At 41.6% G+C, this 144,179-nt stretch overlaps 2 protein-coding genes across 3 annotated transcripts; both read left to right on the forward strand.

Moving 5' to 3' along the window:
• Nucleotides 1–48,018: 48,018 nt before the first annotated feature.
• On the forward strand, nucleotides 48,019–110,817 carry LOC124718970 (organic solute transporter alpha-like protein). Of its 2 annotated transcripts, XM_047244642.1 has the most exons (6): nucleotides 48,019–48,880; nucleotides 73,367–73,518; nucleotides 78,585–78,823; nucleotides 83,355–83,451; nucleotides 100,503–100,749; nucleotides 109,954–110,817. In XM_047244642.1, exons 1-6 carry the CDS (start codon nucleotides 48,748–48,750, stop codon nucleotides 110,124–110,126), a joined length of 1,041 nt encoding a protein of 346 aa, XP_047100598.1. In that variant the 5' UTR covers nucleotides 48,019–48,747; the 3' UTR covers nucleotides 110,127–110,817. The 2 variants fall into 2 exon arrangements, with proteins under 2 accessions (XP_047100598.1, XP_047100599.1); XM_047244643.1 differs by lacking the exon at nucleotides 73,367–73,518.
• Nucleotides 110,818–125,770: 14,953 nt separating this feature from the next.
• LOC124718715 (proline-rich receptor-like protein kinase PERK14) lies at nucleotides 125,771–140,050 on the forward strand. Its single transcript, XM_047244335.1, has 2 exons — nucleotides 125,771–125,792; nucleotides 139,605–140,050. Exons 1-2 carry the CDS (start codon nucleotides 125,771–125,773, stop codon nucleotides 140,048–140,050), a joined length of 468 nt encoding a protein of 155 aa, XP_047100291.1.
• Nucleotides 140,051–144,179: the final 4,129 nt, after the last annotated feature.

The following is a 144,179-nucleotide window of genomic DNA, read 5'->3' on the forward strand; positions in this document are numbered from 1 at the left end:
CATTAAATAAAAGAAATGCATACATGACCTCTAACAGACTTTAGTTCGAATAACTCTCAGTAATTAAGTACGAATACGGAGTGTGAATGATCATAATATTTCACAGTGTGTACATCACTTCAAGAATCATGGCAGAAACAAACATGTGGAGTATTTCTTGTGTCAAGTGTCACTTCCTATTTCAATTGCTCACGAAAAATGCAGTGTAATAACTGTCAATGGTCTAAACCTAATGTTGGTGTGTCATGTCGTTAGCTTCCTTCCTAGTAACATAAATTTATACAGCTTCCATAAAACCTCCAGCTCATGTGACTTCTATGAAGTTTCTTGTAGTAATTTCGTTCGTAGAATTATAGCAGTTCATTTTCTTATCTTAAAAATACAAGGCACTGAGCGTAAGCAAAACATACAATAGCGAGTAAATATACCAGTAGAGAACAGAATGTCAACAAGTGGATGCAGCACAATCCCTACAACGAGGCTCTGCCAAGCGAACAATAATTAATACCATAGTGTAACCTAAACTCTATGTTCGTACACCGTATATCAGCATTTCTATATACCAAATTAAAGAGTAGTTATGACAACAAAACAGAAATGTGTAAATGTGCAATCCATACGCAAAGCAGCAAATATATAACTTACGTAATAAACAGGTCATTAGCATCATATCAGCATAAGCAAATAAATGTCCATATGTAATCTTAATAAGTAAACATGAAGGCGCAAGCAGATAAATCACAAAGTATAACTTACATACATAATTATATCAGCACAATTAATCAGTTGACAATTATAATTTAAATAAATAAGCACAGCAGGCACATAATTAAAAAATATGACATCAGTGAAAAAGCATAATATATACAAATAACAACACTGTTCATTAATCAATCATTGTCAAAATCAGTAAATGTACGCAAGCACGTCACTTCACAAGTAAATTCATAGAACATGAAATTTAGCACAAAGTATGAATCACGTAATCGCGAGCAGCAAATTACGTCTAAAGTACGTACCTAAGTGGAATTATGTTACCTGAAAAATAAACTCAATTAATAGTTACCCTTTTTAGTTTATTACTTTTTTTTCGAAATTACATTCTTCCTGAAATTTTCTCCATAGCAAGTCGTCTTAACGTCGGACACGCAGAGAATTTACCTGAAGTTCTTAAATATTTTATACAACCGTATCCTGAAAAATACTGAACGTTAATAACATAATTTACCAAGTCACTATAGCTTTATACTGAATTTAATCGGAGAAATTAGACTGTGTATTTGTTTACGGCTGTCAGTGCATTCGCACTGAGCGCTCGATCAGCTGTAGGCGCGTGACGTAGGAAGCAATTGTTTGCGGTCAACGACTGCCTTGTGCGGCGCGCAGACTTGACTGTTGCTTTGAGTATGTGCCGCCGCCAAAACACAGCGCGGTATCCTTGTACTCTCTGCGTGTTTACATGTAGCTGTTAGTTTCTCACAAGTATGTCATTCCACAAAAATTTTAACGTTTGATATATGATGTATTTCCTTAGAGCGCCGAGATTTAAGAGTTTCTACTTCAACAGTGTTATCATGAATAATTTTGCGAATTCTATATGGACCGTTATAAAGCAGAAAAAATTTGCGACACAAGCCTTTTCCTTTGTGATACAAACGATGAGACTTAATTAACACCTTCTGACCAATTGACAAGATTTTTAAACGACCAGGATGTTTAGCTGATTTCTCTCTTCTAGCAGTCGCAGATGCAATATTTCGTAGAGCCGTGTTGACAACTTCAGAATGCCGCAGTTTCCGTGTAGGCGGAAAAGGAACGATTTCAGAAATGTGATTTGTTGGTGCTTTGTTTTTTAATATCAGTATTGGCGGTAAAGAAGTTGAGTCATTAGGAAGTTCATTCAGAATGTTTTGAAAAATATGAAGATACTGATCCCAAGTTCTGTGATTCTGATGACAATAAAGTCGACACAATTTATTGATTTCCTTCATCCATCTCTCTGAAGCATTAGATTGAGGGTGAAAAAGTGAAATGAAAATTGGTTTAATCTTACGACGCCGTAGAGTACGAAGCCAAATTTTAGAACGAAACTGTGATCCATTATCTGATATAACCTTATCAACATGACCAACTTCTTTAAGAAAATGTTTAATGAAAGCATTAGATACTGAACGAGCTGTTGCTTTGCGTAAAGGTGTAAAACACACATATTTTGATGTCAATTCCACTGCTACCAAAATGTACGCAAAACCATTAGTAGAACGAACCACTGGACCGAACAAATCGACTGCAGCCATGTCCTTTAATTTCGCTGGAATGACAGGAAACAACGGTGCTCTGTGAGAAATCGTTGGCGGTTTAGCCTTTTGACATAATTTGCATTTGGCAAGAACAGATCGGCAATAGTTTTCTGCACTACAACACCGTTATCTTCTATCTCTTGAAATAAATGTGCACCTAGGCCTTTGTATGATGAGTCCGTCGCCAAACAAAAATCTTTAGATAAATCCGGAGGTGAAAGAAGTGGAGCAGCAACTAAAGCATCACGAAGTTGTTCAAATTCTGATTGAGCTTCCTCATCCCAACACCAATTAGAATTCTTTCCGGATAGTTCACATAAACGAGGTGTGGCCAAATTGTCCAATCTAACAAAGCGTCTAAGAAAATTACAGACACCAAGGAAACTACGAACATCACGTTTTGTGGTAGGAACAGCATAATTACGAATAGCGTCTAGTTTTTCTGGATCAGGAAGAATACCTTCTGTAGAAATAATGTGACCGAGAAATTTCATCTGAGAACGACCAAATTCAGATTTTTCCAAGTTCACTGTAATGCCAACTCTTGTAAAAATACGTAATAACGAATCCAAAATTTTGTTGTGCTCACTCCAAGAACGTTTAGCAATAAGAATATCGCCAACATATGAAGTAATATTGTCACGAAGCTAAACAGGTAAAATTTCGTTTAAACTACGAATGAATGCTGATGAAGATACAGTAAGTCCAAATGGTAATTTCCGAAATCACTTTTAGGTAAAATAGTCATATCCGGTTATTCTTTAACGATTCTCTAGATAGATTGATAGTCGAAGAGTTGTTTTGACAGATGCAAAGAATAGTAAAAGAGTAGGCAGCGGTGCAGAAAACTAAAAGGGAAATAGCACCACTACAGCTCGGGGCCCTATGCACGCTACGGCAAATATTCACTTAGTGTAGTGAATCCTCTGAGGACTTTAATAGCCGCACATAATTTCTAGTTTGTGACTTAGTGGCCAGTTTCGTGGAAGTGCGTACATAAATTGATCTATCCATGAACATGGATGTATGTCATTCTTAGAATTACGAAAGATCTTAAATTTCCGAACAGTCAAAAAGTGTTTATAGTCAAAGTTTTCGCCTCGTGGCGACAAAGACCTATCGCGTCTGTCCCAGTCCGAATGTCGATTATTGTCAAGTTCGCGCGCCTGGCGCTCTCTTGTTGCTTCTCGTAAATGAAATAAATTACTTTCTTCAAACCCCTCTGCTATCTGTGATTCTAAATTTCTTCTACTGTCTTTTCCTACAATTTCGCCTTCGATTTGTTTGACTTGCTTTCGTAATGCCTCAACTTCCCTTTTAACGCGTTCATTAAATTTTCCCTGATTTTCAACATGTTTATTTCTGTTCTGATACTCTTCGGTTTCTGCAAATGGCAATGGTGCTGTATAACCTGAATCTCTGTCCCCATTTAAACTAAGACTTGTCAATTTATCTTAAATCTCCTCAACTCTTTCCGATAAATCACCTATTTGTTCTTTCTGTTTATTTACGTCTTCTGTAAGTGTCGCGACTCAGGTTTCAGTATTGACACATTTAATAGTTAACTGTTCATATTGTTGTGTTAGATTATTTATTCTGTCATTTGGTACGGATTCCTCGATTCTCTCAAATATTTCTTCCTTATCGTGTGCACGTTGTAAATTTAACTCTGAAAATTTTTGTACTATCACGTGATCTCTTTCTTCCTGTTCTCTATCCTGTTCCTTTTGTCTAATCTCTACTGCAATTAATCTATTATTGTGAGCATTCAAAATCGGTTGTACTTCTTCTCTGATTTCTTTCTTTAATTCATCTTTCATATTTCTGAAACATGTCCCTATTCGTGAGTCTAACCGTGTTTCCATTGTTCCCATCTCAGTTTTAATTGTTCTTATTTGTGAGTCTAACCGTGTTGCCAAAGTTCCCATCTCTGTTTTAAATTTAGATTCCAACTGTGATCCCAGTGAGTCTAACCGTGTTTCCATTGTTCCCCATCTGTTTTTAATTCAGATCGTAAATTTAATATTGCACTCATCAACTGCTCCATATTAACTTGTTCGAAATTCTTTTCGCCCCTAACATTTCCCGCAAAACCAGTTTCCTTCGTAATAGCTGTGAAGCTATCTGTGTTCGATACTATTCCAGAATCTTCTATCGTTAATCTCGTATTCTGTGAATTTTCTGATTGAGAAAAATTTTGAAATGCTTCCGGACTATCTTCCCGATTTATTAAATTGTTTCCCACTTCATTATTCATGATCCCGTTTTCCTCTGTTGGCGAGTTCGCCGTGTTAACAGTTTCGTCATTCTCACTATCCATCATTTTTGCCTTTTTCATCGATCGCGTAATCATTTACAAAACATACAAAACTCGTCACTATATGAAAATTACACACAATGACACTTTATCTCCAACAATACCATTCACACGAAATGTTTCCCTCAAACACGATTAACGAACAATTGAAATAATTGCACAAAATTGTCAAACCCGTAGACAAGGCAATAAAAATTAAATTTTGCAAAATACCATTAGAAGAATGACAATTACCAAATCTACACATGCAATATAGACTACAATTACTAAACTACAAATTACTACAACAATACTGCTGTCTGCTATTTATACAATCAGAAGAATTCCAAGGGACGATCCGAAGCAGCGGTCGCCACGTGCATGGGGGCTTAATTATTAAGATATGAAATGCAAATACTTTTTAATTTTTGTCACTGTATGTCCGATTACGAAGTCTCGTAACGGTTGGCCCTGACTAGTTTTAGTACGCAATCTGACTGCATAGAACAACAACAAAGAATGAAATGAAAATTTCCGTTAATACAATCAATTAATTAAGTCCCCAGCAACTATAAAACCTACGAATCCAACAAAGCACAAGTATAACTGTTCTGTGTGTGGAAGTGTGATTCAACATACGCATCTGACACGGTTCTTCTTCAATAAGACAAGAAATTTTAAATATCATTTATAGTGAAGTAATTAAAAAATAGATATACTATAATTGCGCAAGAAAACCAGAATTACACTCTAATACAAGAACACAAGCCAGATGCTTTGTTGACTGAACCTGTAATGACGCATTATTCAAGACATTGAAATAATGAGAAAAAAAACCGAGTTTTGTTGCCTTCATATATACTGACGAAAAGCACTCTAAGCATTACAACATCTCCATTAGAACAACATCTGCTATCTAGCCCATCAAATAACTGCATAAAACATGGAACAAGCACTCACTACTACGACATCTCGACAAGAACTTTTCACTACCACATCTCAGCAAGCACTGCCTACTACGAGTTCTCGACAAGCACTGCCAGTGGAGGCGGCGGAATAATACTCTTTGGCGCAATCTCTGGCGCTGTGGCTCAGTGTAGCCACCTTTCAACACGTCTCGGTCACCTCTTGTTTGCATTGATGGCACTTTGAACAGTGGACGTTACATTTCAGATGTGTTATGACCCGTGGCTCTACTCTTCATTCGATCCCTGCGAAACCCTACATTTCAGCAGGATAATGCACGAGCGCATGTTGCAGGTCCTGTACGGGCCTTTCTGGATACAGAAAATGTTCGACTGATGCCCTGGAAGCACATTCTCCAGATCTCTTACGAATTGAAAACGTCTGGTCAATGGTGGCAGAGCAACTGGCTCGTCACAATACGCCAGTCACTACTCTTGATGAACTGTGGTATTTTTTTGAAGCTGCATGGGCAGCTGTACGCCATCCAAGCTCTGTTTAACTCAATGCCCAGGGGTATCAAGGCCGTTATTACGGCCAGAGGTGGTTGTTCTGTGTACTGATTTCTCAGGATCTATGCACCCAAACTGCGTGAAAATGTAATCACATGTCAGTTCTAGTATAATATATTTGTCCAATGAATATCCCTTTATCAACTGCATTTCTTCTTGGCGTATAAATTTTAATGGCCAGTAGTGTATATCCGTTGTCGAGATACGATGGTTTAAAGTCGAACTAAATGTAGCACGTAAAAGTAATTCCTACGAGAACTGATTACGAGGAAAAGGTTTAAAGTGAATCAAATAAATAAAAAATGCATGCATACGATAAAACACATTTGTGAGTTTTTATGCACGCTGCTTCTGTGTTTCAAATACTTTTGTGAATCGCTTAAAATTTGGTGCGAAGGTAGACAAATACATGTGATTAACGGTTGTCGTGTTGTTTTACGAAAGCTTTATCCTTTGCCACGATAGAAGCAAAATGTTCCTAAAGACGATTAAAGAAACCTGCACCGGAGAAGTCATCGTCCGGGTCAACAAAACAACATAGCGGTCTAATGTCAGTATCATGGTAGAGTAAAAGTTAGGAACTAGAATTTCAAAAATGCTCCTGTTGTAGCACGGAATATGTCCTGGATAGAGTTATGGATGTAAAAAAAAAAAGGGGGGGGGGGGGGGAACTAGCTTTCCGAAGCATGGAAGCTTCGAAGACATTTAAAATCGAAACATCTTGACATACTCGCGCTTTTTCACGACTTAACCTGACTTTTCTAGCGCAATGAGCTCTCAGACCCATTCATTGTTACACGTATGGTGAGGGGTGCAGGAACAAATAGACACAAATTTAGGTGCTTCTAGAGTCCGCCTGCTTAGCTGGGTGTTAACGTGCTTGCCTCTCATACAGTGGGTCCGGGTTCGATCCCCAACGTGTTGGAGAATTTCACCGCTCGTGGTCTGGGTGTTGTGTTGTCCTCATTATCGGCCGCAAGTCCCCCAATGTGGCGCCGACTGAAATAAGACTTGAACTTGGCTGTCGAACCTGAATGGGACCTCCCGGCCAACACTGCCATACGATTATTTCATTTTTTTATGTGCTTCTAGAGAGTGGGATGCTTCTACAATAGGAGGTATTCGAGAGTGCGGGTCACTCCAAAAGAAATGCCCACTATTTTTGTAAAAATACAGTTTTTATTTTGCATGTGTGAATATTTTACAGTGTGTAGATACATCCTTCTCGCTTTTTTTCAAACTTAGTTCAACCTGTTCCCGTGAGGCGCCGTTACAGCATGTCTTCAAGATAGCTGCTACACTTGACGTTCGTCAGAAGCAAGGTGCTGTCATAGAATTCCTGTGCTGTGAAAATGAGACGGAAACATCCACAAGAGGCTGAAAAAGGTGTACGGAGATGCTGCTGTCGATCGCAGTACAGTTAGCCGGTGTGCAAGCAGGTTACGTGATGAAAGCTGGCACGCCAATATTGAGGATTGCCCTCGCAAAGGCACGCCGCGTACTGCGCACACTCCGGACAATGTGCAGAGAGTTAACAAATTGGTGACTGCTGACAGACGCATCACGGTGAAGGAATTGTCACGCTACGTTGGGATAGGGGAAGGAAGTGTTTGCAGAATACTGAAAGTGTTGGCGTTAAAAAAAATTTGTGCCAGGTGGGTTCCCAGGATGTTGACAGTAGCTCACAAAGAAACAAGAAAAACGGTATGCAGCGAACTTTCGGAACAGTACGAGAATGGTGGAAATGAATTTCTTGGAAGAATTGCGACAGGTGATGAAACATGGCTCCATCATTTTTCACCAGAGACGTAGAGGCAATCAATGGAGTGGCATCATGCAAATTCACTCAAGGAAAAAAAATCAAAACCACACCTTCTGCTGGAAAAGTTATGGATATGGTGTTTTTCGATTCTGGACTCTTGCTTGTGAACATCATGCCAAGTGGAACTACCATAAATTCTGACGCATATGTGACGACACCGAAGAAACTTCAAGCTCGACTGAGTCGTCTTCGACTACATCGGCAAAAGCAGGATGTTTTGCTGTTGCACGACAATGCACGGCCACATGTCAGTCAAAAAACCACGGAAGCGATCACAAAACTCGGATGGACAACACTGAAACACCCGCCTTACAGTCCTGACCTGGCTCCATGTGACTATCATCTCTTTGGGAAACTGAAAGACTTTCTTCGTGGAACAAGGTTTCAAGATGATGACTTCCTTGTGCACGCTGCCAAACAGTGGCTCCAACAGGTTGGTCCAGAATTTTACCGTGCGGGTATAGCCTACGTGCCCTGGTTTCAAGATGGCGTAAGGCAGTTGAGGGGGATGGAAATTATGTGGAGAAATGAAAATATTGTTCCTAAAGGATGTATCTACACACTGTAAAACTTTCAAACATGTAGAATAAAAGATGATGACCCCCGTATAAAAAAAATCCCCCAGAGTGGAGATGCACGCATTTAAACTTGAATGACACGTTGCATCATATTGTACATGACAGATGCCATGTTGGATGACACGATGACATGTGTCACGTTATACATGACATTATGTATCATGTTACTTTCCTTGACACGATGAATTATATTACTTGACATAGCTACTAATATTAACAAGTAAAGAAAGGCTAATATGTCAAGATGCTCTGATTTAAATGTGTTTGAAGCTGCTAGATATGTCGAAAAGTTGGTTCCCTAATTCTGCCCAGGACATATTCGCCATTGTTTGTGCTACGACAGGAGCATTTTTCATTACGATAAGTATATAAATAACTTTTTAGTGGATGAACATATCACGACATAATTACTATGTTTATACGCGATGTAAATATTCCATGTGAGTCACTGGTGTGCACGCGTGTAGGATATGTCAGTTAATTTGTAGCGTATCATATATCGAAGGCCACAAATAAAGCAAAAAAAAAAAGCCAATAAACTGTTTGGGTGTTCCCACAGAAACCGAAACAGAGAGAACTGTTTCGTACGCAAAGTTCTCCGAGATAATGATCGCTTGTTTCTTTGGTTACATTTGAAATTTTGCGGGCATTGCTTTAAAATAGAAGTTCAAAGAACAGTTAACACTGAGTGGTATATGACAATAAAGTTCGGCGCAAGTCAAGACTGAAATCAGGAAAAAAGGAAAAAAATGTTGCAGCATTCTTCACACGACGTTGGTAGATCGACAGTCTAATCTCTCACAGAACTTCAAATAATCGATTATTTGACTGAGAAAAAGATGGAATTAATGTACCATTGACTGTATTCGCCTGATTTATCGCCTAACGACTTCCTTTTGTTCCCTTACGTCAAACAAATAATATGCCGACAGAAACATCTCAAGAATCTGTTTTGAGTCCCTCGAAAACCATCAGAGTAGGGATACTGTTTCCATAATTCGTTTGAATGCATGGAGAACTGTATAAATTGAGAAGGCGTGGCGCATACTTTGAGAAACAATAGACAGTTTTATATTTTCAAAAATGGTTTTTTCTTTCGATGTTTCTCGTAAAAGAAAAGGCAACTCTCATATAGCTTCTGACATAAAATTCACTTCCATCTCCTGCTCATTTACGTAACACGGATCGACAGCGATGCTCCACTTGTGTTTTGCTATCTCCCTTATCATACTGAATGACGCAAAGACAGTTAGTCTGACTTAGCAGATTGTGGACTTCAAAACAAGGGCGCGAAGGCGCTGTGTTCTTGATTACTTTAATTTTCTGACATTGTTCTGCGATGTTCAGCGTAGTCTCAAGATTTTCAACGACGCACATGATAAAATGTATTTATAGTTTCGCAAAAACCACAATATTGCGCAATATCTGTGTGTCATAATATTGAAACTACCAGTTTTGGTCAAAAACAGGCCATTCCCAGACATAAAAAACGATATTAAGTACAGGACATGTGTGCAGTTATTATCATTTGTATCTACATCAACGTTTTACATAAACTGCGCAAAAACAGAATTCGAGAAAGTACTAGATTTATGCATTCTGCGATACTAGCAACATCTCCAGCCCGAACTCATTAAGGAACCGACCTCACATGTTTAAAACAGTGTCAAACGGCTGATTACTTCACAAGTGAGTTTATGTGTTAAGTATTTGACGTTGATGGTTGAAGACGCAAAATGCTAACTATGTTGGTTTTATAGTAGTCTGATCCACGAAAGATGGCGGTTTCGCGCATGTCGAGGAACGGACGTGGATTGCATTGTTGCCCACGCGCGTGTGGGTGATCTTGCGCTTGATGAAAGCATATGCAAATTGTCTCTCGCTTGCTTATGCAAAATTTGTCACTTGCCATCACCATCTGCGATGACAACTCGCTAAATATGAAACAGAAATTCACTAAACAGCTCGCTACGATCACGTTTAATATTTGCTTTCTTGTGATTGTGTTTCTTTAGAATTTTATAACCATTGTTGGCTGTATTGTCCCTGTAACCCAAAGGCAAAATAAAGGAATAGAAAAAAAGTTTGCTAAGCTACGGCATTCGCAGCAGAGCGCTCGAAACAATTCTGTATGCTCATTGGCTGTCGGAGGATGCGGACATAGGTGCGCAGAACAATCCTATACTCGACCGCCATCATTCGTGGCACCAGCTATAATTTTCGATAATTTGCCCGTGGCCTAATTTCTTAGAAAAGGATTGAAATTATCCTTAAAGTTTGTTGGAAGTTGCTATAGGTTCTCGTTATCAAACAGAAAGGCAAAGGTCCCGAGTTCGAGTCTATGTCCGGCACACAGTTTTAATCTGCCAGAAAGTTTCATATCAGCTCACACTCCGCTACAGAGTGAAAATATCATTCTGGGAACATCCCCCATGCTGTGGCTAAGACACGTCTCCGCAATATCCTTTCTTTCAGGAGTGCTTGTTTTGCAAGGTTCGCAGGAGAGCTTCTGTAAAGTTTGGAAGGTAGGAGACGAGATACTGGCAGAAGTAAAGCTGTGAGGACGGGGCGTGAGTCGTGCTTGGGTTGCTCAGTTGGTAGAGCACTTGCCTGCGAAAGGCAAAGGTCCCGAGTTCGAGTCTCGGTCCGGAACACAGTTTTAATCTGCCAGGAAGTTTCATATCAGTGCACACTCCGCTACAGAGTGAAAATCTCATTCAGGGTGATTAAAGTCTGGCCGTAGGCAGCTCGTGGTCTTGTGGTAGCGTTCTGGCTTCACGCGCACGGGGTCCCCGGTTCGATTCCCCGCGGGTAAGGGATTTTTCCCTGCCCCGAGATGAGTGGGTGTTGTTGTGTCGTCTTCATCCCCATTACGGTCGGAGGAAGGCAATGGCAAATCACCTCCGCTAGGACCTTGCCTCGTCGGCATCATCCCCTACGCTCCTCGGAGTATGGGACCTCATCATAGTTTTAAGATAAAACTGGTTCTTCACGCATCTCAGTTTTATGACGTCATAACACCTGAGCCGTATGTGTCATTTAATGATATAATTTTATCATAATCCAGTCACAGATATATGTAGATACTGGCTGCAAAATGTGTTGCTAATAGATTTAGTAGTTGTTGTTTTGGTCTTCAGTCCTGAGACTGGTTTGATGCAGCTCTCCATGCTACTCTATCCTGTCCAAGCTTCTTCATCTGCCAGTACCTACTGCAACCTACATCCTTCTGAATTTGCATAGTGTATTCATCTCTTGGTCTCCCTCTTCGGTCTTTACCCTCCACGCTGCCCTCCAATGCTAAATTGGTGATCTCTCGATGCCTCAGAATATGTCCTACCAACCGATCCCTTCTTCTAGTCAAGTTGGGCCACAAATTTCTCTTCTCCCCAGTTCTATTTATTACCTCCTCATTAGTTATGTGATCTACCCATCTAATCTTCAGCATTCTTCTGTAGCACCACATTTCAAAAGCTTCTATTCTCTTCTTGTCTAAACGTTTCACTTCCATACATGGCTACACTCCATACAAATACTTTCAGAAACAACTTCCTAACATTTAAATCTGTACTCGATGTTAACAAATTTCCCTTCCTTCAGAAACGCTTTCCTTGCCATTGCCAGTCTACATTTTATATCCTTAGTATTAAGAGGGAATTCAACTCGGGTTTAAAAAAGAGCAGATAAACAGTTTGAAGCGACCTTGCCATTCTTACCAACAACAGAGGAGAAGCCAAACTTGCACTGGAGAAGCTTCACGAAATCTCACAGAGGACTGGCCTACAAATCCCCTATGACAAGACTCAATACATAGAAGCAAGCCTGGAAATAATCTCCCCATTACAACTCACCAGTTGCGCACTTCAAATATCCAGGAGAGATAATCCAGCCATCAGGAGTGAACTCCATAGCCAATCAAGAAAGAATTCCAAATCACAGAATGCATATAGGATCACTTGGAATTACTACAATAAAAAAATCTATTTCTGTCAATGCAAAACTACGGCATTACAACACAGTCTACCAGAAGCACTCTATGCTGCAGAAACTACAATGATTCATGGTCATAGCAAAATCAGAGAAATTGAAAAGCAAGAAAGAAAAATTCTGAGGAAAATACTTGGACCAGTGTTTTGTGAAGGAATCTGGATAAAGAGGCCAACAAGAGAGATCTACACAGAGATAGAAACAGTGATGGACACCTTTAGAAAGAGAAAGATGTAATTTTGTGGACATATCAGCAGGATGAATAAGAACAGGCTCACAACGCAAATCTTTGACCTAGCGAACAGTTGTACGAACAGGCTAAAGTGGATCAGTGGAACAAAAGAAGACATCAAGGAACTGGAAATCACACAAGACAGCAAACAATCAAGAACAGTTCAGAAACATCATAAAGAATCACCGAGAAAAGAACAGGGAATAAATGTTAGGAAGAATGCTAGAGAGAGCACAGCGAGCGCATGAAAAGAATTTGGGTAGAAGAAGAAATCATGACTACTCAAGTTCAATCATTCTCTTAAAGGATAATAATCGAAAAAAATCATGCCTGCTGCTGAAGTTTTAGTGTGTGAACAGCGAAAATGCAGTAAGATACGTTTTTCTATTTTAGTGGTTGCTGTCAACGACAAAAAGTTTCGAAATACTAGATCAATATATCTGTGTAATTTGGACGCCCTGTCTCAAGATACAAACACAGTTTATGTATGAATTAATTATGTTAAATATTAACGTAAGATTATACCGCTTAGTGAGTGGGTGATGGCGGCGTTTTAAAGTATGTCAGTAATTATACGAAATACTGAAGATTAAATTTTTGTTGCCCCTGGAAGCCGTTAGATAGATAACCTGCACTTGGAGTTCGCACCGTGCATCCCTCTAGCGATTTCGTGACATAGTATAGATGTTAACAGTATGAGGGAGAAGGCTTAACATTTACGGCGTAATTTCTGAATAGCCTATGAATGACGTCCGTTATTAGGCAGGATTCAATTACGAATATAACAACGCTCGTCGGTAAACAGTAGCTTCAGTTCCAAAACCATTGGGTGTTTGCAAAGAGTCACGTTTCACGAACAACATTTCGCTCTGCTCTAATACAAGCGAATTGGTGGGATCCATAATCATGGATTCCTGAAAGGCGATCTAACCCGTAAAACACAGACGACTGATAACAGAGATATGTACCTTGCCAAATGTGTGACTAACGTACAAACTTGTTGAGTCATGAAGCCAGATTTTCGCTTTTTTTCCCTTTTAGTCGTAATTCTTCTGACTGGTTCCTTTCTTGTGCCAACCTCATCACGTCAGAGTAGCACTTGCATTCTACTCCTCACTTGCCGGATATATTCCAATCTCTGTTTGCCTTCCATTTTTCCCCTCTATGTCTCACTCTAGTTCAAATGGTTCAAATGGCTCTAAGCACTATGTGACTCAACATCTGAAGTCATCAGTCCCCTAGACTTAAAACTATTTAAACCTAACTAACCTAAGGACATCACACACATCCATGCACGAGGCAGGATTCGAACCTGCGACCGTAGCAGCAGCGCGGTTCCGGGTTGAAGCGCCTAGAACCGCTCGGCCACACTGGCCGGCCACACGCAGCTCGAGTGCTTCGATTCTCTTCTCTTCCAGTTTTCCCATAGTCCATGATTCACTACTATACATTGCTGTGCTCCAATTGTACATTCTCAGGAATTTCTTCCGCAGATTAAGTCCTATTTTTTATAGCGCTAGACTTACCTTGGCCAGGAATTCCCTCTTTGCCTGTGCTAATCTGTTTTTATGTCCTCCTCGCTTCGTATGTAAGTCCTTATTTTGTTTCCAAAATTGAATTAGTTCACTCCGTGTACATCGTGACAGCAAATGTTTGTGTTGAATTTATCGCTAAACTCATTTCTGTTGCTCTTCGTTGCTCTTTTTTAGTGTCTAATTGTAGTCTCAAGAATGGCCACTCCTGGTAGCTGAGTGGTCAGCGCGATGGAATGTCATACCTCACGACCCGGGTTCGATTCCCAGCTGGGTCGGAGATTATCTCCACTCACAGACTCTGTCTTGTGCTGTCCTTACCATCACCATTTCATCCCCATCGACACGCAAGTCGCCGAAACTGCGACAACTCGAAAAACTTGCAGCAGGCAAACGGTCTACCCGACGGGAGGCCCTAGCCACACGGCATTTCCGTTTCCATCTCAAGAATTTGGCACCGTCAACCTCTCTTGTCGGCTTTCTGTTACGTTTTCGATGTAACTGGGAGGAAACCTCTTATAACCTCTGAACTGCCTAGTGTATTTTCAAAGTTTAGTGATAAAGAATTGGGTGGGAACCATTTTTAACTCATTAAAATTGCATTAACTACAGTGTGTAAGACTATACTTAATTTGTTATTTACTCGTATTGCAATATTTTATCATCTGCAAAGGAAACAAATTTGGCATCTGATAGTGTTACTGAAGAAAGATGATTGATATACGCAAGAATAAATATGGGCCGTAAGGTGGCACCTTGTGGGACCAACACGTAATGCACTCATGCTCATAAATTAACAATAATTGGAGAATGTGGTCCCACACAACGTGGCACTACACAAAACTGGCGCTAATAGCATAGGCACATAGGGAACACACGCGGCACAGATCTGTAAGTCCACGGTAGAAGCGATAAGTCGAGAAAACCGTCCCGAAATACGTGTGCTACAAAACGCCACTGTTTCCTGCGCATGTACCCCGACATCAATATGGGATATGATGACCATGCACACGTACACAGATCGCACAACGGTTTGGCATACTCTGGATCAGGCGGTCGAGCAGCTGCTGGGGTATAGCCTCCCATTCTTGTACCAGTGCCTGTCGCAGCTCCTGAAGTGTCGAAGGGGTTTGAAGACGTGCAGCGATACGCCGACCGAATGCATCCCAGACGTGTTCGATGCGGTTTAGGTCTGGAGAACAGGCAGGCCACTCCATTCACCTGATATCTTCTGTTTCGAGGTACTCCTCGACGAAGACAGCTCCGTGGGGCCGTGCGTTCTCATCCATCAGGAGGAAGGTGGGGCCCACTGCACCCCTGAAAAGGCGGACATACTGGTGCAAAATGACGTCCCGATACACCTGACCTGTTACAGTTCCTCTGTCAAAGACATGCAGGGGTGTACGTGCACCAATCATAATCCCACCCCACACCATCAAACCATGACCTCCATACAGGTCCCTTTCAAGGACATTAAGGGGCTGGTATATTGTTCCTGGTTCATCCCGGATGAAACCCGGCGAGAACAGACTACACCTGTACTCGTCCGAGAACAGAACCTGGGACCACTGTTCCAATGACCATGTACTGTGTTCTTGACAGCAGACTTTACGGGCTCTCCTGTGACCAGCGGTCAGTGGAATGCACTTTGCAGGTCTCCGGGTCAATAAACCGTGTCTGTTCAGTCGACTGTAGACTGTGTGTCTGGAGACAACTGTTCCAGTGACTGCAGTAAGGTCCCGAGCAAGGCTACCTGCAGTACTCCGTGGCTGTCTGCGGGCACTGATGGTGAGATATCGGTCTTCTTGTGGTGTTGCACACTATCGTCGTCCAGCACTGTAGCGCCTGGACACGTTTCCTGTCTGCTGGAATCGTTGCCATAATCTTAAGATCACACTTTGTGGCACACGGAGGGCTCGAGCTACGACCTGCTGTGTTTGACCATCCTCCAGTCACCCTAGTATTCTACCCCTCCTACCGTCATCAATATGTGTTCTTTGAGCCAATTTTAACACACACTGTTAGCACGTCGGTAAATGTCTGCACACTTACTCGCAGCACCAACACACCTCTGCGTATGTGGACTGCCGCCAGCGCCACCACGGGACGACCGCAGATCAAATGCACCGCAAGGTCATACCCCGAGGTGATTTAAACCCGCAAACCGCCCACCAGAGCGTTGTTTCAGCATGTATCAGCATTATCCTTAATGAGCATGAGCGTATTTAAAAAAAATTGTTGTGTATCGAATAAAGAACATTTTCGCTATATGTGTAAATAGCGTTGACAATATTGGAACGCCTTAGAAATCCAAGCAGTGACTTTGACAATTTGTTGTCGATAGTTAGATGGATGAATTCGACACGCCGGCGACGTCGCGAAACTTCCACGGTCTCGTATGCTGAGGGGTACGCGGTGGAGGCAAAAGGCTAAGGCCCGCTATCAGTTCGCCTTGGAGAGACGGCCTCGCTGATAACGAGGTATTACCGCCAGATGAAACGCAACCACACAGAGACACTAGGAGCCGCGCCGGTTGTCATGTCCGCGTGTGTCTGGCGCTTATACGTCTCCACCGTCGCGAAGTGCACTGGAGAAACATTACTACTGGTACCACCTATGGCGCTCAAACGTCACCACCCGTCTTTGACTTGGATGGGTACTGAGTTAGACTAGACTTGGATGAGTACCCTATTAGACTAATAGGTGAGTTGACTTTTCTGTTTCTTGTCAAATGTTTGAGCGGAGCGCAATCAAAACTATAGGATATCTATATATTGATAGCAAAACAGTCACGGTTGCAAAGTTACTTTAAAAATAAAGCGTTTCTCCATGACAAGGCATCATCGCATTGTTGTTGTGGTCTTCAGTCCAGAGACTGGTTTGATGCAGCTCTCCATGCTACTCTATCCGGTGCAAGCTTCTTCACCTCCCAGTACCAACTACAGCCTACATCCTTCTGAATCTATTTAGTGTATTCATCTCTTGGTCTCCCTCTACGATTTTTACCTTCCTTGCTGCCCTCCAATGCTAAATTGGTGATCCCTTGATGCTTCAGAATATGTCCTACCAAGCGATCCCCTCTTCTAGTCAAGCTGTGCCACAAATTTCTCTTCTCCCCAATTCTATTCAATACCTCTTCATCACTTACGTGATCTACCCATATAATCTTCAGCATTCTTCTCTAGCGCCACATTTTGAAAGCTTCTATTCTATTCTTTTCTAAACTATTTATCGTCCATGTTTCACTTCCATACATGGCTACACTCCATACAAATACTTTCAGAAACGACTCCCTGACACCTAAATCTACACTCGATGTTAACAAATTTCTCTTCTGCAGAAACGCTTTCCTTGCCATTGCCAGTCTACGTTTTATATTCTCTCCGACCATCATCAGTTATTTTGCTCCCCAAATAGCAAAACTCCTTTACTACTTTAAGTGTCTCATTTCCTAATCTAATTCCCTCAGCATCACCCGATTTAATTCGACTGCGTTCCATTATCCTCGTTTTGCTTTTGTTGATGTTCATCTTATATCCTCCTTTCAGGACACTGTCCATTCCGTTCAACTGCTCTTCCAGGTCCTTTGCTGTCTCTGACAGAATTACAATGTCATCGGCGAACCTCAAAGTTGTTATTTCTTTTCCATGGATTTTAATTCCTACTCCGAATTTTTCTTTTGCTCAATAAACAAATTGAATATCATCGGGGATAAAGCTGCATGCCCTCGGGAAAAATTACGGCTGTAGTTTCCCTTGCTTTCAGCCGTTTGCAATATCATCGGATTATCTAAATTCAAGAAGGTGACTAATTAAATAAGTACGATATTGCTGTGCCTGTGTTATTATGAAAAAGTACTCGCAGTTGCGAATAAGGACAATCGTCAGCTGTGTAACGGAATGACGACAGTGAAAATGTATGCCGACCGGGAATCGAACCCCAATCTCCTGCTTATCGCGAGCGTTCGCCTTACCATTTTCTTCTTCCCCATTTTGTTTTATTTTGGTCGTCACCTTTGTTCGTGGCGGACGTCCGATGACACTCATTCAGGTTGTTCCTTGATCCGTTCAGTCATTTTCTTATTACAGAGGGTAGCTAAACCCTCTGGCCGAACACACTGAGCTAGCATGCCAACTTTTTTTATTTTAATTTTGTTCTATATCGTTCGTTGACTTTGTTCGTGGTAGATGTCCGATGACACTCGTTCAGGATGTTCGTTGATCCGTTCACTCAGTTTTTTATTACAGAGGGTAGCTAAACCCTCTGACCAAACACGCTGAGCTACCGTGCCAGCTTTTTTTTCCCATTTTGTTCTATAGTGTTGGTAGACTTTGTTCATGGCGGACGTCCGATGACACTCGTTCAGGATGTTCCTTGATCCGTTCAGTCATTTTTTTATTACAGAGGGTAGCTAAATCCTCTGGCCGTACACGCTGAACTAGCATGCCAACTATTTTTATTTTCATTTTGTTCTATATTGTTCGTTTACTTTGTTCGTGGCAGACATCCAATGACACTCATTCAGGTTGTTCCTTGATCCGTTCAGTCATTTTCTTATTACAGAGGGTAGCTAAACCCTCTGGCCGAACACACTGAGCTAGCATGCCAACTTTTTTTATTTTAATTTTGTTCTATATCGTTCGTTGACTTTGTTCGTGGTAGATGTCCGATGACACTCGTTCAGGATGTTCGTTGATCCGTTCACTCAGTTTTTTATTACAGAGGGTAGCTAAACCCTCTGACCAAACACGCTGAGCTACCGTGCCAGCTTTTTTTTCCCATTTTGTTCTATAGTGTTGGTAGACTTTGTTCATGGCGGACGTCCGATGACACTCGTTCAGGATGTTCCTTGATCCGTTCAGTCATTTTTTTATTACAGAGGGTAGCTAAATCCTCTGGCCGTACACGCTGAACTAGCATGCCAACTATTTTTATTTTCATTTTGTTCTATATTGTTCGTTTACTTTGTTCGTGGCAGACATCCAATGACACTCATTCAGGTTGTTCCTTGATCCGTTCAGTCATTTTCTTATTACAGAGGGTAGCTAAACCCTCTGGCCGAACACACTGAGCTAGCATGCCAACTTTTTTTATTTTAATTTTGTTCTATATCGTTCGTTGACTTTGTTCGTGGTAGATGTCCGATGACACTCGTTCAGGATGTTCGTTGATCCGTTCACTCAGTTTTTTATTACAGAGGGTAGCTAAACCCTCTGACCAAACACGCTGAGCTACCGTGCCAGCTTTTTTTTCCCATTTTGTTCTATAGTGTTGGTAGACTTTGTTCATGGCGGACGTCCGATGACACTCGTTCAGGATGTTCCTTGATCCGTTCAGTCATTTTTTTATTACAGAGGGTAGCTAAATCCTCTGGCCGTACACGCTGAACTAGCATGCCAACTATTTTTATTTTCATTTTGTTCTATATTGTTCGTTTACTTTGTTCGTGGCAGACATCCAATGACACTCATTCAGGTTGTTCCTTGATCCGTTCAGTCATTTTCTTATTACAGAGGGTAGCTAAACCCTCTGGCCGAACACACTGAGCTAGCATGCCAACTTTTTTTATTTTAATTTTGTTCTATATCGTTCGTTGACTTTGTTCGTGGTAGATGTCCGATGACACTCGTTCAGGATGTTCGTTGATCCGTTCACTCAGTTTTTTATTACAGAGGGTAGCTAAACCCTCTGACCAAACACGCTGAGCTACCGTGCCAGCTTTTTTTTCCCATTTTGTTCTATAGTGTTGGTAGACTTTGTTCATGGCGGACGTCCGATGACACTCGTTCAGGATGTTCCTTGATCCGTTCAGTCATTTTTTTATTACAGAGGGTAGCTAAATCCTCTGGCCGTACACGCTGAACTAGCATGCCAACTATTTTTATTTTCATTTTGTTCTATATTGTTCGTTTACTTTGTTCGTGGCAGACATCCAATGACACTCATTCAGGTTGTTCCTTGATCCGTTCAGTCATTTTCTTATTACAGAGGGTAGCTAAACCCTCTGGCCGAACACACTGAGCTAGCATGCCAACTTTTTTTATTTTAATTTTGTTCTATATCGTTCGTTGACTTTGTTCGTGGTAGATGTCCGATGACACTCGTTCAGGATGTTCGTTGATCCGTTCACTCAGTTTTTTATTACAGAGGGTAGCTAAACCCTCTGACCAAACACGCTGAGCTACCGTGCCAGCTTTTTTTTCCCATTTTGTTCTATAGTGTTGGTAGACTTTGTTCATGGCGGACGTCCGATGACACTCGTTCAGGATGTTCCTTGATCCGTTCAGTCATTTTTTTATTACAGAGGGTAGCTAAATCCTCTGGCCGTACACGCTGAACTAGCATGCCAACTATTTTTATTTTCATTTTGTTCTATATTGTTCGTTTACTTTGTTCGTGGCAGACATCCAATGACACTCATTCAGGTTGTTCCTTGATCCGTTCAGTCATTTTCTTATTACAGAGGGTAGCTAAACCCTCTGGCCGAACACACTGAGCTAGCATGCCAACTTTTTTTATTTTAATTTTGTTCTATATCGTTCGTTGACTTTGTTCGTGGTAGATGTCCGATGACACTCGTTCAGCATGTTCGTTGATCCGTTCACTCAGTTTTTTATTACAGAGGGTAGCTAAACCCTCTGACCAAACACGCTGAGCTACCGTGCCAGCTTTTTTTTCCCATTTTGTTCTATAGTGTTGGTAGACTTTGTTCATGGCGGACGTCCGATGACACTCGTTCAGGATGTTCCTTGATCCGTTCAGTCATTTTTTTATTACAGAGGGTAGCTAAATCCTCTGGCCGTACACGCTGAACTAGCATGCCAACTATTTTTATTTTCATTTTGTTCTATATTGTTCGTTTACTTTGTTCGTGGCAGACATCCAATGACACTCATTCAGGTTGTTCCTTGATCCGTTCAGTCATTTTCTTATTACAGAGGGTAGCTAAACCCTCTGGCCGAACACACTGAGCTAGCATGCCAACTTTTTTTATTTTAATTTTGTTCTATATCGTTCGTTGACTTTGTTCGTGGTAGATGTCCGATGACACTCGTTCAGCATGTTCGTTGATCCGTTCACTCAGTTTTTTATTACAGAGGGTAGCTAAACCCTCTGACCAAACACGCTGAGCTACCGTGCCAGCTTTTTTTTCCCATTTTGTTCTATAGTGTTGGTAGACTTTGTTCATGGCGGACGTCCGATGACACTCGTTCAGGATGTTCCTTGATCCGTTCAGTCATTTTTTTATTACAGAGGGTAGCTAAATCCTCTGGCCGTACACGCTGAACTAGCATGCCAACTATTTTTATTTTCATTTTGTTCTATATTGTTCGTTTACTTTGTTCGTGGCAGACATCCAATGACACTCATTCAGGTTGTTCCTTGATCCGTTCAGTCATTTTCTTATTACAGAGGGTAGCTAAACCCTCTGGCCGAACACACTGAGCTAGCATGCCAACTTTTTTTATTTTAATTTTGTTCTATATCGTTCGTTGACTTTGTTCGTGGTAGATGTCCGATGACACTCGTTCAGCATGTTCGTTGATCCGTTCACTCAGTTTTTTATTACAGAGGGTAGCTAAACCCTCTGACCAAACACGCTGAGCTACCGTGCCAGCTTTTTTTTCCCATTTTGTTCTATAGTGTTGGTAGACTTTGTTCATGGCGGACGTCCGATGACACTCGTTCAGGATGTTCCTTGATCCGTTCAGTCATTTTTTTATTACAGAGGGTAGCTAAATCCTCTGGCCGTACACGCTGAACTAGCATGCCAACTATTTTTATTTTCATTTTGTTCTATATCGTTCGTTGACTTTGTTCGTGGCAGACATCCAATGACACTCATTCAGGTTGTTCCTTGATCCGTTCAGTCATTTTCTTATTACAGAGGGTAGCTAAACCCTCTGGCCGAACACACTGAGCTAGCATGCCAACTTTTTTTATTTTAATTTTGTTCTATATCGTTCGTTGACTTTGTTCGTGGTAGATGTCCGATGACACTCGTTCAGCATGTTCGTTGATCCGTTCACTCAGTTTTTTATTACAGAGGGTAGCTAAACCCTCTGACCAAACACGCTGAGCTACCGTGCCAGCTTTTTTTTCCCATTTTGTTCTATAGTGTTGGTAGACTTTGTTCATGGCGGACGTCCGATGACACTCGTTCAGGATGTTCCTTGATCCGTTCAGTCATTTTTTTATTACAGAGGGTAGCTAAATCCTCTGGCCGTACACGCTGAACTAGCATGCCAACTATTTTTATTTTCATTTTGTTCTATATCGTTCGTTGACTTTGTTCGTGGCAGACATCCAATGACACTCATTCAGGTTGTTCCTTGATCCGTTCAGTCATTTTCTTATTACAGAGGGTAGCTAAACCCTCTGGCCGAACACACTGAGCTAGCATGCCAACTTTTTTTATTTTAATTTTGTTCTATATCGTTCGTTGACTTTGTTCGTGGTAGATGTCCGATGACACTCGTTCAGCATGTTCGTTGATCCGTTCACTCAGTTTTTTATTACAGAGGGTAGCTAAACCCTCTGACCAAACACGCTGAGCTACCGTGCCAGCTTTTTTTTCCCATTTTGTTCTATAGTGTTGGTAGACTTTGTTCATGGCGGACGTCCGATGACACTCGTTCAGGATGTTCCTTGATCCGTTCAGTCATTTTTTTATTACAGAGGGTAGCTAAATCCTCTGGCCGTACACGCTGAACTAGCATGCCAACTATTTTTATTTTCATTTTGTTCTATATCGTTCGTTGACTTTGTTCGTGGCAGACATCCAATGACACTCATTCAGGTTGTTCCTTGATCCGTTCAGTCATTTTCTTATTACAGAGGGTAGCTAAACCCTCTGGCCGAACACACTGAGCTAGCATGCCAACTTTTTTTATTTTAATTTTGTTCTATATCGTTCGTTGACTTTGTTCGTGGTAGATGTCCGATGACACTCGTTCAGCATGTTCGTTGATCCGTTCACTCAGTTTTTTATTACAGAGGGTAGCTAAACCCTCTGACCAAACACGCTGAGCTACCGTGCCAGCTTTTTTTTCCCATTTTGTTCTATAGTGTTGGTAGACTTTGTTCATGGCGGACGTCCGATGACACTCGTTCAGGATGTTCCTTGATCCGTTCAGTCATTTTTTTATTACAGAGGGTAGCTAAATCCTCTGGCCGTACACGCTGAACTAGCATGCCAACTATTTTTATTTTCATTTTGTTCTATATTGTTCGTTTACTTTGTTCGTGGCAGACATCCAATGACACTCATTCAGGTTGTTCCTTGATCCGTTCAGTCATTTTCTTATTACAGAGGGTAGCTAAACCCTCTGGCCGAACACACTGAGCTAGCATGCCAACTTTTTTTATTTTAATTTTGTTCTATATCGTTCGTTGACTTTGTTCGTGGTAGATGTCCGATGACACTCGTTCAGCATGTTCGTTGATCCGTTCACTCAGTTTTTTATTACAGAGGGTAGCTAAACCCTCTGACCAAACACGCTGAGCTACCGTGCCAGCTTTTTTTTCCCATTTTGTTCTATAGTGTTGGTAGACTTTGTTCATGGCGGACGTCCGATGACACTTGTTCAGGATGTTCCTTGATCCGTTCAGTCATTTTCTTATTACAGAGGGTAGCTAAACCCTCTGGCCGAACACACTGAGCTAGCATGCCAACTTTTTTTATTTTAATTTTGTTCTATATCGTTCGTTGACTTTGTTCGTGGTAGATGTCCGATGACACTCGTTCAGCATGTTCGTTGATCCGTTCACTCAGTTTTTTATTACAGAGGGTAGCTAAACCCTCTGGCCGAACACACTGAGCTAGCATGCCAACTTTTTTTATTTTAATTTTGTTCTATATCGTTCGTTGACTTTGTTCGTGGTAGATGTCCGATGACACTCGTTCAGCATGTTCGTTGATTCGTTCACTCAGTTTTTTATTACAGAGGGTAGCTAAACCCTCTGACCAAACACGCTGAGCTACCGTGCCAGCTTTTTTTTCCCATTTTGTTCTATAGTGTTGGTAGACTTTGTTCATGGCGGACGTCCGATGACACTCGTTCAGGATGTTCCTTGATCCGTTCAGTCATTTTTTTATTACAGAGGGTAGCTAAATCCTCTGGCCGTACACGCTGAACTAGCATGCCAACTATTTTTATTTTCATTTTGTTCTATATCGTTCGTTGACTTTGTTCGTGGCAGACATCCAATGACACTCATTCAGGTTGTTCCTTGATCCGTTCAGTCATTTTCTTATTACAGAGGGTAGCTAAACCCTCTGGCCGAACACACTGAGCTAGCATGCCAACTTTTTTTATTTTAATTTTGTTCTATATCGTTCGTTGACTTTGTTCGTGGTAGATGTCCGATGACACTCGTTCAGCATGTTCGTTGATCCGTTCACTCAGTTTTTTATTACAGAGGGTAGCTAAACCCTCTGACCAAACACGCTGAGCTACCGTGCCAGCTTTTTTTTCCCATTTTGTTCTATAGTGTTGGTAGACTTTGTTCATGGCGGACGTCCGATGACACTCGTTCAGGATGTTCCTTGATCCGTTCAGTCATTTTTTTATTACAGAGGGTAGCTAAATCCTCTGGCCGTACACGCTGAACTAGCATGCCAACTATTTTTATTTTCATTTTGTTCTATATTGTTCGTTTACTTTGTTCGTGGCAGACATCCAATGACACTCATTCAGGTTGTTCCTTGATCCGTTCAGTCATTTTCTTATTACAGAGGGTAGCTAAACCCTCTGGCCGAACACACTGAGCTAGCATGCCAACTTTTTTTATTTTAATTTTGTTCTATATCGTTCGTTGACTTTGTTCGTGGTAGATGTCCGATGACACTCGTTCAGCATGTTCGTTGATCCGTTCACTCAGTTTTTTATTACAGAGGGTAGCTAAACCCTCTGACCAAACACGCTGAGCTACCGTGCCAGCTTTTTTTTCCCATTTTGTTCTATAGTGTTGGTAGACTTTGTTCATGGCGGACGTCTGATGACACTCGTTCAGGATGTTCCTTGATCCGTTCAGTCATTTTTTTATTACAGAGGGTAGCTAAATCCTCTGGCCGTACACGCTGAACTAGCATGCCAACTATTTTTATTTTCATTTTGTTCTATATTGTTCGTTTACTTTGTTCGTGGCAGACATCCAATGACACTCATTCAGGTTGTTCCTTGATCCGTTCAGTCATTTTCTTATTACAGAGGGTAGCTAAACCCTCTGGCCGAACACACTGAGCTAGCATGCCAACTTTTTTTATTTTAATTTTGTTCTATATCGTTCGTTGACTTTGTTCGTGGTAGATGTCCGATGACACTCGTTCAGCATGTTCGTTGATCCGTTCACTCAGTTTTTTATTACAGAGGGTAGCTAAACCCTCTGGCCGAACACACTGAGCTAGCATGCCAACTTTTTTTATTTTAATTTTGTTCTATATCGTTCGTTGACTTTGTTCGTGGTAGATGTCCGATGACACTCGTTCAGCATGTTCGTTGATCCGTTCACTCAGTTTTTTATTACAGAGGGTAGCTAAACCCTCTGACCAAACACGCTGAGCTACCGTGCCAGCTTTTTTTTCCCATTTTGTTCTATAGTGTTGGTAGACTTTGTTCATGGCGGACGTCCGATGACACTCGTTCAGGATGTTCCTTGATCCGTTCAGTCATTTTTTTATTACAGAGGGTAGCTAAATCCTCTGGCCGTACACGCTGAACTAGCATGCCAACTATTTTTATTTTCATTTTGTTCTATATCGTTCGTTGACTTTGTTCGTGGCAGACATCCAATGACACTCATTCAGGTTGTTCCTTGATCCGTTCAGTCATTTTCTTATTACAGAGGGTAGCTAAACCCTCTGGCCGAACACACTGAGCTAGCATGCCAACTTTTTTTATTTTAATTTTGTTCTATATCGTTCGTTGACTTTGTTCGTGGTAGATGTCCGATGACACTCGTTCAGCATGTTCGTTGATCCGTTCACTCAGTTTTTTATTACAGAGGGTAGCTAAACCCTCTGACCAAACACGCTGAGCTACCGTGCCAGCTTTTTTTTCCCATTTTGTTCTATAGTGTTGGTAGACTTTGTTCATGGCGGACGTCCGATGACACTCGTTCAGGATGTTCCTTGATCCGTTCAGTCATTTTTTTATTACAGAGGGTAGCTAAATCCTCTGGCCGTACACGCTGAACTAGCATGCCAACTATTTTTATTTTCATTTTGTTCTATATTGTTCGTTTACTTTGTTCGTGGCAGACATCCAATGACACTCATTCAGGTTGTTCCTTGATCCGTTCAGTCATTTTCTTATTACAGAGGGTAGCTAAACCCTCTGGCCGAACACACTGAGCTAGCATGCCAACTTTTTTTATTTTAATTTTGTTCTATATCGTTCGTTGACTTTGTTCGTGGTAGATGTCCGATGACACTCGTTCAGCATGTTCGTTGATCCGTTCACTCAGTTTTTTATTACAGAGGGTAGCTAAACCCTCTGACCAAACACGCTGAGCTACCGTGCCAGCTTTTTTTTCCCATTTTGTTCTATAGTGTTGGTAGACTTTGTTCATGGCGGACGTCCGATGACACTCGTTCAGGATGTTCCTTGATCCGTTCAGTCATTTTTTTATTACAGAGGGTAGCTAAATCCTCTGGCCGTACACGCTGAACTAGCATGCCAACTATTTTTATTTTCATTTTGTTCTATATTGTTCGTTTACTTTGTTCGTGGCAGACATCCAATGACACTCATTCAGGTTGTTCCTTGATCCGTTCAGTCATTTTCTTATTACAGAGGGTAGCTAAACCCTCTGGCCGAACACACTGAGCTAGCATGCCAACTTTTTTTATTTTAATTTTGTTCTATATCGTTCGTTGACTTTGTTCGTGGTAGATGTCCGATGACACTCGTTCAGCATGTTCGTTGATCCGTTCACTCAGTTTTTTATTACAGAGGGTAGCTAAACCCTCTGACCAAACACGCTGAGCTACCGTGCCAGCTTTTTTTTCCCATTTTGTTCTATAGTGTTGGTAGACTTTGTTCATGGCGGACGTCCGATGACACTCGTTCAGGATGTTCCTTTATCCGTTCAGTCATTTTTTTATTACAGAGGGTAGCTAAATCCTCTGGCCGTACACGCTGAACTAGCATGCCAACTATTTTTATTTTCATTTTGTTCTATATTGTTCGTTTACTTTGTTCGTGGCAGACATCCAATGACACTCATTCAGGTTGTTCCTTGATCCGTTCAGTCATTTTCTTATTACAGAGGGTAGCTAAACCCTCTGGCCGAACACACTGAGCTAGCATGCCAACTTTTTTTATTTTAATTTTGTTCTATATCGTTCGTTGACTTTGTTCGTGGTAGATGTCCGATGACACTCGTTCAGCATGTTCGTTGATCCGTTCACTCAGTTTTTTATTACAGAGGGTAGCTAAACCCTCTGGCCGAACACACTGAGCTAGCATGCCAACTTTTTTTATTTTAATTTTGTTCTATATCGTTCGTTGACTTTGTTCGTGGTAGATGTCCGATGACACTCGTTCAGCATGTACGTTGATTCGTTCACTCAGTTTTTTATTACAGAGGGTAGCTAAACCCTCTGACCAAACACGCTGAGCTACCGTGCCAGCTTTTTTTTCCCATTTTGTTCTATAGTGTTGGTAGACTTTGTTCATGGCGGACGTCCGATGACACTCGTTCAGGATGTTCCTTGATCCGTTCAGTCATTTTTTTATTACAGAGGGTAGCTAAATCCTCTGGCCGTACACGCTGAACTAGCATGCCAACTATTTTTATTTTCATTTTGTTCTATATTGTTCGTTTACTTTGTTCGTGGCAGACATCCAATGACACTCATTCAGGTTGTTCCTTGATCCGTTCAGTCATTTTCTTATTACAGAGGGTAGCTAAACCCTCTGGCCGAACACACTGAGCTAGCATGCCAACTTTTTTTATTTTAATTTTGTTCTATATCGTTCGTTGACTTTGTTCGTGGTAGATGTCCGATGACACTCGTTCAGCATGTTCGTTGATCCGTTCACTCAGTTTTTTATTACAGAGGGTAGCTAAACCCTCTGACCAAACACGCTGAGCTACCGTGCCAGCTTTTTTTTCCCATTTTGTTCTATAGTGTTGGTAGACTTTGTTCATGGCGGACGTCCGATGACACTCGTTCAGGATGTTCCTTGATCCGTTCAGTCATTTTTTTATTACAGAGGGTAGCTAAATCCTCTGGCCGTACACGCTGAACTAGCATGCCAACTATTTTTATTTTCATTTTGTTCTATATTGTTCGTTTACTTTGTTCGTGGCAGACATCCAATGACACTCATTCAGGTTGTTCCTTGATCCGTTCAGTCATTTTCTTATTACAGAGGGTAGCTAAACCCTCTGGCCGAACACACTGAGCTAGCATGCCAACTTTTTTTATTTTAATTTTGTTCTATATCGTTCGTTGACTTTGTTCGTGGTAGATGTCCGATGACACTCGTTCAGCATGTTCGTTGATCCGTTCACTCAGTTTTTTATTACAGAGGGTAGCTAAACCCTCTGACCAAACACGCTGAGCTACCGTGCCAGCTTTTTTTTCCCATTTTGTTCTATAGTGTTGGTAGACTTTGTTCATGGCGGACGTCCGATGACACTCGTTCAGGATGTTCCTTGATCCGTTCAGTCATTTTTTTATTACAGAGGGTAGCTAAATCCTCTGGCCGTACACGCTGAACTAGCATGCCAACTATTTTTATTTTCATTTTGTTCTATATTGTTCGTTTACTTTGTTCGTGGCAGACATCCAATGACACTCATTCAGGTTGTTCCTTGATCCGTTCAGTCATTTTCTTATTACAGAGGGTAGCTAAACCCTCTGGCCGAACACACTGAGCTAGCATGCCAACTTTTTTTATTTTAATTTTGTTCTATATCGTTCGTTGACTTTGTTCGTGGTAGATGTCCGATGACACTCGTTCAGCATGTTCGTTGATCCGTTCACTCAGTTTTTTATTACAGAGGGTAGCTAAACCCTCTGACCAAACACGCTGAGCTACCGTGCCAGCTTTTTTTTCCCATTTTGTTCTATAGTGTTGGTAGACTTTGTTCATGGCGGACGTCCGATGACACTCGTTCAGGATGTTCCTTGATCCGTTCAGTCATTTTTTTATTACAGAGGGTAGCTAAATCCTCTGGCCGTACACGCTGAACTAGCATGCCAACTATTTTTATTTTCATTTTGTTCTATATTGTTCGTTTACTTTGTTCGTGGCAGACATCCAATGACACTCATTCAGGTTGTTCCTTGATCCGTTCAGTCATTTTCTTATTACAGAGGGTAGCTAAACCCTCTGGCCGAACACACTGAGCTAGCATGCCAACTTTTTTTATTTTAATTTTGTTCTATATCGTTCGTTGACTTTGTTCGTGGTAGATGTCCGATGACACTCGTTCAGCATGTTCGTTGATCCGTTCACTCAGTTTTTTATTACAGAGGGTAGCTAAACCCTCTGACCAAACACGCTGAGCTACCGTGCCAGCTTTTTTTTCCCATTTTGTTCTATAGTGTTGGTAGACTTTGTTCATGGCGGACGTCCGATGACACTCGTTCAGGATGTTCCTTGATCCGTTCAGTCATTTTTTTATTACAGAGGGTAGCTAAATCCTCTGGCCGTACACGCTGAACTAGCATGCCAACTATTTTTATTTTCATTTTGTTCTATATTGTTCGTTTACTTTGTTCGTGGCAGACATCCAATGACACTCATTCAGGTTGTTCCTTGATCCGTTCAGTCATTTTCTTATTACAGAGGGTAGCTAAACCCTCTGGCCGAACACACTGAGCTAGCATGCCAACTTTTTTTATTTTAATTTTGTTCTATATCGTTCGTTGACTTTGTTCGTGGTAGATGTCCGATGACACTCGTTCAGCATGTTCGTTGATCCGTTCACTCAGTTTTTTATTACAGAGGGTAGCTAAACCCTCTGACCAAACACGCTGAGCTACCGTGCCAGCTTTTTTTTCCCATTTTGTTCTATAGTGTTGGTAGACTTTGTTCATGGCGGACGTCCGATGACACTCGTTCAGGATGTTCCTTGATCCGTTCAGTCATTTTTTTATTACAGAGGGTAGCTAAATCCTCTGGCCGTACACGCTGAACTAGCATGCCAACTATTTTTATTTTCATTTTGTTCTATATTGTTCGTTTACTTTGTTCGTGGCAGACATCCAATGACACTCATTCAGGTTGTTCCTTGATCCGTTCAGTCATTTTCTTATTACAGAGGGTAGCTAAACCCTCTGGCCGAACACACTGAGCTAGCATGCCAACTTTTTTTATTTTAATTTTGTTCTATATCGTTCGTAGACTTTGTTCGTGGTAGATGTCCGATGACACTCGTTCAGCATGTTCGTTGATCCGTTCACTCAGTTTTTTATTACAGAGGGTAGCTAAACCCTCTGACCAAACACGCTGAGCTACCGTGCCAGCTTTTTTTTCCCATTTTGTTCTATAGTGTTGGTAGACTTTGTTCATGGCGGACGTCCGATGACACTCGTTCAGGATGTTCCTTGATCCGTTCAGTCATTTTTTTATTACAGAGGGTAGCTAAATCCTCTGGCCGTACACGCTGAACTAGCATGCCAACTATTTTTATTTTCATTTTGTTCTATATTGTTCGTTTACTTTGTTCGTGGCAGACATCCAATGACACTCATTCAGGTTGTTCCTTGATCCGTTCAGTCATTTTCTTATTACAGAGGGTAGCTAAACCCTCTGGCCGAACACACTGAGCTAGCATGCCAACTTTTTTTATTTTAATTTTGTTCTATATCGTTCGTTGACTTTGTTCGTGGTAGATGTCCGATGACACTCGTTCAGGATGTTCGTTGATCCGTTCACTCAGTTTTTTATTACAGAGGGTAGCTAAACCCTCTGACCAAACACGCTGAGCTACCGTGCCAGCTTTTTTTTCCCATTTTGTTCTATAGTGTTGGTAGACTTTGTTCATGGCGGACGTCCGATGACACTCGTTCAGGATGTTCCTTGATCCGTTCAGTCATTTTTTTATTACAGAGGGTAGCTAAATCCTCTGGCCGTACACGCTGAACTAGCATGCCAACTATTTTTATTTTCATTTTGTTCTATATTGTTCGTTTACTTTGTTCGTGGCAGACATCCAATGACACTCATTCAGGTTGTTCCTTGATCCGTTCAGTCATTTTCTTATTACAGAGGGTAGCTAAACCCTCTGGCCGAACACACTGAGCTAGCATGCCAACTTTTTTTATTTTAATTTTGTTCTATATCGTTCGTTGACTTTGTTCGTGGTAGATGTCCGATGACACTCGTTCAGGATGTTCGTTGATCCGTTCACTCAGTTTTTTATTACAGAGGGTAGCTAAACCCTCTGACCAAACACGCTGAGCTACCGTGCCAGCTTTTTTTTCCCATTTTGTTCTATAGTGTTGGTAGACTTTGTTCATGGCGGACGTCCGATGACACTCGTTCAGGATGTTCCTTGATCCGTTCAGTCATTTTTTTATTACAGAGGGTAGCTAAATCCTCTGGCCGTACACGCTGAACTAGCATGCCAACTATTTTTATTTTCATTTTGTTCTATATTGTTCGTTTACTTTGTTCGTGGCAGACATCCAATGACACTCATTCAGGTTGTTCCTTGATCCGTTCAGTCATTTTCTTATTACAGAGGGTAGCTAAACCCTCTGGCCGAACACACTGAGCTAGCATGCCAACTTTTTTTATTTTAATTTTGTTCTATATCGTTCGTTGACTTTGTTCGTGGTAGATGTCCGATGACACTCGTTCAGCATGTTCGTTGATCCGTTCACTCAGTTTTTTATTACAGAGGGTAGCTAAACCCTCTGACCAAACACGCTGAGCTACCGTGCCAGCTTTTTTTTCCCATTTTGTTCTATAGTGTTGGTAGACTTTGTTCATGGCGGACGTCCGATGACACTCGTTCAGGATGTTCCTTGATCCGTTCAGTCATTTTTTTATTACAGAGGGTAGCTAAATCCTCTGGCCGTACACGCTGAACTAGCATGCCAACTATTTTTATTTTCATTTTGTTCTATATTGTTCGTTTACTTTGTTCGTGGCAGACATCCAATGACACTCATTCAGGTTGTTCCTTGATCCGTTCAGTCATTTTCTTATTACAGAGGGTAGCTAAACCCTCTGGCCGAACACACTGAGCTAGCATGCCAACTTTTTTTATTTTAATTTTGTTCTATATCGTTCGTTGACTTTGTTCGTGGTAGATGTCCGATGACACTCGTTCAGCATGTTCGTTGATCCGTTCACTCAGTTTTTTATTACAGAGGGTAGCTAAACCCTCTGACCAAACACGCTGAGCTACCGTGCCAGCTTTTTTTTCCCATTTTGTTCTATAGTGTTGGTAGACTTTGTTCATGGCGGACGTCCGATGACACTCGTTCAGGATGTTCCTTGATCCGTTCAGTCATTTTTTTATTACAGAGGGTAGCTAAATCCTCTGGCCGTACACGCTGAACTAGCATGCCAACTATTTTTATTTTCATTTTGTTCTATATTGTTCGTTTACTTTGTTCGTGGCAGACATCCAATGACACTCATTCAGGTTGTTCCTTGATCCGTTCAGTCATTTTCTTATTACAGAGGGTAGCTAAACCCTCTGGCCGAACACACTGAGCTAGCATGCCAACTTTTTTTATTTTAATTTTGTTCTATATCGTTCGTTGACTTTGTTCGTGGTAGATGTCCGATGACACTCGTTCAGCATGTTCGTTGATCCGTTCACTCAGTTTTTTATTACAGAGGGTAGCTAAACCCTCTGACCAAACACGCTGAGCTACCGTGCCAGCTTTTTTTTCCCATTTTGTTCTATAGTGTTGGTAGACTTTGTTCATGGCGGACGTCCGATGACACTCGTTCAGGATGTTCCTTGATCCGTTCAGTCATTTTTTTATTACAGAGGGTAGCTAAACCCTCTGGCCGTACACGCTGAACTAGCATGCCAACTATTTTTATTTTCATTTTGTTCTATATCGTTCGTTGACTTTGTTCGTGGCAGACATCCAATGACACTCATTCAGGTTGTTCCTTGATCCGTTCAGTCATTTTCTTATTACAGAGGGTAGCTAAACCCTCTGGCCGAACACACTGAGCTAGCATGCCAACTTTTTTTATTTTAATTTTGTTCTATATCGTTCGTTGACTTTGTTCGTGGTAGATGTCCGATGACACTCGTTCAGCATGTTCGTTGATCCGTTCACTCAGTTTTTTATTACAGAGGGTAGCTAAACCCTCTGACCAAACACGCTGAGCTACCGTGCCAGCTTTTTTTTCCCATTTTGTTCTATAGTGTTGGTAGACTTTGTTCATGGCGGACGTCCGATGACACTCGTTCAGGATGTTCCTTGATCCGTTCAGTCATTTTTTTATTACAGAGGGTAGCTAAATCCTCTGGCCGTACACGCTGAACTAGCATGCCAACTATTTTTATTTTCATTTTGTTCTATATTGTTCGTTTACTTTGTTCGTGGCAGACATCCAATGACACTCATTCAGGTTGTTCCTTGATCCGTTCAGTCATTTTCTTATTACAGAGGGTAGCTAAACCCTCTGGCCGAACACACTGAGCTAGCATGCCAACTTTTTTTATTTTAATTTTGTTCTATATCGTTCGTTGACTTTGTTCGTGGTAGATGTCCGATGACACTCGTTCAGCATGTTCGTTGATCCGTTCACTCAGTTTTTTATTACAGAGGGTAGCTAAACCCTCTGACCAAACACGCTGAGCTACCGTGCCAGCTTTTTTTTCCCATTTTGTTCTATAGTGTTGGTAGACTTTGTTCATGGCGGACGTCCGATGACACTCGTTCAGGATGTTCCTTGATCCGTTCAGTCATTTTTTTATTACAGAGGGTAGCTAAATCCTCTGGCCGTACACGCTGAACTAGCATGCCAACTATTTTTATTTTCATTTTGTTCTATATTGTTCGTTTACTTTGTTCGTGGCAGACATCCAATGACACTCATTCAGGTTGTTCCTTGATCCGTTCAGTCATTTTCTTATTACAGAGGGTAGCTAAACCCTCTGGCCGAACACACTGAGCTAGCATGCCAACTTTTTTTATTTTAATTTTGTTCTATATCGTTCGTTGACTTTGTTCGTGGTAGATGTCCGATGACACTCGTTCAGCATGTTCGTTGATCCGTTCACTCAGTTTTTTATTACAGAGGGTAGCTAAACCCTCTGACCAAACACGCTGAGCTACCGTGCCAGCTTTTTTTTCCCATTTTGTTCTATAGTGTTGGTAGACTTTGTTCATGGCGGACGTCCGATGACACTCGTTCAGGATGTTCCTTGATCCGTTCAGTCATTTTTTTATTACAGAGGGTAGCTAAATCCTCTGGCCGTACACGCTGAACTAGCATGCCAACTATTTTTATTTTCATTTTGTTCTATATTGTTCGTTTACTTTGTTCGTGGCAGACATCCAATGACACTCATTCAGGTTGTTCCTTGATCCGTTCAGTCATTTTCTTATTACAGAGGGTAGCTAAACCCTCTGGCCGAACACACTGAGCTAGCATGCCAACTTTTTTTATTTTAATTTTGTTCTATATCGTTCGTTGACTTTGTTCGTGGTAGATGTCCGATGACACTCGTTCAGCATGTTCGTTGATCCGTTCACTCAGTTTTTTATTACAGAGGGTAGCTAAACCCTCTGACCAAACACGCTGAGCTACCGTGCCAGCTTTTTTTTCCCATTTTGTTCTATAGTGTTGGTAGACTTTGTTCATGGCGGACGTCCGATGACACTCGTTCAGGATGTTCCTTGATCCGTTCAGTCATTTTTTTATTACAGAGGGTAGCTAAATCCTCTGGCCGTACACGCTGAACTAGCATGCCAACTATTTTTATTTTCATTTTGTTCTATATTGTTCGTTTACTTTGTTCGTGGCAGACATCCAATGACACTCATTCAGGTTGTTCCTTGATCCGTTCAGTCATTTTCTTATTACAGAGGGTAGCTAAACCCTCTGGCCGAACACACTGAGCTAGCATGCCAACTTTTTTTATTTTAATTTTGTTCTATATCGTTCGTTGACTTTGTTCGTGGTAGATGTCCGATGACACTCGTTCAGCATGTTCGTTGATCCGTTCACTCAGTTTTTTATTACAGAGGGTAGCTAAACCCTCTGACCAAACACGCTGAGCTACCGTGCCAGCTTTTTTTTCCCATTTTGTTCTATAGTGTTGGTAGACTTTGTTCATGGCGGACGTCCGATGACACTCATTCAGGTTGTTCCTTGATCCGTTCAGTCATTTTCTTATTACAGAGGGTAGCTAAACCCTCTGGCCGAACACACTGAGCTAGCATGCCAACTTTTTTTATTTTAATTTTGTTCTATATCGTTCGTTGACTTTGTTCGTGGTAGATGTCCGATGACACTCGTTCAGCATGTTCGTTGATCCGTTCACTCAGTTTTTTATTACAGAGGGTAGCTAAACCCTCTGACCAAACACGCTGAGCTACCGTGCCAGCTTTTTTTTCCCATTTTGTTCTATAGTGTTGGTAGACTTTGTTCATGGCGGACGTCCGATGACACTCATTCAGGTTGTTCCTTGATCCGTTCAGTCATTTTCTTATTACAGAGGGTAGCTAAACCCTCTGGCCGAACACACTGAGCTAGCATGCCAACTTTTTTTATTTTAATTTTGTTCTATATCGTTCGTTGACTTTGTTCGTGGTAGATGTCCGATGACACTCGTTCAGCATGTTCGTTGATCCGTTCACTCAGTTTTTTATTACAGAGGGTAGCTAAACCCTCTGACCAAACACGCTGAGCTACCGTGCCAGCTTTTTTTTCCCATTTTGTTCTATAGTGTTGGTAGACTTTGTTCATGGCGGACGTCCGATGACACTCGTTCAGGATGTTCCTTGATCCGTTCAGTCATTTTTTTATTACAGAGGGTAGCTAAATCCTCTGGCCGTACACGCTGAACTAGCATGCCAACTATTTTTATTTTCATTTTGTTCTATATTGTTCGTTTACTTTGTTCGTGGCAGACATCCAATGACACTCATTCAGGTTGTTCCTTGATCCGTTCAGTCATTTTCTTATTACAGAGGGTAGCTAAACCCTCTGGCCGAACACACTGAGCTAGCATGCCAACTTTTTTTATTTTAATTTTGTTCTATATCGTTCGTTGACTTTGTTCGTGGTAGATGTCCGATGACACTCGTTCAGCATGTTCGTTGATCCGTTCACTCAGTTTTTTATTACAGAGGGTAGCTAAACCCTCTGACCAAACACGCTGAGCTACCGTGCCAGCTTTTTTTTCCCATTTTGTTCTATAGTGTTGGTAGACTTTGTTCATGGCGGACGTCCGATGACACTCGTTCAGGATGTTCCTTGATCCGTTCAGTCATTTTTTTATTACAGAGGGTAGCTAAATCCTCTGGCCGTACACGCTGAACTAGCATGCCAACTATTTTTATTTTCATTTTGTTCTATATTGTTCGTTTACTTTGTTCGTGGCAGACATCCAATGACACTCATTCAGGTTGTTCCTTGATCCGTTCAGTCATTTTCTTATTACAGAGGGTAGCTAAACCCTCTGGCCGAACACACTGAGCTAGCATGCCAACTTTTTTTATTTTAATTTTGTTCTATATCGTTCGTTGACTTTGTTCGTGGTAGATGTCCGATGACACTCGTTCAGCATGTTCGTTGATCCGTTCACTCAGTTTTTTATTACAGAGGGTAGCTAAACCCTCTGACCAAACACGCTGAGCTACCGTGCCAGCTTTTTTTTCCCATTTTGTTCTATAGTGTTGGTAGACTTTGTTCATGGCGGACGTCCGATGACACTCGTTCAGGATGTTCCTTGATCCGTTCAGTCATTTTTTTATTACAGAGGGTAGCTAAATCCTCTGGCCGTACACGCTGAACTAGCATGCCAACTATTTTTATTTTCATTTTGTTCTATATTGTTCGTTTACTTTGTTCGTGGCAGACATCCAATGACACTCATTCAGGTTGTTCCTTGATCCGTTCAGTCATTTTCTTATTACAGAGGGTAGCTAAACCCTCTGGCCGAACACACTGAGCTAGCATGCCAACTTTTTTTATTTTAATTTTGTTCTATACCGTTCGTTGACTTTGTTCGTGGTAGATGTCCGATGACACTCGTTCAGCATGTTCGTTGATCCGTTCACTCAGTTTTTTATTACAGAGGGTAGCTAAACCCTCTGACCAAACACGCTGAGCTACCGTGCCAGCTTTTTTTTCCCATTTTGTTCTATAGTGTTGGTAGACTTTGTTCATGGCGGACGTCCGATGACACTCGTTCAGGATGTTCCTTGATCCGTTCAGTCATTTTTTTATTACAGAGGGTAGCTAAATCCTCTGGCCGTACACGCTGAACTAGCATGCCAACTATTTTTATTTTCATTTTGTTCTATATTGTTCGTTTACTTTGTTCGTGGCAGACATCCAATGACACTCATTCAGGTTGTTCCTTGATCCGTTCAGTCATTTTCTTATTACAGAGGGTAGCTAAACCCTCTGGCCGAACACACTGAGCTAGCATGCCAACTTTTTTTATTTTAATTTTGTTCTATATCGTTCGTTGACTTTGTTCGTGGTAGATGTCCGATGACACTCGTTCAGCATGTTCGTTGATCCGTTCACTCAGTTTTTTATTACAGAGGGTAGCTAAACCCTCTGACCAAACACGCTGAGCTACCGTGCCAGCTTTTTTTTCCCATTTTGTTCTATAGTGTTGGTAGACTTTGTTCATGGCGGACGTCCGATGACACTCGTTCAGGATGTTCCTTGATCCGTTCAGTCATTTTGTTATTACAGAGGGTAGCTAAACCCTCTGGCCGAACACACTGAGCTAGCATGCCAACTTTTTTTATTTTAATTTTGTTCTATATCGTTCGTTGACTTTGTTCGTGGTAGATGTCCGATGACACTCGTTCAGCATGTTCGTTGATCCGTTCACTCAGTTTTTTATTACAGAGGGTAGCTAAACCCTCTGACCAAACACGCTGAGCTACCGTGCCAGCTTTTTTTTCCCATTTTGTTCTATAGTGTTGGTAGACTTTGTTCATGGCGGACGTCCGATGACACTCGTTCAGGATGTTCCTTGATCCGTTCAGTCATTTTTTTATTACAGAGGGTAGCTAAATCCTCTGGCCGTACACGCTGAACTAGCATGCCAACTATTTTTATTTTCATTTTGTTCTATATTGTTCGTTTACTTTGTTCGTGGCAGACATCCAATGACACTCATTCAGGTTGTTCCTTGATCCGTTCAGTCATTTTCTTATTACAGAGGGTAGCTAAACCCTCTGGCCGAACACACTGAGCTAGCATGCCAACTTTTTTTATTTTAATTTTGTTCTATATCGTTCGTTGACTTTGTTCGTGGTAGATGTCCGATGACACTCGTTCAGCATATTCGTTGATCCGTTCACTCAGTTTTTTATTACAGAGGGTAGCTAAACCCTCTGACCAAACACGCTGAGCTACCGTGCCAGCTTTTTTTTCCCATTTTGTTCTATAGTGTTGGTAGACTTTGTTCATGGCGGACGTCCGATGACACTCATTCAGGTTGTTCCTTGATCCGTTCAGTCATTTTCTTATTACAGAGGGTAGCTAAACCCTCTGGCCGAACACACTGAGCTAGCATGCCAACTTTTTTTATTTTAATTTTGTTCTATATCGTTCGTTGACTTTGTTCGTGGTAGATGTCCGATGACACTCGTTCAGCATGTTCGTTGATCCGTTCACTCAGTTTTTTATTACAGAGGGTAGCTAAACCCTCTGACCAAACACGCTGAGCTACCGTGCCAGCTTTTTTTTCCCATTTTGTTCTATAGTGTTGGTAGACTTTGTTCATGGCGGACGTCCGATGACACTCGTTCAGGATGTTCCTTGATCCGTTCAGTCATTTTTTTATTACAGAGGGTAGCTAAATCCTCTGGCCGTACACGCTGAACTAGCATGCCAACTATTTTTATTTTCATTTTGTTCTATATTGTTCGTTTACTTTGTTCGTGGCAGACATCCAATGACACTCATTCAGGTTGTTCCTTGATCCGTTCAGTCATTTTCTTATTACAGAGGGTAGCTAAACCCTCTGGCCGAACACACTGAGCTAGCATGCCAACTTTTTTTATTTTAATTTTGTTCTATATCGTTCGTTGACTTTGTTCGTGGTAGATGTCCGATGACACTCGTTCAGCATGTTCGTTGATCCGTTCACTCAGTTTTTTATTACAGAGGGTAGCTAAACCCTCTGACCAAACACGCTGAGCTACCGTGCCAGCTTTTTTTTCCCATTTTGTTCTATAGTGTTGGTAGACTTTGTTCATGGCGGACGTCCGATGACACTCGTTCAGGATGTTCCTTGATCCGTTCAGTCATTTTTTTATTACAGAGGGTAGCTAAATCCTCTGGCCGTACACGCTGAACTAGCATGCCAACTATTTTTATTTTCATTTTGTTCTATATTGTTCGTTTACTTTGTTCGTGGCAGACATCCAATGACACTCATTCAGGTTGTTCCTTGATCCGTTCAGTCATTTTCTTATTACAGAGGGTAGCTAAACCCTCTGGCCGAACACACTGAGCTAGCATGCCAACTTTTTTTATTTTAATTTTGTTCTATATCGTTCGTTGACTTTGTTCGTGGTAGATGTCCGATGACACTCGTTCAGCATGTTCGTTGATCCGTTCACTCAGTTTTTTATTACAGAGGGTAGCTAAACCCTCTGACCAAACACGCTGAGCTACCGTGCCAGCTTTTTTTTCCCATTTTGTTCTATAGTGTTGGTAGACTTTGTTCATGGCGGACGTCCGATGACACTCGTTCAGGATGTTCCTTGATCCGTTCAGTCATTTTTTTATTACAGAGGGTAGCTAAATCCTCTGGCCGTACACGCTGAACTAGCATGCCAACTATTTTTATTTTCATTTTGTTCTATATTGTTCGTTTACTTTGTTCGTGGCAGACATCCAATGACACTCATTCAGGTTGTTCCTTGATCCGTTCAGTCATTTTCTTATTACAGAGGGTAGCTAAACCCTCTGGCCGAACACACTGAGCTAGCATGCCAACTTTTTTTATTTTAATTTTGTTCTATATCGTTCGTTGACTTTGTTCGTGGTAGATGTCCGATGACACTCGTTCAGCATGTTCGTTGATCCGTTCACTCAGTTTTTTATTACAGAGGGTAGCTAAACCCTCTGACCAAACACGCTGAGCTACCGTGCCAGCTTTTTTTTCCCATTTTGTTCTATAGTGTTGGTAGACTTTGTTCATGGCGGACGTCCGATGACACTCGTTCAGGATGTTCCTTGATCCGTTCAGTCATTTTTTTATTACAGAGGGTAGCTAAATCCTCTGGCCGTACACGCTGAACTAGCATGCCAACTATTTTTATTTTCATTTTGTTCTATATTGTTCGTTTACTTTGTTCGTGACAGACATCCGATTACACTCGTTCAGGTTGTTCGTTGATCCATCACTCACTTTTTTATTACAGAGGGCAGCTAAACCCTCTGACCGAACACGCCGAGCTACCGTGCCAGCGCCATTTGCCTGTCCGAACACAACTCACAGCCAGAGCCGAACTTCAATATGTCGTCAATCAAGTGTCTACAGCCTGTATTCGTATATCCATTGTGTATATTCCCGCATGGGGAAGACGTTTTACTTGAAAGTAGCTTACCTGGTATCAGTGGACAATTACAATATTGCAGTGTCTGTGTTATTACGAATTACAATACTTAAATTTTCACTGTGATCATTCAGTTATACAGATTAAGCTTGTCCATATTCGCAACTCTGAATACATTTATTGTATTTCATAATGGTTATAGTCGCCCTGGGCAATGGCCTTGCCGGAGTGGATACACCGGTTCCCATGAGGTCATCGGAGCCCGCATCTCGTGGTTGTGCGGTAGCGTTCTCGCTTCCCACGCCCGGGTTCCCGGGTTCGATTCCCGGCGGGGTCAGGGATTTTCTCTGCCTCGTGATGGCTGGGTGTTGTGTGCTGTCCTTAGGTTAGTTTAGGTTTAAGTAGTTCTAAGTTCTAGGGGACTTATGACCACAGCAGTTGAGTCCCATAGTGCTCAGAGCCAGCCAGCCAGGTCATCGGAGTTAAGCGCTGTCGGGCGTGGCCGTCACTTGGATGGGTGACCATCCAGCCACCATGTGCTGTTGCCATTTTTCGAGGTGCACTCAGCCTCGTGATGCCAATTCAGGAGCTACTTGACCGAATAGTAGCGGCTCCGGTCTATGAAAACCATCATAACAATCGGGAGAGCGGTGTACTGACCACAAGCCCCTCCTATCCGCATCCTCAATGAGGATGACACGGCGGTCGGATGGTCCCGATGGGCCACTTGTGGCCTGAAGACGGAGTGCTTTTTATAGTCGCCCCAGTGCCTGCATGCATGCATTCATGTCCGAAGGATCTGTGCATCGTAATTGGTAATAACACAGGCACCGCAATGTCGCATTTAACCACCGACATCGGGCAAGCGACATTCAAGTAAAACGTCTCCGCTGTACGGGAATATACGATGGGCGTTTGAAAAGTCCGTGCGAAGTCAGAGAGATGGCACCACCGGAGCGCAACGATGTCATGTTTAGTTAGTAGCATCTTTGGAAAGAACGGACACCAACTTTCAGCCATATTGGTCTATTTCTTTATGTTTTGCATTCGTGTGAACCAAGGAAGTCGAATGATTGTCAAAATATGGACGAAAAAGAATTTAGTGTGGTGATTAAACATTATTTTATGAAAAGCAAAACGCCTCAGAAGACTAAAGGAAAGCTTTATAAACATTACGGTGACTCTTCACCTTCGATTAGAACAGTTCATAAGTGATTTCAAAATTTTCGGAGTGGCCATTGGGCACAAGAAATGTTGAACGTTCTGGACGCCCTATGGAGGTTATGACTCCAGAAACCATTGATAAAATCCATGATATGGTGATGGATGAGAGAAGAGTTAAGGTGCGTGAGATTGTTGGTGCTGTGGGCATCTCGAACGAACGGGTACATAATATTTTGCATAAACATTTGGACATGAGAAAGCTATCCGCAAAATGGGCTCCGCGACTCCTCACGCTTGACCAAAAACGGAATCGTGTAAAGTGTTGCAAGGATGGTTTGCAGCTGTTCAGGAAGAATCTGCAGGACTTAAACGTCGTTTCGTCACTGTGGATTTAACATGGATATATTGCGATACTTCTGAGACCGAACAACAATCTAAACAACCGGTTACCAAGGGAGAATATGCACCAAAAAAGGCGAAGACCATTCCTTCTGCCGGAAAGGCTAGGGCGACTGTCTTTTGGGATTTGCAAGGGATAATCCTCATCGACTATCTGGAAAAGGGTAAAACTATTACAGGTGCATATTATTCATCGTTATTGGACTTTTTTGAAAACCGGGCTGCAAGAAATACGCTGGGGATTGGACCACAAAAATGTCCTTTTCCACCACAACATTGCAACAGCACACACCTCAGGAGTTGTGCTCGCAAAATTAATGGAAATATGAGTCCAGCTCGTTTCACATCCCCCCTATTCTCCAGACTTGGCTCCCTCGGACTACTATTTCTTCCCCAATTTGAAGAAATGGCTGGTGGGACAAAGATTTTATTCAAACGAGGAGGTGATTGCAGCAACTAATAGCTGTTTGGCAGACTTGGACAATTCCTATTATTCGGAAGAGATCAACAAATTAGAACAGCGTTGGACGAAGTCTGAAAGGAGACTACGTCGAAAAATAAAGAAAGGTTTATTCCAAACGCGTAAGTAGTTTCTATATTTGCACGGCCTTTTCAAACGCACCTCGTACATAATGGGTGTGCGAGGACAGGCTGTGTAAGTCGCCCACGGAGAGCCCAATGGTAAGGCGACCGCTCGCAATAAGCGGGAAATCCGGGTTCGAGTACCCGTTCGGCACAAAGTTTCATTGTCGTCATTGCATTATACAGCTGAAGGTTGTCCATACTCGCAAAATTGTGTACCTTCCGTCTGGTCATTGACATGTCTGATCTCCTTCTGTAGTTTCAGCAGTTGTCATACTAGACACTGGTTATAGTGCATGAGTCATGTGGTAAGAATATATTACCGTCACAAGTACGAGGTCGCTCCAAAAGATATGCACACTATTTTTTTAGCCGGCCGCGGTGGTCTTGCGGTTCTAGGCTCGCAGTCCGGAACCGCGCGACTGCTACGGTCGCAGGTTCGAATCCTGCCTCGGGCATGTATGTGTGTGATGTCCTTAGGTTAGTTAGGTTTACGTAGTTCTAAGTTCTAGGGGACTGATGACCACAGCTGTTAAGTCCCATAGTGCTCAGAGCCATTTGAACCATTTTTTTGAACTATTTTTTAAAAATCCATCTTTTTTTCTACATGTTTGAAAGTTTTACAGTGTGGAGATTCATCCTTTAGGAACAATATTTTCATTTCTCCACATAATTTCCATCCCTCTCAACTGCCTTACGCCATCTTGGAACCAACGCCTGTATACCCGCACGGTAAAATTCTGGACCAACCTGTTGCAGCCACCGTATGGCAGCGTGCACAAGCGAGTCATCAACTTCAAACCTTTTTCTACGAAGACAGTCTTTCAGTATCCCAAAGAGATGATAGTCACATGGAGCCAGGACTGTAAGGCGGGCCGGCCGTAGTGGCCGTGCGGTTCTAGGCGCTACAGTCTGGAGCCGAGCGACCCTACAGTCGCAGGTTCGAATCCTGCCTCGGGCATGGATGTGTGTGATGTCCTTAGGTTAGTTAGGTTTAATTAGTTCTAAGTTCTAAGCGACTGATGACCTCAGAAGTTAAGTCGCATAGTGCTCAGAGCCATTTTTGAACTGTAAGGCGGGTGTTTCAGTGTTGTCCATCCGAGTTTTGTGATCGCTTCCGTGGTTTTTTGACTGACTTGTGGCCATGCATTGTCGTGCAACAGCAAAACATCCTGCTTTTACTGATGTGGTCAAACACGACTCAGTCGAGCTTGAAGTTTCTTCAGTGTCGTCACATATGCATCAGAATTTATGGTGGTTCCACTAGGCATGATGTTCACAAGCAAGACTCCTTCATAATCTAAAAACACCGTAGCCATAACTTTTACAGCAGAAGGTGTGGTTTTGAATTTTTTTTTTCTTGGGTGAATTTTCATGATGCCACTCCATTGATTGCCTCTTCGTCTCTGGTGAAAAATGATGGAGCCATGTTTCATCACCTGTCACAATTCTGCCAAGAAATTCATCTCGACCATTCTCGTACTGTTCCAAAGGTTCGCTGCATACCGTTTTTCTTGTTTCTTTGTGAGACACTGTCAGCATCCTGGGAACCCATCTGGCACAAACCCTTTTTAATGCCAACACTTTCAGTATTCAGCAAACACTTCCTTCCCCTATCCCAATGTAGCGTGACAATTCGTTCACTGTGATGCGTCTGTCAGCAGCTACCAATTCGTTAACTCTGCACATTGTCTGGAGTGTGTGCAGTACGAGGCCTGCTGCTGCGAGTACAATCCTCAATATTGCCGTGCCCGCTTTCATCATGTAACCTGCTTCTCCACCGACTAACTGTACTGCGATCGACAGCAGCACCTCCATACACCTTTTTATGTTTCCCACTGTCTCGTTTTCACAGCACAGGAATTCTATGACAGCACGTTGCTTCTGACGAACATCAAGTGTAGCGGCCATCTGGAAGACATGCTGTGACGGCGCCACTCACGGGAACAGGTTGCACTAAGTTTGAACACAAGCGGGAAGGTTGTACCTACACACTGTAAAACTTTCACACATGCAGAACGAAAACTGTATTTTTACAAGAATAGCATGCATTTCTTTTGGAGTGACCCTTGTAAATGTGATGAATAGAGAAAGCAAGCGAGATGCCGCACATACCTCTGACAGAAATGAAAACGACAAATAAACTGGTGTGACCTGAGCTACAACAAAGGTTGCACTATGGGTTGGAGGATGGCATTCATGTATCGTACAGGCGTTACGGCGCCTTCCATGACCACCAGAGGTGTATGTCGGGCCCACGTAATGCCACCCCAAAATAGCAAGGAACTTGGTGCACTCGCTGGACATTGTCTCTAAGGCGTTCAGCCTGACCGAGTTGCCTCCAAACACGTTCCGACGATCGTCTGGTTGAAGGGATATGTGACACTCATTGGTGATGCCAATCCTGAGCGGTCCATTCGGTATGTTTTTGGGCCAATCTGTACCGCGCTGCCGGCCGTTGTGGCCGAGCGGTTCTAGGCGCTTCAGTCGGAACCACGCTGCTGCTACAGTTGCAGGTTCGAATTCTGCCTCGGGCATGGACGTGTGTGATGTCGTTAGGTTAGTTAAGTTTAAGTAGTTCTAAGTCTACGGGACTGATGACCTCAGATGTTAAGTCCCATAGTGCTCAGAGCCATTTGAACCATTTGTACTGCACTGCATGGTGTCGTGGTTGCAAAGATGGACCTCGCAATGGACGTCGAGAGTGAAGTTGCGCATCACGCAGCCTACTGCGCACAGTTTGAGTCGTAACACGACGTTCTGTGGCTGCACGAAAACCATTATTCAACATGGTTGCATTACTGTCAGGGTTTCTCCGAGCCATAATCTGTAGGTAGCGGTCATCCATCCACTGCAGTGGTAGTCCTTGGGCGGCCTGAGCGGGGCATGTCATCGACAGTTCCTCTCTCTCTGTATCTCCTTCATGTCCGAACAACATCGCTTTGGTTCTCTCCAAGACGCCTGGACACTTCCTTTGTTAAGAGCCCTTCCTGACACAAAGTAACAATGCGGACGTGATCGAACCGCGATATTGACCGTCTAGGCATGGTTGAACTACAGACAACACGAGTCGTGTACCTCCTTCCTGGTGGAATGACTGGCACTGATTGGCTGTCGGTTCCTCTATAGGCGCTGCTCATGCATTGTTGTTTACGTCTTTGGACGGGTTTAGCGACTTCTCTGAACAGTCAAGTGGACTATGTCTGTGATACAATATCCACAGTCAACGTCTACCTTCGGGAGTTTTGGTAACTGAGATGATGCATAACTTTTTTTAATGTGTGTATATCTAATGAGAGAAAACTAACCACACTTCGACTTTTTTTAAAAAATCGAAATGGCCACACAATAAAAAAATGCTTCTCGTGCGCAATTTTAAACATTTTTGCCTCACACTTTTTTGTGAATACATTCCGTCGTAACGAAACAACTCTAGATATGGGTTTGAAAAAATTATGATTTTTTTCAAAATTAAATATTCGAAAAATGATAGAAAAAATATTGTTTACCAAACTGGGTTTACCCATTGAATTCAGGATGCCAAAGTATGTTATGAACCAAATTGTCAGCTCCCTCTGACTTTTGTATGAGGGGGTTGAAATTTCACCTATGTCTCTCCTTAAGTTACGAAAAGGATGTTATGGGACTGATAAACCTATACTTAAAAAGAAGGAAAAAATAAGATTAAAATAAAAATGTAATAAAAATTGAAATTAATGAAGACGCAATATGAGCCATCCAAGTCATGGGCAATACAATGACGCTATTGCACATACTAGGAAAACAGTAGTGTATTGTAAGTAGGATCTATATGAAAATCACTGACTGTGCTGTGTAAAGTCTGTGGGTGGTTAGCATTGTTGGAATGTTCGCTATTGTAGTATTGGGCAGTTGGATGTGAACGGCGCGTAGCGTTGCGCAGTTGGAGGTGAGCCGCCAGCAGTGGTGGATGTGGGGAGAGAGATGGCAGGATTGTTAAGAGCGGACGATCTGGACGTGTGTCCGCCAGAAAGAGTAAATTTGTAATCCTGGATATCATCAGCTGATATATATACTATGACTTTTGAACATTATTAAGGTAAATACATTGTTTGTTCTCTATCAAAATCTTTCATTTGCTGACTGTGCCTATCAGTAGTTAGTGCCTTCAGTAGTTGGAATCTTTTATTTAGGTGGCAGTAGTGGCGCTCGCTGTATTGCAGTAGTTCGAGTAACGAAGATTTTTTGAGGTAAGTGATTCATGAGAGGTATAGGTTATTGTTAGTCAGGGCCATTCTTTTGTAGGGATTATTGAAAGTCAGATTGCGTTGCGTTAAAAGTATTGAGTGTCAGTTTAGTGTTGATCAGAATAAGTAAAGAGAGTAATGTCTGAGTACGTTCAGTTTTGCTCAGCTGTTTGAAAATCAAATAACGTGGAGGTTTATCAGCACAGTAATTCATAAATTTTTCAAAGGGGATGTTTCAGTATAAACGACAATAATATTAAAAGTTAACTAGCAAGTACGACATCGATAAAGCGTACGAAGGCAGCGTCCATGGACAATTAAATAAACAAACTGGAGACGGATAGAAAGAGGTGGCAGGGGGGTTTGGAGAGGGAAAGGGGAGGAAGATAAGGTTGAGGGGGGGGGTGGAGGAGGTGGACAAAGAGAGAGGGAGGTGGTGGTGGGAGAGGGGGGTGAAGAAACAGAGTGTTGAGGAGAAGATTGACAGATTGAGGTGGGAGGGTGAGATGGACAGAGAGATGTGAGGAGGAGGAGCTATGACCATACATGTATCAACAGTGTACACAAGCGAAGCCTTGGGGAAAAGGCTAGCAAAAAATAAACAACGTCTTCTGTACAGAACTTTTTTCTTGCTTGTTCACTCTTCGTTTCATTATGTGGGCAAGAAAATAGACAGTCATACGATGGTCTCCTCACCTGTTTTTCTGTTGCAGACAGGAGCTTTTGGTGCAGTGAACTTCCAGTATGGCGATCCCTAAAAGTAAGGAATCCGTAAATAGTTTGCAGTTGGGTTTCTCGAGAAACGTGACGTCAGACACCAGCGACAGCCGACGTGAAGTACAAGTGCGCCGGCTGTGCTGTCGGCATATGGACTTCTCCTGTCCTCATTTTAGAGACGCCAAATTCAGACGCTGCTAACAAAGCTGGCAGCTGTAGGCAGAGAGGATGACAAACGGTGGTACATTTAAAAACTGATCAGCTTACTACCAACATGCAGCCATTAACGTATCTTTGGAGAGATTCAAGATCGTGTAAAATATATTCACATCTGTTTGTGAGTGACTAAATGTATGTCATCAGTGATCATTGGTGCTGGAACTATTCTACTCATCTAAGTGATGCGTCGACGTGTGAGTGATAAGAATCATATAGCTATCTCCCCAGTGCATATTACCTCAAAGGAATCTCATTATCATCCGTTCTTCACGAGAACCTGTCCAGAATCCTACTCAGGAAAAACTCTTTAACATTACAGGTTCTGGAGCATTTTTGGTCTCGTTATTCCAGTTATCCCTGAACGGAAAATACTCAGGACGGCTACCGAAGACGTTTGGGTAGAGCGTCACGAAGCTTCCTGAATGTGCGTGTGTAGTGCAGTGAAGTGAGTGGCAGAAGTGGCGACCGGAAACGCGGATGCTGTTGCCAAAGATCCGGCCGAGATCTGTCCAACATGAGCAGAGACTTCCAGTCGGTGAGCGAGGTGGCCTGGAGTGTCCGGAGGGATGGGCTGCTGGAAGGCCCTACTGATAACGACACCGACTGCGCCCACAGCCAACTGCCCTCTGTCAAGGACTACTACACAGGTAATCAACTCCACGTAGCTTAGAAATTCAAAGGCGCAAAGCTCGGAATGAGTGACGGTGAGTCTAAGGGTTAGCCTAAGGACTTTATACAATTATCAATTTTATTTTAGAAATGCTACAGAAGTTACAATACTGGCCATTAAAATTGCTACACCAAGAAGAACTGCAGATGACAAACGGGTATTCATTGGACAAATATATTATACTAGAACTGACATGTGATTACATTTTTACGCAATTTGGGTGCATAGATCCTGAGAAATCAGTACCCAGAACAACCACCTCTGGCCATAATAACGGCCTTGGTACGGCAGGGCATTGAGTCAAACGGAGCTTGGATGGCGTGTACAGGTACACCTGCCCATGCAGCTTCAACACTATACCACAGTTCATCAAGAGTAGTGACTGGCGTATTGTGACGAGCCAGTTTCTCGGACACCATTGACCAGACGTTTTCGATTGGTGAGAGATCTGGAGAATGTGCTGGCCAGGGCGGCATTCGAACATTTTTCTGTATCCAGAAAGGCCCGTACAGGACCTGCAACATGCGCTCGTGCATTATCCTGCTGGAATGTAGGGTTTCGCAGGTATCGAATGAAGGGTAGAGCCACGGGTCGTAACACATCTGAAATGTAACGTCCACTGTTCAAAGTGCCGTCAATGCGAACAAGAGGTGATACGGCCAGTATGGCGATGAAGAATACACGCTTCCAATGTGCGTTCACCGCGGTGTCGCCAAACACGGATGCGACCATCAGGATGCTGTAAACAGAACCTGGATTCATCCGAAAAAATGACGTTTTGCCATTCGTGCACTCAGGTTCGTCGTTGAGTACACCATCGTAGGCTCTCGTGTCTGTGATGCAGCGTCAAGGGTAACCGCAGCCATCGTCTCCGAGCTGATAGTCCATGCTGCTGCAAACGCCGTCGAACTGTTCGTGCAGATGGTTGTTGTCTTGCAAACGTCCCCATCTGTTGACTCAGGGATCGAGACGTGGCTGCACGATCCGTTACAGCCATGCGGATAAGATGCCTGTCATCTCGACTCCTAGTGATACGAGGCCATTGGGATCCAGCCCGGCGTTCCGTATTACCCTCCTGAACCCACCGATTCCATATCCTGCTAACAGTCATTGGATCTCGACCAACGCGAGCAGCAATGTCGCGATACGATAAACCGCAATCGCGATAGGCTACAATACGACCTTTATCAAAGTCGGAAACGTGATGGTACGCATTTCTCCTCCTTACACGAGGCATCACAGCACCGTTTCACCAGGCAACGCCAGTCAACTGCTGTCTGTGTATAATAAATCGGTTGGAAACTTTCCTAATGTCAGCACGTTGCAGGTGTCGCCACCGGCGCCAACCTTGTGTGAATTCTCTGAAAAGCTAATGAATAGCATATCACAGCATCTTCTTCCTGTCGGTTAAATTTCGCGTCTGTAGCACGCCATCTTCGTGGTGTAGCAATTTTAATGGCCAGTAGTGTACAAATTTGTGGTTTGTGGCAAATGAAAGAATAAATCAGCAATTTTTGGTTACGGTGCCAATAAACTTGTTGCTTGAAGAATGTCGAATAGATATTCGATCACACACCATACGCTGGACACCATTCATTGCTAACACCAATAACAGCATTTGTTATCTTTCTTCTTGATATATCCAGATCAGCTACTTGCGTAGTGTAAGCTTTGTCCTTGATGTAGCCCCACAAAAAGAAATCTAAAGCCGTTATGTCTGGTGATCTTGCTCACCAAGCGGTCGGACCAGCACGCCCAAGTCACCTGTCAGAAAATGTTCCCGTAATAAAATTTCTGCAATGTGATTCCCAATGCGGCTGTGAACCATCGTGTTGGAAAATCGCATCACGCTGCAAGTCTCTCAGTTGCAGTCCTGCAGACTGTTCTAGCATATCCACCTACACGTATCTGTTGGTGATTTTTCGACAAAAAAGACAGGCTGACTGCTGGTGTCTGTATTATTCAGTGTCTCTACCGTCTAATGATGTTTAAAAAAAGGGCATTGACTCTCTTGTGCATCAAAAGCGCACTACACAGGGGAATCCTTAACGTGACCTAAGGCAAGGTGTATAGTTTCTGAACCTCGTTGCCGGCCGCGATGGTCTAGCGGTTCTAGGCGCTCAGTCCGGAACCGCGCGACTGCTGTGGTCGCGGGTTCGAATCCTGCCTCGGGCATGGATGTTTGTGATGTCCTTAGGTTAGTTAGGTTTAAGTAGTTCTAAGTTCTAGGGGACTGATGACCACAGATGTTAAGTCCCATAGTGCTCAGCGCCATTTGAGCCTCGTTTCCCCGCATAGTGCTTGTTAACTTTACGTGATGTGTGGAAAGTTGGCTCATCTGATAAAGAAATTCGTTGAAGACACTCATTGCTGGTCTTGATCTGTGCCATTTTCTCAGCTGGGAAAAGTTCCATCATCTGGTCGTAACGCGTGTCTTATCTCTTCGCGCTGTGGATGTAGAAACCCCTAACTCACGAGTGCGCCGCAAGTGTACTTGGAAGGGCTTCGTCCGGTCTGTTTAAACTTTACGTACCACACAACAGTATTACACGCGCAAACAAAGTTGACACTCGGTGCGCTGGCTCAAGGGAGCGACCGTAAAGGCATTTCCCATTTGCAGTCGCTCCCATCAGCCGAGTGTCAACTTTGTTGGCGCGATTAATACTTCTCTTCCTATCATCGAAAAATCGCTGCACAGTAAGAGGAGATTTTGTCTCGTGATACCACAGAATACAATGCGCTCCTTGCATGACGCCATTTTACAACAGCGATTGTAGTGCTCTCTATTCAGCTTCTGCCTGCAACAAAGATATGCCAACAAAGCTGACGATTTATTCTTTCATTTATCACAGACCAAAAATTTGTAAGTTCTATAGTTTTCGTAAAACAAATATTCATAATTGTACAATGACTTTAGGCACGTATTGCAAATTTATATTAATCGTCATGCGGTTGAAGGTCTTTTATTCCGTGTCTGCTTTAACAATATGTATGTTTTTGGATATGGGCCGCCTTTAGCGAAACTCAGTTTTATTTTTTAACCCAAACATGTTTCACTGCAGTTGCAGCTTCTTCAGTGGGCTTTAAAAAAAAAAAGTTCAAATGTGTGGGAAATCTTATGGGACTTAACTGCTAAGGTCATCAGTCCCTAAGCTTACACACTACTTAACCTAAATTATCCTAAAGACAAACACACCCATGTCCAAGGGAGGACTCGAACATCTGCCGAGACCAGCCTCACAGAGTGGGCTTTTATTTTTCATCTCTTAAAGATAAAGAATGTTCTTTACTGTTTCTATACATGTAACTATTAGCTTTTAAATCGTATTTACAGATATTTGCGAAAACACATAAATCATGAATTCATACCTTTTTACCACATGGTGTGGTTTTTCTGATGTGTTGTGTTTCTATAGTGACTGTTTTGTTCCACAGTTTGTCATCTGCAACCACTTACACCTTAAATTAGATAAATTATTTAAGCCAATATTACGATTTGAAAATTGTTATTTCTATGCCTGAAATTAATTAATTCTATGGGTGTGTATGTGTGTGTGTGTGTGTGTGTGTGTGTGTGTGTGTGCACGCGCGCGTGTGTGTCTATTTACATAATGTTTCACTTTCATTTTCTTTTTCCTCATCTTCATCACTGACAAACACTATGTACTGAGTTGCCACTGTCACTGTAACTGTAACTGTTTCAATGTTTACCAGCTGTAACAACAAACATGGCGGGCAGTGGAACAGTTGAAGGTGTAAAAACAAGATGGCTGACAGTGGAACAGTTGAAGATGTTCCTGGCTGTTGTTGTGAATCTTTCAGAGGTGTCTGTGAATTTTTTTTTACCATGTAGTAAAAAGGTATAAATTAATAATTTATGTGTTTTCTCAAAGTTGGCAACAGTGGCCGAGCGGTTCTAGGCGCTACAGTCTGGAACTGCGTGACCACTACGATCGCAGGTTCGAATCCTGTCTCGGGCATGGATGTGTGTGATGTCCTTAGGTTGGTTAGGTTTCAGTAGTTCTAAGTTCTAGGGGACTGACAACCTAAGATGTTAAGTTCCATAGTGCCCAGAGCCATTTGAACCATTTTTTTTCTCAAATATCTGTAATTACGATTTTAAAACTAATAGTTAGATGTATACAAACAGTAAAGAACATTCTTTATCTTTAGCAGATGAAAGATAAAAGCCACTGAAGATGCTGCAACTGCAGTGAAACATGTTTGGGTTAAAAAACAAAATTGTGTTTTGCTAAAGGCGGACCCTATCCAAAAACATACGTATATTTATATTGTTTATACTTGCAGCCATTCTTTCTTCATTTGCTACACCTGTGTTGCTTTTTGTCGATAATTATAACTGTTACCGGCCTTATACAACTGAGTTTTTGTTACGATAGAGCAGTGCCTGTTTTCTTCAGAAGTACGTTAGTGTTCCTTTCGCATGCATCTCCGAAAGAGCATTGCAACGTGCTTCTGAACAACATAGGACGTACAGTATCGTGAAGTCCTCGCCAGGATACGGTCGCCGATGCGCAGTGACTAAGTTCCGTCCGACGCGCCGGGTGAGTCCATTCGCTTATTCGGAAGGGGAGGACGACAGTGTTTGCCACCTTTCAGTCGGTCGCCGATGACAAAATGGAGGCGCACAACCTGCAATCTTTGTCAAACGATTTTACAGAAATGAGTTCATTCGCTTATTCGGAAGCGGAGGACGACAGTGTTTGCCACCTTTCAGTCGGTCGCCGATGACAAAATGGAGGCGCACAACCTGCAATCTTTGTCAAACGATTTTACAGAAATTATGTGGTAAAAAAATTTAATTTCTTCAGTACTTATATCTTTGTATGTCAGTTTCGTGATGATTGCCCATCACTTCGTTAATGGTCATAGTTATTATGATATTTACGAGCGGCGTTTGAAAAGTCCGTGCGAAGTCCGAGAGATGGCACCATCGGCGCGTATGGAGGTCATCTTTAGTTAGTAGCATCTTTGGAAAGAACGCACACCAAGTTTCAGCCATATTGGTCTATATCTTTCTGTTTGGCATTCGTGTGAATCAAGGAAGTCGAGTGATTGTAAAAAATGGACGAAAAAGAATTTCGTGTGGCGTTTAAACATTACTTTATGAAAGGCAAAACGCCTCAGGAGACTAAACAGAAGCTTGGTAAACATTACGGTGACTCTGCACGTTCGATTAGAACAGTTTATAAGTGGTTTCAAAATTTTCGGAATGGCCATATGGGCACAAGTGATGCTGAACATTCTGGACGCCCTGTGGAGGATTGACAAAATCCATCATATTGTGATGGATGACAGAAGAGTTAAGGTGTATGAGATTGCTAGTGCTGTGGGCATCTCGAATGAACGGGTATATAGTATTTTGCATTAACATTTGGACATGATAAAGCTATCCGCAAGATGGATTCCGCGATTGTTCACACTTGATCAAAAACGGAATCGCGTGAAGTATTTCAAGGATGGTTTGCAGCTGTTCAGGAAGAATCCACAGGACTTTAAGCATCGTTTATTCACTGTGGATGAAACATGGATACATTACTATACACCTGAGACCAAACAGCAATCTAAACAATGGATTACCAAGGGAGAATCTGCACCAAAAAAGGCGAAGACCACTCCTTCGGCTGGTAAGGTTATGGCGACTGTCTTTTGGCATTCGCAAGGGATAATCCTCATCTACTATCTGGAAAAGGGTAAAACTATTACAGGTGCATGTTATTCATCGTTACTGGATCTTTTGAAAACCGAGATGCTAGAAAAACGTCAGCGATTGGACCGCAAAAAAGTCCTTTTCCATTACGACAATACACCAGCACACACCTCAGCAGTTGTGGTCGCAAAATTAATGGAAATAGGATTCCAACTCGTTTCAAATCCTCCCTATTCTCCAGATTTGGCTCCCTCGGACTACTATTTGTTCCCCAATTTGAAGAAATGGCTGGCGGGATAAAGATTTTATTCAAACGAGGTGATTGCAGCAACTAATAGCTATTTTGAAAACTTTGACAATTCCTATTATTCGGAAGGGATCAACAAATTATAACAGCACTGGATGAAGTGTATATGTCTGAAAGGAGACTACGTCGAAAAACAAAAAAGGTTTACCCCAAACACGCAAGCAGTTTTTATTTTTGGAAGGACTTTTCAAACGCCCCTCGTACATTGAAGTAAGACACTGCGCGAAATTCGGAAAAGTTTTATGAGGGTTATTGCGTTGGACTTCCTCCATAGTTTAGAGATTTTGAAGGTTTCTCGGCAGTGGTTAAAAAGGCTAACACATAATTTTGGCATTTTGTCCGAAACGCTTTACGTGTTCCACACACACTTCATCAACACCAGCCACCTTAGACAGCTAACTGGAAGTAAACGGGGGCGCCAAAGCTACTATGTTTAGAAGCACCGCTTTAGTAGTTTGCTTTTGCGGATCTGAGTACACGGGCCCTGTCTAGTCTAGATCGGTACATGCAAAGATCGATATAAGCCGTACCAGAACCTGTAGGCTAGTCACAAAATGCATGAAACCCACTCCACATGGAAAGCTCTACCAAGCTTCAGGTTTCAGCACCTCAAGTCCCATACGGTAGCTCATGAACATAACGAGCAGTTCAAAAAGATTTAATGAGCGCCGTCCACTATACGGCAGCCTTTGTGGATTAAAAAGTCTAAAATCAATATATCAGTTCCTCAGTTACGCTTTGGATGAACTCCCAGTCGGCTACCCTATTTCAGAAACTATGGGTCATAGAAAATGCTAAACCGCCTCAGAATTGGTGTACTACCCTTGTCTGAACCAATCTGATAAAATGGAGTCTATTAAAATCTGATGACAATAAGTGTGACTGTGGAGAAAGACAAAACATGGAACATCTTGTAACATGGGGAAACTCTCCTCCGTGTTGTTCCCTAGACGACCTCTGGCTAAGCAAGTCCTAGGCTTCTGACCTAACCCAGTACTACGCAGAAAAACTGACAGATTCGGACACGAAAAAGTAAAGAAAGCAACATGTCGACCTTGAGATTATGGTTTCGAATCCCACTCCTGACGCTAGTTGTTCAGAATGGCCTGTGAATGCGATAAGGATTTAGTGTGTGGTTATATAACCAAAGCATGGCTACAAATAGAAGACTGCCTGGTTGAGATTTAAAAATACGGGATACGTAGGGCGTTTGAAAAGTCCGTGCAAAGTCCGAGAGATAGCACAACCGGCGCGTATCGAGGTCATGTTCAGTTAGAGTATCATCTTTGGAAAGAACGCATACCAAGTTTCAGCCATATTGGTCTATATCTTTCTGTCTGGCATTCGTGTGAATCAAGGAAATCGAGTGATTGTCAAAAAATGGACGAAAAATAATTTCGTGTGGTGATTAAACATTACTTTATGAAAGGCAATACACTTCAGGAGTAAAAAAAAGTTTGATAAACATTACGGTGACTCTGCACCTTCGATTAGAACACTTTATAAGTGGTTTCAAAATTTTCCGAGTGGCCATATGGACACAAGTGATGCTGAACGTTCTGGACTCCCTGTGGAGGTTACAACTCCAGAAATCATTGATAAAATCCATGATATGGTGACAGATGACAGAAGAGTTAAGGTGCATGAGATTGCCAGTGCTGTGGGCATCTCGAATGAATGGGGTACATAATATTTTGCATCAACATTTGGACACGAGAAAGCTATCCGCAAGATGGGTTCCGCGATTGCTCACTCTTGACCAAAAACGGAATCGTGTGAAGTGTTGCAAGAATGATTTGCACCTGTTCAGGACTTAAAGCGTCGTTTCGTCACTGTGGATGAAACATGGGTGCATTACTATACTCCTGAGACCAAACAACAATCTAAACAATGGGTTACCAAGGGAGAATCTGCACCAAAACAGGCGAAGACCATTCCTTCGGCCGGTAAGGTTATGGCGACTGTCTTTTGGCATTCGCAAGGGATAATCCTCATCGACTATCTGGAAAAGGGTAAAACTATTACAGGTGCATATTATTCATCGTTACTGGACCGCTTGACAACCGAGCTGCAAGAAAAATGCCGGCGATTGGCCCACAAAAAAGTCCTTTTCCATCACGACAATGCACCAGCACATCTCCGGATTGTGGTCGCAAAATTATCGGAAATAGGATTCCAGCTCGTTTCACACACCCTCTATTCTCCAGACTTGGCTCCCTCGGACTGCTATTTGTTCCCCAATTTGAAGAAATGGCAGGCGGGACAAAGATTTTATTCAAACGAGGAGGTGATTGCAGCAACTAATAACTATTCTGCAGACTTGGACAATTCCTATTATTCGGAAGGAATCAACAAATTAGAACAGCGCTGGACGAAGTGTATAAGTCTAAAAGGAGACTACGTCGAAAAATAAAAAAGGTTTACCCCAAACATGTAAGTAGTTTTTCTTTTTGCACGGACTTTGCAAACGCCCCTCGTACATCAGAAACTGGAGAGGTCAGCGGCAGAGTGAGTGAACATGGCGTCCATGACGAGCAGGAAGGTGCGTGTGACTGGGACGGGAGCTGCTTGTCAATAGGACGAGAGACCTGCTTGACTGCGCTTCCCAGTCTACTCCAGGGTGCTCACGTGATCATTTCCAAACTTCTGATTGGCAGGCCGACGACGTCACTGATGCTATTTCAAAAATGTCACCTCGTCAGTGCTGCCAACCGTGTGAATCGTGTTCACATCAGTGGTGGATTTAAAAATTTTGCGTTCCTAGGCACCCCATATTATATTCGCCCCCCCCCCTCAAAAAAATGATTTATATAATAAATTTTATCCGATCACTTCACAATTACCGTTTTGGATGGGAGCGCTGTGAGTTGTTTCTGTACTCTGCTATTCGTTGTTCTGAAGGACGCGTCAGCGGTCTAGTCGCGCGCAATCAAAATGTAATATGGTTCCTGAGATGCACTTCGTGTACGGCAGCGGATAAAAAAGACTTAAAACTGCATTGTCGAAAGACTACAGAAACAAATGAAAGGAAAATAACCTTAAAAATTCAGCAGAGTGTGTAGGAGACAACGGAGTTTTGTTATACATTCACTTTTAATATGTTCTTTTACACGAAACCGTTGAAAGTGAAAATAAAAAAGTTGTGTTACGGTTTAAAAATTGAAGCGAACGTGTCATACATTAGAAATTAATACGTACTTTTACAGAGGTGTGTTAAAAATTAAACTGTAGTTTTACTGTCTAATAACTTGAACGTGTAGCAGATAAAAAATAAATAAAAACACGTTCGGTATTAATATGTGAATCTATAGCAAACCGTAAGAAATGAAAATGAAAATTTCGGTGCACGAATTAATAACCAAACACAGACGAACAACCCCAGAACTGGGTTTGCTATTACATAATTTTACGGACTAGTGTGGAAAAATCAAATTTGTTTTACAGTGTAATGGTTAACCTGTAAAGCATTAGAATCTGTGTAGCTAGATGCTGCACAATAAGTGTACACAATATCTTTAATCCATGTAAGGGCTGAATAGTTTTTTACTGATGTTACTGCTCTCACCACAGCTCTTTCTAACGGTAGTAGCAAAGATTTTGCGTATCTATCGACATAACTGAACTACGTTATTTATTAACACTTTTTCACATGAGCGTACTCTCCGATAATGTATATTTCCGTGATTACTGTACATTTTAGCAGACGCCAAGAATACCCATGAGTTGTAATATACTACAGTATCAGTATGGCTTGATTGTACAGCCTCCGAGCGGCCTGGGTCATTCGGGTATTGTTTACTATTGTTGGGCGCCTTCCGTCACGTCTGCACGAAAACGAGGTTTAATTCCGCGTTCTGCCATCGGCAGTTGTAAAATAAACAGATAATACGTAGTTTGTAAATCCAATGAATGTGCTCTAAGTTATAATGAAAATATCATTATAATCTTAAATTTTTAAAACTAATATGAATAGTAAACAAACTCACCAGTCAGCAAAGTTTGTGTCTGGCTTTGACGGCATAAAACTCATTGGTCATATTCATAGTTCAGACAGTTATCAGTTAGCCGGTCGGCTTCGATGTGAAGAATGGACAAGGCGTTCAATCTCTCCTAAGATTTCAGTCTGTTAAGAGCCGAAAACGAGCGTTCTGCTGAGCAATTGTAAGAGCAATGTCAACATTCGGAAACCTCTATTTTCGTAAAAATTTACTCATTTCGACTGGCATATTACTAATCTTAGAAGATTTCAAAAGTCCCGCGAAATGTACACATTCAGTAGGGAAGGAAGTCTCTAAACCTGTGTCATATGACGCTTCGAGTTTTGCTGCATGTTCAATAACATAGTCAGGTGAACCGTTCTTAAGATTACTGAAAACTGTGAAGGAGTCCAACAGTGTTCTATAGCTTTCCTTGCTCCTCACTAATTCGGCGTACAGATTGCCGAGTACTGGGAGAAATTTTTCGACTCTAAATTTTTCCCTTCCAGTCAGAAAAACTTCAGAGTCCGCTTCTTCATCATCATGAAGTTAGCGTTTTCGTGGTCTTTCACAGGTGCCTCCATAGTCTATATCAGTGGCAATCTCCATGGACTTTTTTATAGTGGAATTAGAATTATATTACTAACTTCAGCTGATAACGCGCCTTGGTATATATCAACGGGGACAGGTGAAAATATGTGTCCCGATCGGGACTCGAACCCGGGACGTCCTGCTTACATGGCAGACGCTCTATCCATCTAAGCCATCGAGGGCACAGAGGGTAGTGCGACTGCAGGGAGTATCTTGCGCACGCCTCCCGCGGGACCCGCATTCTCACCTTGTATGTCCACTCACTACATTCGTAGTCTCTCCGCAACACACTCATTACTCGTGGAAAACATTCTTACCAAGTCCCGTAAGAGTTCGGGGAATATGTGTGCTTCCGCACAGAATGGCGGCCTTTTGCCCTGGTCCGCCAGGTCATCAGGCTTGTCTCCAATCAGAAATGTGTGGGATAGGATATGGTGAAATGACGCGTGCAGTGTTGTGACCCAATGCCGACCACCAAAGATCAAATTTGGAACCAGGTGAATGCAGTATGGATGATTATACCGCAGAACGCCGTTCGCGTCTTATACGCGTCGTGCCATCATGCATGGAACAGGTTACAAGGGCCCATGGCGGACAGCCGGCCGGGGTGGCCGAGCGGATCTGGCCGCTACAGTCTGGAACCGCCCGACCGCTACGCCGCAGGTTCGAATCCTGCCTCAGGCATGGATGTGTGTGATGTCGTTAGGTTAGTTAGATTTAAGTGGTTCTAAGTTCTAGGGGACTGATGACCTCAGCAGTGAAGTCCCATAGTGCTCAGAGCCATTTGAACCCATGGCGGACCCTGTGTCTACTAGGCAACAGGACACATGGTGAACCGAGGTGACTGAAATGCAAACCATTTCTGCAGAACACACCAATGTACATGTCCTGTGAATATTAACGTCCTGTCTCTACCATCTGGTGAGCAAGATGTATGAGTCAGGGTGAATACCCTCAGACGTCAAGGAGAATATAATAATTCCAATCCCAAAGAGAGCAGGTGTTGACAGATGTGAAAAATTCCGAACTATCAGTTTAATGAGCCACGACTGCAAAATACTAACACGAATTCTTTACAGACGAATGGAAAAACAGGTAGAAGCCGACCTCGGGGAAGATCAGTTTGGATTCCGTAGAAATGTTGGAACACGTGAGGCAACACTGACCCTACGACTTAGCTTCGAAAATAGATTAAGGAAAGGCAAACCATTCGTTTCTAGCATTTGTAGACTTAGAGAAAGCTTTTGACAATGTTGACTGGAATACTCTGTTTAAAATTCTGAAGGTGGCAGAGGTAAAATACAGGGAGCGAAAGGCTATCTACAATTTGTACAGAAACCAGATAGCAGTTATAAGAGTCGAGGGGCATGAAAGGGAAGCAATGGTTGGGTAGGGAGTGAGAGAGGGTTGTAGCCTATCACTCTGTGTATTGAGCAAGCAGTAAAGGAAACAAAAGAAAAGTTCGAAGCACGAATTAAAATCCATGGAGAAGAAATAAGAACGTTGAGGTTCGCCAATGACATTGTAATTCTATCACAGACTGCAAAGGACCTGGAAGATCAGGTGAACGGAATGGACAGTGTCTTGAAAGGAGGATATAAGATGAACATCAACCAAAGCAAAACGAGGATAATGTAATTAAGTCGGTTTATGCTGAGGGAATCAGATTAGGAAGTGAGACACTTGAGGCAGTAAATGAGTTTTGCTATTTGGGGAGCAAAATAACTGATGATGGTCGAAGTAGGGAGGGTATAAAATGTAGACTGGCAATGGCAAAAAAAGCATTTCTGAAGAAGAGAAATTTGTTAACATCGAGTATAGATTTAAGTGTCAGGAAGTCGTTTCTGAAAGTATTTGTATGGAGTGTAGCCAGGTATGGAAGTGAAACGTGGAGATAAATAGTTCAGACAAGAAGAGAATAGAAGCTTTCGAAACGTAGTGCTACAGAAGAATGCTGACTATTAGACGAGTAGATCACATAACTAATGAGGAGGTATTAAATAGAATTGGAGAGAAGAGAAATTTATGGCACAATTTGACTAGAAAAAGGGATCGGTTGGTAGGACATGTTCTGAGGCATCAAGGGATCACCAATTTAGTATTGGAGGGCAGCGAGGAGGGTAAAAATCGTAGAGGGAGACCAAGAGATGAATACCCTAAGCAGATTCAGAAGGATGTAGGTTGCAGTAGGTACTGGGAGATGAAGAATCTTGCACAGGATAGAGTAGCATGGAGAGCTGCATCAAACCAGTCTCAGGACTGAAGACCACAACAACAACAACAACATCTCTATTCGCGCAAGGTGTTCTGTTTCTTTCTGAACATTAGTGTATTTACCTTCGTTGCCTAAGTAGTTTTCTTCTATTTAAATTCGACACTTTATCGTTTTAGATGCATCTATTTTTATTTTATATATTTAGTGGTCCCCCGACGGGACGACGGTCGGATCAAATTATTACTACATGTATTAAACTTAATGGGCAGTACATATTATTTCTTTACTTTTTAGAGGTTTTTGTGTTTTTTTTAAGTTGTGTTTTATTTCCAACTTTTAAAACTTTGTATTTTATTGGTATTCAAGGCACAGTCAACACTCTTATACCCGTATTCACACTTTCCGGAACGAAACACGAAATTGAGACGCCGAAATCTTCGTATTCGGGCAGTAGATGTATTTTCCTAAATATTATTAAAGTTGCAAGAGTATGAAAATGCAATATCGCACGTGCGGTTTTGAGCTGATATTAGTAATTAAAATGCATTACTCTTACTAATTTAAATCCATTAACACGACCATCGTATCTTACCATTGTGATTTACGTTGTTCTTTTTTTAATTCACACGTATATTCACCGACTACGTTTTGAGAATATTTCTCTAGTCTAGGTAACATAATAAATAAGCAGTGACGATAATTCGAAATCAAGTCGGAAGAACGTTGGTTGCCATTACCGTCTCTTGCAATTGGCTGCCTAGATTATTAGGGGAAAACAATTCGATTTGGTACTGAATTGTAGACTTCAAAGAGCATGTATTTATCTTTTACAGTTCTTCTGCTTTGCAGATGCTGAAACAGGCTACTTCAAAAGAGAAAAATCATCATTGTTGGTCAACCGTAAAAGATAAACATATGTTCTCGCAAAAGTTTATTTAGATCTCATGGAGCTCTACAGTCTGGTACGACGTAACTTGATGTAAGTCTTACGTATTACGTAGCGTATATAAAGAGATCGCATCGCCAGGAAACATTTTTACTTAAGCTGATGAAATTTAAACGGCTGATCAGGCTTTCATTGACCATTGCTAAGAATTGTTCCGATGAAGTCCGCCCCTGGTACCTGAGTGGTCAGCGCGACAGACTGTCATACTTAACGTCCCGGGTTCGATTTCCGGCTGGGTCGGAGGCATTCTCCGCTCAGGGACTGGGTGTTGTGTTGTCCTTATCACCATTTCATCCCCATTGTCACGCAAGTCGCCGAAGTGGCGTCAACTCGAAAGACAGGCGAACGGTCTACCCGACGGGAGGCCCTAGCCACACGGCATTTCCATTTTCCATTCTGATCAAACCATATTTCAAATAAAAAGCCTACATTAAAATCGGACCTTTTAGGAGCCACGTTGTCACGGACAGACAGACACGTTGAACTCACGTTTACGTCGGTGGTTAGTTAAAAACGGGCTTTAAAATGCATACCTTGAGCGTTATGACCACTTCTTCAGCTGTAGTACTGTCAAATAAATTTCTTCTAATGGCAGCTCTTTACTTTCCATATTTTGGGAGGTGATAGTATGGACCTAAACAAGAAACAAATGTCCAGTAAACATGACCTCAAAAGGGCATACTTTAAGAGCTATGTGGACTCATCTCTTCAACTCTTCAAGGGCTCATACCTTTTAAGGTATGCGTTTTAGAGCACATGTTTGCTAGACTTATTTAGCTTCGAATGATCATTCCTGTCATAACCCTGAATAATGATTATTCCTCCTGGGACATCCTGTATACGACATGGTACAGCTGCAAGAAATGTGATAAGAGATCCGCCTTGAGCAAACTCAGATCATCCTTTAGTGATCCTAAACGGGCTCTAATCTTAATGGTGGCCGAAAACCACATTTCACTTCATATTTTCGCAGAATATGCAAATGCTTCATGCCACATTGCCCTTGTCATCACTCGCCCGGTTGAGCGTTGGTCTACACTGAGGAGACAGAAGTCATGTGATGCCTCATAATATCGTGTCGGACCTCGTTTTAGTAGTAGTAGTAGTAGCAGTAGTAGTAGTAGCAGCTTTATTCATCCGTAGATCTCTTCTTACAAGGATATAGCACATGTCAAAGTATTTACAAGATAAGACCACTTTAAAATAAGCTAATTCGTATACACATATATTTACAGACTTCTAGTTACAAACAATCATTATATTTACTTCTGGTATACAATACTTTTTTTACAAATAACTTATTAAATAATGTAATGCCATACTGTTCACTCATATGTCACCATCACTCGCAGCACACACTATACACACATTGTTCCATAACACTTCACTCACAACACACACACACACACACACACACACACACACACACACACACTGAGGATCTCTGGGCCATTTTCTGTACCGCAACTTCCCATTTACTATCCTGAAAAACTGAGTCAGCATTCCTCCATAATGGGCGAGATGTTGAGCTCAGAAAGAGGAAGAGGTGTTAGTATTGAGCTATACATAGCTTGGGGGTAAGTTTATCTAGAAAGGAAAATAGAAGGAAAAAAAACAAAGTGAAGGTGTTACGTGGAATATTGAATGTTTTATAGTCATTATTATTATTATTATTATTATTATTTATTTTTATCAAACCCCCTACTCTGTTTTATCTAATTAATCCTTCAATGTATAAAATGTATTTCATAACAGGTACTTTTTTAGCTACCTTTTTAAATATGTGTATTTTTCCAATTTCTTTAATCTCTTTTGGTAATTTATTGTACAGTTTTATTCCTTGGTAGAAATTGTTGCTTTGAGTTTTATGTTTATTTTTTCTTGGCAAATGTAAATTGAGTCTATCTCTTGCTGAATGGTCATGGACAGAGCTGTTTGTGCAGTAATTACCAATGCTATTTTTGATGTGTACAACTGACTGGTAAATGTATTCACATGGAACAGTTAAAATCCTCAGTGTTTTGAACAGATCTTTGCAATGAGCTAGACTAGTATTTTTTGTTATTATTCTTATGGCTCTTTTCTGGAGTTTTGTGCGTTTGTTCCCCAAAAACGAATGCCATAGCTATGATTGAGTGTACATATGAATAATATGTAACCAAAAGACACTGCATGTTACGCACTGGACATAACAGGCTGATGACATTCTGTTTGTAAGTACCTTTGTGTGTTCACGCCACTTCAACTGATAATCAATATTCATTGCTATAAATTTTGCATTTGTTACACAGTCTATAGAGGTGCCGTCTACATTTAATTTAACATTGTCATTTTTTCTCTTCAAACTGAAATTCATGGCATTAGTTTTCTTTATGTTCAATGTCACTTTATTGCTTATTGACCAATCATAAACTTCCTTGAGCGTTTCATTTGCTTTCGTGGCAAGGAGTTCTCTTGCTTTCTCAGTGACTATGATACTGCTATCATCAGCGAAGAGAATTTTTTCATCATGAGTAAACTACAGGGAAAGTCATTGATGTATATCAGGAGTAGTATTGGTCCCAATATGCTACTTTGTGGAACCCCTTTATTAGTGTATTTTCGTTCTGATAAGTGCTTTACTAAATGTTTGGATCTATTTGAAGTATGTGCAATCTCTACTCTTTGTACCTTATCTGTTAGGTACAATCGAAACCAGTCATTAGCTACTCCTCTTATTCCTAATGCTTCTAATTTATTTAATAGAATGCAGCAATTCGACGTGGCATGGACTCAACAAGTCGTTGGAAGTCCCCTGTAGAAATATTGAGCCATGTTGCCTCTGTAATCATCCGTAACTGCGAAAGTGTTGCCGGCGCAGGATGTCGTGCACAAACTGGCCGCTCGATTATGTCTCTTATTTGTCCGACGGGATTCATGTCGAGCGATCTGCATAGTCAAATCATTCGCCCGAATTTTGCTGAATGTTGTTCAGAAGAATGTCTGAAGAGCAGGGTGGCCAGGGTGTTGGACTGTTGCTTCCAGTCCACTGATCCGGACATTTCTCCCCTCTCCAGTCATTACGCCCCTTGACTTTTTCTGGGCTTATATCAAGGACAGAGTCTTCGTCACACCAGTTGCTGACGTCGACGAACTGAAGGCTAGGATACAAGTTGCTGTGGGTACTGTGACAGAACACATGTTACGAAACACCTGGCGGGAACTGGATACCACCTCGACATTCTCCGAGCTACCAAGGGAGCACACGTTGAGGTTTACTAACGTAAGTGGTCTTAAAAAAAAAAATTAGTAACACTAACCTATGTAAGGGCATCAAATGTAAATTATCATGTCAAACGATTATTCTGTAACAAATTGTTATAATCAGAGCAAGAATTTGTGCTCACCCTGTACTTTAGATCACTCCAACAAAAATCTATCCCCAGTTCCTGGAAAAAGGCTGAAGTCACACACGTCTACAAGAAGGGTAATACAAATGATCCACGAAACTACCGTCTGATATCCTTGACATCGGTTTGTTGCAGAATTTTAGAACATATTCTAAGGACAAATATAATGAGGTATCACGAACAGAAAGACCTCCTCCATACCAACCAGCATGGATTCCGAAAACATCGATCATGTGAAATCCAAGTCCCATCTTTCTTACACTGGATCAAACCAGGCACATAGATGTCGTATTTCTTGATTTCAGAAAAACATTTGACTCAGTACCACACCACTTATTGTCGAAAGTACCATCAGATTTGGTATCAAGTGAAATTTGTCACTGGACGGAGAACGTTTCGGCAGGGAAGACGCAGCATATTGTATCAGATCTAGAATCCCAGGGAAGCGTGTTGGGATCCTTGCTGTTCATACTGAATATTATTGACCTTGAAGACAATATCAATAGTAACCCCAAGCTTTTTGCAGGTGATGCAGTTGTGTATGATGAAGTACTGTCTGAAACAAGCTGCATAAATATTCAGTCAGATCTTGATAAGATTACTAAGTGGTGCGAAGATCGGCAACTTGCTTTAAATGTTCAAAAATGCAAAATTGTGCACTTCACAAAACGGAAAAACATTGTATCCTATGAGTATAATATCACTGAGTCACAGTTGGAATCGGCCATCTCATACAAATTGCTGTGTAGGGATGTGAAATGGAATCATCACATAGGCTCAGTCGGGGGTGAAGCAGATGGTAGGCTTCAGTTTATTGGTAGAATACTGTAGAAGTGCAAGCAGTCTACAAAGGAGATCACCTACAAATCACTCGTGCGACCGGTTCTGGAATATTGCTCAAGTGTGTGGGACCCGTACCAGATAGGACTAACAGAGGATATTGAATGTATACAGAGAAGGGTAGCAAGAATCGTCACAGTTTGTTTGACTGGTAGGAAAGCGTTACAGAGATGCTGAAGAAACTGAACTGGCAGACTTGAAGGTAGACGTAAACTATCGGGAGAAATTCTGCTGTACAAGTTTCGAGTTTAAATTATGACTCTAGGAATATACTACAATCTCCTACGTATCACTCACATAGGGGTCATGAGGACACGATTAGAATAATTAGAACACACATAAAGGCATTCAGACTATCACACTTCCCATGCTCCATACGTGAATGGAATGGTAAGAAACCCCAATAACTGGTACAGTGGGACGTACCCTCTGCCATGCACTTCACGGTGGTTTGTAGAGTTTAGATGCATACTCATGCTCATAAATTAAGAATAATTGCAGAATGTGGTGCCATACAACGTGGCAATACACAAAACTAGCGCTAATAGCATAGACACATAGGGAACACACACGACTCAGGTCTATAAGTCCACGGTATTGGTGATAAGTTGAGAAAACCGTCCCGAAACACAAGTGCTAGAAAACGGCACTGTTTCCTGCACATGTACCCCGACATCAGTATGGGATATGATCACCATGCACACGTACACAGGCCGCACAACGAGTTGACATACTCTGGATCAGGTGGTCGAGCAGCTGCTGGGGTTTAGCCTCCCTTTGTTGTACCAGTGCCTGTCGGAGCTCCTGAAGTGTCCTAGGGATTTGAAGATGTGCAGCGATACGTCAACCGAGAGCATCACAGACGTGTTCGATGAGGTTTAAGTCTGGAGAACAGGCAGGCCACTCCATTCACCTGATATCTTCTGTTTCAAGGTACTCCTCCACGATGTCAGATCGGTTGGGACTTGCGTTATGATCCATCAGGAGGAAGGTCGGATCCACTGCACCCCTGAAAATGCGGAAATACTGCTGCAAAATGATTCCCGATACACCTGACCTGTTACAGTTCCTCTGTCAAAGACATGCATGGGTGTACATGCTCCAACCATAATCCTACCCCACACCATCAAACCACGACCTCCATACAGGTCCCTTTCAAGGACATTAAGGGGTTGGTATCTGGTTCCTGGTTCACGCCGGATGAAAACCCGGCGAGAATCACTGTTCAGACTATACCTGGACTCGTCTGTGAACATAACCTGGCACAACTGTTCCAATGACCGTGTACTGTGTTCTTTACACCAGGCTTTATGGGCTCTCCTGTGACCAGGGATTAGTGGAATGCTCCTTACTGGTCTCCGGGCGAATAAACCATGTCTGTTCAGTCGTCTGTAGACTGTGTGACTGGAACCTGCAGTAAGGTCCCGAGCTAGGCTACCTGCAGTAGCCCGTGGCTTTCTGTGGGCACTGATGGTGAGATATCAGTCTCCTTGGGGTGTTGTACACTGTGGACGTCCCGTACTGTAGCGCCTGGACACGTTTCCTGTCTGCTGGAATCGTTGCCATAATCTTGAGATTACACTTTGTGGCACACGGAAGGCCCGTGCTACGACCTGCTGTGTTTGACCAGCCTCCAGTCGCCCTAGTATTCTACCCCTCATAACGTCATCAATATGTGTTCTTTGAGCCATTTTCAACACACAGTCACCATTAGCACGTCTGAAAACGTCTGCAGACTTACTCGCTGCACCGTACTCTGACATGCACCAACACACATCTGCGTATGTGGACTGCTGCCAGCGTCACCGTGCGACGACCGCAGGTCAAATGCACCGCATGGTCATACCCCGAGGTGATTTAAACCCGCAAACCACCTACCAGAGCATTGTTTCACCATGTATCAGCATTATCCTTAATTTATGAGCATGAGTGTAGATTCAGATGTCGATGTAGAAATAAAAGATTAACAATAAGGAAAAATCACGTTTTATTATATACGTTTTAAAGGTATCAAAGCATTGTGTAGCGAGACATGTCTTCATTGTTGAGAAGAAGTGGTAGTCGCTTAGGGCCATATTTGGGCTGATGAAACACCTGCCTTCCACACAACCTCGCAGGTGCTCTCGGATACGATTGGCCGTGTGTGCAGTGCGTTGTCGTGAAAAAAAGTAAATTTTTGCGCTACGTTTTCTCCGACGCTTGTTTTCTAACGTCCGCCGTAACTTTGTCAGTGCTTGACAATATCTTTCTGAGCTAATTGTTGTCTCACGTTAAAGAAAATCAACGCGAATCACTCCCTTAGAGTCTCAAAACCTAATAGCCATGATCTTTCTTTCTGACAGCGTTTGCAAACACTTCCTTGGTTTCTTGGGAGAATTCCACTGACTGCCTTTTTGTTTCACCCAGTAACAATACGATCGATAACTAAATGGTTCAAATGGCTCTGAGCGCTATGGGAATTAACATCTGAGGTCATCAGTCCCCTAGAACTTAGAATTACTTAAACCTAACTAACCTAAGGACACCACACACATCCATGCCCGAGGCAGGATTCGAACCTGCGACCGTAGTGGTCACGCGGTTCCAGACTGAAGCGCCTAGAACTGCTCGGCCACGCCGGCCGGCCGACGATAACTTTGTTACTATTTTTCTTGTAATCTTCGAGGAAGATCAGTGTTGCAGCCATTCTCATTTTTGTGATCTTCCGTTAGGATTTTGGGAACCCACCTAGCACAATTTTTTTGGTAATCAAGCTTGCCTGCCACAGTGAAATTTTGGAAGGATGTGAGTTCCGTAATCGTGAAATGACGATTCTCACGAATTTTATCGTTTATTTCTATCACCAGTCCGTCAAAGGCTAGGCATACCAATGCGGTCCTCACTGTGAACACTGCTACGGCCATTTTTAAAATCAATGCACCACTGCCTCTCTCGGCTTTAACTCATTATCCTTTTCCGTACACATCACGAAGGTAGCGTTAAATTTCAACCGGTTTACAGTTTTTTATCAACAAAAAACTAATCACAAAACGCATGTCAGAAGTGGTGGGATTTTCTGTAGCAGCACACATTTTAACATGTCACAAAAAGCAAAGTAGCGGAAATGCAGACCACACGCTACCACTGCTGGATGCGTACTGAATGTAGGACCGTTATAGCACCAAGATGGCCGCTATAGCACCGCTCACCGCTGCGATAGACCAAGATGTCTATTACTTTCTGGATGGCCCTCGTACTTTCCTTGTTGTGTCACGAGCCCGTAACGTCATCAAGCGGCGATCAGTATCGGGCTGGGTAGTGGTTCAAATGGCTCTGAGCACTATGGGACTTAACATCTGAGGTCATCAGTCCCCTAGAACTTAGAACTACTTAAACCTAACTAACCTAAGGACATCACACAACGCCCAGTCATCACGAGGCAGAGAAAATCCCTGACCCCGCCGGGAATCGAACCCGGGAAGCTGGGTAGTGGTCATAGCGTTTTGCCTCATCTATAGCTCTCCCACACCTTGTGGAAAGGGCTTATTGTGTACGGAGGAAGTTTCCTATTAGGTGCCTGAACAACCCGTTGCGGCCTTCCAGCCAACAATGCTATATGAGTTTCTCTTCAGCGTACACCTAATGATTCACCTGAATGCAATTCTCAGAATCAATAGATAGATTCATACAACATAAGTTAATAAGAGACGGGACTGATCCACCATGGTACAGAAAAGACGTCAGAACACTGTTGCAGAAGCAACGAAAAAAGCATGCCAAATTCAGAAGAACGCAAAATCCCCAAGACAGGATAAGTTTCACGGAAGCTCGAAATTTAGTGCGGACGGCAATGCGAGATGCTTTTAATCGTTTCTACAATGAAACATTGTCTTAAAATATGGTAGATAACCCAAAGAGATTATGGTCGTATGTGAAGTACACCAGTGGCAAAAAAAAAACAGTCAATACCGAAATTTCCTGGCAGATTAAAACTGTGTGCTGGACTGAGACTTGAACTCCCGAGTTCGAGTCTCAGTCCGGCACATAATTTTAATCTGTCAGGAAGTTTCATATCAACGCACACTCCGCTGCAGAGTGAAAAATCTCATTCTGGAAACAATCAATACTGTCACTGCGCGATAGCGATGGTAATATTACCGATGATGGTGCCACTAAAGCGGAGTTACTAAACACAGCTTTCCGTAATTCCTTCACGGAAGAAGATGAAGTAAATATTTCAGAATTCGAAACCAGAACAGCTGTTAGCATGAGTGACATAAAAGTAGATATCTTAGGTGCTGCGAAACAACTCAAATCACTTAAGAAAGGCAAGTCTTCCGGTCCAGATGGTATACCAATCAGGTTCCTTTCAGAGTATGCAGACACAGTAGCGCCTTCCTTAGCAATCATATACAACCGCTCACTTGACGAAAGGGCTGTTCCTAAAGACTGGAAAGTAGCACAGGTCACAACAATATTCAAGAAAGCAAATAGGAGTAACCCATTGAATTACAGACCCATATCGCTGACCTCAATTTGCCGTAGGATTTTGGAGCACATACTGTACTCGAACATTATGAATCACCTTGACGAAAATGACTTATTGATACATAAGCAATACGGATTCAGAAAATATCGTTCTTGTGCAACACAGCTAGCTCTTTATTCCCATTAAGTAATGAGTGCTGTCGGCAAGCGATCTCAGATAGATTCCATATTCCTAGATTTCCAGAAGGCTTTTGACCGTTCCTCACTAGCTAATATTAATCAAATTATGTGCATATGGAGTATCGTCTCAGTTGTGTGACTGGATTCGTGATTTCCTCGCAGAGAGGTCAAACGTAGTGATAGACGGTACATCATTGAGTAGAACAGAAGTGATATCTGGTGTTCCGCAAGGTAGTGTCATAGGCCCTCTGCTGTTACTGATTTACATAAATGATGTAGGTGATAATCTGAGCAGCCCCCTTAGACTGTTCGCAGATGACGCTGCAATTTACCGTCTGGTAAAATCATCAGACGATCAATTCCAATTACAAAATAATCTAGAGAGAATTTCTGTATGGTGCGAAAAAGTGGCAATTGGCACTAAACAAAGAAAAGTGCGAGGTCGCCCACATGGGTACTAAAAGAAATCCGATAAATTTTGGGTATATGATAAATCGCACAAGTCTAAGGAGTGTCAATTCGACTAAATACCTATGGATTACAATTGCGAGCAACTTAGACTGGAAAGATCACATAGATAATATTGTAGGGAAGGCGACTTTTTTGTCAAAACACTTAGAAGATGCGGCAAACCCGCTAAAGAGACAGCCTACATTACACTTGTCCGTCCTCTGCTGGAATATTGCTGTACGGTGTGAATTCCTTACCAGGTAGTTTTGACGGAGGACATCGAAAAAGTGCGAAGAAGGTGAGGTGTGCGTACTGTAAGACCTTTAGTACATACACCATCAGATTATTTGACTTGTCACTCTAACGAAGTAGGTGAATGTCAGCAATATGCCTCGTGGTCTTATTGTGGCGTGTTTATCTTTTAGAGTAGCAGATTGACGGTGACCAACTTTAAACAGAACTTGATTAATTTTCACACACATTTATTAAAATAATAACAAGCATAAAATTACTTAACTTGGTTCTGGATGCTATTTACAATTGAAAATCTGAAGTTCCTTTGGTATTGGTACGTTAATCTTATTCTCACATATATCTCTGATACTTGACAAAAGTGTCTATACATTTATCTTCATGGCTATGTACAGGAATATTGTAATCTTATTAGGCACAGACTGAAACTTGACTATAGACTGGTGCAGACAAATACAGACTGACCAATCGGAGGCCTGTACACTCTTTATAATGCCTCGCGCGTTCATGTATCACTGCGCGAGTGTGATCCATGAAGAGAAAAGGTTCTACGTTAGCAGCAATCTCATTACATATTAATACGCGGATCGGCGGAAGCAGAATTTGGTCCGTCTCTATGGCAGCGCCATCTCGTAGTGTGGAGACAGACGAGCGCTGCGCCTACACTGTTGTGCGTAGCGGGGTGCGCTCTAGTGGGAAAGTTGTCTACGCGCTGACTACGCGGAACTATGTATACAACAAAAGGGCAGCCCGTTTTGTGTTATCATGCAATAGGGATGAGACTTTCACTGATATGATACGTGAGTTGGGGTGGCAGTCACTGAAACAAAGGCGGTTTTCTTTGCGGCCAGATGTATTTACGAAATTTCGATCACCAACTTTCTCTTCTGAATGAGAAATTTTTTGTTGACACCCATCTACGTATTGAGATATGGTCATCATAATAAAATAAGAGAAATCAGAGCTCAGACGGAAAGATTCAGGTGTTCCTTTTTCCCACACGCCACTCGAGAGTGGAATGGTAGAGAAGTAGTATGAAAATGGTTCGGTGAACCCTCTGCCAGGCACTTAAGTGTGAATTGGAGAGTAACCATGTAGATGAAGGTATAGAAGCATGTCACTGTTGACAGACTACGGGTACTGGAGCACATCCTGTAAGTTCCCTTTCTGCTGTGCAGAGCTGAGTCCGGTGCTGGTGTGGGTCATCGCCGTCTCCACGGTGGCGGTCCTGTCCACGTGCGCCGTCTACGTCATGAGCCTGTGGCACGTGCTCACCAGGGCGGCACCCACACTCAAGTCGCCCACCAGCTACGTGCTCACCATACACCCAGTGAGTAGCTGCACGCTGTCTACACTCAATACCTTAATGTCGTCAACATTTTATGGACTAGGGGTCAACGTTGCTGCCTTTAGATTTTGGGATCCCGAATTCCTGATCGGGTAAGAATTTTTTTCTCTCAGGAACTGAGTGGTTGTGTTGTACGGGGTGTTCAAAAAGTCTCTCCGCAGTGCCGTACAATTGTTAGCCGCGAGGGCCGTATGATTGTTCGCCTGCCTGGGTTACTTCCATAGAGTAAAAATATCTCTGGAGTGAGCATTGCGTCTTGCGCATTTTGTCAACATTAAAGTGGAATTGTCACGTGATCTAGGGACGACGTCGATTGTTTAGCGCCAATTCACGTCCGCCATCAGGTAACGTCACGTCTCGTCACATAACACCAAAACATTCTACAATACCTTTCGAATGGAGGCATTCGCACAGGTCGTCAACGGAATGTCACGTCATTTCACGGTACGTCAAGGTTTCTCGGGAAGAAAATTTTAGCGGTACCAGTCTGTTAACATCTTAAGTTAACCTATTTTCACCGCCCTCATTTTCCTTATAATAATGGATTTTGTACTGTTGTATCTTCATAATCTTTATTTTATAATAGCACTTTGTTTTAGTGGCAAATTGGAGATGTTCCGTGATGACTGGGATATTTTTTCCACTTTCTTACACAACCGAGGTCGTATATCTGAAGGCGAAAAGTTATTTAGGTTTTACGATAACACAACGGCGCTGACCCCCACAATAGATATGTATAAGAACATAAGTAGACGAAGCAAATTCCACCGTATGACATTTGAAGCAAAAAAGTCAGCTTTAATGAAGGAGTAAAATACAGTTGTTTATGACGTTATTATTTACGTAAGAAAAAACATAATGGATAAGTTTAACAGACTTCATTAATTCGTTTGAAGCTTTCTTTGATGTATACGAATGTACATATATTACCTAGCAAATAATGTTTTGAAACGTTGTCTCACTTCTCAGTAATTTAACAAACATAATGGATCAAGAACATAGGTTATAAAGTTTGCTTCGGCCATTGACAAATTTTGTCGTTGTTAGCTCCTCACTTCTGATACTATAACATTTTATGCATATTAGGGATGGTGACTCAAAACCCCAATTTCGCCGTTCAGTACTGTGTTAAGCGACTTGACGAGATGTGGCATGAAAGACATTGTGAATACATGCTGACGTGAAGCTTCTGTGACGTCATGCTCGTTCATTTTGCTCTTCAAAGCTAAGAGCCCAATTTATTTCAAATATCAGACGTAAACTGCTATGGTGCCTGCAAACGTCTATACAAAATCCACAGCACTTACGAAGGGAATCTGTCTTTACTAGCGATACGACAACATTCAAAATTTATAGGACAAATGTCGGACAAATCTACGGCGTCCCGAGATCACGTGACCATTGTGGCAACGTATGTTGACAACACAAAATCTGTTCTGCGCATGTGAATGCTCACTCCAGAGATATTTCTACTCTATGGTTACTTCCCTTCAAGTGGACTCTCCCAACATTCCACTGTTTCGTTTATCTCAGCCAGCGTCAGTAGTATCGTTGGTGTGTGTCATTACGTGTTGACGTGACGTTTAAATTTAGTTCCTTTGTTTGTTTGTTTCGTTTTTGTCACTGTTCAAATGCTAACCATTGAAGAATATGTGTTTTTAGTCGAACAAGTGTCTAAAATACACAGTTTCAGTTCGTCAAACATTTAATTCAGTTTTCCCGAAGACAACACTCCCACATCGCGATACTATGCGAGATTTGACTAACAAACTTCGAAGTACGGGTTCAGTGACAGATGCACCGTCCTAGCGTTTTGTCTGAGGATAAACTGCTCGATATTTCCGATAAAATTTCCATGAGTCCGGACAAGTCAGTAAGAAAACTCGCCCAGGAAATCGATGTTAGTGTCGGAACGGCCCACACAGCTATAAGGAAGAAATTAGAACTTTTCCCATACAAAGTGACAGTCGTGTGAGAACTGAAAAATACTGATCATGGCAAGAGACTGCATTATTGTCAATGAATCAAAAATTTAGTTCAACAAAATGGAAGGGACATTCTTAATGAAACGGTTTTCAGTGATGAGGCGTGGTCTCATTTATCCGGGTACATGAACTCGCAAAATTCTCGTATGAGGAGTACTGCAAATCCCTTGTATTCATGAGGAATCACTTACTTCTGTAAAAATTGCAGTTTGGATTGCAATTTCTGGACATCGGATTGTGGGTCCCATATTTTTCAACGAAACAATAAACGCACATCGATGCTGCAGTGATATTCTGTAACCATTCATAGGAGAACTTGTGTTAAGTGAAATACTGAAAGGTTATTTTCAGCAAGATGGTACAACCGAGCATACAGCCCGCGTTTCGATGTCACTGCTTGCTGATGTTTTTGGTGATCGTATGATTTCACAGGGAGTTTGGCCTCCACGATCGCCTGACCTAACACTACCTGACTTTTTCTTCTGGGGTGCAGCGAAAGCAACTGTCTATAAAAACCGTCGAAAATCCATCGATGAATTTGAAAACTGCAACATCCAATTTCACTGCTTCTGTTGCAGAAGAAATGTTGCAGCTTCCGTTTGGGAACATGGTTAGACGAATTGAATTGTGTATTCAAAAACATAGGGGATACTTTCAACATTTAATGTGAAAATTTGTAAGTAATAATGAATATTTAATAAATTAATAACTTGTATTTCACTGAGTTTCATTTCGGTATATTCACTGCAGCATACGGAACGCGCGGCTAACAATCATACGGCACTGCGGAGAGACCTTTTGAACACCCCGTATTAGTCATTTCATTATACATGCGATGTCCGTTCTTTTGGATACGTCCAGAAGAACAGCCACATTTTTGATCCTGCAGCCACTATGAATCAAGACTCAAAGGAATCAAAGATGTTAGCTGCCAATGAGCACTGGTTTATATGAATGGGGCAAGTTGAAACCTTGTACCATACATAGTGGATGTAGGATCACAATGATGTCTGTACTTTCAGACATGTCTGAAAGAATAGACACCACATGTATAATTAATTAAGGCCGTGACACTCAGTCATCCCTTCAGTGTAGACGCACACCAAGCTCGGACTCTTACAGGAATTGCCCAGAAGCTGCAAGTTATGAGGGTAATACTATACTGGTAGTGTGTGGTATATGTTGAGAATTTGGATCTGACAGAAGGCGTGCTAGGGTAGTACATGCAGTTTGTAACTGCTCTTTAGAGAGTGGGTATTCAGAAACGAATATTAGATTAAATTCTGTAATACAAAATGATCCAAGAGCCAAAAAATGGTCGTATTCTTTCGAAGAAACAGTTAGTTAAAATTTTACAAAGAGTCGATATTCGAAATAGAATAACGCAAAGTAGTACAAAGGGAATTCAAGGAAGACATAACTGAGCTGCGTTTTGTTTTGAACATAATATATAAACCAATGTGCAGCATTGATATCTAAAATGGCTCTGAGCGCTATGGGACTCAACTGCTGAGGTCATTAGTCCTCTAGAACTTAGAACTAGTTAAACCTAACTAACCTAAGGACATCACAAACATTCATGCCCGAGGCAGGTTTCGAACCTGCGACCGTAGCGGTCTTGCGGTTACAGACTGCAGCGCCTTTAACCGCACGGCCACTTCGGCCGGCAGCATTGTTATCTCTCTTGAGTCTTTGTTTCCAATGGTGCATGTTCGCGGTATTCCGTGATAGTCCAAAGCTAGGGATTATAAGCATAATTAAATATCATTCTCATAACTGAGTTAGACATTGGAGTGGTGAATAATAGATTATTTTGAGGTATTGGGACGGAAAATGGTTGGATATTGTCATACTAATATCTTTGCCGACCGTTGTCAAGGCGATTCTGCTAATAAACGAGACGAGAGATATAGTGCCCGTGAAAAGGCTAAATTTGTGCTGAACAGACACTGAAAGAACTCGAACTTATAATCAATATCGTGTCGGCAGAATTAAGAAGCTTAGACATTCTAAAGCCGGAGACATATTTTTGATTTATCAGATATTAGTAGTAAAAGACAGTTTCATGGAAATCGTATCTTTGGTGATAGGAATGCGAAGGAATGTGGTAAAGACTGTTATTATACCGAAACGATACACACTAGGATCAACTTCTTCTTCATTGATTCCCCAGTGCCATCTCTCATTAATTTAAGAAGCGAATTGTCTCAATAAAACAGAATATACACGAGACTTTCTCTGTGTTTTCTAAATCCCAAAAATCAGGTAGTACATAGACAATTTTATCTGTGAATATTCAAGGGTTACTGAGAAAAGCTGATCAACCTGTTACCAACAGATAATAGGATTTATCGTAGGCATATTGACTACGAAGGTAACTGAATCGCCAACCGTTGTGGCCGAGCGGTTCTAGGCGCTTCAGTCCGGAACTGCGCTGCTGCTACGGCCGCAGCTTCGAATCCTGCCTCGGGCATGGATGTGTGTGATGTCCTTAGTTAATTAGGTTTAAGTAGTTCTAAGTCGAGGGGACTGATGACCTCAAATGTTAAGTCCCATATTGCTTAGAGCCATTTGAACCATTTGGCAACTAAATCAAATTATTAGGGGAACAAAAATTTAAAAAAATAGATTGGCACCCGACTGCTGTGTAATAAATAAAATCACTTTCTTTGGATCCGTCGTAGTTGAAAGTATACGAAGTATCCCTGGAAATAAAAAACGAGATCAATTTTCAAGTGCTAGTTTACACAATTAGATTCACAACGTGATTCAAAGATGTTTTATGCCCAACCCACACGGCAGGGAATGGCTCTCAACTAGCCGGTACAATATATATACACACTTGTGAGATCAGCTCCGCTGCCGAAGGAGGAAACGTCGAAGCGATATCATTGCAGTTGCGACGACGGTGGGTGAGCGGGCATAAGTTGTGGTGACCACTGTGTCTGGATAGTGTAGTGGGCACTTGACAATGGCTAAAGTGCTCGGCCGAAAGCTCACGTAATTTATGCAGTGTTACTGCCGCGAGACTCTGCATTCTTTCATTTCGCCTCGTGTCGACAGGTGGCGGCTGTGGCGTCGTACATCTCGGTGATGATCCCGCGCACGTACTTCCTGATGGAGGCGCTGGTGCAGGACCTGTTCACCATCTGCGTGTACCAGATGTTCTGCCTGCTGGCCGCCTACTACGAGCAGGAGGGCGTCTCGCGCAAGCTGCGGGGCGCCTGCATCCGGCTGAGCACGGGGCCCTGCTGCTGCCTGCCATGCTGCCGACGCCTCTGCACGCCCGTGCCGCTCACCAGGTGCGTACTAGAGATGGGTGGTTCGCGAACGAACGGGTGCAAAGGAACGGTTCATCAAGATGAAGGACCGAGGAACGAATTCCAAGGGACGATCGGTTCATAGTTCACTTCGGTCGCGGCGGTGTATTTATAGCTCCCGGGAACGAAGAACGATCGGTTCATAGTTCACTAGTTCACTTCGGTCATGGCGGTCACTTCGGCAGTTCTTCTTTCAGCCTCGGTCGCGTGCTCGTCTCACAAGGGGAAGCCGCCAATTGTGAAATTCAGATTCGATTCATACTGCGCATAATAAAAGCTCATGGCCAGAGGTGTAATGTGGCAAAGCACCAAGATGCACTTCTCAGCCGTTGTCGAGAAAATCGACAGTTAAAATAAACCGTTGCTGTGAAATAGTCTCTACGATTAATGATTTTCTACAGCGCCGTGGCGCAACGGTATGCGCTCGGGTTCGTAATCCGAAGGTCACCGGATCGAATCTCCCGCCATGCAACCTCTTTTCTTTTTTTTTTTTTTTTTTTTTTGTAATTCAAATGTGTGTATACACACACACACACACACATACACATGTATATATATATATATATATATATATATATATATATATATGTGGTGTCACCGCCAGACACCACACTTGCTAGGTGGTAGCCTTTAAATCGGCCGCGATCTGTTAGTATACGTCGGACCCGCGTGTCGCCACTATCAGTGATTGCAGACCGAGCGCCGCCACACGGCAGGTCTAGTCTAGAGACTCCCTAGCACTCGCCCCAGTTGTACAGCCGACTTTGCTAGCGATGGTTCACTGACAAAATACGCTCTCATTTGCCGAGACGATAGTTAGCATAGCCTTCAGCTACGTCATTTGCTACGACCTAGCAAGGCGCCGTTATCAGTTGCTATTGATATTGCAAATAATGTACAGACAAGAGCTACGTTCAACATTAATGGATTAAAGTTAAGTATTACACCATCTGCGTCCGTTTTTCTAAGTTCTAGTTTCCTTGTCCGTTTCCAGACCTCACGCCAGCCTGCGTGAGCTAAAACGCGTGCCTTTCGGCTTCCTCTCAATTTAGTGGGTTGGTCTCCTGCCAATCCACAACAATATATATGTATATAATTCCCGGCAATCAGTTGCAACAATTATGCATATACTAAGTTGTTGAAAGTCGTTTGTCGTGGAAAAACTGGCGTCATCGAACATCATTATGTTTTCCGCAAACAAAGTTGTATTTCACAAATGTTATTAATTGTCTTCATAATGTTAACCACGTATAGTTAACGGAAGACGTAGAAACGATATTCCGAAACGAATACGTATAGCGTAAGTCAAACGTTCGAATTAGAATAGAAAACCCCACGAACACAAATTTGCTGTGGCAGGTATGAAATATAAACTCCGTTACTCGCTCGTTACACTTGAAGGACAGATCTTGAATGGGCCGAAACGATCCGCCGCATAACAGCGTAGTTGCCTGCTAACTTCGAAAGAAGGTAGATGCGGTCCCTACCGCAAGTTATAAAACATCGTCGAAAATCAGTGCGGACGTGAGAACTTTGGTACACCCTGTCAAAAAAACGGAAAAATGGAGGCGGTACAATTGGAGAGCGATCCGCCTTCACCAACATGCATAAGCAATTCATTAATAGTTTAAATACAAAAAACTAATAATAAAAATAATGTACCATGGCGCGAGATTCGATCCGGCGACCTTCGGATTACGAACCCGAGCGCTTACCGCTGCGCCACGACGCTGTAGAAAATCGTCAATCGTAGAGAGTATTTCACCACAACGGTTTATTTTAACTGTCGATTTTCTCGACAACGGCTGTGAAACGCATCTTGGTGCTTTGCCACATTACACCTCTGGCCATGAGCGTTTATTATGCGCAGTATGAATCGAATCTGAATTTCACAATTGGCGGCGTCCCCTTGTCAGTCTCGGTCTCCCTCGGCCGCACTCGTCGTTCTTCGCATGACCACCTGTCTCAGTTCCACTGCCGACTGCTCCTAGTTAGTTCAGTATCCAGTTGTTCGTTTCGTTCACTGCGCTCGTCCATTTTACCCGTGTTTCAAACTGTTCTTGCACTTGGTTCTGGCTATTCAGCGTCCACGACCGGTAATCAAGAAGTATTTTATAGAGTGAGAAGTTTGGAAGGTAGGAGACGAGGTACTGGCAGAAGTAAAGCTGTGAGTACCGGGCCTGAGTCGTGCTTCGGTAGCTCAGATGGATTGCCGGCACGGTAGCTCAGCGTGTTCGGTCAGAGGGTTAGCTGGCCTCTGTAATAAAAAAACTGAGTTAATCGATCTACAACGAACTTGAACGGATGTCTTACGACGTCCGCCACGAGCAGATGCAACGAACAAAATCGAACAAAATGAGTAAAAAAAAAAAAAAAAAAAAAGATGGTAGAGCACTTGCCCGCGAAAGCGAAAGGTCCCGAGTTCGAGTCTCGGTCGGGCACACAGTTTTAATCTGCCAGGAAGTTTCAAGTATTTTATAGTTACGTAAGTTACACAAAAATTACGTTGTATTTAATAGGTACGTCTTTTCAAGTAACAAAAGAGCATATCAGCTCATTTCATTATATCGATGAACAGCAGAAGACATACTTATAACAAGGCAAGTTTTTTTTTTGTTATTCATATATTTTTTGGTTTCATCGACTCCATTTGAAAAGACATAGATTGCCATAAAATCGTATTTACTTATTATCTCAGAAACATTTGTTCAGAAGGAGCTTTCAAACCAAAAACTTTACTACCGCGAACTTTATTATTATTATTATCATCGCTGAATTACCTTTAATAATGCAACAGAAAAACCTAATTTTTACTAAGCGTGTGACGCAAGTATGATGAGAAAACACATTTTATTTTATGCTTCCATAAAGTTTCTACTTCGCCTACGAACTCAGAGACAACGTGAAGTATATATAGGATGTAAACGATTATTGTTTACAACGTAGCATAGCTATGTAGTGGAAGTAGAAACGAAGAATTTTATACAAGAGACTTGTGAATGAGATTTTCACTCTGTAGCGGAGTGTGCGCTGATATGAAACTTCCTGGCAGATTAAAACTGTGTGCCCGACCGAGATTCGAACTCGGGACCTTTGCCTTTCGCGGGCAAGTGCTCTACCATCTGAGCTACCGAAGCACGACTCACGCCCGGTACTCACAGCTGTACTTCTGCCAGTATCTCGTCTCCTACCTTCCAAACTTTACAGAAACTCTCCTGTGAACCTTGCAGAACTATCACTCCTGAAAGAAAGGATATAGCGGAGACTTGGCTTAGCCACAGCCTGGGGGATGTTTCCAGAATGAGATTTTCACTCTGCAGCGGAGTGTGTGCTGATATGAAACTTCCTGGCAGATTAAAACTGTGTGCCTGGTGCTTCGGTAGCTCAGATGGTAGAGCACTTGCCCGCGAAAGGCAAAGGTCCCGAGTTCGAGTCTCAGTCGGGCACACAGTTTTAATCTGCCAGGAAGTTTCATATCAGCGCACACTCCGCTGCCGAGTGAAAATCTCATTCTGGAAACATCCCCCAGGCTGTGGCTTAGCCATGTCTCCGCTATATCCTTTCTTTCAGGAGTGCAAGTTCTGCAAGGTTCGCAGGAGAGCTTCTGTAAAGTTTGGAAGGTAGGAGACGAGATACTGGCAGAAGTAAAGCTGTGAGTACCGGGCGTGAGTCGTGCTTCGGTAGCTCAGATGGTAGAGCACTTGCCCGCGAAAGGCTAAGATCCCGAGTTCGAGTCTCGGTCGGGCACACAGTTTTAATCTGCCAGGAAGTTTCATAAGAGACTTGTGGTCTACTAAGTTGGGAAACAGCCACCAACAGGTTTACAAGACAACATGAGCTATAGCTCATGCGCGTCGCGTGAGATTTTCATGTTCTCTTCTCCAGCTCCCTACACATCGTCATCGATTGTTTCGCAATTGTTGCTTGCATTAGCTTGTTATTTCTTCACTGCCTAATTATTACGTGTTTGTCTGATTGTTGTGTCTGCTCGTAACGGGCAACACATTGTCCGTAATTGGCGAGCAGTCTGTACTCAGAGCCGGTTTTCCGTGCGCCACCCTATATTATTCCCCTGCGATCAGCCACACAACGTTACAGTTGGCTAAACGAGAGGTTCTGCAGAATCACATAAATTACTTCTAAAAGTGTGTAAGAAATCTGTAATGAATAAAAACTCTATACACCAGGAGGGAGGCAAGTGCCCCCTGTTGGCGCCTTCCATCCTTCAGTCACCTACACTACTAGTTTTCAGTTTTTCGTAAGAACCATATACCAAGCACAAATGAATGGTGAACGGTGAACGAGTAAAAATGAACGGTTCCCAAAAAAGAACGATCAACAGTGAACTAGTTCCCAAGGATGAACGAGTTTGCCCACCTCTTCCCAGTCTTCAGGAAGAAAGAAAAGCGTACGAAGTTAGAAATCGCACCGAGCAGGCTGACCCATAGGTTTCCGGCACTTGCTGACCCCGGTACACTCGTGTGGAACTCACAGCTGTGGGCCGTTGTTTCAGGAGTGCGATGATGAAGCTGCGCATCCTGGTGCTGCAGCTGCCGGTCGTCCTGTGGGTGCTGTACGGCGTGTGCTACGTGTTGTGGGCGGAGGACGAGGTGAGTAGACAGCTGCACGCTGTGTGCCTGTGTGTGTGTGTGTGTGTGTGTGTGTGTGTGTGTGTGTGTGTGTGTGTAATGGGGACCTATACTGACAGCGTTTTATAGGTTGTTCAGGGATAGCTACTCTGTGGTTTGGTACAAGGAACTCTTGCTCTTAAAATACACTACTGGCCATAAAAACTGCACCACCATGAAAGACTGCGAAAAACGAAATTTTATGTACTGTGTGAGTACACTGAATCAGGAAGAATGTTTGATGAAATTTACAGATGACTGGCTGTACCCAGACACACTTTGCTGTGACTCAGTCTGAGTAAACGGAAAAACAGAACAGAAAAAGCACACGTTTCAAATATGCTTATGAATTGGATGTAATTCCTAATCTCCTTCTCTCCCTCTCTTTCTCCATCTCCTCCGCCTTCAACCTCTTTCACCCATCCTCTCCCTCTCTCTCTGTCCATCTTCTCCTCCCCCTCCCTTTCTCTGTCTCCTTCCGTCCCCCCTCTCCCTCTCCATCATCTCTTCCCCCTCTCTTTCTATCTCCTCTTTCCCCCTCTCTCTGTCCATCTTCTCCTCCCCCTCCCTCTCTCCGTCTCTTCCTGTCCCCCTTTCTCCCCTTCGCAATCAGTCATCATCTATCTTCTCCTCCCCTCTCTCTCTTCTCTCTGTCCATTTCCTCCTTGCCATTTCATATAGCCATTTCCTCCCACCTTCTGTCCATCTCCTCTTCACCCCCACACACTCTCTGACCTTGAGCCTAGTTTATTATTATTACAAAGCCAGATTCTTAGTGGTATTCTAATCATAAACCACTATGCCACAAATACAACTTCCCTGTTCACTAACAAAGTTTCACTGATATATATATATATATATATATATATATATATATATATATATATATATATATATATATATATATATATATATATACAGGGTGTTTCAAAAATGACCGGTATATTTGAAACGGCAATAAAAACTAAACGAGCAGCGATAGAAATACGCCGTTTGTTGCAATATGCTTGGGACAACAGTACATTTTCAGGCGGACAAACTTTCGAAATTACAGTAGTTACAATTTTCAACAACAGATGGCGTTGCAAGTGATGTGAAAGATATAGAAGACAACGCAGTCTGTGGGTGCGCCATTCTGTACGTCGTCTTTCTGCTGTAAGCGTGTGCTGTTCACAACGTGCAAGTGTGCTGTAGACAACATGGTTTATTCCTTAGAACAGAGGATTTTTCTGGTGTTGGAATTCCACCGCCTAGAACACAGTGTTGTTGCAACAAGACGAAGTTTTCAACGGGGGTTTAATGTAACCAAAGGACCGAAAAGCGATACAATAAAGGATCTGTTTGAAAAATTTCAACGGACTGGGAACGTGACGGATGAACGTGCTGGAAAGGTAGGGCGACCGCATACGCCAACCACAGAGGGCAACGCGCAGCTAGTGCAGCAGGCTATCCGACAGCGGCCTCGGGTTTCCGTTCGCCGTGTTGCAGCTGCGGTCCAAATGACGCCAACGTCCACATATCGTCTCATGCGCCAGAGTTTACACCTCTATCCATACAAAATTCAAACGCGGCAACCCCTCAGCGCCGCTACCATTGCTGCACGAGAGACATTCGCTGACGATATAGTGCACAGGATTGATGACGGCGATATGCATGTGGGCAGCATTTGGTTTACTGACGAAGCTTATTTTTACCTGGACGGCTTCGTCAATAAACAGAACTGGCGCATATGGGGAACCGAAAAGCCCCATGTTGCAGTCCCATCGTCCCTGCATCCTCAAAAAGTACTGGTCTGGGCCGCCATTTCTTCCAAAGGAATCATTGGCCCATTTTTCAGGTCCGAAACGATTACTGCATCACGCTATCTGGACATTCTTCGTGAATTTGTGGCGGTACAAACTGCCTTAGACGACACTGCGAACACCTCGTGGTTTATGCAAGATGGTGCCCGGCCACATCGCACGGCCGACGTCTTTAATTTCCTGAATGAATATTTCGTTGATCGTGTGATTGCTTTGGGCTATCCGAAACATACAGGAGGCGGCGTGGATTGGCCTCCTTATTCGCCAGACATGAACCCCTGTGACTTCTTTCTGTGGGGACACTTGAAAGACCAGGTGTACTGCCAGAATCCAGAAACAATTGAACAGCTGAAGCAGTACATCTCATCTGCATGTGAAGCCATTCCGCCAGACACGTTGTCAAAGGTTTCGGGTAATTTCATTCAGAGACTACGCCATATTATTGCTACGCATGGTGGATATGTGGAAAATATCGTACTATAGAGTTTCCCAGACCGCAGCGCCATCTGTTGTTGAAATTTGTAACTACTGTAATTTCGAAAGTTTGTCTGCCTGAAAATGTACTGTTGTCCCAAGCATATTGCAACAAACAGTGTATTTCTATCGCTGCTTGTTTAGTTTTTATTGCCGTTTCAAATATACCGGTCATTTTTGAAACACCCTGTATATATATATATATATATAAAGAATATGGTCCGTATGTTTCTAGACCTTTATTACAGTAACGTGTAAAAATTTGAAGTAATTCAAAAGGGTATGTTTTCAGATTTTTGGTAATAATGTTTTCTCTTTACACATTACATACATATATTTATATATTACAAAAAATGTTCAAATGTGTGTGAAATCTTATGGGACTTAACTGCTAAGGTCATCAGTCCCTAAGCTTACACACTACGTAACCTAAATTATCCTAAGGACAAACACACACACCCATGCCCGAGGGAGGACTCGAACCTCCGCCTGGACCAGCCAGTATATATTACATGTATTAAAAATATACATACATGACAGAATTATGTACCTACAAACACGTCCATATTCGAATTCAACGTTTTGCCAAAATTTCAAAGCAGTCGGTCAAGAACTTTTCGAGAGGAAAGACTTTGAACAAACCAACGTTTACATGTTTTAACGTTTCCCATTTTATTACATATGTATTATATATCTACCAGATGACGTTATAGTAGGTACACAAAAACACGTGAGTATTCAAATGCGATATTGCCTCAATATATCAAAGCAATATTTCGCGGTATCGACGCAATTCTGGGTGTTTCACGCGTGAAAACAGGGGGACTTTGGTTTATCCGAAATTTCCCCTGTACCGATCATTTCGGATAAACGGGAGTTTACCCAACTGAGCATTAGTTTGGTTTATTGCAAGTTTAAGGAACGTAAAAATTGAAAAGAAAGTAGTGTTTCTGCATAGAGGCCCAACTCCAGACACTCAGACTACCAGTCTGTACTTTTTCTGCTGCGCCAATCGCTGGGTGGATATCTTCTGTATCTATTCTACGAGTATATCAATATTCAATCTGTAAGATTTTCATGTCTGTTTCTCTGTTCGAATACTTTTCTCCAAAACTAATAGACGAATTTTCACGGAGTTTTCACAGAAAAATTGAGGACAACTTGGGGCACCGATCACGGAGAAAGAAGACATAGTGATTTAAAGTTTTATCTAAAACCGGCCTGTGTCAGTTTGTCTGTTTCAACATGCTACTCTCTTTCATGAGATTTTCACAGCTAACTTGAGCATAGCTTCGGGAACATTGTAGGCTTTACTTGATCACAACTGGATCACGGCAAAAAAATTATTTATCCATACTAATATTATAAATGCGAAAGTAATACCGTCTGTTAAATCTTCACGACCAACCGTCTGTATCGACTTTTTAATGGAGATAGCTTGAACCGTGGGGAGGAACATAGCATGCTTCATAAACTGTGCTTCATAACTGTGCGTAGGCAGTTAAAATGAGTGGGTTTCAGTGATTGAACAGTTCCCCCTAAGCTACATATTTCTGCATCCAGTTGTGGGGTCTTACCCTCTTGTCTCTTATAGGGTACCTAAAGGATGCTGCTTTCTCGGATAGCTATATAACAATTCAAGCAAATCACATTAAATGTTTAATATAATAAAGAAGATTGACAATACTTAACTACGGATTTACAACGTGTTGTCAGAAGCAATGGACGACATGCAGAAAGTCAGTATCGTTCACCAATTACTATGTCTATGTAAGCATTCACACTCGGTCATAAGTCACTGCTATCGTTAATATCGGCAATGGCCTTGTCGCAGTGGATACACCGGTTCCCGTGAAATCACCGAAGTTAGGCGCTGTCGGGCGTGGTCGGCACTTGGATGGGTGACCATCCAGGCTGCCATGCGCTGCTGCCATTCTTCGGGGTGCACTCAGCCTCGTGATGCCAATTGAGGAGCTACTCGACCGAATAGTAGCAGCTTCCGTCGAGAATACCATCTTACGACCGGGAAAGCGGTGTGCTGCCCCCACACTACTATCCGCATCCTCCACCGAGGATGACACGGCGGTCGGATGGTCCCGGTAGGCCACTCGCGGCCTGAGGACGGAGTGCCTTTTTTTAATCGTTAACATCACCGCTCATCTAGGCCTCTCTGCTGGTGTCCGTCTTCTACTGTCCCTGAGGCTGGCAGGAGCGGCGCTTGTATTCTCTTCGTATAGAGGCCACTCCTGTCGTGGTGCGGTCCTAGTCAGCGGGAAATTGGCTGGCGTCATCTCACAGCCTTCGCTGCTCTTGTGTTCAGCTTCGTGCCATCGCTTGTCGATATGCCATAACATTTCTCTCCCCCAAAGTAATGGACTGTCATCGTGTAGGGATTGTGACCACGGCGGGGGAGGCAGGAGTGTGGGCGCATCGTGGGACCGGAGGCTGTGGCTGCAGGGGACGTCAAGCTTCTGGTCGTACCCCGCCATCCGGCCTATGCTGCCGCGGAAACGTCCCCTGGAAAACGACCAGAAGGGTACGCGTCCACCTCCTGATGCCACGAATCAGATGAAGAAGGCGGTGACTGCTGCTGTGTGGTGTAGCAGCCCCTTTTCTGTTTTCGATTTTTCGTCTAATAGGTGATAGTTTGATTTTATTTTTTACACATTGACTGTCATTGAAGGGTTTTACTTTTATTTAATATTGTCCCAGATAAGTATCAATTTGATTATTTTTAAACCCCAATGTTAAACGTGGGTCACTACACCTATAGCCTTCCCAACTCTGAGAGAAAAATATCTTTAGTAGCTTTACTACCAATGTTTACAGACGACGATACTTTAACCTTTCCTTCAATTGTTTTAGTTACGAATCGCTAGTTTGTTCTTGGCATAGATCACGTAACCTTAACGTTTATTAATCTAAGTTAAATTAATGTTCAAGACTTGTATTATGTTTCAAATTAACAACGTCAGTTTATTGACAAGAACTATTAATAAATAGGTTCACTCATACGATCTCATTCAAAGCAGTTCTTTAATTAGATGTCTAAGTAGGATTCCCGCTAGCATCAGAGATGTTAGATAATATCCTGTAACTTTCGGTAAATAAGTTATTTGTATTTAATATCAGCAAACCGTCAATAACTATGATCACTAGTCACGTGAAGTTAAAGTTTCCCACTATCACAATTCAAAGTCCGAATCCGGTTAAAATTCTCAATTCAGTAAAGCGTTTAAATATTCACACAAATTGACATAAAAGCCAAAGAGATTACTATTCACCTTCCCGTTTATCTAATCTGATAAATGTCCAAATTAAAGTCTTGAATTGAAAATCCTCAAAAACAATCTCGTCACGGTCTATTCTTGATCCCCGTTTAATAAAGTCCCAATTGTTGTTCTCTAAATCTGTACGTCCTAAATAACTTCAGAACTAGAACTGACTAGAGACTGCAGTATCGTAATTACAACAAATGGCTATTTATACTTTAATAAACACTATCTTTGGTGTCCCAGACCTACGTTCTATGACTATAATGTTGATTTTCTTACGTATTGGAATAACTAATATTTTAATATTTTCTACTTCTTCTTCTTCTTCCGTGTCCGGATGCACCAATTATATCTTCCCTTCCCAGTAATTAGCAACGTAGATTGCAATATTTTCTACAGTTTTCCCCCCTTCCCATGTTTCTAAAATTTATAATAAAATTTTCCTTTTGTTTTCTTTTGCTTTCTATACTAGATATTTCCATCTATTTGTTTTTTACTTATTTTTCGTAATTGCTGCTTGTGGAGCGACTTGGGTCATTTTGTGAATTGATATTTTTAGGACATGGGAGTTAATTTGGGAGCTATTTTTGTTTTTTCAACACCGCGAGGCGCTGTAGGTGTTACAGTGCGCAGGTAAAAAAAAAAAAAAAAAAAAAAAGGTTCAAATGGCTCTGAGTACTATGGGACTTAGAACTACTTAAACCTAACTAACCTAAGGACATCACACACATCCATGCCCAAGGCAGGATTCGAACCTGCGATCGTAGCGGTCGCGCGGTTCCGGACTGTAGCGTCTAGAACCGCTCGGTCACAGGGTCCGGCTGGGCAGGTCCAGTTCCATCGATAGGACGAGAGGAAGCGAAGGCTCCGTCTTCATGGGGTCGTCCCATGGTGTCATGATGACACCCTCGGGCAACTGCTGTGACTGTGCTGTCCTCTGGTTCAAATGGCTCTGAGCACTATGGGACTTAACATCTGACGTCATCAGTCCCCTAGACTTAAACCTAACTAACCTAAGGACATCACACACATCCATGCCCGAGGCAGGATTCGAACCTGCGACCGTAGCAGCAGCGCGGTTCCGGACTGAAGCGCCTAGAACCGCTCGGCCACAGCAGCCGGCTGCTGTCCTCTGGATCCGGGAATCTGGGGCAAGAGACATCGTGCACATGAAAGAGGTGGAGCTGATTTTGATGGCGGTGCTGCAAGCCATCTGGACCTGAAATAAAATACATGCAAGCGCCAAGTCGACGGACGATCTCGCCTCGCACCCATCATCTACTGCCGCTAAAAACCCTCCGTGGCGCGAAGCGATACTTGCGGCCTTGCTTCGGCGCAGGATGTTGAGGAGGGTGGAGCGGTTGGAGCAATGTCCGATGTCGGCGGCCGTGAAGCAGTTCCACCGGCGATGGTCCATCTCGTGGGTGCGAATGATGGAAGGCGAGAAACAGTTGCAATGCTTGATCCCAGGTGTGTGCGGATCGAAGTTTGGCCATCTGGTGCTTGAAGGCTCTGACAAAACGACCCAGAGTCCCAGATCCAGAAGACAGCACGGCCACAGAAGCCGTCATCACGACACCGCGGGACGACCCCATGGAGACGAAGACTTCGCCTCCTCAGCCTCCTCTCGTCCTACCGATAGAGCTGGACCCGCCTGCACGGCAGAAGTCGCCGCCTTCTTCATCTTCATGCTGTCGCTTGTCGATTCGCTGCAACACCAGTGAGATACTTGAGATGCTCTAAAGACCAACACCACTGGACAGTGGATGACTGGAGAAGAGTGATTTGGAGCAGTGAGTACCGCTGTAACCTGTGGAAGCCTGATGAAAAGGTGTGGATCTTAAATTAAATTTTCCCTGTGACATTTAAGTCTCTAATTTATCTATGATAACGTTGGAAGCTGAAGAACTGAAGTAAAATTTATGCTGAGGCCGGGACTCGAACCTGGGTCTTCTTGCTTACTAGGAAGATATAAGGGGAGATGTGGAGTTTGTGTTGGGGAGGGCAGTTGACTTGGGTAGTTCGTGCAGCTATGTTGACCATGTTGCTGTGGTGGTGTAATGGTCAGCATATCTGCCTGGTAATTGATATATACTTTGTTCATTCTATTCTCATTACAAATTGGAGCAAATGTTCATTTTCCCTTCCCTATAAAAAATAAAATAAAAAAATGAAATAAAAAAACAAAACTAAATTTGGCGCAGAGGAAAAAAAGGCAACGTTCTTGCCTGTCAGGTGCACGCCTCCGTTGTTCGCCTCTCAAAAAAAAAAAAAAAAAAAAAAAGAAAAAAACGAAATCTAAGTGAGAAGTAGAATGAGATTTTCACTCTGCAGCGGAGTGTGCGCTGATATGAAACTTCCTGGCAGATTAAAACTGTGTGCCGGACCGAGACTCGAACTCGGGACGTTTACCTTTCGCGTGCAAGTGCTCTACCAACTTCTTTTTTTTTTTTTTTTTAAATCTCATTTTGTTCGCTTTCGTTCGTTGCATCTGCTCAGGGCGGACGTCTTAAGACACCCGTTTCAGTTCGTTGTTGATCGATTAACTCAGTTTTTTTTTTATTACAGAGGGCAGCTAACCCTCTGACCGAACACGCTGAGCTACCGTGCTGGCAACCAACTGAGCTACCCAAGCACGACTCACGTCCCTTCCTCACAGCTTTGGAAGGTAGGAGGCGAGGTACTGGCAGAAGTAAAGCTGTGAGGACGGGGCGTGAGTCGTGCTTGGGTAGCTAAGTGAGAAGTATTTTATTGAAACAGAGTTTCGTCGTAAGGTTATCGTGGGTAGTTTTACTTCATTTCTTATAATACAGTGCACAATTTTCCTAATGTTTCTTTTAGTTTTGTTAAAACAATAGTAAACATGAGAGAGAAATTAATCATCAACGATATATGCGAATTCTCTGATGTTATTAAAAAAAAAAAAAAAGTAAGCAAGAAGAGGCGGGTTCAAGACTTGGCTGCAGCACAAATTTTAATTCACTTCTTCAGCTTCCAGCGTTATCGTAGATAAGTTAGAGACTTAAATGTCTTAGGGAAAAATTAATTTAAGATCTATACCATCACATGTAGTACAGCACTTCCCCATTACGTCCAATGCTGGGGTGCTATTCCAATGTTGGAGAGCCCTGGTAATAGTGACAACATAAGGGGAGATGTGAATTAGAGTTTGTGTTGGGGAGGGTATTTGATTGAGTAGTTCGTGCAGCTATGTTGACCATAATGCTGTGGTGTTGTAATGGTCAGCATATCTGCCTAGTAGGCAAGAAGACCCAGTTTGAGCCCTGGCCAGGGCACAAATTTCAATTCACTTCTTCACCTTCCAACGTTATCGTAGAAAAGGTCTGGGTTTGGCGAATGCCTGGAGAGCAAAGCCTGCCACTGTGTGTCGAGCCAACAGTGAAGTACATATGGAGAAGGTGGTGTTATGGTATGGGGATGCTTTTCGTGGTTAGGATATGGTAAACTTATTGCGTTTAAGATAGCGCTAAATGCAGAAGAAAGTGGAGACATTTTACCGAGTTGTGTGTTGCATACAATAAAGGAACAGTTTGGAAATTTGGAAATTTGTGGTAAGTTACTATGGGACCTAACTGCTGAGGTCATCGGTCCCTAGGCTTACACACTACTTAATCTAATTTAAAGTAACCTAACGCTAAGGACAACAGACACATTCTTGCCCAAAGGAGGACTAGAACCTCTGACGGGAGCAGCTGCTCGAACCGTGCCTAAGACTGCACGGCTACCCCGCGCGGTGCACAGTTTGGAGAATATGATTGATTATCGGCATGAGATTGCAAGCTGTATAAAGCAGCACCTGTGAGACGATAGTTTATGGATGGTAAAGTTCCTTGAAAGAACTGTCTCATCAGAGTTCAAGCAGTCATAAAGGCGAATGCAGGACACACTGCGTATTAATGTCCACTAATAGGTAATTGTCCGAATATTACTGACCAGCTACTGTACATCCAGTTGTGTTACGGATTGAGAAACAAACTGCACAGTGTTCGTTTGTATACAGAATTTACGTCTACATCTACACTCATGCTCATAAATTTAGGATAATGCTGATACATGGTGAAACAACGCACTAGTGGGCGGTTTGAGGGTTTAAATCAACTTGGGGTACGACCATGCGGTGCATTTGACCTGCGGTCGTCGCACGGTGGCGCTGGCAGCAGTCCACATACGCGGAGGTGTGTTGGTGCATGTCAGAGTACGGTGCTGCGACTAAGTGTGCAGACGTTTTCAGATGTGCTAACGGTGACTGTGTGTTGAAAATGGCTCAAAGAACACATATTGATGACGTTGTGAGAGGTAGAATACTAGGGTGACTGGAGGCTAGTCAAACACAGCAGGTCGTAGCATGGGCCCTCCGTGTGTCACAAAGTGTGATCTCAAGATTATGGCAACGATTCCAGCAGACAGGAAAAGTGTCCAGGCGCTACAGTACGGGACGTCTACAGTGTACAACACCACAAGAAGACCGATATCTCACCATCAGTGTCCGCAGACTGTCACAGAGTACTGCAGGTAGCCTTACTTTGGACCTTACCACAGCCACTGCAACAGTTGTCTCCAGACACACAGTCTACAGACGACTGAACAAACATGGTTTATTCGCTCAGAAACCTGGAAGGTGCATTCTACTGACCCCTGGTCACAGGAGAGCCCGTAGAGCTTGGTGTCGAGAACACAGTACATGCTCACTGGAACAGTGGTCCCAAGTTATGTTCACGGACGAGTCCAGGTATAATCTGAACAGTGATTCTCGCCGGGTTTTCATCTGGCGTGAACCAGGAACCAGATACCAATCCCTTTATGTCCTTGAAAGAGACCTGTATGGACGTCGTGGTTTGATGGTGTGGGTTGGGATTTTAATTGGTGCATGTGCACCCCTGCATCTCTTTGACAGAGGAACTGTAACACGTCTGGCGCACCAGTATTTCCGCCTTTTCAAGGGGTTCAGTGGGTCCCACCTTCCTCCTCACGGAGGATGACTCACGGCCCCACTGAGCTGCCATCTTGGAGGAGTACCTTGAAACAGAAGATATCAGGCGAATGGAGTGGCCTGCCTGTTCTGCAAACCTAAATACCATCGAGCACGTCTGGGATGCTCTCGGTCGACGGATCACTGCACACTTCAGGAGCTCCGACAGGCCCTGGTGCAAGAATGGGAGGCTGTACCCCAGCAGCTGCTCGACCACCTGATCTAGAATATGACAACCCGTTGTGCGGCCTGTGTACGTGTGCATGGTGATCATATCCCATATTGATGTCGGCGTAAATGCGCAGGAAACATTGGTGTTTTGTAGCACATGTGTTTCGGGCCAATTTTCTCAACTTTTCACCAATACTGTGGACTTACAGATCTGTGTCATGTGTGTTCCGTATGTGTCTATGCTATTAGCACCAGTTTTGTGTAGTGCCTCGTTGTGTGGCACCACATTCTGCAATTACCCTTAATTTATGAGCATGAGTGTACTTTTATACGCCACAAGCCGCCTTGCGGTGCGTGGCGGAGGGTACTTTGTGTACCTCTGTCACTTCCCCCTTTCCTGTTCCAGCCGTGTACAGTTCGCGGGGAGAACGATTGCTGCTACGACTCCGTGTGGGCTCGCAGCTCTCTAATTTTACTTTCATGGTCTTTTTGTGAGATATACGTACGCGGAAGCAATATACTGGTTTACTCTTCTAAGGAACGCACGCTCTCGGAACTGGAACATTGGCCATAACATGATGCAGAATACCTCGTCTGCCACAACAGTTATCTCAGCATCTCCATGACGTTTCCGCGCTTACTGAATGAATCTTTCGATCTTCTCTATTTCCTCTGTGAGTCCTATGTGGCACGGATCCCACACTGACGAGCAATATTCTAGCATTGGTGGAACGAGAGTTTTGTAATCTACATTCTTTGTGGGTGGACTAAATTTCCTGAGGATTCTTCCAATGAATCTGAGTGGCATTTGCCTTACTCGTGATTAATTTCATAAGGGCGTTACATTTCAAATCGCTCATATGAATACCCCTGTTTATTTTATGGAAGTAACTGCTTCCAGTGAGTGTTCTGCAATCGTGTAATCATACAATAAAGAGTCTTTCTGCGTACGTATTTGCAATACATTACTTTTGCTCATGTTGAGTGTCAGTTGCATTTCCCTGCAATAAGTATCGATGCTCTATAGGTTTCTACCATTTCGACTTTTCTGTATACAACAGCATCATCCGCGAAAAGCCTCATAGAAGTTTACGCGTTATCGTGTTGATCATTTATATATACCGCAAAAAGTAATGCTCCTATAACACTGGCTTGGGGCACGCGCACACTGGAATTTACTTTCACTCCATTCATAATGACACACTGTGTTCTGCTAGCCAGAAACTCTTCAGTCCAGTCACACAGTTGATCTGGTAGTCGTATTTTATTCATTGGTGGTTGTACAGAACTGTATCAAATGGCTTCCAGAAGTCAAGGAGTATGGCATCTACCTGGGCGCCTGTATCTTCTGCTTTCTGGGTCTCGTGAACGAACAGATTGAACTGGACTTAACATGATCGTTGTTTTCAGAACCCGTCTTAGTTCCTACAGAGCAGGACTAAAAGGTATTACTACTACTTACTTTTAGTGTTTGAATAAAATACTAACAATCTGCATGTCTGTGCATTTGCACTGAGGTGATAAGTGATGGGATAGCAATATGCACATATACATCCCATATCCTGTATCTCTCGCATAAGTTAAGCTCTGCTTGCTTTGCTTTACGTGTTATTAGCTTTGTATGTAGTAGGGAATGTAGCAGAGCTGTTTACTTTGCTTATATACATTCTGCTATTACCTATGGCCTCACCTTCTGGGGTCATAGTAAGAAAAATCTCAAAACCATCTTCACTCTACAAAAACGAGCTGTTAGAATAATTACCAGCAGTTCCAGGCTAACTCCTTAAAAGCAATTATTTAAACAGCTGAATATTCTACCCCTACCGTGCCTCTATATACAGAAAAGCGTAATTAATGTAAAAAGAAATATTAACAATTTCCAATTCAACTTGGATCTACATACTTACAACACAATAAAGTGCAATGACATTCATATAAAAAGAGTTAACAAGGCTTTGGCGCAGAAACAAACAAACATACAAGGAAGCAGATTGTATAACAAACTACCGGTAAAGACAAAAGAAATAAAAAAAAAGTCTTCATTTAAAGAAGCAGTATTCAAATTTTTAATGACCAACTGCTATTATAGTGTAAAAGAATACCTGGAATAGCTTCTTACTAAACAATTATATTTATGTACTCTGTGCCAATAGTAATTTTTATCTGACTGTTGCTATGATCTAAATAAATAATATGTACAAAAGTGCTAGAATTGTATGTGTTATATCTAAATATCAACTGTGTATTCCATGTAAAAAGTCTCTCTCATACATCAATATAAATAATCAAAGTTGTACATGCTATTTCAATGTGGTCTGATGTTATGTAGTCTACTATGCACATCTGTATTTTGTATAGTATTGTTCACCCTATATGTGTGTATATATAGACTATGTATTTTTGACGAAATCCATGCAATATACATTGTCTCTGGATGAATAAACTACGACTACTACTACTACTTCAGATGGCAGTAGTATCGCGTTTGCAAGGTATAAAAGAGCAGCGTACTAGTGCAGATGTCGTTTGTACTCAGGTCATTCATGTGAAAAGGTTTTCGAGGTGGTTATGGTCACAGGACGGGAATTAAGTTTTTGAATGTAGAACGGTAATTGGAAATAGACGCATGGGACATCCTGTTTCGGAAATCGTTAGCGAATTCAGTATTCGGAGATCCACAGAGACAAGAGTGTGCTAATAACACGAAATTTCAGGCGTTACCTCTCACCATGGACAACGCAATGGCCAACGGCCTTCACTTAACAACCGAGACGACAGAGGGATAGAGAAACAATTAAAGTCGCTCAAAAGAGGAAAGGCCGCTGGACCTGATGGGATACCAGTTCTATTTTACACAGAGTACGTGAAGGAACTTGCCCCCCTTCTTGCAGCGGTGTACCGTAGGTCTCTAGAAGAGTGTAGCGTTCCAAAGGATTGGAAAAGGGCACAGGTCATCCCCGTTTTCAAGAAGGGACGTCGAACAGATGTGCAGAACTATAGACCTATATCTCTAACGTCGATCAGTTGTAGAATTTTGGAACACGTATTATGTTCGAGTATAATGACTTTTCTGGAGACTAGAAATCTACTCCGTAGGAATCAGCATGGGTTTCGAAAAAGACGCTATTCGTCCACGAGACTCAGAGGGCCGTAGACACGGGTTCACAGGTAGATGCCGTGTTTCTTGACTTCCGCAAGGCGTTCGATACAGTTCCCCACAGTCGTTTAATGAACAAAGTAAGAGCATATGGACTATCAGACCAATTGTGTGATTGGATTGAGGGGTTCCTAGATAGCAGAACGCAGCATGTCATTCTCAATGGAGAGAAGTCTTCCGAAGTAAGAGTGATTTCAGATGTGCCACAGGGGAGTGTCATGGGACCGTTGCTGTTCACAATATACATAAGTGACCTGGTGGATGACATTGGAAATTCACTGAGGCTTTTTGCAGATGATGCTGTGGTGTATCGAGAGGTTGTAACAATGGAAAATTGTACTGAAATGCAGGAGGATCTGCAGTGAATTGACGCATGGTGCAGGGAATGGCAATTGAATCTCAATGTAGACAAGTGTAATGTGCTGCGAATGCATAGAAAGATAGATCCCTTATCATTTAGCTACAAAATAGCAGGTCAGCAACTGGAAGCAGTTAATTCCATAAATTACCTGGGAGTACGCATTAGGAGTGATTTAAAATGGAATGATCATATAAAGTTGATCGTCGGTAAAGCAGATGCCAGACTGAGATTCATTGGAAGAATCCTAAGGAAATGCAATCCGAAAACAAAGGGAGTAGATTACAGTACGCTTGTTCGCCCACTGCTTGAATACTGCTCAGCGGTGTGGGATCCGTACCAGATAGGGTTGATAGAAGAGATAGAGAAGATCCAACGGAGAGCAGCGCGCTTCGTTACAAGATCATTTAGTAATCGCGAAAGCGTTACGGAGATGATAGATAAACTCCAGTGGAAGACTCTGCAAGAGAGACGCTCAGTAGTTCGGTACGGGCTTTTGTTGAAGTTTCGACAACATGCCTTCACCGAAGAGTCAAGCAGTATATTGCTCCCTCCTACGTATATCTCGCGAAGAGACCATGAGGATAAAATCAGAGAGATTAGAGCCCACACAGAAGCATACCGACAATCCTTCTTTCCACGAACAATACGAGACTGGAATGGAAGGGAGAACCGATAGAGGTACTCAGGGTACCCTCCGCCACACACTGTCAGGTGGCTTGCGGAGTATGGGTGTAGATGTAGATAGATGTAGAGAGCAGCTGCGTTTACCTAGAAGTGTCAGCGCTAACAGACAAGCAACGCTGCTTGAAATACCCACAGAAATCAACGTGTGATACGCGACCAACATATCCATTATGTCAGTATGGTGAAATTCGGCGTTATTGGCTGTGCCGGTAGAAGACTGAGGCGAGTGCCTTTGCTATCAGCACATCACCTCACCGCCTCTTCTGGGCTTGTGAGCATATCGGTTGGACCTTAGGTGAGTCCTTAGAAAATGTAGTCCATCAACAAAGGAGGTGGCTTACAAAACACTCGTTCGACCTATACTTGAGTATTGCTCATCAGTGTGGGATCCGTACCAGGTCGGGTTGATAGAGGAGATAGAGAAGATCCAAATAAGAGCAGCGCGTTTCACCAAAGTGTTATTTGGTAAGCGTGATGGCGTTACGGAGATGTTTAGCAAACTCGTGGCAGACTCTGCAAGAGAGGCGCTCTGCATCGTGGTGTAGCTTGCTGTCCAGGTTTCGAGAGGGTGCGTTTCTGGATGAGGTATCGAATGTACTGCTTCCCCCTGCTTATACCTCCCGAGGAGATCACGAATGTAAAATTAGAGAGATTAGAGCGCGCACGGAGGCTTTCAGACGGTCGTTCTTCCCGCGAACCATACGCGACTGGAACAGGAAAGGGAGGTAATGACAGTGGCACGTAAAGTGCCCTCCGCCACACACCGTTGGGTGGCTTGTGGAATATAAATGTAGATGTAAATATAGACTAGAAAACCGTTACTTGCTCAGAAAAGTCCCCAATTTCAGTTGGTGAAAGTGGATGGTAGGAATCTTGCGTGGCGCTAACCCAATGAAGCCATGGATCCATATTGTCAACAATGCACTGCGCAAACTGTTGGCGCCCCCATAACGGTGTGGGCTGTGTTTTCATGGAATGCACTGGGTCATATGGTCCAACTGAATCGGTCATTAACTGGAAATGTTCGTGTTTGGTTACTTGGAGACCATTTGCAGACATCTGAGATGTTCCCAAATAATGGTGGAATTTGTATGCATGACAACACACCTTGTCACAAAGCCACAGTTGTCTATGGTAGTTCGACAGTTCTTTGTGGTAGGTTTGAAGAAAATTCTAAACATTTCGAGCGAATTATGTGGCCACCTAGATGGCCTGTTATGAATCCCACTGAAGATTTATGGTACATATTGAGAGGTCAGTATGTGCTCAAAATCCTGCACCGTAAACACTTCCAATTATGGACAGCTATAGAGTCAGCATGGGTGAATATTTCTGCAGGGGACTTCCAACGATTTCTGAATTTTATATATATGAAGATAAGATGGTATGTGTTGTTTTGGACATGTTTGAAAGAACAGATACCATCTTCATATATATATAGTCAAGGCTCACCGGCCATTTGACCATCTTCTTCTGTGTGGATACACAAACAGTGCCCGAACTCTTATGGGAATCGGCGGTAAAGCCACGAGTAATGGGTATGATGGGCAGGGGCACTATGAATATAGTGCCGGACAATAAGATGTGAATGTGGGTCTCACGGGAGGCGTGCCAGAGATAAGCCCCTGCAGTTGCACTATCCTCTGTGTCCTTGGTGGCTCAGATGGACAGAGTGTCTACCATGTAAGCAGGAGATCCCGGATTCGAGTCCCCGTTAGGGCACACATTTTCAACTGTCCCCATTGACTTATATCAATGCCTGTATGCAGCTTAGGGTATTCATTTCATTGTGATTTCTGGACTCCATGCCATGTCGAGTTCCTGAACTACCCCAGGCAAAATGGGGTGCAACATGATATTAGGAAGTATTCCATGACTTTTATCACCTCAGTGTAGTAGACATCAAGTCAGTTGAAGGTTTGTTGCGCATGGCTACCATGGTGTTGCAGTTTCAATGGCCACTAGTGTATCACTGACCTTTCTGGTCGCACATGAGGGTATGCCATTACTATAGAGCTCTGACCACTCTTTTTCGTACACATAGTGAACTTGTATTACTTATCACAGATGCTAGTGTGGCCTTCAGAGCCGTAACAGAGTGTCCATCGTTGTCGAGCAGAAGCTGCTGGACGCGGCGCAGCCATTCCTGGTGCCGGTGCAGGTGGGGTCGGTGCTGCTGGCGGGCTGGGGCACCAACATGGCGGCGCACGTGCTGTCCGAGGCGCTGGGCGGGGTGCGCGCCACGCACAAGTTCCTCGCCCTCGAGCTCACTGTGTTGCTGCCCGAGGTGCAGAGCCTGCTGGCACACCGCGTCGCCGGCCTCTTCCCTTGCACCGTGCCCTTCACGCCCATCTTCTGGAGCAACAGTGAGTCCATCGCGCTTTAGAGCTCAGAAACGGAGCGAGTATGAGTTCAGTGTTGAGGGTTGCATACACTGTCAGCTCACTGCTATACTGTTTCCTTCCTTGGCCTGGTTTCTTCCTTGGCCTATGGTCCAACCGATGTGGTCATGAGCACAGGAGAGGCACTGCGGGCAATGTCGTGCTGTTAGCAAAGGCACGTGATCAATACTGCATTGTCGAACACATACTTTCGTCCTACATTCCTCATTGATTTCTGCAGTTATTCCACCCTGTGCTGCTTGTCTATCAGCACTGACACCTCTTCGGAAACGCCAGTCCCGGTCGCTAAGTGAAGGTCGTCAGCCACTGCGTTGTCCATGGTGAAAAGTAATGCCTCAAATTTCGTATTCTCGGCACGCTCTTGACACTGTGGATCTCGGAATACTGAATTATATTAATGTATCATGTTGTACGAGTATATTAAAATAATGTATCATATGGTTTAATAAAGTGAGAGTGCAACACTGATGAATTTCATTCCATTTTGAGACTCTTAAATTTCATAATACTTTATTCTCCAAAAGTTCCTCAGAAATTTGGTAATTTATGTGTAAATATATTATGTCGGGGTGTAAGTTTGGAGTGTTTTTGTTTTGCATGTTGGTATTCTGGTTGCTACAGGTTTATTTATTTATCAGTTGTTATTTATTTGAGTGTCCATATAGTCAGGTTGTCATTTGGTGAAACTGGGTGGGGCTGTGAACACTAGAAAATGGAGTACCAAGTGGAGAAATAGGAATGTTCTACATCTACATGGTTACTCTGCAATTCACACTTAAGTGCCTGGCAGAGGGTTTGTAGAACCATTTTCATACTACTTCTCTACCATTCCACTCTTGAATGGCGCGTGGGGAAAAAGGGACACCAAAATCTTTCCGTTCGAGCTCTGATTTCTCGTATTTCATTATGATGATCATTCCTCCCTACATAGGTGGGTGTCAACAAAACATTTTCACATTCGGAAGAGAAAGTTGGTGATTGGAATTTCGTGAATAGATCTAGCCGCGAAGGAAACCAACTTTGTTTCAGTGACTGCCACCGCCAACTCACATATCATATCAGTGAAACTTTCACCCCCATTGCGCATTAACACAAAACGAGCTGCCCTTCGTTGCACTTTTTCGATGTCCTCCATCAATGCTACCTGCTAAGGATCCCACACTGCTTAGCAATACTCCAGCAGAGGACGGACAAGTGTAATGTAGGCTGTCTCTTTAGTGGGTTTGTCACATCTTCTAAGTGTTCTGCCAACAAAGCACAGTCTTTGTTTTGCCTTCCCCACAATATTATCTATGTGGTCTTTTCAATTCAAGTTGTTTGTAACTGTAATTCCTAGGTATTTAGTTGAATTGATAGTCCTTGGATTTGTGCAATTTATCATATACCCAAAATTCATCAGATTTCTTTTAGTACCCAAGTGGATGACATCGCATGTTTCTTTCTTTAGTGCCAATTGCCATTTTCCGCACCATACTGAAATTCTCTCTAGATCATTTTGCAATTGGAATTGATCGTCTGATGATTTTACTAGATGATAATTTACAGCATCACCTGCAAACTATTTAAAGGTGCTGCTCAGATTATCACCTAGATCATTTATGTAAATCAGGAACAGCAGAGGGTCTATGACACTACCCTGCAGAATGCCAAATATCACTTCTTTTCTACACGATGATTTACCATCTATCACTATGAACTGTCACCTCTCTGAGAGGAAATCATGAATCCATTCACACAACTGAGATGATACTCCATCTGCACGCAATTTGATTAATAGTTCTGACATATTCTTTTGTTTTGAGTTCAATAGAGAGGTACCAGCAGCAGAGGCAGCCAGAAACACTTGGCCCTTTATGGGGATAAAGCCATTGGACAGAGAATGACAAGAAAATTGTTTTCTCATTTTAAGGGTGATCATTTTGACATTAGTGGCTCTCCACATTCAGGAAGACCTTTGGGGTTTGATGAAGATTGTTTAATCACATTAATCCACAATGATACATATCATTGTACTTGAGAATTGGCAAATGTGATGAACTATGCTCATGCCACCATTATGTGACTATTGAATGCAATGGAAAAGGTTAAAAAATCAGGTTTATGGGTATTGCATGATCTAAGCTGAACTCACAAAAATCAGCAGGTGGCCATATGTGCATCTCTGCTTGCTTGTCATCATTTGAGTCATAAACAACATGAATTGTTCTTATCCTGTATCATAATTGGTGAAGAGAAATGATGTTATTTTGCTAGCTTACAAAAAAGAAAGGAATGGTTGAGCCCAAATAAAGCAGCAACTCCCCATACAAAGACCTCCGCTCATACACAATAAATAATGTTATGCATCTGATGGGACAGCGAAGTATGGTGTACCACAAATTGCTTCCCTGAGGTGTAATCATCACTGCTGACATTTATTGTCAACAACTGAGAAATTTAGCACATGCAGTCCAAGAACAAAAACCAGAAAGACTGGGTGAAGTGATGCTACTCTGTGATAACACCTGTCTGCATTCTGCTTGGCTGACAGAAAACACTATGTAGGACTTACATTGGGAAGTCATTCCACACCCACCTTATTCACCTTACCTCTCACCCTCAGATTTTCACATTTTCCATTGTTTATGGGACAACCTTCCAGGATCTTCCTCTCCAGATGTAAATGTGCTCTGAGCATGTGTCGATAAGTTTTTCACCTCAAAAAAAAAAAAAAAAAAAAAAAAAAAAAAAAAAAAAAAAAAAAAAAAAAAAAAAAAAAAGGGAAGAAGAAGCTGGTCCCAGACGCCGGAGTTGACGAACATGTGTGTGTGAGGTATGCTTTTTGTATGAATGAATGGTGTGTCTCTTTTTCTGATAAGGGCTGGGGCTGAAAGCTTATGTGTAAGTATCTTTTAACTGTGCCTGTCTGCAACTTAGTGTATTATCTTTATCGTGAGTAGCAATCTGTCTTTTCCTATATTGAAGGAGAATATATTACTGATGACTAGAGACTCTGTTATTTGTATCTGTGGTGTTTATTAAATTATGGAAAAGTGCTACAAACTTACGCACCAACCTAATTTAAATGCTTTTAATAAAATGTTTTTCTTTGTTGCTCACGATCCCCAAGATCACCTCTGTCCCTTGAAAGATTCCTTCAAAGGAGACCAGGTAGCCAAGCAGTGAAGGAATTAGCATATTTTGTCAAAATATTATAGATAAAGCTAGTAAACTGCTTATAGATGTTGACTCTGACATTATTGCCATATCGGAGCACCACTTAAATAATGTGACAGTTCAGAGGCTTTCTTTACTAGGATACAGATTATCTGGCTGTTTTTTAAGGAGTTCTTTGAGAACTGGGGGAGTAGCCATGTACGTAAAAAACAGTATTCCATTTGAGTCCAGAGATGTATCATGGCACTGCACTGAACAGGCATTTGAATGTTGTGCATGGGCAGTTGCATTTAATGAAACTCAACTTCTAATTGTTGTTATTTATAGGTCACCCAACTCTGACTTCAGGGTATTTCTGCTTAATGCTAGAGAGGATTCTTGGTTCACTTAATAGGAAGTACCAAAAATTATTTATATGAGGTGACTTCAGTATTAATTTTGTATGTGATTGTGCAACAAAAAGGATGCTGGAAGATCTCTTAAATTCATATGGTCTGATGTAGACTCAGTGTTTTCCAAGCAGGGTGCTGCGTAACACTAGCACAAGCATAGACCAAGTTTTTATTCTTTCTTCATTACTAGATGGGCATTCTGTTAGTAAAAGAATAAATAGCCTTTCAGACCATGGTGCACAAATTTGAACACTAAAAGGTTTTTGTACTCAAACAAATGTTATTTGAAAGCTAATCCAATGGCAATAGAGTGTTTTTTAAACCTCGTTAAGGAACAACGGTGCTGATAACATAGATGCCAAATATAATTATTAATATTATATAATATATAATATAGTAATATATTATAATTAATATATTATTATTATTATTATTGTTGTTATTATTATTATATTAATTATATATTATATATTATATTATATTATTATATAATATATTATTATATATTAATTATTATTATTATTATTATATATTAATATAATATTCCTTAACACATTTCTCATGTTCTTTGAAAGTTGCTTTCCATTAGAACAATCTAAACAGACTACTAGGAGTAAAAGGCAGCCTGGGTGGCTGACTAGTTGGATAAGGGTATAATGTATAACAAGTGGGAATTATATCAAAATAATAGAAGCAGCCACAATAGAGCTACAATAGCCCAATACAAACAGTATTGTAAGGTGCTTAAAAATGTTATTAGGAAGGTGAAGAGTACATGGTACGCAAATAGAATAGGTAATTCACAGGATAAAATTAAAACCATTAGGTCAGTCATGAAGGAAGTGTCTGGTCGGCAGCATAAGGTCAACGATATAAAGTCAGTTTGTAGTGAAAATGTTTCTGTTACTGATAAGTCAGATATGTGCACAGTATTTAACAATCACTTTCTGAGTATAAATTAAATAAAAACTTAGTTTCTATTGAGAATCATATAACTCTCTTGGAAAATGCCTTTCCAAGATTGATGTCTGAAGTACTCCTCTGTCATACTGACAAGGGGGAGACAGAGTCAATAATTAAATCACTGAAGACTAGGGACTCTCATGGATATGATGGAGTGCCTAGGAGAATATGAAAATGCTGTGCTGTCCATGTTTGCACTGTACTTAGCCATATTTATTATTTTTCCTTTAAGAATGGTCAGTTTCCTGAACCTTTTAAGTTCTCAGTGGTAAAGCCACATTATAAAAAGAGATATTGTGGACAATTTTAGTCCTATTTCTATGCCATCAAAGTTCGCTACAGTTATGGAAAGGCTGTGTATGTAAGTATACTTGATCATTTTATTTTACATAATTTGCTACAAAATGTGCAGCTGAATTTTGGAAGTGGTTTAACAACTAAAATGCTACATTCTTTTTCTATATGAGCTACTGGATGGATTAAACAAAAGGGTTCAAATGCTTGGAATCTTTCTTGATTTAACTAATGCATTTGATTGTGTTGATCACAAAATATTGCTCCAGAAGTTTGACCATTATGGAATAGGGGGAGTAGCTCACCATTGGTTCACCTATTACTTTAATAACAGACAACAAAAGGACATTCCCCACAGTGTTGAGAATGGCTATGATGTGGGGTCTGAGTGGGGCATGGTTAAATGCGTGGTGCCCCTAGGAACAGTGTCAGGGCCTCCTGTTCCTTGTTTATACAACAGATATGTCCTCTAGTGATTCTAAAATATTTCTGTTTGCTGACGACTCTAGCTTGGTAGTGAAGGATGTTGTGTGCAACAATGGCACTGTTTAAAGTTGTGCAGTTCAAGACATAAGTTCATGGCTTGTAGAAAATAAACTAATGCTAACTCACAATAAGACTCAATTTTTACAGTTTCTAATACACAATTAAAGAAAACCTGACATTTTAATTTCACAGAATGGACATACAGAGTGTGTTCCATAAGTAAAGCGACCAGTTTTTTTCTGATGCAATGGTACACCACAGTGTGTTGTAACCAGCTGGGCTAAGTGGAGGGGGATATTAGCTTCAACACACTCTTTGTCTCATTCGGCTGCGAGCTACCAGAGAGTCAGGACGTGCATTTCCCTCAACTCCATTTTGAGTTTATGTAACACGGCACAATGGATCATTCTGTAGAGCAATGGTACGCTAACAAATTTTTCGAACTTGGGAAGTCCACCACTGAAATGTTTCCATTACTTCAGCATGCCTTTGGGACTGATTGCTTGTCCAAATCATAAGTTTTCTCATGGCACAAGTTATTCATGGAGGGTCAAAAGGAGATCACCGACAAACCTCGCAGTGGACAGCCATCAACCGCACGAGTCGACAAAAATGTGACGCGTGTGCACAATTGTTTGAACTCTGATAGACGGCTGAGCCTTCAATTGATAGCACAAACTGTAAACATGTCAAAAACAACTGTTTTCCGCATTGTGACCGAAGATTTGAACATGAGAAAGGTGTGTGCCAAACTTGTCCCAAAAGTGTTGACTGATGAACACAAGCACATGAGAGTGCTTCGGTGCCGAGAAATGTTGGAAATGTGTGAAAATGGTCCACATTTTTTAAACTCAGTTATCACTGGTGATGAGTCGTGGATTTTTGAGTATGACCCTGTGACATAAAGAGTTCAGAGTGGCACATGCCATCGTCGCCCTGTCCCAAGAAGGCACGCATGAGTAAGTCCATGATCAAAACCAAGCTCATTGTCTTCTTTGACATCAGAGGCATTGTCCACCACGAATTTGTACCCACTGGGACTACAGTGAACTCAGATTTCTGCTTGGAAGTCCTCAAAAGACTGAAAAGGAGGGTCTTACGCTGCCGAAGCGACATCAAGGACACGTGGAAAGTTCATCATGACAACGCACCGAATCACAGCGCCTTCATTGTCAACGACTTCCTGACCAGGACCAAGACCCCATTGATTCCAAAGCCTCCCTACAGTCCTGACCTAGCTCCCACTGACATTTTTGTTTCCTCGGTTAAAAGGAGTCATGGAAGGAAATCATTGGAAATCATTCCAGAAAAGGCATTCCAGGATCCCTTCCAGGCATGGAAACACTGCCTTCAGAAGTGTATCGATGCAAGAGGGTGCTATTTTGATAATTTTTGATTAATTGTATGAATATATTCAATATATGATTTTTTATGAATCTGGTCGCATTACCGGTACTTATGGAATGCACCTTGTATGATTAGTGAAACGGAACAGTTCAAATTACTAGGTGTTCAGATAGATAGAAAACTGTTGTGGAAAGCCCATGTTCAAGATCTTGTTCAAAGACTTAATGTGGCCATTTTTACTATTTGAATGGTATCTGAAGTAAGTGATAGTTCAACAAAAAAATTGGTCTACTTTACTTATTTTCATTTGCTTATAAGATGTGAGATTATATTTTGGGGTAGCTCTTCCCATTCTCAAGGGATATTTTTGGGTCAGAAATGAGTGGTTTTGGCAAAAAGTGGTGCAAGTTCATGAACCTCTTGTCGACCCCTGTTCATTAGTCTGAATGTTCTGACATTGGCCCCTCAATATATATATTATTTACTGTCATTTCTTGTTAACAATATCAGCTTATTCCCAAGAATTAGCAACGTTCAGTCAGTTAATACTAGGCAGAAATACAATCTGCATTTGGATTTCACTTCTTTAACTCTTGTGCAGAAAGGTTGTGGTGGTTCCGCCTGCTTTTATTTCTTTGTTTGTTGACTGTTGTCCTTGGTGTTGACATACTGCATTGCTACCCTGGCTAAAAAAATGGGTCATCGTTTCTGACACTGCCTACTGCAAATTATGCAGGCAACAGGTGCACAATTGTGTTTCATAGTACTTTAATTTCACTGTTTACAACCGCCCAATAATACAGAGTTATATGACCAGTTCACTATTGTTTAACTTGCAATAAGCCTCATTAATAGTTTGCAGGCAAAACTCCACATACTACTACAATAGTTTTCTGTTGAACATCTACCAGCAGTGAAACCTAACCAAAAAGTTCATAGTTCTTGAAGAATAATCAGGTACATATGGTGCAGACACCATCACTGTTTTTGCACATGGCCTAAATGTTTAACACTTATTCCACAGTTAATTTGAAGTATTGTTGTTGTTCTAACCAGCACAGGTTACTCGTGTGAAACTCAGCTGTGGACAGACTGCCTCTTGACCAAAAATTGGGCCCTTATATATCATCACACCCGCCCCGTTGGCCATGCGGTCTAATGCACTGCTTTCTGGGCGGGAAGGAGCGCTTGGTCCCTGGCACAAATCCACCCGGTGGATTTGTGTCGAGGTCCGGTGAACCGGCCAGTCTGTGGATGGTTTTTAGGCAGTTTTCAATCTGCCTCGGTGAATGTGGGCTGGTTCCCCATATTCAGCCTCAGTTACAGTATGTCGGCAATTACTGCGCAAACAAGTTCTCCACGTACGTGTATACCACCATTACTCTACCATGCATACATAGGGGTTACAGTCGTCTGGTGTGAGACGTTCCCTGGGGAGTCCACCGGGGGCCGAACCGCACAATAACCCTGGGTTCGGTGTGGGGCAGTGGAGGGGTGAAGTGGACTGTGGTAATTGTTGTGGGGTTGTGGACCACTGTGGCTGTGGTGGGGACGGAGCCTCTCCATCGTTTCTAGGTCCCCAGTTAACATACAATACAATATATCATCACAATAATAGGTGCTGGAACTAAACATAGTTCAAAGTTTAATTTACAGAAATTACAGTTAAAACTTAACTCATTAAATTAACTGAATACATCGATAAATTGGTTTTATTTAGCAGTTTCTTCTACTTCAAGGGTTATGCCAAATTATTTGTCTAAATCATGAAATTAACAAACATAGCTACATAAACAATACTTTTGACAAAATTGTTAATTACTTTGGAATTAATGAAGGGCAGGTTTTGCTAACATGTTTTTTGATAGAGCTAAATAGATACTTTAAGGTTACTATTATTTCATCTTCCAAATGTTTACAATTATTACAGAATGTATACTTGTTTATAAGTCAACAATGGAATTTAAGTTAGGAAACAATCACCGATTTTGCCCTATAACAAACGATACTAACTGGGAACAGTAAAAAAATTTGAAAATCATAAAAGAAAGCACAAAATTAGATCTGGTGTTATTTACTTTAAAAATGAGGGCCACTCTTACTCTTTTATGGAAATGTAGATTATATTCATGTATTTCATGATAATTAGTTAAAAGTAACAAAATGAATTTGAGGAGGCAGATGGCAAAACAAGTGGGGAATTAAAATTTTCCCAGCTTGCTTCATCACAAGCTGTGCAGTACACTGCTGCATCCAATTTCAATAAGCTACCACAAGAATTCAAAAATCTTACAAGGGAACTTCCCCATCGCACCCCCCTCAGATTTAGTTATAAGTTGGAACAGTGCACAGGCCTTGAAAAAGCATTCTATTTTATCTGTTATATTTTATGTTGTGATTTCATGTGCTGACACGTTCCATGATCTTGGAGATTTGCTCCTCAATTTGGTGATATAGAACTAGATGTGTAAAAATAAAAAACACTATGTCTGTTCCAACTCTACAATGTTTTCCTCTGTATTGTCCGCAGTGGTGGTGAATGTGCTGACACTGCTGGAGGTGTTCGCCCTCAGCCTCTGGGCTCGAAGCCTGTACTGCCACCAGGAGCTGGGTTTCCACCGCATGCGAGAGGAGGAGGAGGGTGAAGACGCGGAACACTGCCAGGAGATGGTTGACGTCTCAAATGCCAGGGGCCTTCGGTAGCAGTCTGACCTGGTGGTTGCTCAAAGTGACCATGATCAATTGTGGTACTGCCTGTCAGGGCCTGCGAGGCAGCTCCCAGCAGAGAGTCATGCGATATCTCACTCGTACTCTAGCACTGGAGATTGAACCTCTCACAGAGCACCAGCGACAGGCAACTGCAGGGAAAGTTGCACACCTGCAGCCATTGGCTTTGAGGTTACCCAGTTTCATATCATCTGCAGAATCTGCTCTACCCCGTGGGAGAAATGGAGGATCATCCATCCCAGATGTGTGAAATGAATTCTTTTCAGCACAGCCCAGTAACTGGAAGTCAGCCTCCCCTCGGAATATTCAGCAGGATTTCCAGGTGTCTCCATTGTGGTCAGTTCCATTGCACTCTGCTGTAGTGCTTTATGCTGATGTTTATACAACTATAAAGCTGCTTCAATCTCCAGGGGTGTATAATAATATACTGTTCCTACATATGATTTATGTTGTTAATGGGATTTTGACTGCCCTGATTGTCCTCATGGTGAACTATCTATTGCCTCACTCTGAAGTGGGTAATTTTATCATACATATGGATGATTATTTCCTGGCATGTAATATGGCCATTGTTAGAACATATCCAAAACCAAAACTGTGTATATACTTATTGTCCAGATCTACTGGCTGTAATCACCTTGCTACCAATAAAACTCTATGAACTATATTTATTTATTTATTGCTCCTTTCCTTCACACAAAAAAGCATCCCACAAATTCAGTGAGAGGATAGTAGAATGTTATGAAGTTGTAGAATATTTTTTAGCTTGTCTGCCCATCATCACACAGATAACACATGTCTAAATCAGCTCACTGTAGTCTGCCACACCCCAGGTGCAAGTCAATAAAACCTAAATTCAGCACTCTAATAAAAAAATATAAGCAATACTTCCAATTCTGATTATAGTTTAATGATATGCAAATAATTTTTCACAAAATTTTTACTGTTTTACTACTGACATTGACTGCTGACTTACAGACTAAAGGATCACAACTCCCTGTCATAATGACTGACTGGTGAATGCAACTGTCATAGTAAAAATAAGAATATAACAATGTAAGATTTTCAAAGCACTATTTAAATGATTACAGAACTAATAAATTCAAATTACAAGTTCACATTAATCCTGATACATTATGTTTTCCATCTTTTACATTTATATTTGATATAATTACAGTTTTTGTAAGGATATTTTCATTGAAAAATTGATTATTTTCAAAATTTCATAGTTTTCATTGATACATCAACTATTGTAAGAGTATGTTTTACTAATTTCAATATGAAAATCAACAAAATAAATTTTATAAACAATTACATATGACAAATTGTGAATCACACTTTAATTATATAATTATTTTAATTACTGACATTTGTGGCACAATTTAATGTCAGACTGATTTATGTAGTGTTCTTACATTTATATGAAATTATGTAAATATTGCAAATGTGACAGCATTTACATAGCAAACAAACAGATTTTTGGCACGACTGAATAACATTTTGGTAGTTAAGAATACACAATGATCAGCTATTTGTACAAATGTCTGCTTGTGACTGTGTATGTGCAGATGGATATGTGTGTGTGTGTGCGCGAGTGTATACCTGTCGTTTTTTCCCCCTAAGGTAAGTCTTTCCGCTCCCGGGATTGGAATGAATCCTTACCCTCTCCCTTAAAACCCACATCCTTTCATCTTTCCCTCTCCTTTCCTCTTCCCTGATGAAGCAACTGTTGGTTGCGAAAGCTTGAATTTTGTGTGTATGTTTGTGTTTTTCTGTGTGTCTATCGACCTGCCAGTGCTTTCGTTTGGTAAGTCACATCATCTTTGTTTTTAGAATATATTTTTCCCACGTGGAATGTTTCCCTCTATTATATCCATATCATTAATTATATATTCTACAACACATTCACATTCCATTCCACAATAGAGAAATCTGTAAGAAACTGTCCACTAAGTTATTTCGTAGGTGACACTTCTTTAGAGTGCACATTACAGATTTTTTTTAAACACACGGTTTTATGTTAAAATACAGTCATAAGCTTTACGTATAGGAATCTTGAGAAAATTATTCGCATATGTAAGCCTGTATTTTGTGTGACAAGTTACTTTTCTGTGTTCATCCCATAAGTTACATAATGTTTTTTATTCTTAATTTCCAACACAAACAAAAACACATGTTTGCACCACTCCAGTAGAGTTGCCATGAGTATTGCCACCATACTATTGCTTAACACAGCATCACAATGGCGCCTGAAGTTTCACACTTGCTGTAAGACTGATCACTGCTGTCCATCATTGTCAATACTCTCTGCTCAGGCAGATTCTTTTGTAAAAGTGGCTTGTGATGTCACTTGTATTGCTTGAATTGCTGTAGGTTATAATTACAAGTCCGCCCCGGGTAGCTGAGTGGTCAGCATGAGAGAATGTCAATCCTGAGGGCCCGGGTACGATTCCTGGTGGGGTCGGAGATTTTCTCTGCTCAGGCACTGGGTGTTGTGTTGTCCTAATCATCATTATTTCATCCCCATTGACGTGCAAGTCACCGCAGTGGTGTCAAATTGAAAGACTTGCACCCAGCAAACGGTCTACCCGACGGGAGGCCCTAGTCACATGATATTTTGGGGTGCATTCAACCTCGTGATGCCATTTGAGGAGCTACTCAACCGAATAGTAGCTGCTCTGCTCAATTAAATCCATCATAACGATCGGGAGAGTAGTGTGCTGACCACATGCCCCTCCTATCCACATCCTCAGCTGAGGATGACGCGACGGTCACATGGGCCACTTGTGGCCTGAAGACGGAGTGCTTTATAATTACAGAATGTCTTTTGACTCAAATTATCTTTTATATAACTTCAAATTATGCTGAAGGCCAGTTGAATACAAGATTCAGTGGACAAAATAAAAATCAGAGCCTCACAAGCTCTGCTGCTTCCGTCTGCACTCAAATCATTTTTATGGCATGTTGATTGATCCAGGCTGACATGACACAGAAGGCCTGAAAGTGTACAAAAAGTAAAACTCAGTACAAAAATGCCAAAAAAAATTGAAGGGAATGTTGTTTTGTATATCAAACGACTACATTTTATTAGAGGAGTTGTGTTTTATCAAGACAAAATATTTTGAAAGTTATCAATGCATTTTTGGTTTTTTTATATGTCAAAGAAAACATCATTTGTAGGTGAACATAGTTATCAGAATGAAGGTATTTTTACCTCACGCTTCAAAAGGCTTCTTTTTTTTTTTTTTTACTGGAAATATAAGTTGAACAGTGATCTTGTATCTATCTTGCTAAGATGAATTCAAGGAAGCTACAGCCAGCCCCAACTCTCACCTCTCCACACATACAAAATCTATTATTTCACTGTGAATAAAGCAGGGTTCTGATTTCCAATAAATATTAGTGATGCTGGGTATAATTTGTAAAAGGCAAACCAAAGAAAAATCTTGAATCACATGATGAGAGCTGATAGAATAAATACAGGTAACATGACATATAATTTTTGGCACTTTATGTGTAGATGAAAGTGCATGTTTTATCAGATCAGAACCATTTTTTACTAGCTGAGATTTCAGATTATGATGGGAAAAGAGCCTTCTGTCTTAAGCAACTGACTATATGTAGACTGCTGCTTATAATCAGTCTTGGATTGATAAAAAGAGTGAAGAATTCAGCAGAAGTATATCACAAGATCAGCCTGAAACATGTTACAATCTAGCTAAATAAACGCTTTATACAGACAATATTATGAAAAGGATAGATTGCTACTCACCATAGAGTGGAGATGTTGAGTCACAGAGAGGCACTACAAAATGATTGCTAAACAAGTAAACTTTCGGCCAAAAGGCCTTCTGAATTAGACAAAATACACTCAAGCATTCATGCAAACACAACTAATACACAGAGGACCACTGTCTTATATGCATATGAGTCACATTTGTAGCACAACTCGTACACAGGAGACCACTGTCTCACGTGTACACAAGTCATGTTTGTGTGAATGTGTGTGTATGTTGTCAAATTCAGAAGAAGGCCTTATAGCTGAAAGCTTACTTGTTTAGCAGTCTTTTTGTTGTGCCTGTTTGTGATTTAACATTGCTGCAATATGGTGAGTACCTGTCTATAATTTTCATAATATTGTGGTTATTCCATCCTTCCTGCTTCATTCTGATGTTCGTATGGTTATCAAGATACCTCAATCTGCAGGCTTATTGTAATCTGCCCCTCCCTCACATCATTGTTAATTGTCACTCACCTCATAATTAACTCTTTTGATGAGCTTCAAGAGGTGTAAGATTTACAATAAAATTTTTACTTATCTTCATTTCTCATAGTTGGCTCCAGTTCTTCACACTTAGGTGTTGATTCTTGAAGCTGAAACATTATAGCTTCTCATGGTTCCAATTGACATGATCACTTTTGAAAGAATTGCCTGAGAAGTAGTAATTTCTGTTTCTGTAATTTTTATTCTTTCACATTTTTCTATATCATACTGTCTTTACAATTTTCACTTCAAAATCGAAAATTACTTTGTTATTGCCAAACACGAAAACATGTCCAATCACATCAGATGCTTGCTCACTACAACTCCATTATGTGGTACTAACATTATTCCAAAGAGATTACAAATTATTTTTGAAAAATGTATTTCCACCAATTTGTATCACTATTTTATAAATGAATCCAGATGTCAAGATAATAAATATCGTCTGATCACACAATTTAAAAAAAAAAAATTAAGTGTGCCAGATATTTCTTAATATCAAATGTTTCTAAAAGAAAAGTAATTTTAACTGTACATACAGCCTTAATAAACATAAGTTGTAACAACAAAAATAAAGTAATATCTTTTTATACATTTCAGCCTTCAATATAATACATTGTGTACAAAATCATATGCAATTCTTGTAGAAAAATAGTTGAGATAGTATTATCCTCTTTAAAAATTCGTAAATATTTTTTGGTATCGCCTACTTCTGTTCATGAGGGCAGGGCAGTGCGCAGAGTACTTGTAGGGCACTTAGAGGGAAAATGTCCTGTGGGGATACCAAGGCATAGATGGGAGGACAATGTGAAGGCTGATTTGAGGAGCCTAGGTATTGAAAGTGAATGGAAGGAAATAGCCCAAGACAGGGACAGATGGCGAAAATACGTTGCTGCGGTAATGGGCTCTTGAGTCCGGTATGACCAGTGTGTGTGTGTGTGTGTGTGTGTGTGTGTGTGTGTGTGTGTGTGTGTGTGCTACATCTGTTGAGGAGAGTGTTCCTTTACAATATACCATGCACAAAATTCGGACACAAAGTCAAAACTACAACATTGCAACACTAAACTATAGAAATAAATACAGAGACAATGTAAATTACTAGAATTACAAATTGTAAATTTACATTCATTAAACCACACCTTCAAAATCTTCAAAAGAGAAGAGAAGAAATTCAGAGCCTAACTGTACAACAAGCGAGCCAATTCAAAAAACTCACAACGCTGGGTACAGGCCAGAAGAATATACTCAATCATGAGTGGCAATATAGCACAAAATCAATCAGCCACATAAACCATAGTATTTAAGGATATGTTGACTCATGAAAGGACAAAATGATGAAAAGATATTAGGGCCTAAGCTTATGATGTGGGGACCGACCCATGAATCCAAACCACGCCGAGTACAAACCAGCAAAAAATGTTTTGACACAACAAAATGAATAAAGTTCATGATCATATCAATAAGTTCAACCATATGTGAAGAGTAATTACAAGAAGCATGTAGCCTCAATCTATAGTTGCATGCTCTCCTTGAGCACACACACACAATAGCCATGACCAGGCATACCCAAAACAGAGTTAAGCATGAGTTTGCTCACAATTCCAGTCAGATAGAATGTTGCTGTACTCAGGATAAATATAGAAGATAAACAGAGTCATAAACAGCTCAAGTAACTTGAGGACCAAAATCAGTGTATGAAAGCAAACTTGTGTACATCTTGTTATATTGTCTGTACTAATAAATGTCTTCCACACTATTTGCTGATTGTCTGTACAAACTAATCTACATATATAGAGACCAGAAGATTAATTTAAAGTTGATAAAAAATACTGATTTAAAGTTATATAATATATTGGAAGGTCAGTGGAATAAGACTGTCTTTGGCAGTCTTGGCTAACAATTTACAAATCTCAGTCACAACACTGAGGTAGCTGACAGATGCTTGAGTACATTACCCAGCACCTATGAAGTCTTGTAAATCAACTGGTCCAGCAGGGTACAGCCATACAGCAGTGTGGGAGTGTATCCACCCACATTTCTCAGTTTCCTTCCTAGAGTTCTCATCACATGCTCCAGTGGATAGGTAACTTCCAGTCTGTCACTCACAGCAAATCCTGAAACATTGTTTTATGTACTTAATATGCTGTTCAAGACCTTCTTCACATCACATGGAATATGCTTTCCCTATTTATATTGCAAAAGCAATTATGTAGGATTTATATCAGATAGGATTAAAAGTAGTCTTATAAAAAACTTTAATAAACAGAGTTAAATGCAATGAAAGAAATGAACTAACAAGATGATACACACAGACATACTAAGATACTATTCCTAATTTTTACAGTACAACTTATGAACATTGCCCCATTTCAAAAATTGTAAAAGGATCTACTCATTTAGTCTCATGGCACATATGTATCAAATTCTAAAGCACAAATCTATTACAAAACATAATTATAGAGTATTGCAGATTTTAACTCTGTCAATAGACAAGACAGAACTTTAGAAATCACATCATCTTACATACTAAATTCATGATAAAACACACATATATACCCTTCACAGTAAATGATAACAGCCAAACACTTGTAGGATAAATATTTATTGAAATCCTTGACCACAGTTTCAGTATATCTAAATATACCTTCATCAGAAGCAAAAATACACCTGAACAGGAAAACACCTTCATTAGCAAAAAACTTAGCAACATGACTAAGATAGAAGAAAAAACAAATGCTTATAGCTTTAAGTAAGCATGAAAATTATCAAAGTATTACAAGCACAAAAACTTATAGTCACTTACTAAAATCACATCCTGTAGTGGAGGTACATAAAACAATCATGCCAAAGGTGTCACCAGTAGTTAAAATTAAAATATCACTTCCATCTGTACAACATAATTATGAAGAGGTGGTCAATGTGAACGCAGCATGCAATCAGTACTTAGCCTGTGAACTAGTGTGAAGAGGGTGTGGAAGCACTAGGGCAGACAGTTTCACCAAGAGAGGGCACTTGTGGTATGCACAAGACACTCACACACATTAAAACCTGGGATACACACTCATGTGCAGAAAAAATGTCAAAGGTTGTGGCAATTCAAACCCTCTGTCTTAATAAATAAATCTTTATGATCGTTGTTCGTGTTTTTCGACGTGTATGTGTAGTTTAAATGATTCTGTTATGTTTTTTATTTATGACGACAGTTTCAATTTTCTACAACATTGTGTTCCTATTCATTAGTATGCATCCTAGCCTTTAATTTTGCACGAGATTCTTGCACATAACACAAGTGCCCTCTCTCGATGGATATGTTCCTTAGTGCAAGCTTCACCTGCTTGACACTAGGACACAGGCAAATTGGTGTTCATATTTTCTATTGTATGCAGGTGTTTTAAATGGTTCTGACATGTTTTATTTATCAGGACAGAGGGTTTGAATTAGCACAACCTTTAAAATTTTGACGTGCATGATTATGTATCCCCCGTTTTAACGTGCGCGAGTGTCTCATGCATACCACAAGTGCCCTCTTTTTGAGAAACTGTCTGCCCTAGTACTTCCACACCCTCTTCACACAAGTTTACAGGCTAAGTACTGATAGTACACTGCATTCACATCGACCATCTCTTCATAATTATGTTGTACATATGGAGGTGATATTTTAATTTTAACTACTGGTGCCACCTTTGGGATGATTGTTTTATTCATCTCCACTGCAGGATGTGATTTTAATAAGTGAGTAAAAGTTTTTGTGCTTGTAATACTTTGGTAATTTTCATGGTTACTTAAAGCTATAAGCATTTGTTTTTCCTTCTATCTTAGTTATGTTGCTAAGTTTTTTTGCTAATGAAGGTGTTTTCCTGTTCAGGTGTATTTTTGCTTCTGATGAAGGTATATTTAGATATACTGAAACCATGGTCAAGGATTTCAATAAACCTTTACCCTGCAACTATTCACCATGAAGATTTTTAACAGTTGCTGCTTCAGCAGCCATGTTTAAAATTTTGAAAAACTTATATAGTCTTATGAATCTGAAAATAGATTTAAAATCAGTAAATAGATGAGACAGAACTTCAGAAATCACATCATCTTACATAATAAATTCATAACAAACAAAACACAATTATATAGTCTTATGAATATGCAGACATAGTCTATATTTTCTTCTAGACTAGGCATCATTATACATCCATGTCCAAAGATCTCGGTCTCTATACTAAATGTTAACATTACGTGACATTTTACATTCTTGCTTTGCTTTCCAGTAGCTCCTCTTATCTTTACACATACAATGGACATGTCCACAAAATTCTTACTGTACTGGATCTTGTCTCTGAATTGTTCAAGGACACCCAAAATCTGAATCATCATCTCTGTTATTAGACACATCTACATCTACATCTACATCTATACTCCGCGAGCCACCTTACGGTGTGTGGCGGAGGGCACTTATTGTACCACTATCTGATCCCCCCTTCCCTGTTCCATTCACGAATTGTGCGTGGGAAGAACGACTGCTTGTAAGTCTCCGTATTTGCTCTAATTTCTCGGATCTTTTCGTTGTGATCATTACGCGAGATATATGTGGGCGGTAGTAATATGTTGCCCATCTCTTCCCGGAATGTGCTCTCTCGTAATTTCGATAATAAACCTCTCCGTATTGCGTAACGCCTTTCTTGAAGTGTCCGCCACTGGAGCTTGTTCAGCATCTCCGTAACGCTCTCGCGCTGACTAAATGTCCCCATGACGAATCGCGCTGCTTTTCGCTGGATCATGTCTATCTCTTCTATTAATCCAACCTGGTAAGGGTCCCATACTGATGAGCAATACTCAAGAATCGGACGAACAAGCGTTTTGTAAGCTACTTCTTTCGTCGATGAGTCACATTTTCTTAGAATTCTTCCTATGAATCTCAACCTGGCGCCTGCTTTTCCCACTATTTGCTTTATGTGATCATTCCACTTCAGATCGCTCCGGATAGTAACTCCTAAGTATTTTACGGTCGTTACCGCTTCCAATGATTTACCACCTATGGCATAATCGTACTGGATTTCTGCCCCTATGTATGCGCATTATATTACATTTATCTACGTTTAGGGAAAGCTGCCAGCTGTCGCACCATGCATTAATCCTCTGCAGGTCCTCCTGGAGTACGTACAAGTCTTCTGATGTTGCTACTTTCTTGTAGACAACCGTGTCATCTGCAAATAGCCTCACGGAGCTACCGATGTTGTCAACTAAGTCATTTATGTATATTGTAAACAATAAAGGTCCTATCACGCTTCCCTGCGGTACTCCCGAAATTACCTCTACATCTGCAGATTTTGAACCGTTAAGAATGACATGTTGTGTTCTTCTTCTAGGAAATCCTGAATCCAATCACAAACCTGGTCCGATATTCCGTAAGCTCGTATTTTTTTCACTAAACGTAAGTGCGGAACCGTATCAAATGCCTTCCTGAAGTCCAGGAATACGGCATCAATCTGCTCGCCAGTGTCTACGGCACTGGGAATTTCTTGGGCAAATAGGGCGAGCTGAGTTTCACATGACCTCTGTTTGCGGAATCCATGTTGGTTATGATGAAGGAGATTTGTATTATCTAAGAACGTCATAATACGAGAACACAAAACATGTTCCATTATTCTACAACAGATTGACATAAGCGAAATAGGCCTATAATTATTCGCATCTGATTTATGACCCTTCTTGAAAATGGGAACGACCTGCGCTTTCTTCCAGTCGCTAGGTACTTTACGTTCTTCCAGCGATCTACGATAAATTGCTGATAGAAAGGGGGCAAGTTCTTCAGCATAATCACTGTAGAATCTTAAGGGTATCTCGTCTGGTCCGGATGCTTTTCCGCTACTAAGTGATAGCAGTTGTTTTTCAATTCCGATATCGTTTATTTCAATATTTTCCATTTTGGCGTCCGTGCGACGGCTGAAGTCAGGGACCGTGTTACGATTTTCCGCAGTGAAACAGTTTCGGAACACTGAATTCAGTATTTCTGCCTTTCTTCGGTCGTCCTCTGTTTCGGTGCCATCGTGGTCAACGAGTGACTGAATAGGGGATTTAGATCCGCTTACCGATTTTACATATGACCAAAACTTTTTAGGGTTCTTGTTTAGATTGTTTGCCAATGTTTTATGTTCGAATTCGTTGAATGCTTCTCTCATTGCTCTCTTTACGCTCTTTTTCGCTTCGTTCAGCTTTTCCTTATCAGCTATGATTCGACTACTCTTAAACCTATGATGAAGCTTTCTTTGTTTCCGTAGTACCTTTCGTACATGATTGTTATACCACGGTGGATCTTTCCCCTCGCTTTGGACCTTAGTCGGTACGAACTTATCTAAGGCGTACTGGACGATGTTTCTGAATTTTTTCCATTTTTGTTCCACATCCTCTTCCTCAGAAATGAACGTTTGATGGTGGTCACTCAGATATTCTGCGATTTGTGCCCTATCACTCTTGTTAAGCAAATATATTTTCCTTCCATTCTTGGCATTTCTTATTACACTTGTAGTCATTGATGCAACCACTGACTTATGATCACTGATACCCTCTTCTACATTCACGGAGTCGAAAAGTTCCAGTCTATTTGTTGCTATGAGGTCTAAAACGTTAGCTTCACGAGTTGGTTCTCTAACTATCTGCTCGAAGTAATTCTCGGACAAGGCAGTCAGGATAATGTCACAAGAGTCTCTGTCCCTGGCTCCAGTTCTGATTGTGTGACTATCCCATTCTATACCTGGTAGATTGAAGTCTCCCCCTATTACAATAGTATGATCACGAAACTTCTTCACGACGTTCTGCAGGTTCTCTCTGAGGCGCTCAACTACTACGGTTGCTGATGCAGGTGGTCTATAGAAGCATCCGACTATCATATCTGACCCACCTTTGATACTTAACTTAACCCAGATTATTTCACATTCGCATTCGCTAATAACTTCACTGGATATTATTGAATTCTTTACTGCTATAAATACTCCTCCACCATTGGCGTTTATCCTATCCTTGCGGTATATATTCCATTCTGTGTCTAGGATTTCGTTACTGTTCACTTCCGGTTTTAACCAACTTTCTGTTCCTAATACTATATGCGCACTATTTCCTTCAATAAGAGATACTAATTCAGGAACCTTGCCCTGGATACTCCTGCAGTTTACCAATATTACGTTGACTTTTCCTGTTTTTGGTCTCTGAGGACGGACGTTCTTTATCAACGATGATAATGTCCTCTCTGGTAAGCCGTCAGGTATTTTATCGTTTCGCCCAAGGGGGGGGGGGGGGTCCCTCTAACCTAAAAAACCCCCGTGTGCACACCACAGGTACTCTGCTACCCTAGTAGCTGCTTCCGGTGTGTAGTGCACGCCTGACCTGTCTAGGGGGGCCCTACAGTTCTCCACCCAATAACGGAGGTCGATGAATTTGCAACCATTATAGTCTCAGAGTCGTCTGAGCCTCTGGTTTAGACCCTCCACACGGCTCCAAACCAGGGGACCGTGATCGACTCTGGGCACTATGCTGCAGATATTAAGCTCAGCTTGCACTCCGCGTGCGATGCTGGTTGTCTTCACCAAATCAGCCAGCCACCGGAAGGAACCAAGGATGGCCTCAGAACCCAAGCGGTAGGCGTCATTCGTTCCGACATGTGCTACTATCTGCAGCCGGTCACACCCAGTGCGTTCAATAGCTGCCGGAAGGGCCTCCTCCACATTACGGACGAGACCCCCCAGCAAGCACACCGAGTGCACACTGGCATTCTTCCCCGACCTACCCGCTATTTTCCTGAGGGGCTCCATAACCCGCCTAACGTTGGAGCTCCCTATAACTAATAGGCCCGCCCTCTGTGACTGTCGGGACCTTGCCGGAGAATCGGCCACTGGCCCAACAGGCGAGGCATCCTGTGGTGGCTCGGAAACGATGTCATCACCACTAGGAAGCACCCCGTACCTGTTGGAAAGGGGTAAGGCAGCTGCCACGTGGCCAGATCCCACCTTTGCCTTTCGGCCAGGCACGCGCGAGCCCACCACTGTCCGCCATTCACCCTGGAGTGATGGCTGACCGGTATGATGCTCACTGCCGGAAGACGCAGCGACATCATGTAAAAGATTACTTTCAATTTCATCAAATGCTATGTCCACACCATCTGTACGTGGTTCCATCAACTTTACTGGTACTGTAGTATTACTTTGGTTACTCATGTCATCAGGCAAAGATTGAACACAATGAATGGATTCCATAGCACAATTAACATCATTTATTACAGCAGGAACACAAAATTTATTACTGTCAAAATTAAACTTCCTGCTTAGATCTTCTTTCACTTCTTTCCACTAATTTGGATACAAATTTTGACTAAACACAGCTAACTTATTCCAGAGTGCACATTTATCTATGTTACCATGGTCCCAAACAAACTTCAAAAAGTTTTCACCTTTATTCTCTAGCCAGATAACTCACCTTTATTGTTTGGATCATTACTCTGCATGATATTAATGAAAAAGTGCTTTAACTGGACTGGTATACCATAACTCCCACTTACATTATCACATACATCACTTACCTTATCCGTATTGTCAACATCATTAACAGATAACTCTGAAACTTCATTATTCTTAAACTCCACAAATGCCTGATACTTTTCATCATCACCATCATCATCATCATATTCTTCCAAAATTACTTCATCAACAACATCATTAATGACACAGGTCTCATCTGCATCAAGGTCACTTACCTCGCCTACATTTATTCGCAATAAGCTACCAGTCTCAGACTTATCAACCTCAGTTATTTCACAGCTCTCATTCATTTCTACATCAAAATTATCACCTAATTCAGATTCAATACAGTCATCACCTCATTTACATACGTCAATAACACTGTTTTCTGAGCAACATTTGCATTAGTTACTTAAATTTGCATATAATTCCCTAATTTTGTCAGAAGATAATCAGCTTTTATAAATATGGTAAGTGTAGGACAATAGAATTAAAAGTTTTATATGTACACAACGTTGCGTAATGGTATCGCAATCTCCGAAATATTTGGCATCAGTCTGCTGATTATCTACTGTCCCATTCTGCTACAGTATAATGTGGCTGGGACTGGCTGTTGATATACTTTCCGGGATGTGAGGTCGTGGTCCAAGAACTTTTCTGCTCCTTACGTTTTGTCCAGGACTGCGCTGGACTTCCTCAGAGGCGCTGCTCCACTGAGTCTTGCCGACTGACTGGTCGGGTGTCTGAGAGCGACTTATATATTGTGAGAAAAGGGGGCATGGTTCAGGTGACACGTGATGAGCAGTGATAATCCATAGCAAAGATAAGGTTGACTATCGATTACCACCTTATCAAAGATAAAAATTGTTAGAAATTTTGTAGAGCCACTGTCCACATATCGCTAAGTTTCATAGCCTCCTCTTTCCAATTAAAATTATCGTGATGTTTATAAATTTCAATAGCTTCTCTATATAACCGTGGATAGTAATTTAGCATTGTAGATAAAACTTCGGTATCCAAAAACTTCACTTGGTGGTTGCCTGGTTGAAGAGCATGTTCCGCTACAGCTGATTTTTCTATTTTTCGAGTCGACAAAGACTTTTATGCTCTTTCAGTCGCGTGTTTACGCTTCTTTTGGTAGTACCAATATAAACTTTACCACAGGTACATGGAATTTTATACACACTACATGTCGACAGGGGAGGGCGTTTATCCTTCACAGATCGTAGTACTTTGACTTATTTTCTTTGTTGGTTTAAAGACCGGTTTTATGTCGTGTTTTCGTAAAATCTTACCGATCCGATCTATTACTTTTTTAATAAAAGGGAGAACTACTGTATTTTTCTGTCATTGTGGTTCAAGAACATTTTTATCAGTTTATATCAGCATCAAATTGAGTATTTGTACACAAAGCAAAGATAATTTTCTTATCTGAAATAAATTGTATACTTGTTATGAAAATGTGTTTGAAAACCACATCACTCATAAAATATTACACTTTTTCAACACTGTCCCCCAGCCAGAAACCTGAGGAATATTCATCAATATAGAATTATGCTGAACAGCTGTAACATTACAAACAGTTCTTACATTTCTAATATAAAATATTTTGGAAGTAGGATCTCACTTTTAGAAAACACAGTACTGTTTATGTTTACCAATCATGTGTTAACCCATTCTTACATCATCAGTGAGTTCTTCCTATTTATTCAGTGTACCATTACATAGTATAATTGGCACCTTCTCATTTTTAATTTTTGTGTGTATAACTATGTTGAATTTCCATTTTACTGTTTAAGAGAATCATCACAATCTTTCCCAGTCTAAATTTGGCAAACACTAGTATGTGGTAACACAATATACTGTTGTTCTACAAATGTGAATTACAAAATCTGAACATACTCATCACGTTAGATAACAATGTAAAAGAATAAACAGTGAAAATTCACTAATGATGACACAGCAGTATAAAAATATGTTTGAGCGGGCATAAGCAACACTGTGTTTGACGTAACAATAAGTGAACATCCAAAATACTGTGAAGCAGAATACTGCTGTAATATAAAAAAGTTACACCCTTTATATTTTCAGATAATGCTTTTGAGGTTAATTAATTCTAGTAGCAGAGAACTGGTCTTAAATCATGTTGTGGCTGTAATTTTTAACACATGCCCTATTCAATCATTTAATGTGCATACTATTATGTCTCATGTACAAAAAAGTGTTATTATATCCAGAGTAAACTTAACGCTGTAATACCAAACAATGGAAACTCCAGCTTGGTGTATCAACAATAGAAGTAAAAGATAGATGGCTACTCACCATAAAGATGACAGGGTGAGTTGCAGACAGGCACAACAAAAATAAAGTTACACGTTTAGCTTTCGGCCAACATGCTGAGTTGGACACAGGCACAATCAAATAGGAGCTACACATTTAGCTTTCAGCCAAAGCCTTCTTCAGAAAAGGAAACACATACACATTCATTCACATGAGCAAGCACATGTCACACACATATAATCCTCACATGAAAAAATGTGTGTGTGTGTTTCCTTTTCTAAAGAGATTTGGCCAAAAGCTACATGTGTAACTGTCTTTTTGTTGTGTTCCTATCTGCAACTCATCATGTCATCTTTATCGTGAGTAGCAATCTGTATTTTCTTGATGTTATTAATTTGTGATTAGGTTACTCAATGGCATGTATATAGTTCAGTTAAAACTTTGTACAGATTTTTATAAGTTTGTATTATTACATTTCCAATGTCAAACATTATACTTTAAAGTAACAAATATTACAGCAAAGATTTATTGAACAAATGTTACATATGTGGGTACCAGCTAGGTAAGTAACAGGTATGATATTCTTGCTTGTTGCAGGTAAGGTAATTATAGTATTTATTGTGGAGCACATGAACAAGACATTCACACTGTTTAACAGCTAACAACAAAACTGAACTCTCATGCAACACTCTGAAGAACATCCGACAATGATTATTACACACCAAGTTTGTACACAATAGGTTATCAGTCAGAGGGCAAAGTTCCCACATATGGCGATGGAACCTCCATTTCCTCTTTGGCTCAACTGCCTGAGTGTGACTAGCAGTGTCATGGCTGGCTGCAAAACAGAGATCAACTGGATCATTTCTTCAATGTCCTCTTCTGACCACTTGTAGTGCACAGAGCAACAGCTGGGCCATTCCTGACAGATAAGAAGATAGTTTGGTGTTCCCCTACTCCAGCTCACATTAACAGTGATAGTGGAGAGTGCTGTGAACCCATCCATAACTTGAGTGATGGTTGTGGTCAGTGGCTTCCCGTCTGGGAAGTCATGGATTTTCTTCGACCTCCTCTGATGACAGAGACTCAGGGACAGCGGTGTCCCTTATAACTATTGGTCAACAGGTACTGAATTTTTCATATCTTTCATTGACATATTCCACAAGAACTGGGTGGGTTTTGATCATTGTAAGGAGACCATGGAAGGCTTCCTGTGTAGCAAGCTGGAAATGGTACACTCTCCTTGTTCAGGACAGGATGCAGTCCTGTATAAGGAGGTTGTAATGCTGTGTGGACCTTGTCATCCATGAGCATAACATATCTGAAATCTTCCAATGCTTTGTGTATGAAGACACATTGTTCACTGCATGGCTGCAGAGGTGGAGTATGTGAATATGTGATTTGCTGTTCAACTTGCTGGACCAGAATAGGTCTCGCATTAGCAGTCGGCAATGGTACAGGGATAATAAATTCTACTAGAAGACTGAGGCCTTCACCGTGTAAGATTTCTGCTAATAGCACTTTTAAGTTCCTTGAAAGCTATTCTGAAACCTGGGAGAACCTGTGGTAAGATTCCTGTCCATTGCTCCTGGTGGCAAATAATTTTTGGCTTGATGGTTTGGTGAGCTCATTGCTCCTTTGGTATTCAATATTTGCTGTGCTTGGGGAATGTCTGGCATCATAATTCACTTCACTGGCAACTAATGCAAGTTTGGACTCATGACTCATAACTAGTCGTCACTTTTCATGAGACAAAATTACTAATTTTGTAGTTGGTTGAATCCCTGTGCAAGACACGTGTAGATTGTCAAAAATGGTCTTCCAAAATTGTTGGAGGTCTACTGGACATAACCAGTTTTGGGAGACATCACACGATGATTGTGTAGCAGTTCCAAGGATCATCACTCACTCTGATGTAAGTTCTGTAGCAGTATCTTGTAGAAATTCCTTGATGGTCTTTCTGCTGCACTTCAGCAAGCTCTTCATAGTTGATGCTGACTGTTACTGCATTTATGTATGAGAGGAAATCAGCCACGATAATGTATGTGCCCTTGATGCCAAACATCCATAGAATTGACCAATAAAATTGAGGTGACATAATCGACGTGTCCTTGCATGGGTTAAGAATAGAGTCCAGGAGTCAATGCTCTGTAAAAATTGTCATTGTTCTACATTCAGTGTGTGCACCTATAGCAGTTTTGATAGCATTAATAGTGCTCAATAAAGTCACTGAAGACTTTAGATAAGGCTTGGTATAATCTATCTTTATTTGGTCAAATGCATTCTATATTTTACTGGTCCATGACATTGTTTGCTGTCACCATTTTTTCTCCCCAATGTGTCAGTTAATGACACTTCCATTTCTAAAGACTGAGGTACGTGTTGATGGCAAAAATTAATCATACCATGAAAGCTTTCCAGTTCATACAAGGCACCTGACAGATATGGTTTGTATCTTGCTGGTGGTCATAATCTTCTTTGTTGCAGAGTGTCCCAGATAGATAACTTCTTGTTTAAGTAGATGACATTTTTCCTCATTCACGACTGCTCCAAATTGTCCCAAGACTTTGAAAATTAGGCAAAGGTGCTTTTCATGTTCTTGGATGAATGTCAAAAATATTAGGATATCATCCAGGTAAGAAAAACAAAACGGAAATTTATGGAGGATTTTATCTATAAAACATTTCGAAGCCTGAGCAGTGTTTTGTAATCCATAGGACATTAAAAAAAAGGCCCAGTCAGCCCAAACGGTGTAATTATCATCACTTTTGGTATGTCTGTATGGGCTAGTGGGATCTGAAAATAAACTTTCTGACAGTCCAAAACATACAATATGGAGGCAGCTGCTAACACATGTGCCAAATCTTGTATAGACTGTTAGGTATTGTATACCAGTGAGGTACTGCTCTGGAATTATGATCCCTATAATCCACAACTACAAGGTACAAACCATCTTTTTATTTCTCTATATGTATGGGGGATGTCCACAGGCTACCTGAAGGGCATACTGTGCCTGCTCCAGAGTTAGCCAGTGAGTCTTGCGAAAAATTGGTGGATCTTGCATGGTATTTATACTACATTACATATCTGTCCTAGGAACACTGTAACACTGATAACACTGACAGGAGTAGCATGTGCACCGTTGTTTACATTTGCAGTACTAACCTGCATGCATGTATGTGTAGAAGGTCTGCCAATGACTTCTGCCACTGACTCCCCAGTACTGGAGTGCTAAAATTTGCCATCTTCTAGGACAGGAGACAGGTAGAACTATTTTAAAAAAATCTGCCCCCAGTATCAGCTCATTTACATTCACAGCTGTGAAATGCCAAGTTTTGCACAGTCAGAGCTCCATGGAGCATGTGACTATTCCATATAGTTTGATGTGTGTGTCACTGGTGGCACACAGCTGGTGAATAGTATCCAAAATATCTACCTGAGATGCTTCTTCGAGGAAGCTGCTCATCTCTGAGCTGGTGCCAGTAAGAAAATACTGGTTTGATGTAATTTCCAAGGTATAAAACCTGCAGCCATCCTTTGTAGGTTGTGCTAAACTTGTTTCTGTACTGGAGCCCCATTTCTGATGTGCCTTGAGCCATAGCACCTATTGCAGATTGTGCCTGTCATTTTGGGTGACTGCGTGGCACAGAACATTTGCATCCTCATTTCTTGAAGGATGTACGAAACCAGCACAATGTTGTCTCTTCTTCCTCATCGCTAGTATTCCTAGCGCCATCAGCTAGAGTATGTCCGGTAGAAACAGCTTGTGACTAGTACTCCTAGTTGTTTCAGTCTGCTGTTTACCTATGATGTCACTGTCATATATTTCCATGGGTACACGGTTCCCTTCAAACTGCTGTCATGGTTTATTGTTGTCCCTTTCACAGTACTACTGCCATTGCTGTGGAATTGCAAAAATTCTATCCCCTATTTGTAATTTGACTTTCTATGTATCATTTTCATATGAAATCATTACTGATTGAATATAAGGTGGTAGCTTATTTAGCCAAAATATCCAAAACATGCTGTCTGACTTGTCTTTTGGGTCAGTCAGTTAACATGTCTTCAAAACTGGGAAGATGTTATGCTGTCCAGTTTTTCTGTGCATACCACTTGCTGCAACTGGTGATCTTGCTGTTTGGTCCCATCCCTCAAATCAATCAACCAATCAACCACTTGCTGTATCTGCTGTTCTAGGAACCTTCCTAATCAATCGAGAAAGGTTGCCTTTGTTGCACAAAATTTGCCAGTGGCATGCGGCAATTTTGTTACATCACTAATAATATCAGAGTGTTCACTAACATTGGAGAGCAGTGCAGAAAACTTCGAATCATCTTCTACTACACTGTAATTGCCAACAATAATTTATGCAATATCAAATGATGTTCTCAGGTGATCTGCCATGATGAAGTACCTTGAAAAGAATGACCTTCTCCATGTCAACCAGCAAGGGTTAGAAAAACATCGATCATGTGATACCCAACTTGCAATTTTCTTGACATACTGAAAGCTTTGGATCAAGTCAGTCAGGTAGATGCAGTATTCCTTGATTTACAAAAATCACTTGACCCAATGCCACACCTACACTTACTGTCAGAAGTTCAATCATATCAGGTATCAAGGGAAATTTTTGACAGGATGGAGGACTTTTTGCTAGGGAGGAGATGGCATGTTATCTTGGATGGGAGTCATTGACAGATATTAAAGTAACTTTGTGTGTGACCCAGGGAAGTGTGTTGGGACCCTTGCTGTTCATGTTGTATAGTAATGACTTTGTAGACAATATTAATAGTAACCTCATCCTTTTTACAGATGATACAGTTATCTTGTCCACACCTTGTGGTCTCATGGTGGCGTTCTCACTTCCTGAGCCTGGGGTCCTGATTTTCGATTCCCGGCGGGGTCAGGGATTTTCACTTGCTTCGAGATGACTGGGTGTTGTTGTGTTGTCTTCATCATCATCATTCATCCCCATTATGGTCGGAGGAAGGCAATGGCTAACCACCTCCACTAGGACCTTGCCTAGCACAGTGGTGCAGGTCTCTGCATTGTCCCCTACGCTCTGTTGCGGAGTATGGGACTTCATCGTCATCATCACAGTTATCTTGTATTGTGTTGTATGTTAACCAGGAGCCTAGAAACAATGGAGAGGCTCCATCCCTGCTGCAGCCGCAGTGGTTTACAACCCCACGACGACTACCACAGTCCACTTCATCCCTCTGCTGCCCCACACCAAACCACTCTTTCACAGTTATTGTGCGGTTCAGCCCCCGGTGGACCTCCCCGGGGAATGTCTCACACCAGACGAGTGTAACTCCTATATTTGCATGGTAGAGTAATGGTGGTGTACACATACATGGAGAACTTGTTTGCGTAGCAATCGCGGACATAGTGTAGCTGAGCGGGATAAGGGAAACCAGCCCACATTTGCTGTGGCAGATGGAAAACCACCTGAAAACCATCCACAGACTGGCAGACTGGCCAGCTCACCAGAACTCAACACAAGTCAGCCAGGTGGATTCATGCCATGGACCAGGCGCTCCTTCCTGCCCCTAAAGCCGTGTGTCAGACTGCATGGCTAACCACGCGGGCATACAGTTATCTTTAATGAAGTACTGTCTGAATGCAGCTGCATAAATATTCTGACAGATGTTGATAAGATTTCTAAGTGGTGCAAAGATTAACAACTTGCTTTAAATGCTCAGAAATGTAAAATTTTGCACTTAAGAAAAGAAAAAATGACCAACCCATATAAATATCTGGGTGTAACAACATAGGGACATGAAATGGAATGATTGATTGATTGATTTTTATTGTTGTAGAGACCTCAGAGATCATCTGAGGCATTACAAAAGTCAATATTACATCGTATAAATGTTACACAAGTAATTACAAGAACAAGAAAAATATTACACAACATAATTATTACACAAATAATTATGGTACCTTCACACAAAAACAAAACAGAGAAACTTCTGGTACAAATTGATATTGCATAGTAAATTTAGCCAATTACAGACTTACTCATGTATAGAAGCATATAAAAACTGATCACAAAGTGTAGTCATACCATATTCTTTGCCTCCCTTAAAAATTCATCAGTTTCATAAATGCTGAGCTCAGGAAGAAATTCTTTTACTTTTTTTTTTGAGTTGTTGAATTGGAAGATCCCTGATATGTTGGGGTATGGCATTAAAAAATTGTATGGACTTGTATAAGAAGCACTTTTGTGTTTTTTTATAGTTACATTGGAAAGAAACTAGGTCCTGCTTGTTTCTTGTGTTATAATTATGTCACATGTCATACTGTTGATAACTCGGATAGTTTTCCTTAATATGCATTACACACTGTAGTATAAATATTGACGGCAGGGTCATAATCTGTAATTTTTTAAAGCTTGGCCTACAGTGAGCTCTGGGTGCCAAGCTGCATATGTCTTATTGCCTTCTTTTGTAGTTTGAAGACATTAGCTGCCTTGCTTTGATGTCCCCACAGTATTGTGCCATAGGAAATGTGACTGTGTATTAAAGCAAAATAAACCACTTTAAGTACTGGCATGTTTAGACAAAGATGCAGCTTCCTCAGAGCAAATATTCCTTTGCTAATGCTGCTCCCCACTTTTTCTATATGGCTACCCCAGGATAATTTTGAATCAATTGAGATTCCAAGGAAATTAACAGCATTTGAGCTCTTCTCAAGTTCAGTGTTATTATTCCACGATACATGCAGGTCTTGTATTTTTTTCGGTTGACACAAAGGGAATTACATATGTAGGGATATGAAATGGACTGATCACATAAGCTCATTTGTGAGTAAAGCAGGTGATAGACTTCAGTTTATTGGTAGGATACTGGGGAAATACAATCAGTCTACAATGGAGACTGCTTAGAAATCACTCATGCAACCCATCCGAGAATATTGCTCAAGTGTGTGGAAACCATACCAAACAGGACCTACAGGGGATATTGAATGCATACAGAGTTGGGCAGCAGAAATGGTTACAGGGTTGTTTGACCTATTTGAGAGTGTCACAGAGATACTGAAGGAATTGAACTGGCAGACTCTTGAAGATAGACATAAACTATTCCAAGGACGTCTAGTAACAAAGTTTCAAAAATGGGCTTTAAATGATGACTTTGGGAATACACTACAACACCATATGTACCACTCACATAGCGATCGTGAGGACAAGAGTAGAATAATTACAGCATGCATAGAGGCATTCAGTCAATCATTCTACCTGCCCTCCATATGGGAATGGATTAGGAAGGAACTCTTATAACTGGTACAATGGGACATACCCTCTGCCATGCACTTTGCGGTGGTTTACAGAATATATATGTAGACGTAAAACAGCACTGGGTTGAGCATGACAAACTTGTTATGTTCTTTATTATGCACCCACATTTTGACTAAACTCTCTGGGCTTTAGGTCACTTAATTTTGAAATAACAACAACTGTGAAACTGATGTCTCTATGGTTTGTAGCACTATTGTCAAGGGTGACTAAAGTGAATTTAGTCACCCTGCTGCAAAGATGGTTGAATCACCAGTTTCATAGTTGTTTGACATGCTGCCAGATCTATGACAGAACCAGAGTAATGAGTGTTGCAGCATCTGACACAGCTGCTGAAATCACCTGGCTTCATACATTCTTACAGGAGCTTGGGGTTCACATAGAGCAACCAACACCATTCTTTGTGGACAACCAAAGTGCATTACAATTAAAGAGAGACAATTAACACCACAAAAGGTCTAAACATATGGATATAAAGCTCCATTACATTCATGAAAGGACGAATGACAGTTCTATTGTTGCTGCTTATGTGAAGCCAAATATCAGCTGGCACACATGACCACAGAAGCACCATCAAAAGAAAAGTTTCAGACTAATTGTAAATCATTATCTGTTGTGTCTTTAAAATCAGCAAACAAGAGTGGGAGTCCTGCTAGTATAGCTTATTGTGCTGAGATAATGTCTTTATATGTTGATGTTTTATTATCTTTGCCACTTCTGACCAACACACATTCTTTTCCCTTTGCATATGTTTGCATTGTTTTTAAAGGAAATGTTCTGTGTCTTGTATTTTCAAGAGCCTTTGTTTTATTTGACAAATAAAACTCTTTCATCATATGCTGCTATAATGTAACTACAGCCTGTCCACCTTAGTACATTATGTACAAGGTGTCTCAAAACAAAATTTTTATTTTATGTGTCAAAATAAGATAGAGGCTGAACTCTATCAAAAAATCTTTATTTATTGAAATATTAGTTTAGAAATTTACTAACTGAGTGAGGTGGTGCAGTGTTTAGCACAGTAGGCTTGCATTTCAGAGGACAATGGCTATTCTATGACTTCACTAAATTGCTTCTCTCACATGTAGGGTTGGTTCCCTTGAAAGGGCACAGCCAATTTACTTCCCAGTTCTTACCTTGTCCGAGCTTGTGATCTGTCTCTAATCACCCTGTTATTGATGGGATGTTGAACACTAACTTCGCCTCCTCCTAAGAATTTACTTTTTAAAAACAATGCCATTTAAATGCAATCTAGCATGCCTAAGATACTCCTTTTAATGATGAACAAAATTTTGCGTGACATCTTGGTATGTAGACATTGGATGGCTGCCAGTTCACTACAGATATTTTAGAGAAGTCAGATTATTGACAAACACTTTAGAATTGACGTATCCACATAAGAAAACAATCCATGGGGTTCAAATACGAATTTTGTGGGAGCCAATTTATGTAACCCCTCCTGGAGATCAATTTTCCAGGGAAAATTTCACGAACTCACAGTATAGACATATTGGACAAGTCTGCTGTGGCTTCATCTTGCTGAAACCATGTTCTTTGGTATAACCAGAAAAGTTTTGCAATTCAGACACCAAAAAGTCATTTAACATTGTCACATAACATTCTGAATGCAGTGCAACAGCAAGACCACTCTTGTCCTCTAAAAAGTAAGGGCCAATTATTTCTCGAGCCAGCATTGCAGTACATACAGTAACTTTGGTGAATGAAGGGATTTCACACACTTTTATTCAGAATTTGTTGCAGTTCAGAAGCGGCAGTTTTGCTTATTGATTTGACTGTTTAGATGAAAATGACCCTCATCAAAAATCAAATCATTTAACAACTTAAATGAAAGGCCCTCAGTTATATCATTAATGAACTGCAGCCTATGTATGGCATCCTGACGCTTTTATTCTTGCTCAACCTGGATTTTATAAGGGTGCAACTTAACGTCTTTTTGCAGAATTTGCAAATATGTACATTTAAAGAACTTGCACACCTATGAATGGAAAGGGTAGGATTGTCACGAACAGAACAATTTGCACTCTCCATGGATTTGCTGATTGTTGATGACCTGCATCACCTGGATTTCAGTTTGGCCAGTGTTGAACTGGTATTCTCAAACGTATTGATCCATTTCCAGATGAGGGGAACAATTGGAGAATTGTTAACATAATGCAGTCTATAATCACTGCAAAATTTTCTCCATTCTACAGTTGCCAAATCACTGTTTTTGTAAAATTCTCACACGCAGTATGTGTGGTCCATTCCCGAGAAGTGCTCCACATTGACTGAGTTCCTAAAGGCCAAGGAAGTGATGAATGTATCCCCCATTCTCCCCTGATTTGTTGTGCATGTGCAGAGAGCTCTTGAAATATAAACTTTCTTTTGAGACACCCTGTACTTACACATTGCAATGAAGACCCCTATCTCCATAAACAGACCTTTGTAATTGATGTATTGAACCTCCAAAGAACAATTCCATAACTGATGATCAAATGTAGATATAACTTGCATGAAGTTGTCATGTACTGTTACACACAGATGGTAGACTCTGACAGGAATTTACTATTTTGTGTGGATCATTTATTGACTTATTCATGTCCTTTATCTGTAAGTTACCATAATCAATTTCCTCCATTTTCTGTTTGGCAATTTTCCATGGTGCTAGGTTTATATTTTTGGGATATGAAGTTATTTTGCAATTTGGTAGCTTTTTATTCATGTATCAACTCGATTTTAGGTTGTTGCGTAGCTGGCCCCCAAGGAATTTTATGCACTGTTCTTCATTCTGTGTATGACATTAATGTCTACCTCTGGAGTTAAATAAAGCAATTTTTGTTTGTTTGAAATTACATAATGTGTGTCTCTATGAGGTTAAAACTGTTAGCTGTGAACCACTTGCAGGCCTGTTCAACTATCATGTAGTTGTCAGCTAGGGTTGAGTCTGGATCATTGGTTAGTAAGCTTGTGATGCCTGCAGAGCTACTTTTATCTTTGTCTTTTTTTGTTTTATGGCACACTGCATTGAACTGAAACCATGTCAAGACATTATAGCTATGTGTGTGCTCTGAAAAACAATGTATTTTCGTTGCCTATCTACGACTCAACACTTCCATCACATAGTGGAGGATTATGTTTACTCATTACATTGTACATGCCTGAGATTTGGGTCTGTTAGTGAGGCCTCTGCTTTCTGTTATGGAGATAAGATTCCATCCATGCAAGAGGGAGGCCATTAATGCCAGGACACTTCACTTTACTCCGTTAAGGACAAATTTGTGATTCCCACAATCAAAGGCTTTGGCAAGGCCACAGAGTATACCAACAGGATAATTTTTCTTATTTAGCTCTTTCATTACTGCTGTAACCAAAAAATATGTGTGTGCACCTCTTAATAGCTTGCACATGAAGACTGTGCTCAATACAGCCACTAGAGGACACTTTGCCTGCTAGTACAATAGAAGTTAGGTGTAAATATAGGCCGGAACACAAGGCTCTGTTGGCCTCTTGTGTTTTGTCTGTGCTCATGTGTTTCTGCATTTTCACATAATAACATTACAGTGTTCTTGGGTTGGAACATTTTGGCGATAAAAAATGCCACAATAACATTTACAGGCATTTGGGGTAACAGTTATAAACTTGTACAAGGCTCTTTTTCTGTAACAGATCTCACTCAAATGTATCAGTTGGTGTGTCAGCTCACCCCTTTACAACAAACTTAAAACCTCTCTTTTGATCAGATGTGTTAGTTACTTTCTACCTATCTCTGCAAATGTACTTGCATTATTTCTGTTCATGTGCAGTTTTACCATTGCCAAAAGTGGCCAAAACAGTCATACACAGCAAGGGCAGCAGAACTACATGGACTTTGTCATCATCATAATTTTGTGACAAATGTTCATAAGGAATCCTATGGAGATCAGATGGTTCAAGACGCAATCCTATGTCTTGCTCCTGACAGGGGGCCTATAGAAGTATTAAATGTAGCTCAGTCATTTGAAGTTTCACTAGCTGTAGGTAGTCAGATAGAAGCCTGGTCCAAAGTTTCACAAATCAGTTCCTCTCACCCCTCCCAGTCTTCAGACAGTTCACAAGGTTACAGAAAAACTCTTGCAGCCATCCAACAGATGTCTCAGCATTGTGTAGGCAATTGTCATTCACAACAATGACAGTCTGCATCATGACAACAGCCTTTTACTCTGCTGCCTTCATGCCTGTACTGTTTCATTCAATATGAATGGACCACAGGCCCCAAGCACTGGGCAACATGTAATAGGTGCCATAAAAAAGGACACATTGTTGAACCTGAGTGATGATGAAACAAATGTGGATGTGAACAGTGTGTCAGCAGCAAAGGTGTCTCCAAGCAAGCTATACAGTGAAGTGTATGTGTGTTTAACAAACCACTGAGAAGCAGGTGTACATAGGTGCAACAGCACCTCTGGTGAATTCTAAAACTTATGTGGATTTGGGTCATACCCCTTTGGCTCCATTGTCAGGGAGGCTGTTGAATTATAACAAACAACAGATTCCCATTATTGGGACAGTTTTCCTGACTTACACGGTTGTGGTTTGTTCATTAACATTCCTAGTTGTGGACAATACTTGCACTGAAAGTCTGTTTGGTTTGGATGATTTTATGCTTTTTCTATTCTCCATCATTGATGAAGTGCATTTGCTTGCTGAACAAGTTCCATATCAACAATTAGATGCTCCCAGTGCCGAATTTTCCCCTTTATTTTCTCCAGGACTGGGTTGTGCAACTGAACTTCAGGCTCATGTTATGATAAAACAGTATGCCCACCTGCATTTTTTCTAGACCCGACCAGTAACAGTAACTTTATACAATCAAGTAAAAGCAGAATTAGATGGTCATCAATCCATTGATGTTATTCAACCTATTTCTTCCAGTGAATGGTTGACACCACAGGTAAATTACATCTCTGTGGATATTTTAAAGATCAGTTAATGCACAGCCTATCACTGATACCTATACTTTACTGCACACTGACAAGCTGTTACCAAAATTATCAAGGGCTATTATTTTTCAAAGATTGACCTAACAAATGCATACTCACAGCTGCCAGTAGATATGGAATCTCAACTCTTTCTAGTTATCAGCACACCATTTGGGCAATACCAGTGTTTGCCTTTTGGTGTGGCAAGTGTACTTGCTATTTTTGAATGTTTTTAGAGTAACTTATTGCATCAATTCCAGGCTGCATCAACTACTTAGATGTATAGTCTGGTGCAACTACAGAGGTATGTTTGCAGAGCCTTCATGCTCTATTTTCTGTTTTACAGTCTGCATGGCTAAAGTGCAATTAGATAACACACAGTTTTATCAATCATCTATTATTTATTTGAGTTTCGAAGTGTCACTAGCTGGTAATAAATCATTGTGCCAACATACTGATGCTATTGCCATGTTGCTACATCCCACATCCATCAAGGAATTACGGGCATTTTAAGCAAAATTGTGTATGATCACAAATTCATACCGGGCACCACTACTGTGGCACAATCAGTCCATGCATTATTACATAAAGGTGTTCCTTTATAATGGCCCCAGCTTGTGAGCAGGCTTTCAAGTTGTTGAAACCTAAGCTGCAATTGGCCCCATTCACCACTTTCCAGTGAGGCCAGCACCTTGTGTTGGCCACAGACACATCTCAACTTGGCATCGTTGCTGTCCTTGCTCATAAGCATGCGGATGGATCAGAACATCCTATTGCATACACATCTAAAACCTTAAGTTCAGTGCAACTGCATTATCCTCAAATAGGGACAGAAACTTTAGCAATGATATATACTCTAAAAAAAAATTCATGTTTTTTTCTGTATGGGTCTATGTTTCACCTGATGATAGACCACAAACCATTGAAGTCTCTTTATAACCCTATGTTATCCTTGCCACACAAAGCCACACATTACTTTCAGTGGTCAACTTTTTTTCCTGTCACAATCAGTTATGAGATAGTGGTTTTCAACCTACACCACAACATGCAAATGCCAACGCCTTATCATGTTTGCCAATTGGTTCGGATCCAGAGTTTGATAAAGAGGAATTGCTTTATTTTCATTTAGACATGGAAGCTCAAAAAGTTGTTTACTGTTTAACTACTGCTAGCACTAAAATTGCAACTGCAGTAGCCATGGATCCTGTTTCTTTTGTGCAACATGGCTGACTGGACAAACCTTTGAGCCATGCTTCTCATCCTTTAATAAATTATTTTACATTACAAAATCATCTTTTTGTTTAGAATGGAGTTCTGCTGTTAGCTACAGAGCACACTGCTGCCTGGGTTGTAGTCCCATCCACCCTTCGGCATGAGGTTACGTATTTACTACATGTGGACCAGTGGGATGTATCATGTACAAAAGTGTTAGCATGGAGTCACGTTTTTTGGTCAGGCGTTGATGGGGAAACAGCATGAGTTGTAGCAGCCTAGCTACCTAGCTACAATGTGCCACCCATCAGGTGAACTACGCCCCCCCCCCCCCCTCCCCCCTGCTATGCATCTTTGTTACTATGACCAGCCCGCAGTGGCCTTAGGAATGAATTCATTTAGATTTTGTGGGACCTTTTTAGAATTTCTACTGACTTGTTGTAATTGATGAAAATTCTAAGTTTCTGTATCGGGTGTGTTGTCTTTCTTCATCTGTGGCAACAACAATTTCGATTCTGTAAAAAAATTTTGAAACAGATGATCTTCTGTAAATGTTAGTTACAGACAATGGCCCCCTGTTCATATTTTAGGAACTTGAAGCTTCTTGTAAAAAAAAAGTGATGTTCACCATGTCATGACTCCTCCTTTCCACTCTCAAACATTTAAGACTCAGATGAAAAGATATGTTTGAGATTTGTCGCTGGAAGTGGCTCTTGACTGATTCCTCAATTCTCGTAGGTTTAGCCCTGTTGAAGATAAGAGTCTGGCAGAGTTGTCACACAGTCATCAGTCCTGGACTCTGCTTTGACTGATGCCAGGACATCTGCTGACACTGATGTCACAACACTTCTGGCACAGCTGTTTGGGCTTGCACTTTTGGTCGCTGACCATAATGGGTGTCGGCGGTCATCAAGAGTCACTGTGGCTGATGCCTCTCTGTAGTCCACACTGCTGATGGAAGGGCTTTACAATACTTTGACAAGCCACGACCTCATGTGGGCAACTGCCCACCAGGAGCACCTCCACCGCCCTGGCATTCTCTGTCTGCCCGACCACCTCCTACATCGCACCTGCTGCCCTCAACTTCTCCACCACTGCTGCTGATGTCTTCACAACTGTCCCCTCCTATGTTGGTGCCCCCTTCAGCTGTCGGGAGCCAAGGGAGGAGCCCTACTCCTGTGCTGTCACAGCAGATGCCTCTGCCGCTGCCACCTCCATCGCAGCCGGCACTGCCTGCTCAGTCTCCTATGCAGCGGCCTCCATTACCATGGTTGGATTCAGATGTCAAAATGGAAGACACGACAGTGTCACCTGTCCCACCACATGCTCAGGGGTCAGATGCTGCACCTGTCCACACTCGTGCCACTTCCGACCCTACGCACCGGTAGCTGTATGTCTCATGACTCGAGAACCGATGTTGATGGCAGAAGAAATGGATTTGAGCACAGTGCTCACATCTTTACAAAGGAAGAGGAGTGCAGTAACTATCAAATATGTGTGTTCACCACTTCATAGCTCATGTATGAAGTCTGTGCTCGATTTGACCTCTAGAGACCCCGCAGCCTGCAAGTACAACAGCAGTTGTGCAGTTATCTGTTGTACATACTTTGTCTCTCAAATGTTTATACTTCTTTTTGTAATAACTTTACAGTGTTCTTGGTTTAAAACAACTACTTATTTATTTATTTTATTTTGATCAAACATCCACTGATTATGAAAAAAGGTTTATTTTTGTTCCAGTCTTCTTGAGAAAGTCATATCCCTGGCGGAGTAATTTGTTGATGTTTTCGAGGCCAGGATAATATTGGGTGACAAGGGGGACACTTCTGTGTAGTCTGGGGGTAGGAACATTATTGTTGGACGGGGAGGAATGTATTGCTTGGGAGATCTGTTTGTGGACAAGGTCTGCAGGATAATTGCGGGAGAGGAAAGCACTAGTCAGGTTATTGGTGTAATTGTTGAGGGATTCGTCACTGGAGCAGATATGTTTGCCACGAATTCCTAGGCTGTAGGGAAGGGAGCGTTTGATGTGGAATGGATGGCAGCTATCAAAGTGAAGCCAGGGATATGACGTTCTCAAGTCAACCCCTGAAATGAGATCATCCCTTGACAATATTCTCCCCACACCACCCAGAGTTGCATTTCGTCGCCCCCCTAACCTCTGTAACATCCTTGTTAAACCCTACAATATTCCCAGACTACCTTCTCTACCCAGCGGTTCCTACCCCTGTAACCGACCCTGCTGCAAAACCTGCCCCATGCATCCCCCCACAACCACCTACTCCAGCCCCGCTACTGGTAAAACATACACAATTCAAGGCAGGGCCACGTGTGATACTACACATGTCATTTATCAACTGACATGCCTGCACTGCACAGCCTTTTACATCGGTATGACAACAACTAATCTGGCTGAGCGCATGAACGGACACAGATGAACTGTCCGCCTAGGAGATGTCCAATACCCAGTAGCGGAGCATGCCCTCCAGCATAATTCTAGGGACCTAGGAACCTGCTACACCGTATGTGCCATTTGGCTTCTCCCACCCAACACCAGTCCCTCTGAACTGCGGAGATGGGAACTTGCACTCCAACACATCCTTTCATCCCGCCATCCCCCTGGACTGAAACTACGTTAAACAACCTCACTCCCATTCACTCTTCAGCCTTCTCCTCTTTCCCTTTCCTCTTTAGCCATTCACGCATCTTTTCATCCTACATAGCTGTGTTTATCTTTATACTATATACCTCTTTACTTCTGTATGCATCCTCTTTGGTTTGAAGCTGGCACAGTACTTACAGTAGAATATCTTTGGCTTCCCTCTGACAACCATGCCTCCATCCTTGCTACCCTCCCTGTTTTCCTTTCCCCGTTGCTTCATAACCTGGGTTGTGAGTAACTGAATCTACTTTCCCTTCTTCCCTTTCTTTCCCCTCTCTCCTCTCTGATGAAGGAACATTTGTTCCGAAAGCTAGGAACGTAAATTTTCGGTTCTGTTTTTTGTGTATCTATCGGCTGTACTGAGCTAAGTACTGGCCAGCCCCTCTATCTCTTTGTTAGTATTTGTTTCACATCTTTATATGAGATTTTCCATTAATCATATTATTGCCTGGCACTTTTATCTACACAACTTTTTCTAAATTTAGTTGAGAGAATAATGTTACATACATAGACTATACATAAAACAATTTGTTATTGCAATACATAGATTAAAGAATCTACAGTTTACGGCACAGTACTCAGATCTGAGATTCAAATATTTACAGTTTGTGACACAGTCTAAGATCTGAGATTACATATATTTTTCGATAGATAGTCTTCCATCATACAAGGGTATTAATCTAGAAACTCCTCTATTGAATAGACAGGACTGTTTATGAGCCATAATTTTAATTTAATTTTTCGTTTCGTAATGGGAAATTTGGAGATATTAGGATGGAAGCAATTCAGTTGTTTTATGCCTGCATAGTGAGGGCTTTCCTCATAAAGTGTTGTTCTATGAGAGATGATGTGGGGTCTCTCTCTACCTCTATTGTTGTGATCGTGTATTTCTTTAAGTGTTTTGTTACTGTTTACTGCGTTTTCTGCAGAAAGTCCTTTACAGAATCCAAACTGAGAGCTGGTTAACAAGTTCTGATTAGTTAAGTGAGTCAGTATTTTATTATATGCCCCTTTCTTAAACGCTTTTGTAAAGCCTGGAAGGAGTGGAATGGTTTGTAATTAGTGGTAGTGCACGTATCTCCAGTTTTATAGATGGGTGTTATATACCATTTGAAGGCTGTCAGGAAGTATGCCCAAGTCATCAAGTAATTAAAATGATAGCTTAATAGCAATCCCATGAAAGCACAGGATCATAATATCCTGCTAGAAACACCACCATGGTCAGCAAAATTGCTACTTTTTAGAGACCTAATGAATTATGTAATCTTCTTCATTGTATTTTTTATAGTAATGTCGAATTATGGTGATTGCAGTGTCTGCACAAATGAATCTCATACATGTGACACATCTGAATTCTTGTGTATTACTGTGTGCAGTGTTTGCAGCCCTTATGAGGAATTATCATAGAATATGGTGGCCAATGGTTTGAAAGTGCCACCATTTCTGTCAGAACTATTTTCTGAAGGCTGTTTCCATACTATTACTAGTTTATTAGCTTCTTTAGTAATGAAATAGTTTTTGCTTTCATTTGTGAGTATTGCACATGTTTTTTTAATGGCACAGTAGTGGTATGTGTTTTTTTCATGGCAGAGTGGTGGATTTGACATTACTGATGATAATAAAGTTTCATATCTCAATTACAGGTTGTTCTCTGAATTATGTGAAGCTCTCTCTTCCTAGCACAAGGTCCTTTAATCCCAGAAGTTATTCAACCTTTACCCTTGCTTGTATTCAGTTTATCTGTTGCTTGTTTCAAGATAAAAAAAGACTCAAAACGTTGCAGGAGTTTGTTTAAGAAAGAGTTAAATTTCCCATCTGCTTTATAAATTTCTTCCCTGTATTCTTCCTTTAATTGTTTGATTTTTGCAGTGCGGTACTGTTCTGTGATCCATAGACCCTGCCTAATGGGTGGTAAATTTTATTGTTAACTTATGACTGTCACAGCTAGATAAATCATAGACTGTTGAATTTACAATTAAATCATTGAAGGTTTTTGAAATTGTCGATGGTTGTTGGACAGTGTCCAAGTCTTGTAGGGAATTTTACTGTGGAAAATAACACAAAGCTTGACACCGAAAACTCTTGATGCCAACTGTCCGTATTATCTGACAGAAAATCTATTTAAAGTCTTTACAAACTATAATTTTCCAGTTAGTTCTACACAACATTGTTAAAGCTGTTTCTAGCTGCTTTATGAAGTTTGAAATACTTCCTGCTGTTGGTCTGTAAACTGTCATTACTACTAGCTTTAATGCTTCCAAGCCCACTATTGTGGCATGGAGCTCAGAAAGCTATTTGACACAACCAGAAAGACCTGGGACATATCCATCTCCATTTTTTTTTCATATATTCTCACTCTTTCTACATCTACATCTACGTCTACATCTATACTCTGCAAGCCACCTGACGGTGTATCGTGGAGGGTACCTTGAGTACCTCTATCGGTTCTCCATTCTATTCCAGTCTCGTATTGTTCATGGAAAGAAAGATTGTCGGTATGCCCCTGTGTGGGCTCTAATCTCTCTGATTTTATCCTCATGGTCCCCTTGCGAGATATACGTAGGAGGGAGCAATATACTGCTTGACTCCTCAGTGAAGGTATGTTCTCGAAACTTCAACAAAAACCCATACCGAGCTACTGAACATCTCTCTTGCAGAGTCTTCCACTGGAGTTGATCTATAATCTCCATAATGCTTTTGTGATTACTAAATGATCCTGTAATGAAGTGCACTGCCCTCCATTGGACCTTCTCTATCTCTTCTATCAACCCTATATGGTACGGATTCCACACCGATGAGCAGTATTCAAGCAGTGGGCGAACAAGCGTACTGTTACCTACTTCCTTTGTTTTCGG

This window comes from Schistocerca piceifrons, chromosome 10, assembly GCF_021461385.2.
Source record: "Schistocerca piceifrons isolate TAMUIC-IGC-003096 chromosome 10, iqSchPice1.1, whole genome shotgun sequence".
In the NCBI taxonomy this organism is placed as follows: Eukaryota; Metazoa; Arthropoda; class Insecta; order Orthoptera; family Acrididae; genus Schistocerca; species Schistocerca piceifrons.

Coding starts and splice junctions, on each gene's coding strand:
- LOC124718970 (XM_047244642.1), top strand. CDS start 48,748: ATGAGCAGAGACTTCCAGTCGGTGAGCGAGGTGGCCTGGAGTGTCCGG. Junction 73,519..78,584: donor ACGTGCTCACCATACACCCA/GTGAGTAGCTGC, acceptor TCGTGTCGACAG/GTGGCGGCTGTGGCGTCGTA. Junction 78,824..83,354: donor ACGCCCGTGCCGCTCACCAG/GTGCGTACTAGA, acceptor CCGTTGTTTCAG/GAGTGCGATGATGAAGCTGC.
- LOC124718715 (XM_047244335.1), top strand. CDS start 125,771: ATGATATTCTTGCTTGTTGCAG. Junction 125,793..139,604: donor GATATTCTTGCTTGTTGCAG/GTAAGGTAATTA, acceptor GCCTCTCTGTAG/TCCACACTGCTGATGGAAGG.